Here is a 126,951-nt window from a genome sequence, read left to right as displayed (position 1 = left end):
TATGCATAAAATAATAAACCTGTGAAAATTTAAGCTCAATATTGGTCGTCGAAGTTACGAGATAATAATGAAAGAAAAAACACCCTTGTCACACGAAGTTGTGTGTTTTCAGATGCTTGATTTCGAGACCTCACATTCTAAATCTGAGGTCTCGAAATCAAATTCGTGGAAAATCTTCTTTCTCGAAAACTACGTCACTTGCCGTTTCTCACAATGTTTTATACTATCAACCTCTCCCCCATTATTACCACATACGACACAGAAACACTTTGGTTTGATCAACAGAGTGGCCTGAGCAGCCTTTTATTTGTTTATGCTGCAATGAGCTAAGCCATAACAAAATGCTTGTATTTTATAAAACTTAACCAGATCTCCGGCAGTTGCCTGCCATCCGCAAGATCGTCTAAAATGTGTTTAATGCAAACCAATAAGCTGAACTGATTCCCTGTTGTCGCATCACCCGCGAAATCAAAAGTAATAAATAAAGCAATTTTTAGTAATTGTTTGTCACGATTTATATGTTTTAAATTTATATAAAGTTGTTTGGGGGGCTGACTCCGCCTACCCCTTTTGTGACGTACAAACTCACGACTTGGTCCGTACATGTATTTTGCAATTGTGTTTACTCTACGCATTACAGGCAAAGTCTGCCTCGATTGACGTCATGAACAGCGCCCTCTCGGGTCGGGGTCTACTCTTAAATTTGTAAATAACATAAGAACTGATTTTTTAAAACCTTAGTTAACTGTTTATTCACATTCCACTCATCAAAACACATAATTAGTGACAAAAGCTTTATTTTGCAAAAATACCACTTCCAGGTGACTCTAATGTTGCACAGGCTGCATACTCCCCACCAGGGAGTTGAGATGGTTTAAGGAGTGGTTTAAGGCCCAGTGACCAGGGGTAATAAGGTGAAGCGCTTTGGGACGCCCTCCTGGTGTGAAAAGCGCTATATAAAAACGGGTTATTATTATTATTATTATTATAAGTGAAATCCACCCTGCCGTCGATTTTACCAAACTCTTCCTAACTTAGAATTAATCTTATAGGACTTATATAGGACGGGTTCAGTTCCGTATCCAAATACGTAAGACGAATTGAACCCATCCCAAGTTAGTTAAAGGAGGGTTACTCGTCCTAACTCGAGATAGGATTAGTAATCCTAGCGTTTCCAGAAATCAGCTGCTGACTTAAGACGATAGGTCGACCACAGGGTCCATTTCACGGCCATCCTAATTTGTTGTGAAGCCAATCTAGTGTTTGATGGCAAGACCACTGTGCAGAACCACAAAACTGCACTCCGTTATTGTTATCTACACGTAGCTTTGGCTGATTTATTATATTTATACAGCCTTTCCCAGAATACCAGGCCTCCGTATTGAGTATGCGTGTACTCTCTATGTATGCCCTTATGGTAATAATTCAATTCAGAAAGTCTACACTCATTGGCGTAATATTTACATGTTTATTTTCTCAATCAGACAGTTTTCACAACAAAACAGTTTGAAACCAAAATAAATGTCGAAATTGAGTTGTCGCTGTATACAAGCACGGCAACATGATATTATTATTTGTACATTTTAATATATGAGAATAGTACACATGTCCAAATATGCAGTGAATGTTCATAGGTTTTCCCCGCTATTTCATTGCACAGAGAGTCGGTCAATTGAAAAGGCATTCAATTTGGCGCAAAACTGAAAGCTCCTCATATTCAATTTAACAAAAAAACATGCGTTATGCGTTTAAAAAGGCTGGATTAACCTTCGATTTCACATGAACAGAATTGGTTAACTTCCCTCATTTATTTTCAGTGTATCGCATGATGCAACGTAATTTTCCTCCATGGGAAGGACCCTTAAAGATGATTTGAATTGAAATGAATTGAATTGAATTCATTTTGCACCAGCTAGTGTTTCTTCTTGTGATGAGCCCCCTTATATACCAAGAGTAGATTTCATTGAGCCTTGTTCTGGTGCGAACTTGCATACACAATTTAAAGCTAAACCCATCTGGTTTCGCATGACCAACATCTCTCTAGTTAGGTTATGCTTCTTGGCTGAAATGAATTCCGATTTCGCATGGCTAGTGAGTGCCTAATTGTGTTAGTTTATTTGAGTACAATGCTATACAACAAATTCACATGCCTCAAGGTGAAATTGAATGACAAGTGTTAATATCGCAGAAGCAATGGAAGTAAAATTGGCTGCTTCTTTCGAAAAAAAAACAAAAAAAAACGGGAAAACCTTTGATCATTTTGGCCTGTCTCAAAGAGTCGTATACGGGCAAAAAACGCAACCGCACATTATAAATTTATATCTATATTATTTACAAGCCTGAAACATGAACTGAATAAACGAAAAACCACACATCAGGAAAGCAAAATATTAACAGCTATAAGTTCTACCTGCGATGAATATAATATACAGCAGAGCTATGCTACGGTGCTACACTACGTATTGTTTTTTTCTCTAATCTACTTTTGAATTTGCATTGAAATTGTTGCGTTATTTATTTACAGAACGGAAGACCATTCAAATAAACTCATGTTGATGATTTCAGTAAAGAATTTGGATTTGATTACTTAACATTTAATAAACAACTCCGATAAATAAAGTAGCGAGGTGTCTCGCACAAATACTACTGTACATGTATATGTGTTTGTTTCCAGACATACAACAATGACTTTACTGTAAATGTAAAAGACAAAATTAAACAAAAAATTTAAAGAACATCGAATTAAGTTTTTGTCCAATTTGTCTATTTAAACAACATGTCATGTTGTAATTGGTTCCTTAGAAATGCATCTATTTTATAAGTAAGTAATTCAAGCAACTAAATGAATGGTTTTATGAGAAAGATCATATAAATATATAGCTCTGAAATGACTTTTATGAAACGTATTTACAAAATGAACGAACAGCGTTTTAAAAGTGTCCAGTGCGCCGGCTCAAAGTCAACCCGACTAAATATATATATACATAACATCTTGAAATTAAAGATACGGTTTCGACGAAAGTGAGTTTGGGAGAGGAACTCTCCCCTATAGTTACGTGGTGAAGTGATTTAGAGCATTGAAGCCCTGGTGGTTCAATTGACACGTTTGGTAATTGTCAAAGACAAGTATTCTCACTTAGTGTTTCCCAACATATGCATAAAAACCCAACCTGTGAACACATTTGTGATGTTGCTGACGATGCAGTAAAGTATAATTTAGGAAATATCAAACAATGGTTCAAGACATATTTTTCCTTCATATAGCATAGTCATCTGGGTGTGTGTTGACCCGGTCATAACACTAACAACCTTGACACTTCATAAAAAATGTGTCTACCCAAAGGGCAGATTTTTATGGGTACCTGTGTAATAAAGATCGTTCTTGTGAATGATTTAAACATGAGCTCTAAACACTTGGCTGCACAGGCTGTAAACCAACGGAAGCTGTGATTAAAATGACCCTGTAGTGACAAGCATGAGTAACACTTTGAAGCTGCAGTGATCGTCAAGTTGTTTGGAATCGGGCAATAAGAGCCGCCATTAATATTATCAATACATAAGAAACTGCTAGAATATTAATACTTTAAACTAGAAAGTCCATGCAAATTCGAAATAGTATACCAACTTCCTTGAGAACTGCTTTCAATTTAAAAAGAAAATAAATTGTTATTTTCCCATTTCAACTGCCATTTTTCCTGATTCCCTGCTAACAAGAAAATATTTTTGTTAAGCAATGTGTCTGCTTATTGGCTTTGGGCTCCAGTTGCTAGAAAAAAAAGAAGCTTTGGTTATTTGCATACTCATTGTGTACGAGTGTGTTACATAAAACAGTTTTGACCAATAGGCGGACAATGAACTATCTACCAATGATAGTCAAGCTTGCATACCTATAATAGACACTGATTATAAGTTGAAGTAAATCTAACAGTATCACACAAATACAATTTTAGACTCTTTTTATAGAGTGAAGTAGTAGTAGTAGAAGAAACAGCTGCAAAGGTCGACAATAATTAAAGCCAGAGTTGTATATTGAGAGAGATGCACAGGCAGGAACCAATGGTTGATTTCACACTGATAGTTCCAACTTAGGACTAGTCCTATGACTAGTCATATGACTCTCTATAAAAAATGTAAGGATTTAAAGACAGTGGACACTCTTGTTAATTGTCAAAGACCAGTCTTCTCACTTGCTGTATCTCATCATATGCATGAAATAACAAACCTGTGAAAATTCGAGCTCAATCGGTCATCGAAGTTGCGAGATAATAATGAAAGAAAAAACACCCTTGTCACACGAAGTTGTGTGCTTTTGGATGCTTGATTTCGACCGAGACCTCAAAATTCTAAATATATGAGGTCTCAAAATCAATCTTGAGGAAAATTACTTCTTTCTCGAAAACTATGTTACTTCAGAGGGAGCCGCTTCTCACAATGTTTTATACTATCAACCTCTCCCCATTACTCGTTACCAAGTAAGGTTTTATGATATTAATTATTTTGAGTAATTACCAATAGTGTCCACTGCCTTTAAGTCCTAAGTTAGGACGAGTCGTCGTCTAACCTGTTCACTCCACTACCAGAGGAAAGCCTCTTTACCAATTTTCCTTAGTAACTTGTCATAACTCAATATAAGACGAGTCTTAACTCTTTGTAAAATTCACTGTTTTCTGCGGTCACCTGCTGGGTGCCATTTTTGATACAAATGTATCACAACTCAATGGTCACACTGTATCCCAAATTTGTACTATTAGGGCGGACACAAAATGGCTTCTAATCGCAAGTTGTCACAACTCTCTCAATATATGGCTCTGATTAAAGCAAGGCTCAAAGAATCAACAATCAAATCTCCAGACTGTCGCACAAAATTCAGAGAGCTATAAGTGTACATATTCTATCCTTAATATAACTCTTGTGAAATCTGTACACAATCGCCATTCAGATTGAAACACATTATAAGCATGACATTTCAATAAATACAAATATTTCGGTTGTTTTCTCTTCTTTTGTTAAATTTACATAAATTTTGCATTGAAATTGTTACCATCCTCTTCCTTCCCCCTGACACACAACATTACATTTCATTTCTTTTATTTGTGTGATTTGTTATAGTATTTCGTGCAATTAAGAACTTTATATTTAAATTTATTTTATTACCTACAACAAACAGCTCTCCATTTATAAATATATTTGCAGTTGCAATAAATTATTATTACTTTTTTTCTTCTTCATTTAACCCACACACACAGCGCAGTATGGTAGTATTTGATTGGATTGAACAAGCATCACATGTCACAATATAGTACACCCACACATATTGTGCACAAATTAACGAACATGAAACGCTTCTTCCAAGTTTTCCTTAGAAGACATTTTTAACAAATTGTCAACATCTTTGGTCTGGTTCCCTGTATACAAAGGGGCCGAACTGCTATCAATCCAGCCACGGTCTGGTAACATTGACCCTAACGGTTGAAATACCAACTGGGTGTTATTTTAGATTCACCCTTGCACTGATGATGTAGAGTGTGATAAGATCTGGGCCCAATTTCGAGCATGGGTCGTGGGTTCGAATCTCACCCGAGTAAAAACCCCGGTGATTTTTTTCACAGGACTCGGGAACGAACTTAGTATACAGTGTTTACACACATCGGTGTTAGGGTAAAACCAAAATTAATAAGCACAAACAAGTTATGCATACCACAATAAGGTAACTATCATATCACATGTACAATTTGTAACTGGTATCCTGAACATTTCTGCTTAGCAGACAACTGTTAAGCAATATTTTCTGCTTGCAAGCTTTAGGAAGAAGTTTGGGTTCTGTTTCTTAATCCTTCTCTTCCACTTTAACACACACACATTTAGTTAATTATGCGAGTCTGACAAAGACATTGGCTTGCTCACACAGATTCATAAATATCAACAAAATCAGACTTTGCAGGAAACCATATCTTTTGACAATTTACTTTTAAGATATGAAGGACACAACAGGAGTGCACTGTTTGGTTTGGGTGCATGCAAACAAATTTACACAAACTTAGAAGCGCCGTAGCAATGTGTGCACCATACCTAAACAAAAACATAGATTTTAATCTCACAAAAATGAAGAGAATCAACACAATAAACATAACAACAACAAATTTGTTTTCAGGAAGAAAAACCTTCTCAAGTGAACTTCAAAAAAATAAAGACAAATCAAAAAATAAAATATATATATATTCACTAGACACACACACTAAGAGAAACAGAACTTACGTATGTACAAAACAATAGTTCTCTCAATGTCAAAAAACTTTCTCACTGACAACATGGCAGACAAATTGCATCTACAAAACAAAGTAAGTAATATTGAACACATTGCCATGACAATGTCGCATTATTTTGAAAAATGTATCTTTTGCAGGCTTTATTACATCTGTCAACAAGGTGATGTTTTTTGTCCTGATATTTGTCCCGGCTGCACTGAATTAGTAAAATTATTATGCAAGAAACTACATTTTGCAGAGTTGAGTTTTGATTCTGCTGCGGATTGATGCAGCATTAACGAAAGAGTGAGCGAATAATAATACAGTTTTTTCATTTTCTTACATGTCAAGATTGTTGTAAAAATAATTCACTTAACCCTCCTTTCTTCGAAGGAATAGGAACCTCCAAAGAAGTTTTCCCTGCTAGATAACAAAGTCAAATATTCTTGCTGTCAAGAAAACAGAAGTGTGAAAATTTTAATAAAACTATGATCTTAACATCCTGACCGAATGGCTAGGATACGGTTGCACAATGTTCACGAATATGTTTTTGTTTAGGCTTGTCTTTTCACTGAATATCCGAAAATACAACACTTCCTTGCCCCCCAAAAAAGGAAATTAAGCCACAACTGCTATTGAGCAACTTGGCTGCGACTTTTTCAAGCAACATCATTAAGCCTCCTTTACCATTAAAGAGACTTTTTAAACCATGTCACTTTGGCATTATGGATAAAGACAAGAATAGGGCGTGAACTACACTGCGAATGACCTGTATAGATGTTATGCACATGATGTCACATCAGTAAGGCGCCCTCACCTGGAGGTCAAAAAGACGCACGTGTACAAATCTGTGCGTGTACAAATCTGTGCGTGTCGATTGTTTCATCATCGTTTTCTCTAAGATGGCGGCTGATGGATGACACCAATGCCTAAGGTCGGTTAGAGAACATTGTGCAACCGGCCAATAACAGAACAACACATCTTCACGTAATCGTATAAATATTTTTTTTAAAGACCCAACGAGGAAACGTCTCTAGACTAGATCGACGTCCTCGATGATACCTTGCATCTGCATTTCTCGTTCGTCCTTCTCTTTCTGCTTCTTGATTTCAACGTAACTACTCCCGTTGCCCCGCTCCAAGAACTTGACCCCGAGCCCGACGCCGGACTTCTTGGGGCTCCGGTTGAGCCTGGAATGGTTGAAGAGGGCCTGCTGATGGTAGCGACGACGCAGGAACAAAGCAACGAGAACAACAACGATGAGTAGAAGGAGAATGATGATGACGATGAAGATCCACATGACGCCGACGGTCTGCTGCTTGCCGTAAACGGGCTCTGTGGGACCATCAAAGATAGATACATTCAGATACTATCAGAGCTTGAGTCCAGTGAACTTGACCATAAGCTTAGCCTCAACATACCAATGCCCACAATTTTCAAAAACAAAGAATAGAAAGTACTTACACTAAAATACTCAAAAACAAAACTCAATAATTTAGTACAAAATGCAGGTGTCAAGATGACAATTAGGATCTACGAACATCAAACAACATAATACAGCAAGAATAATGAGACAACAAGAGTGTATAAACAAAACAATATTTAGTATCAAGAACATAAACGAATATAAAATGGTAATATCTAAATCCAAATTATCACATCACAAAACCACAATCAAGGCAAAATTACTGATATTTCTCATTAAATGTTTTATCATTCAAACACTCGCCGCCTGCATTGGAACAAGACATTTTACAGGAGATAAAAGTTAACAACAAAACAAAACAATACATGTACATCAGAAATTAAGTTTCTGTTGGAGTTGTTTGGAGAGTAAAAGTTTACAATTAAGCATCGTACAGTGCTGAAAATGGTTGTGATGAAGTCATGTCTATTCTCACCACGCGCAAACTTTTCAAGGTATACCGCCACCAAGAGTTCGTATCCGTGCTTACCTTCCACATTGATATACGCAACGCTTTCCACGACTCCCTCTCTGTTACTTCCAATGCATTTATACGTCCCGCTGTCCTCGGTAGTGACTGAGTTCAGCTGGAGACCATCCTCTTTGATCACATAGTGCTCAGCACTCTTGATGATCCCTCCGTCTTTCTCCCAGGAGACAGTGGGGTTGTTTGTGCCGATCACTTCACACTGGAGGAGAATGGTCTCACCCGACGAGAGGGTCTGGTTGGCTGGTTTGACTTTGAATGCTGGAGGACCTGTAATGAAAAATAACATTTATTTAAATTATCTCATATTACATAACTAAGCGGTCTAAAGCCATGCTCTCAATTTCTGGGGCTTTTCCCAAACCTTGGCTTAAATAAGGCAACAACATACAACATGTGAAACAAAACAAAATATAAAAACTTACCATTGACGAGTATCGTTGCCACTAATGAGCTTGACTGTACAGGGTTGATGGCGATGCAAAAATAGTCACCCATAACAGACATGTCGGCATTCACAATCTGTAGATCCCCAGTTGGCATTATCGTATATCTAACCCCGGAAGAAAAACACAAGAAGGAAACAAAATTATTAATAAGTTGAAAACAGAAGCCTTGATGGGAGGTAACATTTCAAATGTTTTTTAAAGGCAGTGGACACTATTGGTAATTACTCAAAATAATTATTAGCGTAAAACCTTACTTGGCAATGAGTAATGGGGGAGAGGTTGATGGTACAAAACATTGTGAGAAATGGCTCCCTCTGAAGTGTCATAGTTTCGAGAAAGAAGTAATTTTCCACAAATTTGATTTTGGTCTCGAAATCAACTATCTAAACGCAAACAACTTTGTGTGACTAGGGTTTTTTTTTCTTTAATTTTTTTCTCGCAAATTCGATGACCGATTGAGCTCAAATTTTCACAGGTTTGTTATTTTATGCATATGTGAAGGCTAGTCTTTGACAATTACTAATAGTGTCCACTGCCTTTAAATGGAGAATAATATGCTATGGGAGAATTCAACTCCCCATTCTTAAAATCTGTTTAGGTTTTCCCAGCAAATTTTGACAAAATGTCTCATTTAATTTTACACTTGGTCCTTTACTATAACTCTGATGCTGACAAAGTCATCAGTGCCCATTTTTGTGGTTCTGCTTACCGCAGAATTCTGTGCTTGCAATCACCCTTTTTCCGCTTGCAGAAAACTTCTGCGATAGCTATGAAAGTGAAGAATTTCTAGTAACGTGAAGTACGCACACCCACAACCGAATCCCATGGAATCTTTGTCATGTTTCCTGTATCCCGTTACATTAATGGATGCCAATATCCATTGTACAAAAAGGACCCAGACTATTTTTCCTTGTAGCGTCAGTTTGGTTATATTGAGTTTAATGGAAGAAAAATCAAGCAAGATGGCTGCACCAGGATGGAGTGAATCTTTATTCTCACCTATTGTCTACATGAGGAAGATCTCCACCGTCTTTCTTCCAGTGTATCCTGGGTTTTGGTTTACCCTCCGCCTGGCATTGAATAAGAACTCCTTGGCCCTGCTCGACCTCTGAGTTCTTCGGCGTCATCGTAAACTTGGGCGGCTCTACAAAGATTGAGATTTCAAAAACACAGTAAGTGAAAAGGTAAGGTTTATTTTATTTGTAACCACATACGGTTGAATTCGTTATAAAAAGTACATTTAAACTTACAAAATACATCACCAAAACTTTAAAATCATTAATCTATACATGTATTTACAAGATGAAGGTTTAAAAAGTAAACGTTAAATATCAAAGAATAAACCATAAATTGATGAGCTCCAATGAGCTATTGCCAAGTTGTATTTGAAATTACCACCGGACCACCGACCTGACGCCAGTGATTTTAGAGTCAGTAAACTCAATATCTCGACATAAATGTTTCAATCTCTTGGACCACCACACCAACCTTGCACCGTTAGCTTCACCACGGTGAACGCTGACCCCAGCGTGTTCTCCGCAAAGCACTGGTACTCTCCCTCATCCTCAATGGTAACCGCCTGAATGACCAGGGTACCGGCGTTGCTGTTACTAGTGAAGCGGTCACCGCTGACCACTTGACCTCTGAAGCTCCAGGTCACATCGGAGGCTGGTTGACCAATCACGAGGCATCCAAGCGTGGCATCCTCACCGACTGCGACGGTGGCGTCACGTTTGTTTATGATCTGTGGTGATTCTGTATGGAAAGAAATGAATACAAAAGTTGTTTAAAAGTCTTTATTATTATTTCTTATATTTGTTTAAAATCTAAAAACAAATCCTATGTAGATGGGAACACAATGTGAACAAATCTTTTCAGATATGTTGGTTCTGAAAAGAACCGGTGGTTTACGACTCAATATTTTGATCAGTATGCTCTGATCGTCTTCACGCAAACCTCTCTTAGTTATACTTCCACCATGCAAAGTTGCAAATCCTACAATCCTACACATTTGCTGAACTCATTCAAGCTATATATATACCTCATGGGGGATGCAAGTAGTAGGTGACTGTTTTCAAGTATATATGAAGCATTATTGTCGGGCTGAAAACACAGAAAAATAGTTAGCTTCGTTGAATTTCACCTTTTGCTTACAGAGGTTAACCGGTTAAGCATCCCAACCATACAGTAAAACCGAAAAACCTACCTTCCACCGTCAACAACGCAGTTGCACTCAATTCTCCTTGCGTGTTTCTTATCACGCACGTGTAATTTGCCATGTCTTCACGACGTACGAAATCGATGAACAATGAGCCAAAGTTGAGCGCTGTTACGCGACCGTTTTCCAAATCGACCTGAGGTATGGGCTCGTTGTTCTTCAACCAGTTCTTGGCGGTGACCAAGGGTGCACTTCCGTCCTTCGCCCTGCACGGCATGCTGGCCTGACTGCCGATGACTGAGATGCGATCTACAGGGGTTCGTTCAAACTCTGGAGGGGAATTCGCCACCACTGAAAAGGGAGGGGGAAAAAACACAAAGGCATTACTTAGAAGAGTGGGACAAGATACATGATCAAATTGCCTGCAAAAACTCATTCAGATTCCAGGCCTGTATGCTTCGTTTTCGAAAGGGCAAGGGCACCAAGGCATTTTCTCCTTGGTAAAAGGGGATATGGGATATTGCAAATTTTTACTATTTTAAGGGCACAATAGCAATGAGCAGGCACAACAAAACTATGCTTACCAGAAAAAGGTTACCCGCCAAACTACCATGTCACATGTACCATTTGTGATTGGTATCCTGCTCATTTCTGCTTAGCAGAGAGTTGTTAAGCAATATTTTATGCTACGACAGTCTATGAAACTCTGCCCCAGAACTTGAATTTGATGCTCTACAAATGGACGAACACTTACATGTACACTGTTTTCCGTTGCCAATTTGTCCGCTTGGGCATTCCATGCAGGCAGAGGTCTCATGGTTCAGGTTGACGCAGACAACCCCCGAGTTACATGAGTTGGCCTCGCATGGACTTCTCATCACATCACGACAAATGTTCTTAGGAGGGCGCCGATAGGATGAGCCGTCGCATCGAATAGCTGTTGAAGAAAAACACATGGTTCTTTTTTTATGTAAATACTTGACAAACTGAACATGTCTCTACGGGTACCACAAAACCCCCCCAAATGTTTCCTATTTTTAGCCTGTCATTAAGCCTTTAAAGCAGACTCTGCTAGGTTGAAAAACAACAAACCATTATTCATACATTCTATCCACGAATCTACACATTCTATCCACGAGTCTACACATTCTTGTTTGCAGTGAATCCTAGGAATTAAAGTTCTCTGAACTTTTTCGAAATTACACCTTCTCTTTAAGGATCACTTGAGAGTCCTATATGACGTCCCTTGAGAGTCCTATATGACATCCCTTAAGAGTCCTATATAAGCTTGGGCGATATCGATTTATTTTATTCACGATATATCGCCGACAATATATCGCGATATTAGATATAATCGCGAATAATGAAATTTGACATCATCAGTCTTAAAACTCCAAGTGAAAGATGTAGAAGAGACAGTCCTAGCATAAGAGAGGTGTTCTAATGACCTATTCTTCTGGTTTTACTCCAAACCTATGGGGTGCAAGATGTCTCAGCTAGCAAATACATCGCGATATTTAATCGATATATCGATATATCGCGATTATCGCGATATATTGCGATATATCGATATTTCGATTAAAACCAAATCCATCTGATATCGAAATCGTGTCCAAATTAATATCGCGATATTCGATAATATCGTGATATCGCCCAAGCTTAGTGCTATATGACGTCCCTTAAGAGTCCGATATGAACTCTCTTGAAAGTCCTATATGACATCCCTTGAGAGTCCTATATGACGTCCCTTAAGAGTCCGATATGATATCTCTTGGAAGTCCTAAAGGACAACCCTTATGAGAGTCCTATATGACATCCCTTGAGAGTCCTATATGAGGTTTCTTGAGAGTCTATGAAGTCCTATGACAGTCCCATATGAAGTCTCTTGAGTGTCCTATATGACCGTCTTACCTGCATCTCCATTTGTGGATGTTATCCCAGACCGGCAGGTTCCTCTCTCTTGGTGACGGCACTGACTCAACGAAGACTCCCATCCCTGGCAGTCCAGGTTGTACATCCAGATGGGCGTGTCAAGTGCCACGCCTCCGTAGCCTGCGCTGCTCATTACGTTTACAACACTACCCAGACCGAGTTGTTGACAGGCAATCTGAGTTGGGACACGATGAAGATGGATAGTTTCAGTGAGTACTAGACATGTTTGGGTGAATAAAAGTCTTTTTTTTTTTAAGAAACGGTTACAAATGCTTGTCATAGACCAACTCGCCCGATCCAAGGCAACATGTCCGTTTAAGCAGCTCTGAGCCAATACAATTTGTGATTCTTACCTCTCCATCAATCAGATCGAAGTCATCTATACACACAGTCCCCCAAAATCCCTCTTTACGTATCTCAATTCTTCCTTCAAACTCCGAGCCTCCAGCCAGACGGGTTTCTAGGATCTCTGTAGCCTCTGGAAGGACACTCTCTAAGATGGATCCATGGTGACACTTAGCGACGCAAGCCGAGCCTAGGGTGACAAACAAGAAAGAAAGAAAGAAAGAAAGAAGGGATTCAGTACCGACTGAGGACAAGCACAAAATATACATAATATAGACAATTGTAAAGCAATTATAAAATAGACAATTGTAAAGCAATTATAAATAGACAATTGTAAAGCAATTATAAAATAGACAATTGTAAAGCAATTATAAAATAGACAATTGTAAAGCAATTATAAATTAGACAATTGTAAAGCAATTATAAAATAGACAATTGTAAAGCAATTATAAAATAGACAATTGTAAAGCAATTATAAAATAGACAATTGTAAAGCAATTATAAAATAGACAATTGTAAAGCAATTATAAAATAGACAATTGTAAAGCAGTACCATTTAATAATAATAACAATAATGCATAATGAGATTTGAGGAATTGCATGGTGAGGTATCAATATATTAGTGTCATGAACTAACACGGTACACTATGGCCGACCGTGTTAGTTCGCAAAGTAAAAAGAAAAGGACGCAATTGTCATAGCACATTTGTTTGGACCGTTATATTCTACTTTTAAAGTAAAGGAAGTAAGTAAAGCACCTTTCTAACCCTGCATTTCATAACATACGGTTTCAAACGCTTTTCATAGAGCAACTCAAGGCAATGTGTCCCTTTAGGGATTATGAGACTGATTTATGAAGCACCCTGTGAGGGTTTACAAGGTGCTGCGGCGCACTCAGCTGACACTGCCAGAAACGCAGGGGCGCAGCCCTTCTCTTAACAATAAGTATACTGGGTTCTTTTACATGCATTTTGTAACACACGGAACTAACAGCTTAACGTCCAAAACGGCAGAAAATTTCTGAGCAATGTTTGAAGTTCTGCTTACAAAGCAGCTCTAGCGAAATTGGGATCCAAAACTCGTCCTACTTAGGATTAACCCTACGACTTCCGACGAGTAAAGTTCTGTATCCAATAGGCGTAGGCCACATTAAACCCATCCTAAGTTAGGACGAGTTATTCATCCTAACTCCAGATAGGATTAATCTTAGTGTTTTGTGAGATCGGCTGCTGGTCTAAGACATGTTTCTTTGACTTACCTTCCAAGTAGAATCCCCTTTTGCAAGACTTGCACGAGCTGCCGTCGACCCCGTTGAAGCACTCCTGGCACTCGGGAGGGCAGGGTTGGCATTGGTGTGTGGCTGAGTTACCGTACCGACCAGCGGGGCAGTTTGAGATGCACGTGTCGTTACTGAGGAACATGAGGTCGGTGCATGACGTACAGTGAGTTGGGCTGTCTGAACACGTCTTGCATTCACTGTTGCAATGCTCGCAAACTTTCTCACTGGTAGCATAATATCTGCGATTGGGAAGTTTGTGCATACACATTAGTTAATTGGTTTTGTTTTATGAAAACACTTAGGTGGAATTACATCCCACTTTCAATCACTTTCCACTTTCTGTTGGTACTACTGGACACTCCTCATGGTCATTAACATTGCCCACCACTAGAGGGCCACAGACCAGGTGACATGATAGACACTTAGCCAATGTGATGTATTTATTTCATTCTGTCATTATTCAAAGGGTCCTGTCACACAAGGCAACTTTTTTACAGGCAACTTGGAGGCAACCGACTGCAGTGCATGCTACAGGACCACTACAGTACCACATGAGTCATTTTTTACAATCTCTCAAAATACTATGAATGCCTTTCTTTCATGGGGATTGCCTGGTACTGGTTGACTGTGAATGCCTTTCTTTCATGGGGGTTGCCTGGTACTGGTTGACTGTGAATGTCTTTCTTTCATGGGGATTGCCTGGTACTGGTTGACTGTGAAGGCCTTTCTTTCATGGGGATTGCCTGGTACTGGTTGACTGTGAATGCCTTTCTTTCATGGGGATTGCCTGGTACTGGTTGACTGTGAATGCCTTTCTTTCATGGGGATTGCCAGGTACTGGTTGACTGTAAATTGCCTCCTGTGACATGGCCCTAAGTTTCTTTAAAATGCACATTTTCAAGTGGCATTGATGTTTACAATTTTGCTTTGGCTTTAGGGCCAGCCGCTGATTTCACCAACTTCTTTCTAACTTAGGATTAATCTTAGGACGAGTTCAGTTCCGTATCCGAAGACGTTAGGACGCATTGAACCCGTCCCAAGTTAGGACAGGTTACTCATCCTGACTCGAGATAGGATTAATCCTAGCATTTGGTGAAATCGGCTGCAGTTGTTGTAACACCCTCACCCTTGTCCGCAGTCCTCAAGGCAGTGAAGAGCCGACCCTGGTCCCGAACACTGCACCCCAGCGTCCTCATAATGCTGGCAATCTACCTCATCTACACCATGCTTATGACTGGTGCAATCCATAAGGTCGGACTCGTCCCCGTTGCATCTGAGCTCGTCCAGGGCGATTGTGCCTGTTCCCTCCCCGAAGTGGGCGTTGTGGTAGGCCTCGATGGCATAGCCCATCCCGAGCTGTTTGCAGACGACGTTGCCGTCGTTGGTGTCAAAGTCGTCATCGCAGACTGTGCCCCACGCACCGTTGTACATGACCTGCGATAAAGTGATTATTTGAAGACAGATCTTAGAAACCAAAAGAAGCAATTGTTTCACCGGTAATTAAGATTGAAGTTCTATTAACAGAGTCCTTCCAAAGATTTGCATGTTATGGCTAAGCGGTCTAAGAATCAGCCATGACACTTGTGTTCTTGGGCAACACCCATAACTATAACTGCTTCTCACCAAACTACATAAAACACACATCAAACCATAGGTATCTTTTGAAATATATATCATTAAAAAAAAAAAAAAATAAATAAAAAATAAAAAAATTGACTGACGTTTCAACCCCAGCATGGCCAGTGTAAGACATCAAGCCAATACAATCCTAGATCCTTTTAGTTGGTAAGCAGTTTGCAACAGGTTATTCTACTCTCTCTTTTGCATTTAACAAAAATTTAAAAACCATTGTTGATAATGATTGTATCTCTAGGATCAACTGACCTCAATCCGTCCAGCAAACACGTTATTTCCTCCCACAAGTCTAATATCTGACGGTCCTTTCTTGACGTACATGTTACTGTCACACACAGCTACACACTTCCCTAGCTGAAGATACAGCGGTGAAGCACAACTTGTACACTCAGTGGCACTGCCGCTACAGTCCTCACAATCAGGGCTGGAAGGGGGAAAGATTGATAACATTGGGTTTGAACAATGAATAATTTTACAAGAACTGAACTACCGATGTATCGTTGATCATGCAAATCTTCTGACCATCACACAAATAAACATTATTTATTTGTATACTATTTTATGAGCCCCTCGGAGATTTACAAAGAAACATTTTTACAAAGGGGATCAGGTTGTTCAGTGGTTTCTTTCCATGCCTTCCACCTCGGTCGACCCCAGTTCGAATCCAACATTAAGATCAGGGCCCAATTTCATAGAGCTGCTAAGCACAACAATTTGCTTCTAAGCATGAAATTTCTTCCTTGATAACAACAAAATTACCAACCAAATTTCCACATGATTTTCAGGATAAGCAAACAACAGCTGAATACCAGTAATAAGCAATATGCAACAAATGGAAATTTGGTTGGTAATCCTGAAGAAATTTCAGGCTAAGCAAATCTTTGTGCTTAGCAGCTCTATGAAATTGGGCCCTGAGCCTTTCATGTGGATTGTGGTTTCAGTCCCTACCTAATTGCGTGGATTTCCCCATTGGAGTTTTCCTCCCATTTCTACAACTGAACATTTCTTCTGGGTTACCATTCATCCTAATATTCCAGCTAATTGTGCTGTTGGGTATGTTATACTTAACAACAAAAAACCTACCCGCAAGCCTGGCAGTTGCCAGCAACATCACCATAGTAACCATCGGGGCACTTGTCAACACACTCTTTCTCCCGGGTGAGAAATTGCCCCTCTGGGCAGCCAGTGCACTCGTCCGCTGACCTAGCACAGGTCATGCAGTTTGCGGAACACTTGCCGCAAATTTTGTCATCGGCGGCAATGAAAAATCCTGCAGAGCAATCTTCTTGACGGATACAGATGTTTGAGGTGATCGGACCAGAGCAAACCACACCTGTTGTTAAAAAGCAATTAAATACAGTTAAAACTAAAGAATAAATATCAGTAACAATACCAAAAATGGGATTACATGCATTGCATGGTGAGGTATCACTTTATATTTGGTTTGCGATAACTGTGTGTATCTACTTGCCAGGTAGATTATGTTCTTTTTAGAACATGTCTTGCTTTAGTCTACTGCAGTGGAGTAGGTTTTCAGAATTCGTGAGACTTCTCTGCTACTGCAGATTTTATGAATTTGGGAGCAGTAGAAAAGCAAACTCACTTGAATCTATCAAGAAACTGCTGAAAACAAACTTGTTTCATCAACAGTGATTTTCTTTTTATACTTTCCGCCATGTTTGTTTTTGTTTTCTGATCTGTGTTGATCTGTGCTTCGCATCCTCTGGAAAAGCCACTCTTATACTGCCAGCTTATAATAATTTTAATATTTTCTTCTCAAATACCAAATTGTATGGTTAAATCAAGTTGCACTGATCACCTTACCTGCGTCTTCATCATGCTGACAGTTATTGATTCCAATGCCGGCATGTTCGCAGGCAAGGAGAGATGTTTCATCACCGTTACACATCACATTATCCAAGACTATCAAACCGGTGCCCTCGCCAAAACTGTGATGAAGGAGAGAGTCAGAAACAACAAAAGAATTAGTTCACTGACAAGTTCAAATGACCTGGACCAACTAATCCACAAATCATAAAAAAACTTACTTCATGAGAAGCACTGCAGCTGTTGATGGTATAAAATATAATAAGGTTTGGAAATGTTTTCACCCCAAACATTTGAATCTGAGAAGCGATTCTTCCACTTCTGAGAGTTGGTGTCCATTCGTGAGTGCTGCGGCCAGAGATGCGGTTGGTACCTGGTCACTTTGCTATCAGAACGTTGTGAAAATACTGGGACGCTTTCAACAATACACGCTTGCACAATGCGCAATGCACCTACATGTAGACCAATGATCCCAAACCCATAATCTATGATCCTGTCCGCCATTTTGGGGGGCAATTGGGAGTAAAAATGTGCACAAAGGAACTGACTCTCATAAAAGGCAAAAATTTAAGGAAATGGTGATATGGTAGGTGTGTCTCGTGATGTGCAAGCAAGGGGCCTATATCACTGGCTGTCTAAGTTTGCAGAAAATTCTGTTCTGTTCACCTGTATAATACCTGCCCTCATAAGCAGTTAACTACACATGGTATGATTTTTTTATACAGCCAAAATGTACGACTCCTGCAATGGAAACTTACCCTGCATGTTCAACAGCCCTCAGAGCTTTCCCCAATCCCAGCTCAGCACAAACCACATCGGCATCATCAAGCCCCCACTGGTCGTCGCAAACAGTCCCCCAGTTGTCCTGGTCATACCGCACCTCAACGCGTCCCTCTAGGGATGACGATCCACCTACTAGGCGGAACTTGTCAGTCAGGACCAGGGTGTAACCGTCGCATTCAGGAACGCAAGTGTGACCTGAAGACAAAGTTCACAAATTCCACATTTTAATTTACGAAAAACAGTTTCAAATACAGGAAGTTCCAGGTTCGAGTCCAAAATCTGGAGTCAATGAATTTCATTTTTTTTGCGGTTGTGATATTACAATACTCATCAAAATAAATATCACAATAACTAACTTGAATTCAAATTCAGAATGGCATTTACATGATTTCATGAAAAGACGCTTTATATTTTCTTTAAGCTTTATGGAAAAGAAAAAGAAAAAAAAAATTAAATCAGTGGCCTCAGACCTGCAGTCCAGTTTAAGTTTTCCCAATGCTGGATGGCAGTACGCCCATAAATCCCACATGTGCATAAACACTCCAGTATAGCAGACCTCCAGAGTTGCTATTGAAATATGATAGTTCAATATGGTTTCAGTCTTGACAATTATTTGTCCATAAACTTAAGGAATTATTTTCATACCTTCTAAAGTTAATGTTTCAATACAGCTGGTGCAGTTACCCGGAGCGAAGGCGCATGTTGCACAGTTGTCATCACAATGGACGCACGTCTCCGTGGCACTGTCAGGGTGGTACCCACTCTTGCATTCGTCCACACAGTCATTACCGTCGAGTAGGGTACCGGCTTTACATCTGGTACACTGGTACCCCGGCTCGTTTACACACTGAAGACAGTCTTTCCTGCAGAGTACACACTGGCCCGTCAAAGAGTCAGGGTAGAAACCTTGCGGGCATGTCGTTACACATTCACGGATTCCCGGACCTTTAAGAGAAAAGGCAAACAGCGCATTTACAGGTTTGGTAAGGTTGAAAAAAATCATTAATTAACAGGTTTGGGTACTTTTTTTAATGACACAAAACACAAACATCCACAGATTGACACTAACTGACACGGTTTAAAGATAATGATAGTAGAAAGCTTCCCTTAAAATGTTACCTGCTGAGGTGCTGTAGTTTTTGAGGAATGAGTAAAACAATGTAAAACAAATTTATGTGACTCTCCTGAAAACATTGTTTTTTAATTTTTTTTTTATGATGTCCTTTTATTACTTTCATGATTTCTGAGAAGTCACATGCCCGCCGTCCAAAATTGCAGACGACTTTGCGGGAAAAAATTCCCACTCTGGCCACTGAACCCTGCAGCTTGGCAACAACGGCTGAACACCTTTGTTACCATAATCCTTTTTTACACAACAGCAATTTTGAAGCCGTTGCGAAACTTTACACATTGCATTGAACACGAACAGCCAACAACAATTGGGCTGTCCAAAAGGCCACTTGTGAAACTCTCAAGCATTGCTGACTTTTGTCAGAGGTCGACTGCTCCAATGAAAATCTCCCGCTCATGGAAGTTTTGACTAAAAGGACATGCATGAAATCATTGATTATAACACTGCTTGTACAGTGTATACTCCTACTAATTGGTCAATTTGTTGTATGGTAGGCTTCTGTTGTTACGCCACACACAAGTAGGCAAATGTATTATCGAAAGGCTCGCACATAACTGATCCATGAAAAGCTTTGCTTACCATGGCTCTAATCATCTAAAGTGTCCACGGATTAACTACCACTTTCATTTTTGGGATTTAGTTTGAGGTCTCAATAGTGAGATTACAGTAGGATGGCTCAAGAAAGGCCCCTTAATGAGCCATAGTCTCTCTTTTGTCACAAGGGTTTTGTTATACATGTAGGATCTTGAGGCATTGCATGGTGATCAATGTATCTGGCTTGCAGACACCATGTGTATATCTACTTGCTCTGTTGAGAACTTGTCCTGCTGTATATTCTACTACCACGATGCAGAGTTTTAATGTTCAGAATTGAAAAGTTCCGACAGATTTGTGGCAGCCCAGAAAGGAAATTCCTAAATTGACAGTGTACATTCCAGCGGATTTTCAGACTCTCTACCTCACCACAAAAATATTAACTTGAGGTTTGGAACCAAAGCAGGCCATAATGTATTCCTCCCCTTTGATGACACTTTCAAAACCTTACAAGAAAGTTTTGGGAATGTGAGTTTTTTTTCTACAACAACACAAATCTTAAAAAATTCTAATAAATCACAGCCCTGCCCAGGCTCAGAATTTCTTCTTTAAGATGGCAAGTCCATCTTCATTTTGCAAAGGACACTTCCATTGGAAAATCTGAAAGTCTGTTAAGCAGGGTCGTTTCGTGGAATTCCAGGCTCGCCTGCCGCTGCTGACAACAAGGGCAGTGAACATCTGATAAGGATTCTGTCTGCAGTGCACACATGCTTCTTCCATATGAAGCATGTCAATGCTACCTTAGAGCAAGAGTCCAATCTCTATGCTGCTACAAAACTGCCTTCTGTATGGACAAATGTATACCTCCAAGATCTAGTCCACATGTGGTGTGGCATACCCCATGTGCACACAAGCTGACCAAAAGACCACAACACCATGGGAAGTCACTGACCAGGGGTCAGTAAACCCCATACTAAAGCCCCTCCAGCCAGGAAGTGTCCTTTGTTTGTCAACAAATAAAGTTTGTTGACTGTCTGGCCTTGGTGGTTATCACATGTAAGGTAATGGATTGGGATTAGCCAGCAGAAAATGTGGTTGTGCTATAACCATTGTATAACCATGGAGGTAACCACAGAGCTGTAAACTAGGTCAGTGCACCATGGTTGAAGCTTTGAAGGTAAAGACAAGACAATATGTTTACAAAAGAGCCACAAAGCCTGGACTACTTACACTACAGCTATTGCTCCATGACTACAGGCACCACCAAAATTGTGCTTTAATGGAGATTGTACTGTCTAAATTTTATCAATTTTTAAGAAGATGAAATGAGGCACGTACATCTAAAAACTTGTAAAGCTTTTACTTGTATAAATCTTGGATTTATGTGGCAAAAAGAGTAAACTTTCCTATAAAATCAGCTGCTTAAGCACAAAAAGTAGCAAAGCACAAAACATTTCTGCTTAGCAGAATAGAGTTATCAGTCTAAATCCTGTCTCACATGCACAATCTGTAACTGGTATTCTGCTTATTTTTGCTTAGCATTAACCTGCTAAGCAATATTTTCGGCTTAAGCAACTCCCTGAAAATGGGGCCCAGTGCACTACTTGCCTGATAAAAAGGCCCAAGAATGTACACGGTCACACTTATTGTAAACAAAGGTCACATGAATTATACATCCATGGCTTATGTTTAATGACCCCCCTCCATGATGAATACCTCCTCTTGGCCAGCCTCATGCTGTTTCTATATGTGATTATATCTGGTTAGGTTTTCACAATGGGATTGATGCCAATGGCGGGAAGGAGAGTATACTGTACTTTATGCGCTTGTAATGTGTTTAATGATGTATTAAATCCCATCAAATGAATCAATATCCGATTCGAAGGCATCCAGAACATTACGAGTAAAACTGCCAAATTTATAGTTTAAATTGTTCCTAATGTGCTCAAAATATTAACTTCTGTACAGCGCCTCGTGACCCTTTGGGGGAGGGGGGGGGGTGGCGGCAATAAGGGCCCTATATAAAAGCTTGAAAGTTTATTGGGATCATACACAAATATCTAAATGTGAACTATCTCATTCTAAGGCCACATAAAAAAAAAATTGTTGACCGTCCCCGCCCGACCGTTTCGAAACCCCGCCGACCCCATTTTTATTTTATTTTTTAATCATAAAAAACAACCTCTTCAGCTGATATTTTTTTCAAAATGTACAGGTTTGAAAAGATGTTTAAAAAAGGTTTTTATTCATATTGGCGAAGCAAGAACAATTCTTCAAATATATACTTGGGCTACACTGTGCTTAGTTGTTTGAAAAAGAAAATGTCAGAAAATGTCATCTGGGAGTTAAATTTGTTGGACCAAAACTATTGAAAACATCAAAAACACACAAACCCTCTGTTTTATAGTGATTGTGATGATTTCTTTATTCTTGATTTTATATTTGGCATGTCAACAAAACACCCTCCCTCCCCCATCTGCAAAAAAAAAGGACGATCAACAATTTTTTTTTATGTGGCCTAAAGTTTGGGATGCTGGAAACTCAAGGCACACATTGTAAGATGACCAGTGGCATAACCCCCACCCCATAATCCACTCAGTACAAAGCCCTTGCACCCCCCCTCCAAAAAAAAACAAGAACAAAAAACCAAAACAGCACAAGTAAATATCTTCAATAGCCCGCTTAAATTATTCCTACTACGATTGATTGATTATTATTGTTTACACTTGGATTTACCTCTGGCGGTCAAATAAAAGAACATTTGTTCAAATAAATCTGACAATTAATAATAATGCTGGCACCCAACATCTGAAAGAGTTCTACAAAAAACCACATCCTGTAGTGTCTTTATGATTTGGGGTTTCCGGTTAGTCAAACCTTCCGCCAAATCAAAGCCGTTTTTTTTTTTATGCCGGGAAACCAGTTCCCAAGAAGAAATTAGCCCCGATTATGTATGGGTCTTCAGGACTTGTGCATGATAAACTCTTACCTGAGCATCTGATGGCCACATCTTTGAAGTGGTGACAGTTGTTGACACCCCAGTCATTTCGATGACAGTCCTCCAGGTTTGACTCCGTTCCTCGGCAGACGACATTGTCCAGCCATATGACGCCTTCACCCGGTCCGATCATCGAGGACCCCAGTCCCAATATAGAGTCGGCACGACCTGGAAAACGATCAAATTAAATAGAAAAACTCGTTAGCTTAATTATATTAACGAGTGATCCATTTCCATGTGGCCTTCAAGAAATATAAACAGGGTGTTGCCTCGCCACTTATAGACTGTTGTTCCAGTGGTGTTGTCTCGTTTTGAATTTTGGTCAATAAAGTTAATAATTTCTTGAATTTTTTTGGGGTTTTACTTTTTTCTTCTTGACAGATTGTCTTGTTTTGATATATGGAAATAAACAAACATACAAACAGACACGTAAAAAAAAAAGTGTGCAGCATTTTCCATATAAACTATAGTCAGGATGAGGCATTTTGTCATAATTTATTCTCATATTAAGGCGCTTTACAACATTCTTATCCCTGTTCATTAAAACTATCTATTCTTAAATTCAAGGTACAGGTTTAATCCAAAACATCACTGTCTCAGCCCACCAAGGTTCCCATTTATACACCTGTGTAAAGAGAAGCAATTATGGTGTCAAGACCGGGAAATCGAACCCAAATGAAATCGATGCATAAAGATGGCCATATGACACACTTTGTAAGAGTGAGCTTGAACTTGTCTCAGTGAAGATTTCATTCAATGGAGAACTACTAAGCAGGATGACCCAAATCTGTTTACCTTGTGGTGTCAAACGACCCAGACCTACATCTACCGTTACAATAGACATTGTCCTTGGACACAATTTTTGCAAAATGAAATGGCAACATGTGTCTTTATATAATAGGGATAGTTGTTATTTGTTGTTCTTCCATAACTCGTAAACTGCCCCCCCCCCCCCAAAAAAAAAAACGGTATGGAAAATAAGAGTAACTTTAAATATGAATAGTAAACTTGCGGGTACAACCGTGTGTAAAAGCTCTTTTGAGAGAGTGTCGGCTCTGAAATGTTTATACATGGTTGTACCCGCAAGTTTACTATTCATATATTTATAGTTACTCTTAACAAAAAGTGTCATTTTTTAATTATGTTTGTTATAATTCAACAGGCATACTGTATGGTCCTCTGAGGAAAACAAAACAGAACACTTTTATCAAGTTCAAGTGCCGACTTACATCTACAGATGTGTGGACTCTTATCGGCTTTTTTAAGGCTATGTAATCACAATTTTTCAGATTTTTTCCCAATGGCAAAATCATCAGACTAAAGTGTAGGCCTATATGTTTGTAATAATTCTACAGGCACACTGTTTGGTCCTGGGGAGGGGGGGGGGGGGGAGAACAAAAAGTAGGACACTTTCATCAAGTTCAATGGCTGGACTTGGTTACACATGGTGCAGACTTTTATAGACTTTTTTCAAGGCTTTATATAATCACAATTTTTTGAAGTTTTCCCCAAAGGCAAGTTCATCAGAAATCATACTGAAGTAGGAAGGATACCATGCCTGATTCGGGTAATTATTTACACTTTTGGAATGAAACTTTAGAAAATCCCGACCGGTAAATGTCGCCCTCTTATGGCCCAGACAAACGCTTCCTCAAACATGGCCTTTCAGACTTGGTGTTATGACAAGAATAAGTGTACAAAGGCAAAGTTTATTTAATGCACCAGTTTCTTTTCTACATCCTGAAACATGAGAATGAAAGTTGTCATTTGACATCCAGGCGGATTTCCCACGCCATATAGCACGTGTGGGTTTGTGCATTTTACATCACTCTCAGACAATCCTGGTAGTAATATTTTCTATCGGAGTTCTCCCCAGTATTTTTTTAAAATGTGGTACATTCTTGGCCCAAATTTGAAACAAGGTCTCTAGAACGTTTTCAACTTTGTGTCTATCTTGGTTTTAAAAGCCCTGTGCAGCCTGGAGCATTCTATAATGGTTATCTCTTAGTAATTGTTTTGAAGTGATTATTGGTTGTAATGTGTGCATATTGGCATGCAATTCACTGAGGGTATGGGCTTGATACACTAGCTTGCGCATGGCCAAACCTTGGCTATATACAGAAATACAACAGTTGTATCATCAACAAATCTACACAACAAATAATATTGGAAGCACGTCCAAGTGTACACCCGATACTGTTTGCCCTCAGTGGTCAATACTAACTGCCATAAGTTGCGGGCAGTATATGCAAAATACTTCCTGAATTTTGCTACACCCACACATTCTACACACAACATTTTTAAACACAGGTCTACAAAATATTCATATTTTCCACTACTATTAAAGGCTGGGTATACTTTTGATAATTGTCAAAGACCAGTATGTACATAAAATAACAAGCCTGTGAAAAGTTTGTCTCAATTGGTCATCGCAGTTGCAAGAAAATAATTAAAGGAAAAAAACCACCCTTTTTGCACAAATTTGTGTGCTTTCAGATGCATAATAAAAGGCTTCAGCTGAAGTCTTTTATTATTTGAGTGAGACATAACCTCTTTCTCAAAAACTACTTTACTTCAGAGGGAGCTGTTTCTCACACTAGTGTTCTATACTATCAACAGCTCTCTATTGCTCGTTTTGGGTAAGTAAATTATTTTCAGTAGTTACCAATAGTGTCCAGTGCCTTTAAATGTCTGTGTGCATAGAAACACAACTAGCATTAGAATATGGATGTGTTTCCGCATCCCCACCTGTTACTGTTCACAATCACGTTCACAGAGTCTACCAGTGGAAAGTACATCGTGACCTTCCCTCATTGTCAAGAGGTGTCGTTGCCCTCACCAAAGTTTATCCGATCAAAGAAAGACCATTGATAATTGGCAATGCAGTCTGCATGTTTTCGATTGACACACTGAGTAAACTATTCATTAAAAAATACAAAAAATCACATTGTGCGTGTCTGAAGTGGCACAATATACATTTTTTTCTTTAAAAAAATACCCCACTTCCATTGTGGTTACAACTGATATAAAAAATAACAAATTTAAATACACAACATTGGTAGATTGAACAAAAAATATGTTCACAGATTTGTACACACTAGGGATCGTATAAAACAATGATATGTGCTTTAAAGCCATTGGACCCTTTCGGTAAACAGTATTGTCCAAGGCCCACACTTCGTGTATCACAACTTATATATAAAATAACAAACCTGTAAAAATTTGGGCTTAATCGGTCATCGGAGTCGGGAGAAAATAACAGGAAAACCCACCCTTGCATCCGCCTGTTCGCCGTTTCATGACATGTGTTTAAAACAAATCTGTATTTCTCGTTAACGAGAATTGATATTGTTTTACTGTTTTCTCAAAAAGTAAAGCATTTCATGGAATAATATTTCAAGAGAAGTATTTCACCAGTACCTTCTGTAAACCCTGTAAGTTATTTGTAAATCTGTGAACTTTTTTTCTTTTCTTTCTGTACCGAAAGGGTCCAATGGCTTTAAAGGGTATGTACTTTTTCCTAACAAAAAACACAATGTCCACAGATTTACATTAAACTTTACATTAAACAGTTTGAAGATTATGATAGTAGAAAGCTTCCCTTGAAATTTTACTTACTGAGGTGCTGTAGTTTTTGAGAAATGAGTAAAAGTAGTAATTTTCGTCTCAGTTTTAGCATGTCCATGTAAAAACGTATTAACCAGTTATGCTATGGTTTTGGTATAATATCATAACTGGTTAAGGGGATTTTACATGCTAAAATCATGTTGTGACTTGTTTTTTGTATAAAAGATGCAATGTCAGATTTTTGGCCGATTTGACCCCAAAATTTTGATTTAAAATTCAATAGGTATTTTGATGGGGGTCGAGAAAGCAACAAGCTTTCATTTGAGCCATTGCTCAAAAAGACCGCCAATTATTAGTAGCAGTGAAATAAAGTGCTCAAAATTAGTTTTTGTCGGGATCCCGACAATATCACGTGACCAATTCTTATGTGTTTTATAAGAAATGTTTTAAATTTATGTCATGGTTCCTGACCATTAAAAGTAAAAGTTTAAAATCTATTTTGTAATGTTAGGGGCCAAAAATCTGACATAGCATCTTTAAATCGTTGTCGTAGACAGTGACAGGTTCGTGTTCAGGCCATTTTTAATAATGTATTTTTGATTGCAATTCTGCAGTCTAGTTTTCCATTACGACCAAACGGTACTTTGGCATTGTTCCAGCACCCATTAAATACATTTCCTTTAATGAGTTTCATCCTCTGCAATTGCATGATGCAATCATAGAAAGGTGGCCAGCAACGCGACATAAAAAAAAAAAAAACATGGAAAAAACTCCAATAAAAAAAATTCCCGCCAGAAACATGTTTCTCCATAAACCCTTTCCGATTGTACACAAAAGAGGTACCGCTTGATTGTGTTGCGGTCGATTAATTCAATGCAATAAAACCTTGTACGATAAAAAAGCACCCTTGGACATCTTGAACAATGTGTACCCATGTATAACACGATGTGCTCAGTCCACAAAGGCTGAGACACTAAATGAAAAAAAAAAAAAAAATAGCCAGACAGAGCGACCCAGGGTTCAAGAACAGGTGGAAAACTTTTTTCCTTTTTTGGGCACAGAGAAAGTTAAAGGTTTCTTTTATGTTAAATCATACTTCATTAAACCAATTTGAATATCATCGGGGATAAAGAATATTATTTTGTATAACCTATACGCAGGTATGTGTAAAAGTAGAGCATACTCAGTACTTTTCCCAATTCTGTGAAAATAAATTCACAGATTGATATGCCTGAGGATTATTTGTTCACAGGACTCTGGAAAGTACTGAGTATACAGTCCTTTTACACACATTGGGGTAAGGGTAAACACAAAATAATAGTTTGCTTTATGCATTGTCATGCTATTAAAGCATTTCCCCCCCCCCCAGTTTTTGGTATTCAGAAAATATGAGGTTTGTCTTAAGTTTTACTTTGTGTAAAGTTGACATGAACGTCATATCTTTTTGAGATATGTTGTTTGTTGTTTGAGACAAATACTTGAATCTGATCTTAAAAAATGTACTGCGAGGCCCACAAGTGCAAAATGTTTCCTGCACCATTTCACCATTAGGTATGTTTTTTTTTTAATAATTAGAGTCGTCTAACAGAAGACGATCAGAGCATCCTGATCGAAACGTTGAGTTGTCAAACACTTCTCAAAAGAGACTTTATGCATGTCGCTACCGCAAACCTCACCTAATTATACTTCCACCATGCAAAGTTTCAAATCCTACATAACTAGAGTCCTCTCATTTCCAAGAAACCTTCACAAGTAAGCTTAGATAGTTTCACAAATTTAATTCTACCTCTATAGTTTTAGGTAGAGTCTTGATCAGCCAGGAAAGCCATCAAAGCCTTCTAAATTAAAACCTCATGACCAAGCAGTCCATAATGATTATAAAGATGACCAGGCACTAACAATTATAAGGACTTCAAAGCAGTCCATAACAATAATTCAAGACTTCAGTCTCTCAGGCACTACTTTAATGTCACTGACTAAGAGAAAGGAATAACATATGTCCGATAATCCCCTAGTGCGTGAGTCAATGGGAGTAACTAAAAATAGTCAGTACATGATGCAATCTTCAATATTTTTAGACCAAGATAATGCATGATGCAATCACGAACACCCACCAGTTAAAATGAGACGCTATTAAATTACTTATAATTCTCATCAAAGTATCTACAGTATTTGTTAATGCCCACACTTCTGAAATTTGCATGTGACATTCCTACACTGCTTGATATCCTGGTACCATGCAAAGTAAATGCTCTTCATGAAGTTGGCAAATATTTTTTGTTATTTATTTTTGTTTTCTTAAGTAGGTCATATATTGATCACCACTTGTGCTTCATAAACAAACACCTCCAGCAAATAAACAAACAAGTAAACAAACAAACAAACAAACACACACCCCCAAAAAAACAAACAGACTTGAGGAAATCTTACCCAGATTGAGTTGCCCGCATGCCACATTCGCAGCATTCAGCGACCAGCGATCACTGCAGACTGATCCCCATTGGCCCTCATGAAATACCTGTTCAGGGAATAGTCACACAAATCCACATTAAAACTTACTATTCAAGTTACTTAGGCCGTGTTCAAAACAGCGACTTCGGCTACAGCTACAGCTAGATCAACGCATCTGTCAGTGTTGAAGAATAGGCAGACGCGCATGATCTAGCCGTATCTGTAGCCAAAGTCGTTGTTTCGGACATAGCTAAATAAGACCAACCAAAACCCAGTTTCATGGCTCTGCTTACCGCAGAATTCTGTGCTTACAATCAGCACTCTCCGCTTGCAGGGGATTGCCAAATTTCTGCGCTAGCTACTTGTAGGTGAATGCATAGTAACATAGAAAAGAGGTTGTGGTTATGGGAAGAACTGGTGGTTGAGAACTCCCTGTTCTTTCCAGAACCAACACTACTCAACAGCGATTAACACATAGTGCTATGGCAAACTTCCCGTGATACATGTAACTGAAAAGAGGTGTCATTTTTTCCTTCCACAAATTGTCATTCCAGTCAACAATTTATTCCATAAACTGAAGGCACATCAAATGAGCAGGCTGTCCCTATAATGAACATAGATCGGTCAGACTCACCTCAAGTCGGCCTTCTATTTGGTCCTGTCCACCAACCAATCGTAACTCCTCACTGTTCGGCAGAAGGCTCTGGTCCATAAGCATTATCAGCATAGAGTCAGGGCAGATGTCCAGACACTGACCATTGTAAAAGAGCTGTAAGTAAAAAAAATAAAAATGTTGCAGGATGTTTGAATTGATAGTTAGTTTTATTATTATTATATATGTCTGGTAATGAGACCAAGGATGCCTCAAAATTGAACTTAATCACTATAGCTTGTAATCCTACAATCAAGGGTGATTGCTATGTGAACCGGAAAAACCAGGGTTAACCCCTACTCTTCCACGACCAAGCCTCAAACACCAGACCTACAACTTAATGTCCCATCTACCCATCAGGTAGCATAAAAAACCAACAACATAGCAGCTCTTATAAACCCAAGGGAAATCTTTGCAAAATAGTGCCTAATGTATTTTACCAGATACCACACACGACAAGCACATTACAAAATTGCTCATGATAAGATCTAAGTTATCTTGTAAGATCAAGTTTATCTTGTGTGAACTTCTACATATATGTCACTAGACCTAACAACAACAGCATCATTGTCCCATCTGAGCGAAAAAAGCAATTATAGTTGAGTGTCTTCTTTCACGGCAGAGATCCCGCATGACGTGCAAGACTGGGATTAGATACACCCGCACCTTCAAGACGAGATCACCAACAACTCATCCATGACAAAATAAAAATAAAAAACAGACAGTTTTCTAGCACTTGGATGCAACATCAGGGACTTGCTAGGCTAGGGACTCTACACCCATAATTCTTATCCAGCATTGTCGGGTCTTATTAATGCACTATCCTGGGCCAAAATTCAAAGAGCTGCTTTAAATGTAGAAAATATTGCTCACCAATTTTGTGCTTAGTAAATATTAGCGGGATACTAATCAGCAATGGTGCATGTGACGTGGTATTTTGGCTAATAAGCATAATTTTGCTGTGCTTTTATAGCTTCGTATGTGCTTTTCTTAGCAGCTCTATGAAATCAGCAGCCGATTTCACGAAACGCTAGGATCAATCCTAACTCTAGTTAGGACGAGTAACCCGTCCTAACTTAGGATGGGTTCAATGCTTCCTACGTATTTGGATACGGAACTGAACCCGTCCTAAGTCCTAAGATTAATCCTAAGTTAGGAAGAGTTTGGTGAAATCGACGGCTGGCCCCGTTTGTTTGTTTAGATGATCTTCCCATCAAGGAAACTTGGCTATTCATAACAGGGCCCAATTTCATAGAGCTGCTTAAGCACAAAAAGATCATGCTTAGTAAAATCAGATTACTGGCCAAGACTCCACTCAATTGTTATGCTAAGCAAACAACAGCTAAATACCAGTCACAAGTAATGTATATGACATGAAATTTTGGCCAGTAACATGTGTAAAATAAGCGAGCTATTTTCGTGCTTAAGCAAATTTTTTGCTTAAGCAGCTCTATGAAATTGGCCCCAGGTATGTTTGGCCCTTGAAAAGTAGAAGGACAATTTTACTGGGAACAAGGGCTGGCCTACATGCACACACCACATAAGTTTGTATAGGCTTTCAAGTTAATTATTATTAATTTCCTTGAAAAAAAAGTTACTATTATTTAAGATTCTTGTACTATTACTAATTATTGCTTTTACCAATTGCAAATTCACTACTTGAAATAAAGTTGAAGGCATAATGAACACAATTAATCCCGTAAATAAGAAACATCCACAATTCACATGCCTGCTGTGATTGATGGCGGTGTGGTTAGACTGCAAGGCTTCCAATGACACAAAGTTAATGTGATTAAACCCCGAGCTAACCACAAGTCAGAACCCAACATAAAGTACATGTAATGTAGTCTAAAGACTGAACCATACAATGATATATTCAGTCCATTCACTTATTATTAAAAGCCTGAGATAAAATAACATTTTGATTAAAGATTCTGGCTTTTTGCCAGCTTTTCCCCAAGACACAAACCACGGATTTTAAACCTAAACTTTCCCAGGTTCATATTTTTGGTGGTTGATCGCAAAAAAACATGAACACTTGCTCATTTGAGTTGTGGGGTTGAACCAAGACTTGACTAGAGTGGGATTCAAAACAACGACCCCCCGGATTAACGTCCTGGCGCTCTACCAACTGAGCTATCTAGCCCTATGTTGGCGGTGCCCCTATTTTGTCAATATCTTTGTTTAGGGATGCCACTTGCTATTTTGTCAGCTCTACCAATCATGTATAATACCTTAAAGCTTCTAAGCTAATGTAAAACAAATCCACAAGAAAGGAATGTCTTTTGCGTAAACTGTAAACAACGGATTATTGTTCTAAACTCTAACATCAAGAAACAGAGTGTGGCAGTTTGCCAACTCTACTTCTACCTCCCACCCATGGGGCCTCTGCTATACATGTATATACTTGGACCGTAATAGATACTAGAAAAACACAAAACTGCAGGACTGAGTTCGAGGGCTAGATCTTCTTCGATCAAAATGCTTCCTGTGCTGATTTCAAAACCAGGGACAATTTGTTGTAAACACATTTTGGAAATAATACAGAAATAGATTATTTGTCCCAAAATCAAAATTGTGCACGTTTGACTTTAAATTTGTTAACCCTTTCAGTGCCAATGTCGTACATGTACGATCTATTTTATGTATCGGAAAGTGTCATTAGCCTTCTTGTACAATCTTGTTTATGTACTCAAAAAGTGATATGTATCCTAAATGTACAACCCAAAATATGTTATCACAAGAGGGCATTTTCACTATAAAAAAAAACACTTAAAAATTGACAATTGACTTTGGGATGTGCCAAGGCAACACAAACCAACAAGATAGATTTTGTTTGGTGAGAATTGTTTTAGTACAGAATTTTGAAACCGCCCAAAAAGCTGGGCATTTTAGGTTTATAAAAGGCAAAAAGAAAGCGGGCATCGAAAGAGTTAAGATTCTGACATGGCGCTTTAGGCAGACCCTTTAAGATCCTGTACTCCTCTCAGCAAGATTGTTAATTACTTCATTCTTAAGGAGTTCAGAGACCGTAAGTCACTTAATGCCCGAGTCAATAAATGCTGAGCACGAAGCTACTTAAAGAAAAAGCAGGTCATCACGTTAATCCTCAAGTCAAGATTGTTTTTCTTTAGAAATGCTAAATACCAATCCAAACACACCTCGCTCAAAGACCCATTAAAGGTTTTTCAAACGTGTACTTGATAAATTGTCGTTCTCAAAATGAAATTGCCCATTTGATTCATCCTACAGAGGTGAGAAATGTTTTTTTGAAAAATGGGTAGGACCACCCCCCCTCCCCCGCCGAACAAAAAAATTCTGAAAAGGATGTAATCTTTAGGTTTGTTGTGTCATTCAATTTCAAAAATTTCCTTGCATTTCTGCAAAGTATTTTGTTTAGCCTAAAAATTTTCAATTTAAAATTTAACAGTGTCTTTTTATTCTAAAAGTTAAGTGTCCATTATTATTATTATTATTAGATGGAGGTTCTTCAAATAATTTTGTTTAGCCTAAAAAACTCTCATTTTAAAATAGAACAGTGTCAAGAAATTCTAAACGTTTACAAAATGTTGACCAAAGGCATTAAACTTTTCATGCATACTTTAATGAAATAAATATAATATACATAAATATTTCTAATCTTCCCCCACAGTAATATGATTTGAATTATTTGTCTTTTTTTAACAGTTGACAAGCTAGACCACAGGAGTTTAAAAATAACAAACAGGCGAGAGACATTCTAATTATGCATAATGCGGGGGCGTATGTACGTGCCATGGTTTGGGAACATGTGTTTCAACCAGTTGTTTGTTTTGAAAATATTTACAGTTGTTGTTGTTTGATGTATGCAAAATTGTCAGTTTTTTTTAAAAGGTAGGGCAAAGTTGTCTGACCTGTTTTTTGCATGTGTCATAAGGTGAGTTTTATTTTGTGCAAGACAATTGAAAACACACAACTCTATGCAACAAGGGTGTCCCCCCCCCCATTCTCTTGCAACTTCGATGACCAAATGGCCCAAATTTCCACAGGTTTGTTATTTTATGCATATGTTGGGGTTAACCGAGTGAGGATATAGTGGCCTTTGACAATTACCAAGAGTAAAATTAAAGTCACTAACTTCTGACAAATACAGCAATTAGATCAGACATAGCCCACCCATTTAAAAGCCCAGACAAATGTTCATACAACAAAAAAACTGTAAATATTTTCATAAACAAACAATTGGATGAAACACATGTTCCAAACCACAAGGTTTACATACACCCCCACACATGCATAATCAGAAGATTTCTCGCCCGTTTGTTATTTTTACCTCCTGTGGTATGACTTTTCAAAGTGTACCCCCCAAAAAAAATGGAATTTGAAAGTAGGAAGAATATCAAGTTTAAAGGTAAACCTTACGGTCAAACGAACCACACGATAAAAAACTGCCTCAAGTTCACTCCCGATCATGTTCATGGAAAAATACAACAACACTGAACAACAGCACAGGAAGCATGCTTCCATTCCATCAGACATTTTCAGTCCAAGAAAAGGTTTTCTGCATAGAATTTTCCCTTAATGGAAAATAACAACACTGAATTTTCTGCATGGAATATTCCCAAACTGGGGTTACAAACAGGTGTATTTTTGGTGGAATTCTGTGGTTTTACCCAAACACAAAAGACTGAAGCGGACTTCCTCACACTACAACCCAGAAGGGGGGATGCCAGCCCCAGGCCAGCACCCCCTTCAATTCTCAATAGGGCATCCTTAGTTCACCTTACCATAGGGGGAAGCTGACCGTGTGGTGAACCACCAAATCAAACAGTGTAAACGGAAATCAGTCTGTGTTTACCTAACGTGAGTACCTTGTTCTTGTTTGGCCACTTAATTCTACTTGACTGGGTAAACACATCTAGATAACCCAACCTAGAATTCCTGGCACACCTAAAAAAAATTACAATTTTTTTATCACAGCAAATTTCCTTTGGTGACAACTTTCATACAGATGGTGATAAATGATTTTTCATAATAAACTAGCCAGCTGGAACAAGTTGCAAAAAATTGTGTCTGGTGCACTCTTAAAGAGGGGCTCCCAAGTCAAAATTAGTTATGAAATGCACCCATTTACCCAACCTCACAATGAAAGGATGTAAATGCCATTTTATTTGATACTCATTCAAAGCAAAAATTGAAACACGATTTCAAAAAAAATGAGAATTTGCAAAAAGCAAACTGGACAGAGATGAGCAGTTTCGCAATAAAAAGGAGCTGTTGATAGTATAAAACATTGTGAGAAACAGCTCCCTCTGAAGTTACATAGTTTTTGAGAAAGAGTAAATTTTTTCACTCAAATAACAATTATCTGAGAGCACACAAATGTGTTTTTCCTTTCATTATTCTCTTGCAACTTTGATGACAAATTGAGTCCAAATTTTCACAAACTTATGCATATGTTGGAATACACCAAGTTCAAACAATGGTCTGTGACAATTACCAAAGGTGTCCAGTGCTTTTAACAAAAAGTTAGGGTAGCCGTTTTGCCATGGAATGTCCGAGCTACATGTACCTATAAGGGTGTTGTTTTACCATACCTTTGGGGCGATACACGTCTTGCATACGATGCTGTACTCCGCGTTGAACTCACAGGTAAGACACTCCTCCGAGCATGTCTGGCATATGAAGGAGGCTGGGTTGCCATAGTAACCGTGGTCGCAAGCTTCTTGGCAGACACCGGCCTGGCTGAACATGTCTGGACCACAACTTTGCATGCATGATGACCCCTGTGGTAAATAAACAAGTACCGAGATTTAGTATGGACCATTTGCATCAGGAAAAACATTTGTTTTCCAGGCGCAGGATGACTTAAACAAAAATCAACACAAAGCAAAGTACACTGTATGTTCAACATTGAGGGGTACATTGATGTGGTTAACATGCTAAATACATTGACACCAGGTCTTGACTTATAAGGAGACCAAAGAGGCAATGACCTCTGGTAATTGCCCTTGATCTTTGTGCCTTTCAAATGTTAGACTTTTACCACTGGACGTGCCCTTTGAAGAATGAAAATGTTTAGTCACAGGTTTAATACTGGTGTCAAGTTTGATCTGTGCCTACATTTTTTTATTTCAAAGAGTGTGATCTTTTCCAAAAGAATTTTTTTTTTTTTTTTTATCAATAATGGTTTTTATAATATGTGTCACTGGTCTTACGTACTTATATTTGCTCAAAATTCAAAACCAAATTCTAAGCAAAATTGTTTGCACAGAAGTAATTTGAAAATCTGCCGAGTGCTTTGCTAGAATTGGATCACCTGTTGAGACAAATAGAAAACTGAACACATAGTCATTGTACAGAACTAGATAGTAACTAAATGTACTCTATTATTTGGTTTTACCTACACCAATGTCGATGTGTGGAAGCAGTGTTATACTCATTACTTTTACGAGTTCTGTACAAAGAAATCCACAGGCATAATATACTCTCTACAGTGGTATAAATTACCGTAACCCTTCTACTGTTTTGTACTTCCTTCAACACCAACAATCCCTGAATGGTACAAAGAGGCTTTATTCAACCAAAAAGACCCCTATATAAGGCATTTCAGACACTCTACCCACTCCTAGACTAAACCACAGAAATGTGGCGAATGCTCAAAGCCAACCGCACCCCAATCCCTATACAAAGTCTCTTACTGTATCCTTAACTCAACCAGTCATTATTATACTGAACATTCTGAACATGTATGCTAACCGATGACTGATGCTGGCTTAAAGGGAACAAGAGTTCGAGGGGCCTGCATGATACTGAAGCCTTGAGAATTCCCAACGGGCGCCATGACAGCCCTGTTTCCCTTAGCAGGGTTCTCACCCTTCACTTTTCAGTGACTAAACAGCGGCAGGCTTTGAATTACACGGAAGCCGCCCCCGTCGTTGCCCCTTGTCATGGCCTTGATGCCCCTTCAGTAGTCTTCCATAGAATTTATGATTTTAAGAAAACCAAAACAAAAACCTATGTCTTAAACATGTTAAGATGGTTGGTGAAGGGTACTTAAAAATCATCGATGATCAAAACAACATTTCCGTAAGTAATTTGAGGCACCTGATTTTAGTTTACCCAATTTCATCAAAATAGTAAAGCCAAAATATGGGTATAAAAAGGGAATTCCGACGCTTTCTTCATATGAACCTCCTCGCAACTGCATCATCTACTCCCGTCTGCATTTAAATGTCTACAAGAGAGCATGGATGTCTCAATGTGCATACCTTGTTATCATGATTTTTTTTGAATAATTCAATTTTACTCATTTGATAAAAACTGTAAGGCAAATGTATGGGTATCACTTTCTTCACACTTTCTACCCATGAACCTCCTTGCAATTGCATCATCTACTCGACTACTCTCGTCTGCATTAACATGACTCCGAGAATGAAATAGCATAAATGTCTCATCGTGAATACCTAAGATTCGCCGCCGGGATCAGTGTATTCATGAGATGCGGCAGCACGCTGCGTAGCACTTATTGACGCAGACAGTCTTGTCATTCGATCTGGCAACATGACCTGGGTGACTCAGCACTTAGGATCAGACTCTACCAGATTGGCATTATCAACAGCGCAGGGTACCAGACTTAGGGTTCACTGAAAGGACAACGGACTCTAGCCAATGAATGTCAATTAATCACCCTGTTGGGGGTAACATTTTCTCTTTTTTTTCACCGAGAACTGATGTTCATGGCCTGCTTCCAAAAGCAACATTAATGTTGTTTTTTTTGGCTTGTCAGCAGAGAGAAACTAGGTCCATGGACAAATTCATTGAAATGTCAGGGCTTGAATTTGGTGAAGTACACACGTAAATTCAAAAGATCACAGGGCTTGTAGCTGACATTTCGGCTTGAAAGAAAGAAAAACAAATTGACACAAAGTAACTGTTTTTCTGTAATCTTATGGGACATACTTTTATACTCAACAGAGTTGAAGGCAACTATGAGACTCAAAGCTTAGAGTCTTGCAATGTTCATTTTGCAAAGTAAACATTTTAACATAATTTTTTAAATTAAAGATGAGGTGAGGTTTTTCCATACAAAATCACAAGATCGCTGGACTTGTCCAGTCACAAGTTTATTGGCCTGACGTTAAATGCACTGGCCTCGGCCTGCCGTCGAGTGTAAATTTTGAGCCCTGAATGCTCAGACAAAAATACTTTTTTTTTGTGAACTAAAGAGCACCAAGTATAAATCTCAGTTTCTCTTAAAGGCAGTGGTAATTACTCAAAATAATTATTAGAATAAAACCTTAATTGGTAACAAGTAATGTATAACACATTGTGAGAAACGGCACCCTCTGAAGTGCCATAGTTTTCGAGAAAGAAAGTAATTTTCCACGAATTTGATTTCGAGACCTCAGATTTAGAACTTGAGGTCTCAAAATCAAGCATCTGAAAGCACACAACTTTGTGTTACAAAGGTGTTTTTTCTTTCATTATTATCTCGCAAGTACGACGACCGATTGAGCTCAAGTTTTCACAGGTTTGTTATTTTATGCATATGTTGAGATACACCAACTGTGAAGGCTAGTTCTTGACATAGTGTTCACTGCCTTTAACAAATATAGTGTTTATTATTTTCTGCCCACGATTGAACTGATCTGCATAAAGTATTTTAACCATCCATGGTATGCAACCCACGGTATGCTTTGGTCGAAGACACGACACTGAAAATGGTACGACCTTTTTGGATCCATTACACTGATTAATTCATCATTTCATTGGAACTGGGTTTTTTTTTTGCATTAATGTAGACAAGTTCCAATTTAATAAATTGGACCGAACCGCACAGTCATCACCAACGGCAGTTTAAGGTTCAAGAACATGAGCATGAACTATTTACATTTTTTTTCTCCCTGACCTAAACGTTATAATTGCCCCCTGCAGTGTCACGTCCACAAGGAAAACAGGGCACACAGCACTTAGGTTCCAAATGTCAAAGTCATACGAATGTTTGGGTTAAGAATCTCAGCCGCACGGTCTTGGACAGGGCACTCATCAAAATGTTTGCTTTTCTTCACACAGGAGTACACTGTGTGCATCCGTCACAGTTACCCACTCCCGGGTGCAGAGGAGCAATTAGTTTTGAGTCTTGAGATGATAATTCCTAAAGAGCAAACCCCTGCATTTACATGTATGTGATCTCATTCTTATTGGCAAAATTCAAGCCTTGAACTTTGCTCTTGATTAAGCGCAGCAATTTTTCATCGGGTAAGGGGCAATCTTTGAGGAAAATATAATTTTGTATACTGTAGGAACTGTGAAAAGGGCACCACAGCAAAAGCACAGGGCACCACAGCAACTACTGTGGGTGTCCTGGGTCATTTTGAGCCCTGGGATCTTAACAATATTGACAAGACAACTTGGGCGAGAAAAAAAGAGAAACAATCTGCAAAGTTTAGTCTCGTCATACCAATTTCCGTAACTGGGTTTCTTACACTAAGGCTTAAGAGACAGCACATGTTACCAAAACCCCAGTGCCATCGTGTGTCAGGTCTGCGGTAAACCACACATCAGTCCTCGTTTGTTTTTTTGCTGATGTAGCAGCAACTGATTGACTTTGCGTACAGAGACCTAATTTTGCAAAAAAAGAGCTGACATTAACGAAGCCACAGGGTTTGTTTAGCGTGATCGATTGCAGCGCAAGGTTTTACTATTCAAGCAGTCAGAGTAAGACCTCAAAAAAGAAAGAGGGTTACAACGACTCGTGGTTTACCATGAACCATGGTACCGTAATTGAAAAATTGCACTGTTTGCACTAATCTAAACAAATTATTTTGTACATCTTCTGGAAGTCATTTTCAATTTCTCTACTGAGGTTCTGTATTACATCAAGCACACAACAAAAAGAAAAAAAAATATAAATAAAAATCTGTTCAAATGTTGTTTTGCAGTAAATGCTCACAGGGGTTTGTGAACAAAATGCATTCGGATCCGATCAAGTATTCACACAGCTGAACAGGCTGATTTAAATGTTCCAGACAAGTCAAATTCTCCTATTTTTGTTGTTTTCTTTGATACATGTATATGAGGATAAAATATAAAAACATATTAGACAATAACGGGTAATGAACTAACAACTAACTTTGTCAGTCAGCTACAGTGGGATTTCATTGTGCAGTGAACACAATACCCTCAAGTTAAACATCAATTTATGGATAGGATACCACTTAACCAAGCACCTGGTGAATCCAAGAAGTTTTTACTTTTGCCCCTTAAAATAGCAAGCTTTTCAATCAACAAATTTCATCCCCCCTCATCTTGAAATAATAACAGTCCCAGTGGTTTTTTTTTTACTAACCACAGCAGGCGGTTTTGGCATCAATTCAAGTTCTGGCATAATTTCAAGTTTACAAAGAATGCAACACTCCCCTGACTGACAAAAGTTACTCTGCCATTGACTGAGAACTTTGAGTTAGGCAATCTACAATCTAGACATGTACATGTGTATGTTGTGTACACAGCCTGTATGCAGACAGAACTCCAACATGAATTTCTATGACTCTCTGGACCCTGGATTGACTGGGATGAATAATTGGGCAAATTGCCAAAGTTCTTTAGGGGCTATCACCAGTGCCAAGCAGATTATGGTAGTACAAAACTACTGAATGAATACTTGGCACCACTCTGTGCATAATATCGGCTACATCAAAGGGATTCATGTGTTATGCTGAGTCTGGGAAAACATTCATGGCATATTTTATGAGCTTTATGAGCGTTGATCGAAAAGGAAAGTAAGGCCAAGTTGTTACGACTGGAAAATTAACGAGGCTAGATTCATTGATAATTAATGAGGCTATATTCCTTGATTAGACTGAATCTGCTTTAGAGATCTACAGATTATACATATCCATAAATTTTAAGCAGTTCTCTCGGCAGGTGTCTTCTTTAGGTTTTTAGGAGTGGTTTGGGTAAAAATTTCTTCGAATTGGCTTAATAAAAAGGTAACAAAAACAGAACGGTCTCCTGACGATGACTAGAGCAAGCTAGTTGAAACGTTGAGACCAATTTTAAGAACTGACTCCGCGGCAGTACAGTTAATCACGATCCTATAAGCTAAAGTAGTAGTCACAGCCTATTTCTATACCATCCACCCGGGTAGTAGTTAAATAGCAGGACAGTTCTGTAAGAACAAACTCTACCTGGCAAGTAGATACACACATGGTGTTACCGCAAACAACACTTTCAAGAACCAACTCAAAAGCCACCTCTTCACACCTCCTCCTCTTCACACAAGCTGCTTAGCTCCTTCTGTTTATTTTGTTTAATTAGTTCCTTCAGTTGTTAGCTTTGTTAGGGTTCCTGCGCCAGGAGTGTCACCTGTGACAGACACGGCCCATTACAAGTTTCCTTTATTATTATTATTATTATACAAAAACAAAACACAAACAAAGAATTTCAATACTACACCTATTTAATTAAACATACCTTGAGAACTTTGCCGGCTTGGCACGATTTACAGTTGTCATCCCTTGTCCCATCTAAGCAGGATCCACACTTGGTTACATCGCATGACTCACAGCGATTGGTTACATTGTTACCAAACTCCGCTGATCCACAAGACACCACGCAGCTTGAATCCTGTTATCATCATAGGAAGAAATGTGATAAAATAGAATAAGCTGATTGCAAACTGCTTACCAATCAAAAGGACCTAAGGTATTAATGAAAAACAGTATTTAATGGCCTAACTTTCCGACCCTTGCAAAGTCTTTCTTGAAGGATAAATAAAATAAAAAACCAATTTTTAACAGTATTTTTTTCTTCTTCAGTTTGAACAATATATTGCCAATGAGGTTCTTCAAACACTGAATTTTAACGTGAAATTATACAAAAACCACATTTCAAGGGGTATTTTTGTGAATAACACCTACTTCTAAAATACCTTTCCAGCCATATTCATTTCAAAACAATTCATTTCAAAACAATATACTTTTTATAACCCAACAAATTGACCAATTTGACGGCAACATGTCCCGTTTAAACAGCGTACCGGAACAGTTCAACTTCATCAGCAGCTGTTGGGGGGGGGGGGGGGGATGTTGGGTTCATGATACTATAGTCAATAAAATGTAATCAACAAACATAATGGATTATTACGCTCCGATAGTCATGAAAGTACATTGTAACATAACTCGGCATACATATGAACTCAGTACTCCATGAACATGAGCCTTGCACATATGATTCTACCCAACAATGGCAAGAGTCATGTTTCTGACAATCGTGAGATTTAGGGATTAACTACATCCCTTTCAGCCTCCTAAAGCCTTTCAGCCTCCTTTCAGATTAGGCTGTTACTACATATCGTACAGACATGTGAGTAACTATCCATGAAAGAAGAGGAAATGAGAAAACCGGGCAAGAAAAAAAAAAAGGAAAAGACATTATTCCTACACTTTTGTATACAGATAGTGAAGAAAAAAGGAGGAAAATTCAAACCCCCAAAAAGAGGAAATCAAACCCCAAAAGAGCAAATCTCTCATGCCTGTATGTTAATATGACCACTTCTATTCAGCTTGCATCATCGTGCATGCAAGCCTACATCCCATACTGTCTGAATGAATCAATACTAATTATATTCCAGAAAAGCATCCTTTTGTCTGTTCATGTCCTTTCATGTTCTAGCAAAGTAAACCAAACTACTTTTCATGCTTTATGAGGGCAGCGAAGTAGCATGAAAATGTAAAATATGACCGTCTGCGTATTCACTCAATGTTTGAAAATGCAGTCAGAGAAAAACATCCACACATGGGCTTGTTTTCCATTTACGGACTACGCCATCAGTTCAGTTGTGTCAATTACAGTCTAAATATAGTCCTCAAGCATCTTCATCACAGCACGGTTGCCATGGTAATCTACTGTCCAAGACAGAACATCCATGAAACACACAATGACGAACCTTCCCTTCTGATAAAATGGACCGTTCCTGTGACTGCAATTGTATAATTTTTCGCATGGAAGAAATTTTTCCGCAAAACATCTTTCATTCATGAACATTCCAAGTGTGACCTGTAAAATGTCTTTCTGAGGGCGTTCCAAAGAAAAGGGCTCTTTCCCTAGACTGTTTCATCGAGTCTGTGCCACAAAAATAACATTTTGTCTAATAGAAAAATGCAGTTTCACAAATCAGATTCAGGCCTTCACTGAGACAACAATTGTCTCCATGCCCCTGGTCATTGCCTTGGTGCTCCTGGAAATGTTGTAGTATGGCCCCATATCCCCTTATTTAACTGCTATCTATTGCCCTTCTCCTATTTATCAATTAATTTTCTTTTATACTCTTAACAAGTTTCGTGGACATAGTTCTTTGTTGATATAAAACCTTGCCAATATGCAGGCATGCAACTGCCCGTTGAAAAAAAAAAGAGGAAATTTTTCATAGGCACAAAGCAAGTGCGGAGCGAGGCACCCGAAACGCCACGGGACATGATACCCACAATGGTAACCTAGAAAATGTTGAGGTTTATTATGCTCTTAGGTGCATTGTTAGCATGTACTAGGCTTATTTTACATGATTGTAGTTGTTTCCCCCGTTTTTTTTTTTTTTTTTTTTTTTCACGCTTAAAAAAATAAATAAAAAAATTTGCATGCCTGATTATGATCAAATATAAATATCTTCCCACACCAATTGACAAATAAACACAGTTAGTAAGTAAAGTTCAATGTACCTTCTAAATTTCCTGTTCTTGGTACGAAGACAAGGAACTCGCTTCAAGCAAAGTTCAACATTCCTAGACAGACTGGCAAAGCAGATGTACTCAACTGATTGAATATAAATGTAATTAGTCTCCTGGGCCTATGATACATAGAGGTTTCATGTCTGGGCAGCGCATAGAGCACGAACCAACAGCGTTCTCTACTGCGATCATTCTGATACCCTTTAGAGACTATTAACAAGTTATGACTTTTACTTTGAACTGGCATACTTTTTCACTACTTTCTCTCAACTTACACAACAGGTTTTAAGCATTTTTTTTCTTCAAATTTTGGGCGATCAAAACATAAATAGTGTTTATGACAGTTTTGTCAGCTCTACCGATCTTGTAGGGGCCTTGTCCTACCTGCAGAGGATTACGTGCGATGTTTATCATGTTTACGTTGATCTGACGACGTGAAACCTTCAGTCTAACATTGCTGCCCCCAGGTGTGTCTCTTACATGTAATTAATAATTCCACGTCTTGCTAATTAGTGTGCTTGTCCCACTTCTCAGTATATTTAATAACGTCACAAAGACGCAAGTAACTGCTGCCTGTTCTTTAAAACGCCGGTCATAAGTAATTACTTTATCAGATTTGTAAACTACTAATTTGCTTCCCTTCGACATATTGTGTACACAGAAACACCCACCTCCTTCAGCGGGACCTAATTTCATAGAGCTGTTCAATCAAAAAGGTGTTGCTTAAAAGTTTGCTCTTTACAGGGCGGTCAGGTTGGTGTAGTGGTGTCTTGCCTCGCCTTCCACCTTTGGGACCCGGTTCGAATCCCACCAGGGGCACTATGGATTTGGTTTTTCCGTCCCTACTTGACTGTGTGGGTTTTATTTCCGGAATAATTCCCTGGGGTTTCCGTCCCATATCTTAAGTTGAAATTTCTTCATTATCTTCTCTTCTCGTTTGGCTCTTATAAGAGTGTTGATAATATTAATCCAGATCCGGACATGTGACATGGCATTCTGGACGGTAACCTTAATTCTGGTAAGAATTTGCGCTCAGCAATTTTGTGTGCTTAGCAAGCTCTATAAATTAGATATAGGTTTGTGTGTTGAATGTAAGCACCAACCAAAGCCTTCAACACCAAATTAATTTCCCCTATGAGTTAGTTTACTAAGAACCCATGCACTATATTTGTCTTCCTATTCATTCTACTGTTTACAAACATGTGTGTGGTTATATCGAGTAGTCTACGTCTTGGACTGTATACTGAGGATTCAAGCTGCCACTAATGTGGCAAGTAATTTACATAACAGAAGGCAGTCTATTTTAAAGCCATAGTTTGGAACAAATTCATCCGTCATTTCAATAACACGCAATACCATCAATGAATTGAATGCGTTTTTCCCAGTAATTCAGAATGATTAATGGGACGATAAACAATAAACCATTCATCAAGGGAAAACTATTAATGAATTCTGCCATTTGATTGCATCGTTGAAGATTAAATATAAATGGTAAACAGCATTTTTTTTTTTTACAGAACCCCCCCCCCCCCCCCCCCAAAAAAAAGCAATACAAATTAATAAGTAAACAAATAAATAAATACAATAAAATATATATATATAAAAAAACTATATTTTAAAACAAATAATAATACTAATGATAAATCATTTAATTAATAAAATGAAAAAATACAATAGTAAACACCCCAAAATTGGAATCAATAAATCCATCAATAAGTTACCCCAAAAGTGCTAAAAAAGTAAAAATTTTGCCTTTTCCACAACCTTCAACCTAATTATTGAGGATAAAGTTATTTTCCTTTACAACCACAAAACACTGCTTAATAGTCTTCACTCGGTTAATAACACATAATAAATTCTCTCATGTTTCATTGCCCACTCCACCAAAAAATTGCAATCTGATCAAATATCGCCCCAATCTTCACAATTCATCAAAATACAGTTTCCACTACGCAAGCAGGCAAGCATGCATCCTCTAAAATGCATCCCAACAAAAGAGAACAAGAAATTTTACAACCACTTTATTACGACTTTGTCATGCACTAACGGCTCTAATCAATCCACTTGGAACATTGCCAAGAATGATACGCTGCTGCTGTAAAGACACCTTGAAGCCAACTCAGACAGCTTCGTCTCCATGGCACGATGCCAACAGTCTATAAATGAGACACATGACACAGCTCTGAGGGACTGCTACCTAAAGGTCAATAAACTTTGTTGCAGGTCTGAGCGCGAAGCAGAACATTGCACCTGAAGGCTTTTGAATTCGAGGCATACAGTGCCCCACCAATGTGCGTCATCGTTGTTGTTGACTTTTGTCTCCGATGCACATTGCGGCAGGCAAGAGACCCAACTGCCTGCATAATGCTACTGTGAGAGGTACATTCAGAACGGGACGGCCAGTGTGTGTATGATGTATAGTAGAAAATGAAATTAGATATCCCATAAAGTCATCAGGGACCGTGCATTGTGCCGTTTAACAAAATGAGAAAACTTTTCAATTGTTTGTTCCCTCCTCAAATCTTTTTTTAAAATAAATGTGGAGAAATAATAATAACCACTGTTAATTATGCCAATTTTAAGGAGCACCTAATTAAATTAAATTAAGGAATTCTCCATTGAAACAACTAGAAAAACAATTTCCTGTAGTCTTGGTGATAACTTAGAAATTCCAGTCTCTTTCTTACAACATGCATAAATTTGTGCAGACAATTAGCAGAATCGTTATTTCATAAATCAAGTTTTGACTTGTGGACATCCACACTCCATAAGCCTGTAATTTCATCTGTGAGAGGGCAAGACCCCTTTCATTTTTACAAAGGGCACTTCCATTGAACAATTTTAAAGTCAATGGGAAATATTTGACAGGGCACCAAAGCCAAGACCAGGGCAACAGCTTGACCTCCCTGTAATCCCATGCCTGATTCCATAATTTTGTTTTTGCCAAACAACACTCTTACCCCTCTGTCTAAAATTACAGACTGACGAAACAAACACTGTGCACCATGGGTGAAGATAAGAAAAACAAAATGTAGATGACAACATTTCCCCATACAGGTTCATGAAGGTAATAAACAATTTGATTTTTCTAGCAACCTGACGCCTGGGCAGGTGCAATGTGTCCCGCGTACGTGAAGTTAAATGCTACACAACACAGGCAGGTAGCATCTCTTTGCCTGATGATCATTATAAAATAAAAATATTTATAATAGTTTTTAAAAATCCTCCGAAAAAATACAAATGTGGTCCTTTAAACCTACCTTGAGGAACTTTGATGGTTTACAGCTTGTGCATTGGGCAGCCTCTATCTCACAGTCCAGGCAGTTAGCCGAGCACGTAGCACAGTCATAATCACTGGTGGGCGGAAGGTAGTAGCCCATACCACAGTATTCAACGCATCGACCTGTCGCTCCTAGATGATTAAATATAAGAATTATGACATCATGGAGTGATCAAGATGAGAAGTTATAACAACTACCTGTTCATGTTGTGTTGTTATTAAGCCTTCGGGAGAGACTCTTTTAGGGTTGAAATGCCAGGCCAATGCCGTTAACCATTTTTTTTCCCCAATGATACCATAGGTCCTTTTGGTTGGTAAGCACTTTACAAAAGCCAATTCTACTTTCTTTTAAAATTACGATAGTCGCACAACATTTAGAAAGCCATTTAAAGAGAAGCATTGAAGATGCTTGAAAATATTGGCAATGAATTTGACAGCAACCGTAAGGCCAAAGTTAGGCTGACAGGAGTTGCACCCCTTTTACTTCACTTCAAGACAGTAATCAACTCAGGTGTCACGCCTGGAGTTACACAAAGGTCTCGGTTGCCCTGGTCTAGGCCTTTGTGCCCCTTCAAAAGTTTCTCATAGTCAAAAGGATTTTTCCATTGGAAGTACCCTTTGTAGAATGAAAATGGCCTTGCCCCCTGAAACTGAAAACATGAAGTTCAAGACCTGAGGTTTTTTGAAGAGTTGCAAAACCCTAATTAGGTTAGTATAATTTAGTACCGCAGGAGTCGGAAAAGCACAGAAAGTATACAGTATTTAACACAGCAGTGTGTGTAGGTTTAAAAGCATTAATAATAATAACAATAAATATGTGAAAATAGTTTGCACAACTCAAATGTGAAGATACAAGTTGAATTTGTGCAGACTTGTGTGTTGCTGATTGCAGTTTGTGATCATTCAAGCCAGAAGACATCAACCACCCAGTTTGCACACAATGTTTGTGATTTATCTACTGGTAATTAACAAGGTTATTAGATATTTCATATATACCATGGGCATGCAGTAATACACCTTGGCTCATCTGCTTCCCAGCGAAATTATGAATCCATCATGAGTAAAAGAATTAATCAAATAAATATGGAAGTGAGAGGCTGTAAGAAATGAGAGGAACTTCAAAAGACAAACCTCTTTAATTTTTTACCAGATTCATTATTATGATGAATGTATGGAAATGTGAGACCACGAAAGAATAAGAGCAATACAGATCAGAGGTGAACTAAAAAACATGTATGAAAATGGCAGCAAGAAAATGGAGTGATGGTTGTATGAAAAGCTGAAAGGGAACAGTTAAATGATAAGCACGCAGGATGGGCACATTAATTACACAAATTACAGTTTTCCTCCAATGAGAAGTTTCACTCATTAAAGTTACATCCAGTGAGCGAAACATCTTTACGAAATGTTGAATACAAAAATAATATTTACATGGTACCCAGGGTATGCATGCATACAAATATTCTTCAGTTGAGGAGGAAATAATCCAAGCATACTGCCAACAGCCTATGTCCACAATACATTTCACAAGTTGAACTTTTTACTCATTGACGAGTCCCGTGAATGCATTAAACATTAAACCATGCACGGACGATTTATCTCTCCAGAAATGATCACAGATTTTCACAAACTGATCATTTTCTTGAAGTAATCTTGTTAGAGTAATTACATTAAACAGTTCCCCTTTGGGCATCACCTTTGACAATGGCTATGTGCAGCTTGTATGCAGAAAATATCGCTTTCAAAATCAACGGCTTCGCAGCAAAATCGATGGCCAAGAACCACAACAAGTTATCATGTCTACAAAGCTTTTTTTTGCCCCTTGAATTAGCCCCTTCTCCATGGGCAAGGCTCGGCTACGCACACAGCGCACAACAGTTGGTTGATCTAGCCCAGGGTATTGTTTTATACCTCGATAAAATGTCAAGGGATGTCCAGGAAAGTGCGTCTCTTCAGTCTTCATTCTCAAATTATGACGATGCAGTTTCAGATCTGCTTCGGACCCAGTTTTGTATTTCTTGAGATTCAGTTTCTTTCTCGTCATTTTTGTAAATGTTGTGACCTTGTTTTCAAAGCTGATAGTTTCTCAATGTTTTAATTTAAAGAATATCACAAATCACAGTTACCTTTTAAGTTTTTATTGCCATTAATTTCAAGAGTGATTACCAAAAGTAAGCCTTCCCTTTAAATCAAAATGTAAAACAGAGTAGTTGAAGGCTTGGTGGGAAATAAATATAATATAAAATTGACCAAAAAAATAACAAGAGGACTTTATCTCGTCTCTGTGCGCAGAGAAAACATCCGTGTTTATTCTCAAAATAGACTTTAAATCCTGCTCATTTCCGGATCAATGCCGGCCATTAGCTCAATTGCCTTCTTTCAAGATAAGGCCTACTTATTAGCTTTAGCCACTCGAAATTCCTTCAGTGACAAAATCATTGACGTTTTTATTTGAAGAGGGGGTGCACAGCAGTGGCAGCTATGTGATAGAGTTTTGAGGGGGTTGACAAAAAGAGCTTTTGTATTCGGAAAGGATTAACGTTCCTTTGATGACATAATCATGGGCATACAGTAGGGAGCAATGCCCTGCTGGTCTCTTGAAGATTACCACACACTTGAGGTTGCAGGACTTTTCGGAAAATCGATAGCAGAATACAGTGTAGTGTGAAAAGCTTTTGTACGTTACTGGTTTGTAAGTGTTACCAGTATGATGAGCGTGCCATTGTGTAGTGTTTAAGCTGTTGAAGACACTTTATTAGGAAAGTCTGTGTAAGCATAGAGAAGTGTGTGTAAAGGGAAAAGTGAAATCATACATGTAGCCATGTGTAAACAGACACGGAGATGCGAAGAGAACATGGTAATAAGCAAAAACAAAACCTGAAAACGCTCAATTAATAGAAAGAAGAGGAAGGGGAAAAAAGGGGTTTGGTGGAAAGGGGTCGTTCACTTACCGGGATGGGTGAGGGTTGAAACCAGAGTACCCCAAGCTGAGACTGTTGGTTTTTTGGTCGGCCCAGGATGTGGTATAACCGGGTACAAACAGGTACCAGGTGGGTTTTTAGCATGCACATAATTGGATCGGGTGGGTGGGATAGGGTTTAGGAGAGCAGGGTTGGGATTTAAAAGAACACAAGAAAACTATTTAATTTTTCTGTGTGACTACATCAGAAACATAAACACCAACGGAATCATGTCTGAAAGAATGAATGAACAAGCTAAAAACATAACTAAAAACAACTTGTGTTTGAATGAAAATTATGGATATGATGAGCTGAAAAGAAAACAATTTTTACTAATGTTTCACTTGAGGAGTGACCAATGATTTAAAAATAAAATATAAAAAAATTACATCAGGCTCCTTTTTTCTTGCAATTGTTGTGAATTATGAAATTTAATCATGAACAGCTAGCACAGAATATGGTTAGAACTAAAAAATCAGAATCAAAATAAGAAAATACTTAACAAAACTGCTTTATATTGACACCTTGACACCATTTATACCCTACAGTTGTATCTTACTCGTCTTTGTTTAGGTATGCTTTGATACATATCATAATTGAAAGATTGTTATCAAACTAAAAGTCAACATTGGAACAAATTACACAAGGAGGTATTATTAATCAGTTGTAAAAACTGAGAGTCGGACAAAGAGCCGGACTTGCTCAGTTTTGAGTTAACAGGCCTGCCACTAAACTCACTGAACTCCGGCCTGCATTCCAGTGTAAGATTTCGGCCCTGACAATGCACTTTTCTTTAAATAAGGAACAAAGTATTCATCACAACTTCCTGTCTGTGGACACTAAGCAAAATGTTTCTGAACCTGTACGAGTTTAGAGAATAATTCAAAAGAGTTCTCGCAAGAGTAGTTCTATGGTGATAAAAAACTTCCAATTGAACAAATTAAAATGCTTGGAGTTCTGCTCCATAAGTTCCCGCCGGATTTCCAAGCTTTTACTGTCATTGTTCGACATTTTTGTTCCCCCAGTGAATCTAGTTTGTCGCTCTGTTACACCCCTTTGGGGGGAACAACCATCGCATCACAAAGAAGACCTACCAGTCTTTCAAGAGAGCTGGTTTTCTTTTAGGTTGACTGCCTTTGAACTTAACTTATTTCCCGCCTGTAAATGTACCTCGGAAGGATGAATTTTTTAACAACCTTCAGTGATTGTACAGGTGCAAGGGAACACAGCCAACCATAAAATAACTCTTTTCAAAAAGGGTAAAAAATATATTCCGCCCCAAAACCTCTCCCTTATCGAGGACAGTATCATACTTTTCCTGGGACTATTTGGGCCTACTTTTCGCTAAAAAAGGTGCATGTAATCTTTACTCAGAGTTTGTTTTATAATTGCAACTGGGGAAAGAGAATTCAGCGCATCAAGTTATTCTAGTAAAGTTTAATGTGACAACATTAATGTGACAACTTTAACTTTGGGAAATTAAAAAATTCAGTGATATTAGAAGTTTGAAAAGTTAACTTCAATTTAGTGACACTATTATTGTTAAACACACAATCAGCGCCTTCTAGTATAAGTGCTTGCTGGCAACGCCCTCACTTAAAAAAAAACTACCTTCTTTCTAAATATACCAATTGTACACATTTACAGAAAATTGCAAAGTCATATGGAAATATTTCAGACATAAATTCAAGCCTTTTGTTTCCTCTTTGGTTTGTTAGCAGCGGCAGCCACCCTTCCTTCATCAACCATTTAACCGTGAGGAATTGTTTTGTCAGTTTTCAACAATGCCGACCTATTTTACAACCGAATAGTTTCAGTTTCCTTTCAACAAGTTAAATCACCCATTCTTAATTTTCCAACAACTGCATTCTAATATTTATCCTTTTGGCCTTGTAGCTAATATCAATCCTTTTCATTTTTTTTTATTGCCCCTCTACTAACAATTATTATTTTTGTCCTGTTCAGGGTTATCCGCCCAGATGATAATGAGCACGTTCCCACCCAGTCCAGTCGTGGGATTTTTGTTTCTCGTTTGTTTACAAACACAAGCTGCGGAGAGAGGATGCAGCTGGAGTTCATGGACAGGTTACCGGTGAAGTGACCGAGCAAACCCCTGCTATGCGGCAACCGGTACTCAGTCAGCTTAGCAGAGCTCCGCAGCTCAGCGTGTACATCCTAAAAGTGTACAGTCAGCATTTCATGTAACAGATGGTGTTATTGATCAAACTGATGCAGGCTGGAAACTTTGCTCGTGGGTGGGACTCAGAGTTGTGGTTTTAAGCCAGTAGAGAAAAAAAGCTTTGCTTTTTTTGTCAAATTTGTCTTGATTTATTTGGATAGGGAAATGATGCACACATGGTATACAAATAGAATCTGAACTTTGACCCTCCATGTGATTTTTCTCATGAGAATGATAACATGACTTATTCAGGAATCAACTTTCGTTCTTGAAGGGACAGAGCGAAGGGGCACTTCTGTGAGAAAAATTTCAATTTGTATTGGAACTAACTTTGCAAAATGCACCACAGCAAAAGCACAGAGCACCACAGCAGTTGCTGTGGTTTTTTTCTTGTAACTTAAAGTACGATGTGTACAATGTATTTCTTTTATTTTTTTAGGTGGCATTTTCTTAGAATGCATGGAAGGACTTCAGTCACAGAAAAAACTCAACCACAAAATCCAATGACAATTCAAACACAAAAACATTATCAGAAAAAAGGACAATAGGAATAATACCATGCTGGCATGATCATGATGATACTTTATTAATTTTGGTTTTTACCCATACACAGATGTGTGTGAGCACTGTATACTCAGTACTTCCTCACCCCCCCCCCCCCCCGAATCCTGTAAAAAAAATATCACAGGCATATTACTCGGGTGGGGTTCGAACCCACGACCTTTGCAATTCTACAGCAGTGTCTTACCAACTAGACTACCGAGATTGCCCGGCAGCTAGAGGCAGTTTGAATCCTTTGTTTTGGCAGCGGGTACCGCAACGATCTATTATATACATGTATGATACTTTAGGGGCCTGTACCCTAAAGCCTGTCTAACCAGTCAGCGGTGAACTTGTCTAGCTATGTTACATAGACAGTGACAGATAAGTAACAGACGGACCCAAAAAGTACACATCCTCCATCAATGGTATTACCATCCCCCCAGGTAATATCTCTACCTGCAAATCCAACCTACCTGCAAATCCAATCATCGACACGTCCAGTGTCAGGGTCAAATTAAATGTCAATTTAAATAATTTTTACAAATGTCTGGATGCTTTATTGAGAGTCCCCCATCCATCCAGCTCAAACAGAAGAGGAAATATTCATACTGGTATTTAATCAAATTAGGGGGAAACTAATCCATGATAATGTATTGTTTTAAATTTATATTTGAAAATTCTGAGTAAATTTTGTCGTTGAGAGTACCACGAAGTGGAATAAATGGAGATGTAGGCGTACAGCTCCACACCAATAAAAAACAAAACCATACCTACATTTAGACGGAACATGATTTATACCAGCTAAGAATCTTAATATTGAGTGGCAAATGGTTGAGTTTGAGTAGCAATTAATACATTCTAATTTATATTTATTCATTTATCAAGGTTCTTAATTAAAAATAAATTAATACCATTTGCTTTGCCATACAATGAAAATCATTCACTAAGCACTACACACATTCTAAATTCTATGAGCTCAAATCATCAAAAGTGCAGTTTGAATTAAAACACACATGCTCGATACTTTACCAAGGGACTGTAGGCCATTGCACTTTCGATTTCCAACGGAAGTGCCCTGAAAATGGCCTTGCCCTTTCAAAGATGAAATTCCAGGCCTGGGCCAGGGTCCATCAAAATTATACCGTAACATTTTGATTTCGATGAACTCTGTAAGCTTTTGTAATGTTAAAATTGAAAGTGGAAGTGTTGAATGAAAGTGACTTACCGACGCTCATGCTTCCTTCACAACGCACACCAGCATCCTCAGTGTGACGACACTGATTATCGCCCCAATCATTCTGCTCACATTGAACCAACTCCGCCTCGCTGCCTTTACATTGGACATAGTCCATAAGAACAGGTCCTATGGAAAAAAAAAAAAAAAAAAAAAATTGTTTACTGTCAAATCAGGGGCGAGAGTAACTGCTGACTAAAAAAATCTTTGAAACAGCGATCCAGGTTTGATATAACCCTGGAGTTATAGGGTGCGTTCGTTAAGCGTTCGAATAGCTTTGACGTCATTCCATGGGCTCACCCGGGTCAGCCCCCAGTGCCCTGTGGAGTGGGTCACTTCGGGGCTGGCCCAAGGTGCATGACGTCACTACGAGACAGTGAGTGGTTGTTCGTTTAGCTCTTGTCAGGGGCTCACCCGAGTGAGCACCGCGGGGAAGACCCAGGGAAGCTAAACGAACGCACCCATAGATTCGAGGAGCTTTTGGGAACAGTATATTCAGGGTGAGAAAAGTAGGTTCAAGAGCATATTTTAGAGAAAATATAGCACTTTTCCAAAACTCTGAATTCAGATAAAAGTCTGAAAATTACATGAAAATTTTTGTGCGCTAGCATGCTGTTCGTCCTGAAATAACGTTCTGAAATTTTAAACTTTGTGTGTTGCATGTAAAATTGCAAGATAAATTTGTTATAACACGCGCGCTAATGGTGTTTGTGTTGGCGTTTGTGTGATTTCAACGTATAATATTGGCCTCTTTTGACACTTTTATCTTCATGGCAAAGCAGCTCAGTGCTTGCTTTTCTCGGAGTGTTAGGCTGATTTTGCCATGGAATGGTCGCACTATGGTCTCTAAAAAGGTACATTTTCCTGGTGATTTCATTGTCTCTAATTCTAAATGATTTGAATACCAACCTGTTCCTGGTGAGAAACCTGGAGCCGTAACGGCCGCCAGGGCCGAGCCGTACCCCAACTCTCTACACACAACCTCAGCATCATTGATATCCCACTCGTCATCACACACTGTGCCCCAAACTCCGTTAATGTTCACCTGGCAAAAAAAAAGGAAAATTTGTACTATATATTTATTTAATTTTTTAGATCAATGGGTTTGGTAAAATGAACACAAAACTTTCTTTGCACAACGCGGAACAGAGCTTTACAAACTGTGCGTCTTTTCTATCATCTTCGGGGTGCAATCGGGGACCTTTTTTTTCACGCATCGCTGAAAATCCAGAGCTTTTAATATCCAGGTTTGTAGGTTCACTAATTTATTTCTACCTCCATGTTTTCACTAACAAGAACAGTATTTAACACTGTCTTTATGTTTATAAAAACTATTTTGTATTTGTTTTATTAGTCTAATATATTAATAAAAACAAATACAAAATAGGTGTAGGCCTACTTAAAATAAGTTAAATAAGAATTTAAATCAAAGACAATGTTTAAATCACAAAACACAAGAGTGACAAGCTCATTGAACTCAATGTGTTTGTAATGGCAGTCAGGGAAATAAACAAACCAAGTAACAACGCACAGAGTTAGACGCATGCAGTATATGCACGTCACAGGAAAAACCGTGAACGTGCAAACTGCACGAGTTTAGTTACTGCAAAAAAGTGAAAGTCAGACTCATTCATAATGATAGAGCACAATTCTACAAACAAAGAAACCACAACGCCCATATTGACGAAAAGCTTACAATACTTCAAACTCTGCCACATGTGTGCACTTAGTTGTGATGTTAACAAGAAGTTCTGCAACAAGAAACAAGTGAAGAATGCTTCACCGAAGTTGTTTGACGGGCGCAGCCATGTTGGACAAGGGCTGTTATTCGTTATACTTTACTGCTGTTTGATGTTCGAGACAGTTTTATCATAAAACAGCCGTCTGAAATGTGGTTATGGTTTGTCAAAGCATGGAGTACAAGCACAAGTTAGAAATGCGGATTTCTGCACGGTGCAGACAAGTCTAAATAAGTGGAGCTGGTGAAATGTAAAAAAAAAAAAAAAAAAAAAAATTGCAAACTTGTCTTGGATTGAAACATTGATAAAATTTAAGTAATGAAGTTAATTATAGTTTTTAGGTAAGATTTGCATTTTTGAAACAGGAGTGATCAAGACTTATTTGAAAAGTGATGACATCATAGCTTATTTTGGCTAGTAACTATATTCCGGTTAACAGACTTGGTATAACTAATAAGTTAAGCATTGGTATGGTATTTGGCCCCAGCTAAACCTCTCCATACCTGAACCACCATAAAACAAAAGAAATGAAAACAGTTATGCGACTTACCTCCACGCGACCTTCATATTCGGTGACCCCTCCCACCAGTCTGATGGCCAAATTCTTAGCCAGTTGATCGCAAGACAAGACGCAAACTTGACCCTTCAAGTACATCCTATCATTACAGCTCGAGCACACATCATCCGTCTCTCCATCAAAACAATTGTTGCAATTTCCATGACAAGCTTCACACGTCCTGCTCAGTGTATTCCCATGCATCCCAGAGCCACAGTTCTCCACGCATTTGTCTTTCTGGAGGAATCTTGGCGCGTCGCAAGATAGGCAGAGGTATGGGCGATCGGTGCACGTGAGGCACTGGCTGTCACACAGCTCACACCGATTGGTACCGGGAACTTGGTAGAAACCATCGCCGCAAGAAGTCACACAGAGACGGGACTGGTCCGGGCCAGCGCATCGGACAGCTATTGGAGATATCAAAACATCAACTTTAGAAAGTGCACCAGCAAAAATTTAAATTTAAGGGAACGTATGTTTTTTTTAATCGTTGATTGTTTTCATCAATGCAGATTATAATGGTAAACTAACTACGAATATTTCCTTCCATAAGGTGGTAGCGTGTTTGAGGTATCGCTGAAAAAATCGGAGTGGTAGAAGATTGTTTGTGGATTGTTATGATTGCAACAAGTAAGTTATTCTTTTCAGAATGATCGTTTAAAACAATGTTTTTATGTCGAATTGGGTTGGAGGAACTGGTCGGTGTGACAATCAATCAACGCGAGGAAATGTAAATAATAATGACTAAAATAATATAATGATTTGTAAACGAACTGAACCAATAAACAGATAAGCAAACAAAAGATATATAATATAACAATAAAATAAAAATAAATTAATTAGTATAATATAGGCCATACATGAAACAAAATTAATGGCGGTTTTTTGTGTGAAGTAAACGAGAGCAGATAACAAACAAATCACTATAAAATATATTTAGAATAATAAATAAAACGAATAAATAATTAAATACATTAATAAAATAATAGCCTTCTTTATTCAATCTATACAACATTGTATCAAATAAATACAATGAGCAAATAATTTAAACAAACCTTCCCTGCTTTTCAATATTATTTAATCTACTGGAACTTTCCCAAATAAGTCACACGCCACTTACCAGCATCTTCATTGTGAGCGCAGTTGTGTCTTCCCCAAGCAAGATGCGGACAGAAGTCCAGTTTGGACTCCACACCTCGGCACTTCAAATCATCCAAGTGAATTGGCATCCGAGATGACGCTAAGCCAAACGTCGTTTTAGAAATGCTCAGAGCTTCCCGAGCGGAACCTATTTATAAATCGATAAGGAGAAATTGATTGAGAAAATCGAAACATTCGTCTGATCAAGGACCGCAGACCAATCTATCAAGTGGCCATTCATAATACTAATAATACAGCAAGACAAATTCTCGAAAGAACATAATCTACCAAGCAAGTATATAGATAATTACAATGGTGTTACCGCAACACAAATGTACTTTGATTTGCAACAACATTCATATTTTGTTCTTTGACGGTAAGACAACAAAAAGATGATTTATTTTCTTTGATCAGTATGTAAAAAGTCATTCAATATACAAACGAGTTTCATTTTCGAAAAGCTCTTAAAACATAATTAGTAACCCCGGTCCGTTGATTATGTGAGTTTTGCGGTAACATCATGTGGAAATCTCTCTTTTGAGTAGGGTATGAGTCACATTAAATCACACGTGTGGTTACTTCTTATGGCAATTATGAGCAAGGTTGACCATTTTGTTTCCAAGCAGCATTAATAAACAACATCATTAAAATGTGCTGGAAAAAAAATAAATTTACGAAAACAATTTCAAAAGCTACGTACTACCAAACTGCAGCTCATTGCAAACCACATTAGCATCGAGAATGTCCCAGTCATCATCACAAATCGTTCCCCAAGCTCCCTCGTGCAGTATCTCCACTCGTCCTTCAAACTTATCAGCTCCTCCCGCCAACCGTAGTCTACTTCGAGCCGGTCCACGAGAAAACTTGCTTCCACAGTCCTTTACACACCTGCACAGGGTGTTCAGTGAAAAACGGAGAGTCTTGAAATGCGCCTACGACGATCTGTTCTTATTGGCTCACCCATGAAACCACTCACATAACGCATTTGAATCGTCAAAATTGCCAAATGTCATACACTGACAATCTTAAAAAAACCATTATTATTGCTTTTTGAAAGTCAAACTTCAAAAACTGTATATTATTTATGCATTATTACTATTACATCGACACTCAAAACCTAACAGTTAAGTGTTAAAAGAACTGTTAAAATAATACACAAATAATCTGAAAACTTTAATAGGACATCCTTGTTACAATTATTATTGTGTGTGTGTGTGTCTTTTTTATTGCTATCCTTTCATTTATTACCATTTGAATTGCATTTGTATATACAAAGTTCTTTGTCAATGCCGTTAAAATTTCCCCAGTGAGGAATAGTGTAGATGTTATCTATCTATTTATTTTGTTGTTTCAATCCCGGTCAAAATAAAATTCTTGGGCTACATGTACGTGACATTAAACCTACCCTCCCCCGCTCCCCCCTCAATATTCTTAACCTCAACTGCAGCGCAGACTGTCTTTTTGTGCAATATAGAGAAACATTGATCTTGGCCGAAGGCCCAACGAGACAAAAATGGCCGGGATTATGCCGGCAGAATGTTCAAGTATAGCGTGACAATGTTTGTGTACAGGTCAAGTACCTTAAAATTCGCCGTGAAAAGAGTGGGAATGTTATTTAAACCTCACTTCTCATGTACCAAATCTGTATTATGTTATTATGCCTGTATTGGCTCAAGACTATGTGTCTATGGGCGGGATTGTGCCAGTTGTGTCAGGAATGTGACAACGTTTGTGTATAGGTCATTTACCTTAAAAATCGCCGTAACAAGAGTGGGAAGGTGTTTTTTAAAATAATGCTCACTGCTCATGATACCAAATCTTTATTGTTCTGTTATGCCTGTATTGACTCAAGACAGTCTTTACAAAATGGCCGCGATTGGGCCGGGAGCGTGCCAGAATGTGCCAGTGGAATATGATAACGTTTGTTTACAGGTCATATACCTGGAAATTAAACGCAAAAAGAGTGGGAATGTTTATTAAAGGAACACGTTGCCTTGGTTCGGTCGAGATGATCTTTGAAAAGCGTTTGTAACCGTTTGTTATAAAATGCATATGATTAGAAAGATATTTTAAAAGTAGAATATAATGATCCACACAAGTATCATTCGAAATTGCGTGGTTTTCCTTTTACCTCGTCGACAAACACGGTCGGCAATTTATGGGAGTCAAATTTTTGACTCCCATAAATGGGCGACCGTGTTAGTTCGCAAGTAAAAGAAAACCTGCTCATGATACAAAATCTTTTTTTCTTCTAATGCCTGTATTAACTCAAGACAGTCTATGCAGGCGGGACTTCCGTGGCGAGCCCCAGCCAGACATCCATCCCGTGATATCCTACACTTTAACTGCCCACACTTGATCTTCATGGTTGCGTTGTAGTCCTGAAGCTAAGGACGTCAACTGGCTACAAAACGTCATGACCGATCAAAACGTCATCAATGGTACTCGGTAAGTCAGTTGGACACATACAACCCCGACCCCCCCCCCCCCCCAACGAAACAGAAAAGAAGAAAGTAAGTATTGATTTGTACTACTTTGTAATTAAAAAAAATTGAAGTTTACTTATGTAACATTAAAGGGCAGTGGTAGCACTTGTAAAGGCTAATTAATTACATAAGACAATTGCATAAGCTTTCGTATGCAATAACTATGTCAACAAAACCTTTTGCAGTTTTTATGCGACTTTAAACCTACACATTCCTTAATCTGACTAACACGGCCATTTTGTTTTATATTGATGTACTATTGTTCTAACATTACGTGGCATCTTTCGCATTCGTACAAATACAGTTGCAATCAACTACCATGATAGGCAATGGCCGTAGGGTAAAAACAAATCACGTCCTCATTCTCAGACGACAGTCAATCATTGATGTAGTATTTTCTTGTTCTCGCTATGACGTCATGTAGTCACGGGACGAGAGAGCAGTCTTGACGTCACGCGGTCGGTTTCCTCCACCGCCGTTTTTTGTTCCCTGTCGTCTGTTCATGGATGGATCGTTATCAATGTTGAGAGGAAAATGCTGCAAATGGGTTATTGATGCGCGTCATGTGTTTGTGGCGGGCTTTAGGTGCGCGCACGTGGTTTAACGTAGAAATCCACATTTAGAAAGCGGAAATGCAGACAAATCAAAGTCGATATCTTAAAACAAAAGCAAAAACACAGACAAACAGACAAACAAACAAACAGACAAATCCGATTTGTTTCAATCTGAAAGCTGTCTGATTATACACGTAATAATTATATAAGTCAGTACAATTCTTCGACTTTCTTCTCAGTACTCATTTAACTAGGAATGAAATGGTAGAACTTACTGAACTTACATTAAAAACTGCATAAGCTTTTGTAGCAACAACAACTTCACCAGACGCTACAAAAGCTAATGCAGTTTATATGTAATTAATTAGTCTATTTTAGGAGCTACGACAACCTTCCTTATAACATCTCGCTATTTATAAAAATCTGTCTCTTTAAAGGGAGTGTACATTATTGGTTATCACTCTAAAAATTAATGAACATAAAAACTGTTTAGCCGTTGATATTTCAAACCTTGTTAGAAACGACACCATTAATTTGAAGTAATAGATCAAAGAAGTAATTTCTACCCAAATATTTGAATTTGAGAAAGGTTTCAAGTTGAAGTCTTTCTCAGACATTTCAAAGCATACAGTTCCATTACAACCAGTGCGTTTTCTTCTTCGTTCACTATTTTCTTGCATTTGCCATTGCAACTTCGATGACCACTTGAGCCCCAAACAGGTTTGTTGTTATCTTTATGCATAGTTTGGATATTATGGTACACCGGGTGAGGCCATGGTCTTTGACAATTATTATTACCATAATGTATACCCTGCCTTTAATTAGTGCTATAGGCATACACCCACCCACGTCTTGCACGCCGTGCACACGTAGCGCACTTCGCATCCTTGAGTTACCGGAATCTGGTTCCAAAGAAACTAATGCATTACCATAAGTGAATTGTATCAGATCTAATTGCATCATATAATGAATTGGTGATAATGGTTTTTTGACGGTTAGTCGTATAAGTAGGTCAGTAAGTGGTAGACTGGAGGAACTCATTCAATCTTGCTTGTTAACCGAAGAAACATACCGTATGTAATTACAATCTTTTGACCTTATTATTGTACAGATTTGAAGCAGTCTGATTGTTTTCAAAGAGCAAAGATTGATCTTAACTTTGTATCACCCTAAATGCTAAAGCAGAATGTGATGTCCCAATACAAACCACTATGGCAATATTGCTATCCCATCTTATGATAAATCTTAGCGTTTTGTGAAATCTAGCCCAGATTTTCCAGACTTCTTACGCCTTGAAAATGTCTTATTAGAATTATACCGACACCAAACATAAACTTCTATAGTCATGAGTGAATTCAACAAAAGCTATTACTTTTAGCCCCACCCCAAAATCCATGAGAACATTTCCAGCTACACACACCATATGTATTTGCACATTTCATTGACGGCATCATTCTCTCCCTGAGAGTCAAATCCATAGGTTCTGTAGTTTGAAATTCCATCGAAATAAAAGGCTATCGATAACACAATTAGTTGACGTCACAATTCTTTGCACCTTGCGCACGGTGACAAAAATGCGAACATGCTTTCACAGGAATCTCTAACTCTGACATCACGATGTGTGTTTTTAATGAGTTAATGTGGGGCAACTTCACACTTCATTTTGCTCTGATCAATTTAATACCACGGTTTAATAGAACATTTAGGTTGACAACATAGTTAAATTGATATATCGTTAGTTTTAAGTGAACTCAGGATGCATTTCATTGACAGTTTATTAAAATAGACCCCTTGTATAGGCCGCCATTGGCCTTTTTGAGGTATGACAGATACTGTAGGAGTGCATTGTTTGGTTTGGGTGTTTTTGTATACAGACATGTTTTTACCCAAACCTAATAGTGTCACATGAATGTGATCACCGTATCTCAAAACGGCTTATTGCTGCTGGTTGTCAAACAATGAAAACGTGTACGCGTCACGCTCAACTCTCAACCAATGACAGGACCTCATTTGCCACAGTTTGAGCTTGTGACGTCATATGCAAGGGGGGGGGTCTATTTTGTCCAAAATGAAATGTTAACAAAATAATGTATAAAACCGAAAGGGATGAACCCAGTCATGCGTGTCGCAGTTTATGGTGATTTTTTTTTGCGACGGTTCTGATGTGTCTTGATAGAGCAGTTTTAGTATAACCTTTAGGTAATATCATCATAGGTTCTATGATGGGACCGCTCCTAAACAATTAATGATTGAACTCTTAACTTTGCCACAACAATCTTTTAAGATTTTAAGCTTTTCTAAAAAGAGCATGAACATTATTTACCCATTTCCAAGCAGAAAGTTTGGCTCTGAGCAGCTCGTGCATTTAGTGGGAGATTCAACGCACGTGAGGCACACCGAGTCACACTGCTGGCAGGCCTTAGTGACCGTGTCCCCGTAGTTCCCCGGGCCGCAGTCTGCGACGCAACGGTGTCCCTCGTCCGGGTGAGACACCATCATGTATGTCCCGCTTACACATTGCGATTGCTGACCAGTACTTGGTATCTCTGTTGAAGTTTTAACAAAATCAAAGGAACAAATAACTAAAGGTTAATTTTTGTATATATACATCATTGCATGATGCGACAGACATACATTTGATATAAGAAAGGCAATAGATCTTATGCATGACGTCATCCAGCCGCCATCTTAGAGGTAAACCGACGATGAAATAATCGAATTGGAAACGCACAGAAAGGTCTGTTGGTACATCCCATACAGAAATGTTCGTGCCAGTCCAAATATCAAGTTCAAAGCTGTTTTGATTGAATTATCATCATAGTTGGGAGTGAGCTGAACATTTTTTTGTAGAAACATTAAGCAGATCATTTGCAATGAGACGTCATCTGACTTTTATTTATTTTGACACATTATTGCATAGCAAGGGTATCAATCATCGTGTCACTTTAAACCAACATAAAGTGAGGTTACAGAGAGTTTTGTTATCTTTCCCCATATCATGAGGATTCTATATCTATCGGAGAACGAGTGGATTACAAAACCGAATTTGTCACTGGAGACCATCTTTAACTGTTTATTAATCTTCGAAAACAAAATGGAAAGTAGCGTATTCTCATTTAATCCTACCAAAAACAGAGCTAACTATCTAGCCCTAATATTAGCGGTCTTAATATTCTGAAAACGAGAGGAATTTTGTTGAAATTCACTTTTTCCAAAACATCATCGGGTTTTCATCATACCTTTAAAATTAGTATGTAATTATTATAACAGTTTAATTATCAAACATGACTATTGTGATCCCCATGAATGGATTCAAGAAGAAGAAAAACCCCAAGTATTTATTTAAATATGAATAAAAGGTACGGACAGCTGTGGAATTTGTTGTAAACAAAACATATGTTGTTTTGAAGTGTCTATAAAAAGAACAAATATCGTGACGTAAATAGGATCATTGATTATTGCGGAATTTAAATGAATGAATTTTAAGCAAAAGAGTGGAACTAAAAATTCGATAATTTGCATTCACAAATCATTAACGTAATTGAGGTAACAGTGACGTTTGTGGGCTAGTGTGTTGCGTATAAGATCTACTAGATTACTAGGAACAAACGTAGGCCCCTTTCAATGGTAATTGTTGTATATTATTTAAATATTTTTTAGAACAGGTTTATGTGTTAAAAAAACCAAAAAAAAAACTGTTCAAACTTTGTGGGGTTTATTGTTACATTGGTGAAAAAACCCACAAGGGCGCTTCCTTAAGCTCATCCAAAAATGGTGTGATGCTGCATTAGGACTGCGTTTTCTAAATGTTCGAGACGCATCATATTTTAATTGTTGATGCCACAAGATGGACAATGACAAAATATGTGCTTCGGAAGTTTGCCATGATTTTGCTAGTGTGTGTGTTAAACCCTATATATGCAAATTTGCAGAAACGATGTTTCGTTTCCAAGATTTGCAGTAAATGGCTTGAATGGGGGCTCCAATTTCAAAAGATACCCACGGCTTATTTACTTTTGACGTTCTTGTTGAATAATGATGCCTTTGAATAACGTATTCTTTCAAGTTCAGAAGAGATAAAAAGCATCAAGGGAACAATAAGTATCTCAAACGTTAACAACTTCCTGTAATTTTTATTCCAATTATTTTTTGGAAGGTTAAAATGAACACACTACTTTTTGAAGGCTTTTTGCAATGGCATGAAAAGGTTATACATGAATAATATCTGCCAAGGGCATTAGCTTTATTGGATGAACACAATCAGTGAACTTGGTGTTATGGTAAGAGCTACAATATTTCCTCACCATTGGTGTTAACAAAGTCAAATGTGGAGGGTGGAATAAAGAATGATCTGTATAAAGGATTACCATTGACTTGACCAATAAGTACCAATGACTATTGAGTTTTGTTTTTTGTTGCGGAGTTTTGTCCCCAAGCACAAACTGAGCGTTTCCCCGTTCTGCATGTGTATCCCCTTTCTTTAAAATGATTAAAACAAAACAAACGTAAATATGTATGTACATTTCGACAGCAGAAAACTAAAACGAAAACATGTAAGCTATTATTAAGAATATACATTAAAAACGCCAACGAATGCAAAATTTAAATCAATTCAAGGAAGAGATACTATTTTTCCCACAATGTTTTCCAGAACAATGTATTGAACTAGTTCGGGCGTTTAAATGGAAAATTTAACAAAACTTCTCCAGGAAAAATCTTCGTTTTTTTGTGTATATTTATTATGCGTCTGTTTTGGGGAAATATGTACGTCACTGGTATTCAACCCTTGATCTCTATTAATATATAGAGATGAACGTAGTTCAACCATCTGTGCTTATTGGAACCAGCCAAGAGAAGAGTAAAATGAATTCGCTCCCAGAGTAGCATTTGCTGTGGTTACGTCAAACCAATATAAAAGCGCGCGCTTTGTTATTGATCCTTGGAAAAACATAACACACGCATGAGGAGCAGTCCACTTACATTCACAGGGGTTTGTGTACAAACATTGGGCGTGGGTGGACTATTTTCGGAATGTAAACAATCACTTTGTTTTGACAATTAACACTTACATTAGTAAGTGGTTAATGATAACATCCCCAAGGTGTAATTTTAGGCATTTTAAGGTGAAAAAGAACTGGACATGCGCTTTTCGAAGGGACCCACTCGAAAGAGAGCTACATTTGCCTCCCCTCCAAGAAAATGGTATGGTCACGAACATGATGCAAGTTATGGAGCATCATGCGCTAACCGGATGACAACATTTGCGGTCAAATAGCTCGGATACGCCGAATCTCTGTATTTTTTCGCGGGAAACTCCTGGAAAGAAGCTGTAATTTATTAATAAAAATAGAAGCTGTAATTAATGAAAATCGAAATGCGGTTTTTCATTGAGCCCTTTGCCGGAAGTGTGCACAACACAGGACTCATAAACAAAGTAGTCCCATACCAGCGTTTATTATGTTTCGATGAGAACACACCCACCCCTCCCATCCTAGAGTTAAAAACTGACTGGACAAAGCATTGTTGTTGTTGTTATCATACTGGCTCAGAATTTACACTACAACTTGCACAAGTTTAAGAATACTAGTCTACTAGTACCAGTACTGCCTACTACTAGTAAGGCCTAGTTGCACATGTTCATGAATGAATTGAAGAAAACAAGAATTTATTTATAGGCTCAGGTGAAATCTTCACACGATTTGTGCCATGGCCTTATCAAACGAAAACAGCTATCATTGTATTTGTATAATTTTTGTTCAGGAAGACCTCCCAATATTGTGCTAAGAATAATTCATTGGAAACAGACAGGGGAATTTCTAGATAATTTTTCTTTAGTAAGTGATGATTTTTTTTATAGGTTTTACTATCAGTTTCAGGTTCAGAAGAACAAAAAAATCTGCATATTTTGTGTTCATGCGCCACCGTGCTTACAAAACAGAATTGAGTTTCAGTTTTGCCGATCCATCATGAATGAACATAAATACTCGGATATGGATACGTTGTAAGGGTTCCGAAAGGGTGTTCGCGTTGCAAGTTGTTTTATAAACATAACAAAAATACGGGTCATGGGAGATAACAATTTGTGCTATCTGCGACGACATTATCGGAAAATGGTTGCATATTTTGCCCACTATACTTTTACAGGGGATGGGCACATTTGAAAAGGTTTCATTTCAATCAAAAGGGTGAATGTTGTGTGTAATTGGCACGCAGTATGAATCATAAACTACGGCATGAGTACCCCACTAAATGACGCTCTTTAAACATTATCATTTATTTATTAGGGGGGAGGGGATAGGAGGGTGGTTGATATTTAGTTTATAGGTGTTTAACGTAAAGACTCACCTTTGGCCTGTGATGTACAACTGCTTAATAATACGAATACGACTGCGGGTAGTAAAATGTTCTCCATTCTGACGACCCGCTCTTGCAAACCCCGCCTAGCTTCACAGACACCCACGCTGTTTGATTCAGCTTGTTGTCCTCAATGCAATATGGCACTCGAAACACTGTGAGTTGAGCAAATGAGATATTATTATTGTGAGCAATAATTAAGCAACGATAGCTTTGCGTTTAGTAAATATAGTAGGACCGCAAGAAAGGGAACATGTTACGTTAGCCAGCAATGATTGATGTTGAAATCTTCAGCGAATATATGTTGCTTGCGTTTCTTGCCCTTCCCAACAAATCATCGTTTATATTTTCACCGATGGAATACGGGGAGGTGGGTATGGCCTACTGGTTTTAGAGATCAAGCAATCACACCTTCATGTATGTCAGGTAAACTTGATAAAATTTCACTCAGGTTGACAACAAATAGTGTCATGTAAACGACCCCAAAGTTAAACAAGGCACACCCTAAACATTCCTTAAATGTGTCGGAGCGTAACATACAAAGGCACGAACGTACAGAAGAAAACTACTTACCGGTTTTCCACGAAAAAATAATCGCCAGATCTGTCGTCAAACTCCTTGAGAATCTTCCTCCACGTTTGTAATTATCGTCCGGTTTTTTTCTCGTTATTTAGGATCCTCGACAATCAACAATATTCGTTTATGTTAATGTTTACAGGCTCATCAAAAGTCTAAAAGCACTGAGGGCTACTATCAAAACTCGACTCAATCTTGTGGCGCGAAAGAGAAATACTAGCCGGTGTATAGTAAAAGCGGTTCTGTTTACATTCACACAAACCGGCGAATTTTCATTCATTCATTGGTTGCCGGAGCATTCCATTTTAATCAGAGGGTGGTTACATTCCAAATTAGTTGTATCGTAAGCCTTATACGAGTTCATGTTTAAGCCATGAAACTTAACAAGTAGTGAATAATAATCTAAATTGTTATAATGTGATATTAGCATAATTCTGAATCAATTTCATTTAGTTTCACTGAAGTTTTTGTCAACTCTCCCTTCTTTATATGACCACGTGGTTTTGTTTTCTTTACCCGTCTGGATAATGGTTGAGGCAAATTAGCCGGTACGCGCAACGTTCACTGCGCGGTCAAGTATATACCTACAACCATGGAGGTAGCTAGCTTTCATCGCTACATACAACACGGAGTATTGCATCAGCCGAAACATGCATGGTATGGGGTGTGTGTGAACAGTGCAGACAGAACAGTTTTTAGTCTCCAGACAACATAGAACATTATTGGCACTGATTATTGGTCGAAAGGGTGTTAAAAATTTGAGTTTCCACCATGGCTGTATGCATAGGTGATTATCGCACGTAAATTTGTTTTTTGTAGGCTTCACAGCAAATAATAATATGCCTAAACAAAATTATTTCCTTGGTTTTTTTTGCGGTGTGAAGAAAATGAAAAACGGTCAGAAGATTTTTGTTATGGGTTAATTTTTTTCAGCAAAATCAACGATTGCCTGTTCGTGAAAACTAAAATTTATCTAGGTCACACATTGTCTCTTTATGAAAACTAAAAAGGGCACAGAGTAAGAATAGTCTTTTTGGTGCCCAGTGCCAGTATGTAATACAATGTAACAATTAGTGTAAATCATTATAAAAAGTTACGATTTTACTTGAAAGTTGATAATGTTGATGTCACTAACATCCAAACCGATTATAGCAAAAAAGAGTTGCCTTTTCGTGAAAAGTGACTAAGTGACACAACGGGCAACAATGTTAAAAACACCGAGCAAAAATTACGAGGGCACATTAGTGACACTGCCGGTTGCGGTTGTCCTCTAATGATGTTTAACTTTAAAGACTCTGAACGCGTTTGGTAATATCAAAAACCAGTATTCTCACTTGGTATAAAATAACAACCCTGTAAAAATTTTGATTAAATTGGCAATACAAGAAAATGATGAAAGAAAAAACACCCTAATTGTGGGGTGTGCTTCGAGAGAGGAATACAAAGCTTCTGGTCAGAAGTATTTGAAACCAGTCTCCATCTTTATGCTTTTATCTGACAAGTTTTTTTAAATTTATTTTATTATTTGCTCACAAAGTTTGCGCTTAGCAAAAGTTACTAGAATACAAGTAAGCAAATAAGTGCATGTGATCTGGTTGGTACGGTAACCATCGCGCCAATTTGGACACAGCCTGCTGCCCAAGTTTCGCTGTTTACAACTATGCTGACGTAATCACAACACTAAACATGCTTGCATCACTCCCCAGATTGAAACCTACACCTCACAACATTCCGTGCCCCACTCTAGCCTTTTGTTGTTAAACATAGTGACATTCCATTTATCACGTTTTAACAAAGACAAGTCCAGATTTAGACTTCATGGGAACTGAAATGGATCTTGGAAGCTATCCGTAAAAAATACCTCTTTCGTTGGCAAAAATCCAACAGATCGTGTTTTGCGGTTTGTTTTTAAAAGGGTAGATGGAATTTAACGTCCGTCGCGGAATTATTTTATCTTTTCAAAAATTTTACCACAAAACCAGACTACAGATGGGGTTTAGACTTCTACTCGGTAGCATACCACTGAAAGGCTACACGTGACCCGCAGGAACAACCCGGTGGTATAAATCCTCATAAAGGAATGTGGTAATTGAGACCGATTCATCTCTGTTTTCATCGTAAAACATATTCAACTTTTTTGTTCATTTCCTGTTGGCAGAAGACCAACACAGGACTAAATTTCTTGACACTGCTCATCACAAAATTCTTCGCTTTAATATGGCGCTCATTGGCGACGTACCTGATTCCTAGGGTGGTGAGAGCAGATTTCCGCGGTGTAAAAGGTGGCGGGAGATTGTGCCCCCCCCCCCCCGGATTCTTCCCCCCATTACGGTGGGTCTTCCACAAACTTCAGTGAAAGCGCCATCTTGTAAATCATTCCCCTTCAGCGCATGCTTATAATAGTAGTTAGTGGACAGAATCTGCCCGGGACGCAATGCTTTTTTTTGGTATACATCAAAATTGCCACTGTCGTAGTGCTCTTTAAAGTCACCTGGAAGTGGTATTTTGTCAAAATAAAGCTTTTGTCACTAAAATATGTGTTTTGATGAGTGGAATATGAATAAACAATTAACTAAGGTTTAACAAATATAGTTTCCATGTTATTTACAAATTTGAAAAAAAGCCCGACCCGAGAGGGCGCTATTCGTGACGTCAATCGAGGTGCAATGAATCGCATGAAGTGCCAAAACAACATAGTGATGCTTGGCGCAAGCTAAAAACATGCCCTCAAAGTTGAAACAATACCTGATTTTTGTTTCACGTTAGGCAAATGCTCCATTAGGTTCGTCACGTCTTTCAGGTACCTTCTTCGACTTCCCCACTAGCTGGACAAATTATTGGGGTGGCGTCATATTTTAGAAAAGAACTTTTCTGTTCATGTCAAAATGTGTAGTGTGTTCCGGATTCTCGAAGCACGACGGCTCGAATGAAGTGTTTGCTGCACAGCGCTGGAAAAGACGTCGGACCGGACAACTTGGCAAACTGACACCATCTTTAGTTGTTTTGCTGCATCCAGCAGCAATACACCTGGTCGACATTGCCGGAAAAATGCAAGAAAAAAACTTTTTCAAAACGTACAAACTAACGACTAGGACTTAAATGTACTAGCCTTGTCCAAGGCTCTTTATACAAGCACCGGCCCACAGACTATACCGCGCACACGATACCATGGGGTCGAAGATGGCTTTGCGAGGTATCAACGAGGTTACAAAAAGAGGCCGGATCAGCCTTGTCCAAGGCTCTTTATGCAAGCACCGGCCCAGTCTGTGGGCCGGTGCTTGCATAAAGAGCCTTGGACAAGGCTATGAATGCACTTGCCCGTACGTGTGTTCGATGTTCGATCGAGGCAAAGGCTTCCTCGATTGACGTCACAAAAGGGGTAGGCGGAGTCACCCCCACACAACTTTATTTAATTTTTTAAACTTATAAATCGTTAAAAACAATTACTCAACAAATTATTTTATTGTTCAGGAGTATATACTCTAATGTTTGAAAAAAAAAATTATATTTCCAGGTGCCTTTAAAGACAGTGGACACTATTGGTAATTGTCAAAGACCAGTCTTCTCACTTGGTGTATCTCAACATACATAAAATAACAAACCTGTGAAAATCTGAGCTTAATCGGTCGTTGAAGTTGCGAGAAAATAAGGAAAGAAAAAACACCCTTGATAACACAAAGTTGTGTTTGCGTTTAGATGGTTGATTTCGATACCTCAAATTCAAAATCTGAGGTCTCGAAATCAAATTCGTGGAAAGTTACTTCTTTCTGGAAAACTATGGCACTTCAGAGGGAGCAATTTCTCACAATGTTTTATACTATCAACCTCTCCTCATTACTTGTTACAAAGTCACGTTTTATGCTAATAAATGAGTAATTACCACTGCCTTTAATGGAGAACTTTTGTTCTTCTAAATCGATTCAAAATAATGAGTCCTTATAAAAAAAGGGGATGGCAAATCTATATTCAAAAAACGAAACTGCGTCCGGGTGATGATTTTCCTGTGATCTTTTGCGCAGATCCGAACGGCATTTCTACAAGAGTTTGACATTGGGAAAAGTGCATCTAAAAAGCTTTGACCTAGAAAAAGGAAAGCATGATCAATTCAATAGTCATAGTCATACTGAACAGCTGTGATAATATGTGTAACTTTACAATCAGTCATTTCAGTCTCGTAGGCAGATTAATACAGTGTAGACTTGTACGACACTTTTTGGTTAGTGTATGACTATTATCCAAAACCTGCAACGGCGTTCAATTTGTATTTTTGCCAACTATTTTGTAAAGAAAAATTAGCTTTATTCTATTTTTGTTTTCGTAGAGTTTTTTTTTAACGCCATGTACAAACGGAAGACAATTTTGTAGTACAATGCAAGACACGTTTGTGATGTAAGACAGTTTCGAAAAAAAGAAAGAAACAACATTGTTTTAATAAGTAAGCAGTTTCACTTTTAATTTTAATTCCTGAGAATTAATATGGCACAGTAAAACGGTATTGTGCGGGATCTGGTCACGGTCACATAATGGTCACATCACGAACACAATGAAACGAAAGTGTACAAGTTTGAAATAGATCACCTATTATTCCATGAAGACCATCAAAATTAACGGAATAAATCGGAGGCTAATTATTGGAATTATACCATAAAAAGTGAAACGTGTAGATTGAATTTTCCATTTTAAAGTTTCAGCATTATAATACATACCACGTGCACTGCCAGAACAAAATGTCTACAGAAACTCATCCATTCGAAAACTGGCACATTTGAGTGTTCCCACGTAGCGAAAATAAAAGTATTATTTCTCGGTTTAAGAAATACAAGTATTCCGAACTCTGTGTTTGCAAAGTAGTTGGTTTCGAATCCGACACGAGAGGTCATCATAACACTTTTAATAATCACCTGAAATTGGAGAAAGATATTAAATCAAATACATTAGGCCTGCTGTCATAAATATGACTCCAAAGGTTTTGCATGTTTTTTTCTCGATTGAATGTATTTCGAAAAGATGGAGCCATTTTGCGAGCCAAACTTTAACAAATAAAAACAATCAACAATTAAAATTTTTGCTAAAGAAAAACTTTGTTATATGCAATCGGCTATAAATTTCATAGCACAGAAAATACCATCAGATATTTGTTGAAAGGGAAAAAACAAAATGGAAGTTGAAAGGCAAAATGGCAAACTGGTTAGTGCATATAATACAATTGCCAAGATGGACGTAAGACAATAAAGAAACACTAGCGATGACATTGAAGAGAACCTGGCCCAAATTCATACAGCCTGTGAGCATAACAAACTTGCTGAGCATGGCAAATCTTGAAACTATAACTAACTGGTTAGAAACAAATATTTCATCAACTGGTGTCACACTCATTTTTTGCTTAGCAAAATATCCTGCTTAACAGCGATGAGGGCTACCAGCCCTCCAGGAATCATCTCATTGTTGACTTTACTCAGAACAATATACCCGCAAATTCAGATTACCCAAATAAATAAGTGCTATGGTGTCCTTGAAGAATTTACACCATTGGAAGTAGGCCTATATGCTAATTCAGTCAATGTTATCATTTTAATATTTCTTTGAATACTTAAAATCAAAACCCGAGTTCCATCAACGGAGAGGATAAGAACAATAACAAAGGACAAACAGATACCCAAGTAAATTTACAAATCCCACCTCACGGTGACGGCCGCACATTGCACCCCGTCCAAACAGGATAGCGACTAAATCAGCACACAAATAATAATAGTGTCAAAATCATCACATTATTGAAAGTACGAAATAAAACTGTTTTGGAAACCAACAACACAGTTCTCAAACATAACTTATAACTTTTCGCCTAAAACACAGCTTGGAATGATTTTGCACCTTTAGTTTAATTTATTAGAATGAATTCGGTTCAGTCGAAAGTAAATAAACTATGTTAGTCCTATATCTAAGATGGTCCAACGTTTTGTTTTTTAAGGGTTTGGGTCCTTTTTGTAGGACACAAAACACAGTATCCACATAATTATTTACATTAAACTCTCCCAGTTTGAAGATAACGATATTACTTACTGAGGTGCTGTAGTTTTTAAGGAGTAATTAGTATAAAAAACTAAAATTAGTAACTGGGATAAATACTAAAACACCGTATTTAACTCGACATCGCTCTGTGATTTTCATTTTTTTCCCCTCAAGAATGTGACGACTTAATAAACAAAGGTGAAACTACAGGTGAATTATACTAGATACATCTTCATTCACAATGAGTAGGGATTCATGTCATGGCCAAATACGAAATGTATCAAAACCCTGAAAAGCAGTGGACACTATTGGTAATATTGTCAAAGACCGGTCTTCTCACTTGCTGTATCTCAACATATGCAAAAAATTACAAACATGTGAAAATTTGAGCTCGATTGGTCGTCGGAGTTGCGAGATAACTATGAAAGAACAAAACACCCTTGTCACACGAAGTTGTGTGCTTTCAGATGCTTGATTTCGGGACCTCACATTCTAAACTTGAGGTCTCGAAATAAAACTCGTGGAAAATTATTTCTTTCTCGAAAACTACTCCACTTCAGAGGGTCACAATGTTTTATATTATCAATCTCTTCCCATTACTCGTTACCAAGTAAGGTTTTATGCTAATAATTATTTTGACCAATTACCAATAGTGTCCACTGCCTTTAACGACAATGAGTATTCAAACATAGAGATAAACATATGAATCAACAATAGTTATAATATTTTACTTTCAGCTGCTGAGCCACCCAAGCTCAATGCTTTCAGTTTGATCTGGACAATCACTCCAGGATATGAAAGTGGTCCGGATTTTTATTATAGTTTGTTTCAGAGAAACTGAGGGGAAATCCCTTGAAAAGGAAAAGGAAGCATGACAAAGAATTATAATTACAATGTAAACAATAACTAAAGAAAACCAGTGATCTATACAAAATATTTATGTGCCTAGTTGTTTCCATCACAAAACGTTTTTAAAAGGCATTGGAGACTATCGGTAACTTCTGAAAATAATTGTCAGCATAAACACTTACTTGATGTAATGTAGAGGTAATTTCTCACTCAAATAATTATATTATTCGTACCTCCGAGTGTCAACAGAGGGCAGTAGTCAATTTCCACAATGAATCGATAGTTGGAAAGTGGAAAGATTCAATTGACCAAGCGCCGAAGGGCAGACGTGTATACAGACATAATTTTGGGCAAGCGATGGCAAATAAAATAGGGGTTTGGGGTGGAAAGTGTATCGAACCCTTTTATCTGTTGATTTCCAACAATATTTAGGATTTTGTTTCTAGTTTTAAATGCCTTCTATTTTAAAAATTGTACGCGACTTTATTTACGCTTACCAAAAGGTGACAATGAACATATTTGTCTGCCTTTTGAAATTCATTTATATTAAAATTGTACATGATTTTATTAACGCTTATCAAAAGGAAACAAAGAACAATGAACCCATAAGCAAAATATTTTAGAAATCGAAGTTGATTGATTAAGTAGTTTTCAATTTTGTCTGCCTCTTTCTGCACATGTAACATAAGAGTGCAAGGCAGCCCCTGCAAACAAGGTAGATAATCCCCAACACCGCAAACAAAATGGCGCCAAGGAACGCGTACACATCAATGAGATTATTCTGTATCCATGTGAGATCTGCTGATCGCGGACGTAAATGTTTCCCGCCAAGTTGGGCCACGTGATTAATCCAAAACGCAGCTTTCTCGGATGGAATGAGTGGTTGATCTCGGAGCATACGGGAAATGTGTTGCGCCCTCTCGCGAAAACTGGAAAAGAGAAGAAATAGTTGTTGGAAGATTAGCTAGACTGGTACCCTGTCTAACTACCCGGAAGGATAAAAAGACAATGTACTTGCTTTTCAGAACCGGTGATTTCATTGGAAACAACGATTTCGTTGGAGAAAATGTTGTTGAATTTTTTTTACAATTTTTGTCCGTTAAAGATTATAACACTTGTAATACCTTGGTTCCTTGATAACGCGAGTGATAGCTTCAAACAAAACGTCTTCATTCAACGTAAGGAGGTCCAGCTTAAGTGCCATCCCTTTAGCTTGGGCCCGCTGAATGTTGTCAAAGTGGTCAGCGAAGAGCGGGATACCAATCACTGGTAACCCGTACCATGCCGCTTCGTGTAAACCATTCAAACCACCATGACTCAAAAACATCTTGGTGTTAGGGTGACCTGTAAACAAAGTAAAGAATAATAATGTTACTCTTGTCATTTTTAATGAGTCCTTCGCTGGCAAAGAGTCAAAGGTAACCGCGTTATTTTTTTCTCGATATTATGAACTGAAGAAAGCAAGTTCAGAAGACAATTTGGAGACTTTGAACGCTAGGTGGCAGCAGGCTTACAATGTCTGTTTCTGTTGCTTTCATCACTCTGAGCATGTTTACTTTTTAAAGATCAATGGCAAGTCTAAACAAGTTCGGGGAGCGACTTAAATTGACCAGAAACTGTGACATAGCTCTCAACAGACCATATCAACCATAATGCTCCAGTGCATGGTTCGATATAGTTCAAGTCTATAGTCGCCACCCGAACTTGCTCTCTGCTGCCACCTAGAGTTCCAAAAAGTCTCCCTGAAATCACAGTCAGCCAAACAATGATCTAAGTGATTTGTCACTAGAGAGTCACCGGGTGGTCGTGTCAGACATTATACAAGTGACTATGGGCAATTAGAAAAAGTTTTATTCTTCAATATAAACGCTTGCATATTAATTTGTCGGTCTACTATAAGAAGGGACACTGAGTTTGTAACAGCTGGAGAAATTTCTACACGTATGAGGGACAATGAGATCCGGACCAATCAGCCATAACATCATTGACCGAGGACACCACTCGAAAATAGAAGAATACATTTGGTGGAATAAAGTAGATTATAACAAAACACTACGCACCCATGACTTCTTGCTGTGGAAACCATTTAAAGGTTTTCGTGTTCTTTCCAATTATGATTTTGGTCAAGTTCCCCGAAAAATGCCAAAGTACTCGCTGTGGCAGTCTAGCCAATGCATTAGCAAACATCTGAGCCTGCGCAAACTCCATCTCGTTCACGTGACCCCCTAGCGAGAACAGGACGACGCCCTCATCATTGGCACTGTCTAGAAAATCTTGCATATCTTCTGGTATCTATGAAATAGGACATCCAAGTAAATGGGTTAATGTTAAAGGTATAGGGTTGAGATTTGGTTTTAAACTCGTATCAAGGTCTATGCTGGGGGGCTTTAGTTAAGTTTTAGGTACACCTAGAATGAAGTTTTTGTTACGAGCCCATGGATGTGGCCTGGTCAGGGCCTATGAGCTGTTTAAGCAGCTCTAATGAAATTTGGACACAGGCCTCTAGCCTAAACATCTGACGTAACATTTCGAGGCCCGAAGTACGCCAGAGATCGGCCATGAGCCATCATGATGGTCAGGTGGTACGGATGTACCGTTGATTCTCGAATCATAATTCGCAGTCAATGATATACGTACACGCATGGAATCAAGTGCATGCTGGTCTAGCTAGCGATCAAGTTTGATCACTAGCTAGACCAGCATGCACCTCATTCCACAGTTAGCGCTTGCGCAATGGGTATTTGCAAATAGGTATAATATTATGTACATTATCACTGGTTCTATCAAACCAATACCTATCCTTGCAGGGGACCAGTTTACCAATCATCTTACCTTACGTTCTGCTGGTAATCCCAGCATGGGAGAGGCTATGAAGATAACATTAGGCGTTAGAGGACGTGCTAAATCCATCTCGAAGCCCCCGTAGAACACCCAGAGTTGCGCCTCGGCCATCATGTTTGCCATGCTCTTCTCTGGACTAAGATCATAAGCAACTTGGATTGTACGGTATTTTATGAGCATTGAGCGGCGGATGAACCAGTGGACGCCGTACAAATAGAAGTTCTTCATGCGCTGTATGAACGTCATCCTGTCGGTCAGACCGGCTTGGCGCTCCGGTATATAGGCTGGGTGGCTTGCTAACCCGTACCTGTGTTGGATTCGGATCATTGATTTGGATTTGAATGATTTGGATCATTATCAGAAAATACCAAATCTAAGCTTGGCTCTGATAAAAATGCTAATAATATACTAAGTTTGAACGAATCATTTTGCGAAAGCTTCACAGTCGAAAACTTCGCAGTTGTTTGATTGATTTGTTCAGGAGTCATTGCCTGGAAGTTAAATTGTGCGTAGACATGGAATTAAACAGGTGAAAATACAAGCATAAAACGATTCTGACCTTTATTTCAGAGGATCCCATTTGTATTTCTTACGACAATATTTAGTGTTCGGGATAAAATTCTGTGCTATGCTTGCGACGTTTCATAGCCCACCCCCCCCTAAAAAAAACCTGCAGCAACAACTTGGGATCAGTTTTTTTAGAAGAAATCGTAAGGTTTCTATATATACCTACCACATTCCTTTAGCAGGAATAATACCAGTTCCACTCACGAGTGAAAACTTGATGCCTAATCGCTTAGCAAGTAAAGGTTGACAGGTGCTCAGATCCTCCCCAACCAGCATGTCAAATTTCTCATCTTTTAAACTCTTTATGGTATCGTTATCCCTAAGCAAACTCTCACACTCGGTCACAGCAAAATCGTTAATAATATCTTTGCTGGCTGTGAATTTGTTTCGCCAGTAGTAGACAGCCGAGCGCCATACGCCGTTCGTGTCTCCACGCAGACTCGAACGAGACAGCTCTCTTAAGTTTTCCCTCCGATCTTCCTCTGTGAACCTGGACTGGTGCACGGTGAAGCTAAACAGGGCAGCGTCGCTGGCGTTCAGCCATTTTGTGCAGCTGTTGCTGAGCAGGAAAGTGACGTCGTTACCACGTCGAACCAGCGCGGCCGCAATCTTGGTGTTGGTTAGGTGGTGGCTGCCTTCGTCGGACGCGGTGTAGTATAGAAACTTCAGCTTCTTTTGGGGTCGTACCGTTGCCATGGAGTTTACGTAAACAATGATGAGAGCCAAGACGATAGCAAACTGGATATGTTTCCCGTTGGAGTTAGCCATGATGAAGAGAGAGTGGTTGTTGGTATCTAATAGGCTCTGATCAAGGGCTGTCGAAAACAGAGAAAAAGATAGTTCGGGTTGGCAACTCAAATAAATAATATGTTTTGACCAGTCGATGGGATATTGCAAATCTTAGTAAATCACTTTTAAGGTGTTGTTTTGTGTCCGGTAGGTTTGCTGTAAATTTCGTCACCGATGCCGAACTGACTAGTCTTGGTTCAAGACGTTACTATCTCAAACTAGTAGCGTCTCATACTCGTAGCGTAACGTAACGCGACGATGCAACGTAAGTGACGTAAAACGTAACGCAATGTAAAACGTAACTACTGTACCGTAGCGTAAAACGTATGGCAACGCACGTCACGTATGATCTTAAGTGGTAATTTTATTACTTCGTTTTTATTATCACGTAAACAAAAAACAAATTATTACCCTATAATAGGCCTACCTTAAATTGCATATAAGACACTTTCAACGTCACACAACGGTATACGAAGGGAGGACCCGACAAAGCTATTCAGCACTGTACACTGCACATACATTCGCAACATCCCTACTCGTCACCTTGGTGACTGAAAGAATGATTTCATGTTAAAAATGTATACCAGCAACAATTATAATGTATACTTTTTAACATGATATCAAGGGTGAACGCTATGAGCGTTGAATTTGATGATGCGCATTACAATCTCCGGCCTTATTTCAGTGCAGACTACCGTCTGAATATATTAAAGCACTGGTTTTGTGGACATTGGGATTCTGACCGGGAAAATAAGCTAGTTATGATTATCATAAAATACATTTTTAGGCACTATGAACCTATTTGATGTTTTACAGTTCAGGCATACCTTGAGTAAAGTTATTTTAATTTCGATTAAATTTAAAATAATTTCTACATTGATTTTCTTTACAGGGTTCTGGTACCTTTTGTAGATCAAGTCTGTGGTCACGAAGTGAATGAAGATATACATGCCAGGATTTTAAGCTTCACGAGTCTTTTGAGTAACCAAATTTGGTTCAGTAAAAGGTGAAAATCACAGAGCAATGTTTTCAGGAGAGTCGCAAATACGTTGTACAAGTTAAAGCCATTGGACACTTTCGGAACAGAAAGAAAACAAAATCACAGATTTACAAATAACCTACAGGGTTTACAGAAGGTAATGATGAAAGACTTCTCTTGAAATATTATTCCATGCAATGCTTTATGTTTTGAGAAAACATTAGAACAATTCTCGACGTCGATAATTACGGATTTATAGTGACACATGTCATGACACGGCGAAACGTGCGGAAACAAGGGTGGGTTTTCCCCGTTAATTTCTCCTGACTCCGATGACCGATGGAGCCTAAATTTTCACAGGTTTGTTATTTTATATAGAAGTAAGATGTGATACACGTGTTGATCTTTAAGTGTGGGCCTTTGAAAAATACTGTTTACAGAAAGTGTCTAATGGCTTTAAGATAATGTTCGTCTCCTAAGACGTAAATTATCTTTGTGACATTGTTTTACTCATTTCGTCAACACCTCAGCAAGTAATATTTTAAGGGAAGCGTTCTAACCGTGTTGGTTTAATTAGTGTAAACATGTGGTCATTGTGTTTTGTGTCGTTTATGCACAAAAGTTCCTTTACCCCTTTAGGAACCGTGTGTACGAAGGCAGTGGCCACCATTGGTAATTGTAAAAGACCAGTCTTCTCACTTAGAGTATTTCAACATATTATGCACAAAATAACAAACCTGTGCAAATTTGAGCTCAATTGGTCGTCGAAGTTGCGAGAGAATATAAACAAGACAAAACACCGGCTTGTCCGGCACAAGTTGTGTGTTTCAGATGCTTGATTTCGAGACCTCAGCTTACTAATATTACTAAATATTGTACAAACCCACACGTTAAAGGCAGTGGACACTATTGGTAATTACTCAAAATAATTGTTAGCATAAAACCTTTCTTGGTGACGAGTAATGGGGAGAGGTTGATAGTATAAAACATTGTGAGAAACGACTCCCTCTGAAGTGCCATAGTTTTTGAGAAAGAAGTAATTTTCCACGAATTTGATTTCGAGACCTCAGATTTAGAACTTGAGGTCTCGAAATCAACCATCTGAACGCACACAACTTCGTGTGACAAGGGTGTTTTTTTCTTTAATTTTTTATCTCACAACTTCGATGACCGATTGAGCTCAAATTTTCACAGGTTAGTTATTTTATGCATATGTTGAGATACACCAACTGTGAAGGCTAGTCTTTGACAATTACCAATAGTGTCCCCTGCATTTAATGTCCAATGTCCAATATCGAAAAGGCAGCGTTGATATTCGCTGTACAAACGTATGTGAATGTCCAATATCCATTATCAAACTAAATTTATTGTCACATCAAAAGCTGCTTGAATTTTGAAAAGAAAAACCAGCAAGATAATGCGCCAGCTAAATAGTGTTATCCACTTACCTGCTTTAATTGAACACTTTTAACTCTTAAAAGAGTGTTTTCGTCGGCAGAGATCCCATCAAAGACCTCATGCGACACTTGTTGCTGGGCCTGGAAAGTGGACTTACACACCCCGCACTCAGTGGTTTTACAGTGTTAGGGATGCCTACAAAGTGACTGCAAGCAACACAGGGCTGCCGATGTGTGTCTATTATTTTATTTTATTTCAAATAAAACAATAACACAACATTACAGTGACCTGGCGGAAGATGTCTGCGTCCGAACGGCTTCCACCCGCAAATTTTGTTAGACACTCGCCACTAATAATGTTATATGGACCACAAATACAACACTTGAGACCAATGAAGCGTAACGTTCGAGCATAAATGACAGGTTTATATTTTAAGCATTGTGTTTTCTATTAAAGATGCTATGTCAGATTTTTGGCCCCAAACATTAAAAAATAGATTTTTTTGAGTGAATGGTATTTCAAAGAGTATCACCCGCTCTAACGAAAACAAGTTCAACTTTTACTTTTAATGGTCAGGAACCACGACACAAATTTAAAACGTTTCTTATAAAACACATAATAATTGGTCACGTGATATATTGTCGGTATCCCGACAAAAACTTTTGAGCACTTTATTTCACTGCTACTAATAATTGGCGGACTTTTTTTGAGCAATGGCTCAAATGAAATCTTGTAACTTTCTCGACCCCCATCAAAATGCCTATTGAATTTTAAATCAAAATTTTTGGGTCAAATCGGCCAAAAATCTGACACAGCATCTTTAATGCCTAGACAATCAAGGTTAGTGCCATGCTATACCATAACATACCACACAATCACAGCACGAAGTAAGAGGCACTGGACACTAAATACCCCCCAAAAAAGAAAAAGAAATCAAAATTAATTTGTAACGAGCAATGGATTACTGTTGATCATTCAAAACAGTCAGAAACGGCTCCCTCTGGTGAAGTTACGTATAGTTTTTGAGAAAGAGGTAACTCTCACCCCATAAAAAGACACAACTTATATATAAAATAACAAACCTGTGAAAATTTAGTCTCAATCGGTCATCGGAGTCGGGAGAAAATAACGGGAAAACCCACCCTTGTTTCCCCACATTTCGCCGTTTCATTACATGTGTTTAAAATAAATCCGTAATTCTCGCTATCGAGAATTGACACTGTTTTATTGTTTTTCTCAAAAAGTAAAGCATTTCATGGAATAATATTTCAAGACAAGTCTTTTACCATTACCTTCTGTAAACCCTTTTAATTATTTGTAAATCTGTGAACTTTAACAAAAATTCTGTACCGAAAGTGTATAAGGGCTTTAAGTCCTGAAGCTGTTTTCAGGCTCTTTAAAACACACAAACTAAATGCATCAAGGTTTTTTTTTTCTTCTCTCTTTCGATTACCAATATTGAGTCCAAATTTTGACAGATTTTAACCATATATGATGGGATATACAAAGTGAGAACACTGGCCTTTGACAATAATACCAATGGTGTGCTGCCGTCGATTTCACAAAACTCTTACCAAGTTAGGACGGGTTACTCGTCCTAACTCAAGATCGAGTCCTAACTCTTTGTGAAATCGACGGCAGTGCCTCACGTTTAATACCTAATTGAAGCACAAACCACGGAGTCTCTTAGTTAAAGCCATTGGACCCGTTCAGTAAACAGTATTGTCCAAGGTCCACACTTCGTGTACCACAACTTCTTTATCAAATAACAAACCTGTGAAAATTTAGGCTCAATCGGTCATCGGAGTCGGGAGAAAACAACGGGAAAACCCACCCTTGTTTCCGCGCGTTTCGCCGTGTCATGACATGTGTTCAAAATAAATCCGTAATTCTCGTTAACGAGAATTGATATCATTTTGCTGTTTTCTCAAAAAGTAAAGCATTTCATGGAATAATATTTCAAGAGAAGTCTTTCACCACTACCTTCTGTAAACCCTGTAAGTTATTTGTAAATCTGTGAAGTTTTTTTTTTTTCTGAACCGAAAGGGTCCAATGGCTTTAATTTGAATAAGTTCACATGATATTCATACGGCTTTTAAAAAAGTAAAAACTTCAAGAGTTACTTTTTTTTATCAAGTTCGTAAGCTGTTGGAAACTGGTCTTCGGGAAGAGAAGAAAGTTCGTTAATGTTGCTAAAAATTAAATCTGACTTGTCTAGCCACATTTTGTTCAGAACGTCCATTAAAAATTGCAAGGAATAAATGAACGCGTAACAGTGATGAATTGGTAGAAGCCGCGGAGAATAACGAAGTGCATTTTTTTTTGTAAAGACGGATCTTTAACTTAGGCAATAAAACATCCTTAATGTGGGGATAGATTGATCGTGCTCAGTCCCTTTCCCCCATCCGGGGGGAGGACAAGAACGAAACGTTCTGAAAGCTTTAACAGCGTCTCAACATGATAAATGATAGATGTCAGAATGTCTTGGCTCTGAAATAACTTGATGATGGGCAGAGAGGGTTGAAAAAAAATATATAAAAAAATATCTTGTCCGAATTTAAGGCTTTTTCATCATCCAGGGTATTCAAAATGATACTTTTTTTTACACAACATCCCACCACATAACGACAAAGTGTTTTCATTTTGACGCACGCCGTCGACGGCAGAAGTGGTTTTGGTTTTCGAAAACCTGAGTTTGGGCCTAACTTATTTTAGATCGATATTCGAAAAAAAACATACGTGTACAAATATCAACACAAGTCTAAATAGCATTCCCGTAAAAAAAACCCGCTCGATCATACAAGTAGCTATTTATATATTCAGCATCAATGAAAATTAGATTTGTGGTCCAAACAACAATCATTTTTATGAGTTTATACGTTTCTAGAAAATATAATTAGTTATTGCAAACACCTTGTACCAGCTAAAAGGATATTTGGTATAAATGCAAAAAACAGTTAATCGCCTGACGTTTCGACCCTAGCAGAGTCTTTCTCGAAGGCTAAATGACAACACAACATGAATTGGAAATACATGAATAGCGAAATGTTTATAAAAAGGATTGTTTTTGCGGAGAAGAGGTGCGACTAATTGTATTTGTAAATAAAACTATACACATGACACTGTTTAGAGCCTATAGAACTTTATCATGGTGCAGTCATCTTGAATTTCTCCCATTAGCAATGATTGATATCAATATTACCAAACCGAGGCTGAAAGAACAAACTAGTCTGGTTCCTATTTGCAAACTCATTATTAACATTCATTATTGTTGTTCGATACGAGGTACATGACCAAGATGGAGGCAGCACGATAAACGTCTATAGGAGTGGGTGCTGAATGCCAAATGCCCAATTCCAAACTGTTAACATGTGAACATGAGAAGAACTAATAGCTTCCGTGTGTCATAATTTTCGGTCAACAAACTCCCTACAAAACTCACCAAATCCATACCCTCCCCACCAAATGACATTATGATTGACCAGGGTATAAATGTAACTTTCTAATTAGCTATAACTTTGTAGATACCGTCAGTTTAAAGAGTGGAGTTCCTCTGTCGTTTAAAGGCACTGGCCACTATTGGTAATTACTCAAAATAATGGTTAGCTTAAAAATTACTTGGTTACGAGCAACGGAGAGCTGATGATAGTATAAGACATTGTGAGAAACGGCTCCCTCTGAAGTAACGTAGTTTTTGAGAAAGAGGTAAATTCTCCCACAAATATTAAAAGACTTCAAGCCTGAAGCCTTTTATTTTGCATCTAAAAGCACACAAATTTGTGCAACAAGTGTAATTTTTCGTTCATTATTCTCTCGCAATTTCAATGACATAATATTGAGCCCAAATTTTCACAGATTTGTTATGTTATGCATAAGTTGGGATACACCAAGTGAGAATACTGGTCTTTGACAATTACCAAAGGTGTCTAGTGCCTTTAAGGGTCGCGCGTGTCTCCACCCGGTTATAGGGCGATTCAAGTTGTCGATGCAAATTTGATACTTTTCGGCGAGGATGTGCCGGAGATTTCAGTCTGTGAGTTTATTTAGACACATGTTGAAACTGTTCACAAACTCGATCGTGTCAACATCTGATACGATCAATGTGTCTCAGTCATGTAGAATTTGTTTGTGAACTCAGTGACAGTGCGAACACATGGAGTCTTGGGGTCACTGGCACATGCCGTGCCCACTTTCTCATGTACCGGAGCCTATATTTAAAATAAAAGTGTACAAGATTCATAAGGTTGAACAAAATATTTTAAATTTAGTTTAGTCTAAAGTTCATACAAGGCATTTCTTAGTTTGAAATATTTCCCCTAATATGATTTCATGTTTGTTAATTAACTCCACAATGAGATTCAATTCCCTTTACGAGAGATCACAAAGCCATGGACGGCCACTTTAAGGTGAGGTATACACATAACTGTCACCAGGGGCACGCTGCCACCTACTACTCACAGGGCTGAAACAGTGTTATCACCTTTACAGTCTGTAAGGATGTAGGCATAGGTCTCATCCACTATGCATGCACCACCTTCCCAACTTTTCACGAAGCAATGATGGTTGAGTGTCTTGTAGATAAGAAAGCAAGACAACAGAGGGACACGAGACTTCACACAATGTTAACCAATGAAAGGTGGACAAGCTTGGGTATGCAGGAGAAGAACAGGAAGACAAAAAAGGACAATGGATATATGAAATCACCACATGAAGACGGTAACATGGAGTAGGATGGCAAAAGACAATGGCCGGAGAGGGCCTCATCCAGATCCCATGATGGGGGACGATCGGAATGATGGTGACAATTTCCAAAAATTTTGGAAGTCAATTTCTTTGTGTAAATTTTGAATTCCAGTGAGTTTTTAAGAACTATGGTATCGACACAGCGTGTGGTAAGACAGTACGAGAAATTAAAACAAACTACTACCACATCTGTACATAACGATGGTCGTTGGTTTTCGATTCTCGTGTGAAAGGGGGGGTTAAAGTATGATTTAATAACACGGGTTGCATTCGGGCATATGAGGATGTGTTCTTTAAGACTTAAAGGCAGTGGACACTATTGGTAATTACTCAAAATAATTATCATAAATCCTTACTTGGTAACGAGTAAAGGGGAGAGGTTGATAGTATAAAACATTCTGAGAAACGGCTCCCTCATACAGTAAAGTAGTTTTCGAGAAAGAAGTAACTTTCCACGAATTTGATTTCGAGACCTCAAGTTTAGAATTTGAAGTCTCGAAATCCAGCATTTGTGATTTTATGCATATATGTTGAGATACACCAAAGTAAAAAGATTGGTCTTTGACAATTACCAATAAAGTCCAGTGCCTTTAAACATCTATATCCGTACGGGCACCGGTACTAATACTACGATTGTTTAATAAGTGACCTTTCAATTCATGGACCATTAATTTCCCTCAAAACAGTTGTGAACTACAACGTTGAATAACATTATGCATACCCAAATAAGTCAAAATCGTGACCCACCATCGGCAGACTAAGCAGCCAGTTCACAAACAACGTGCAGAAAAGTGTGACCTGCAGACATGGCAATATAAAATTCGGACACATTGTCGCTAAAGATAAGATACTCAAGTTGCGATGTGGCGCGTCGTGACGAACGTACATCGCAAGAATAAGCCCGTTCAAACAGACCCTAATGCAAGATAATTATACAATATACGGAAACAGTATACGTGCTGTATCTACACTTCAGCCTAGCATAGCTGCTCAAACATACTCCAAAACACAGTCAATAACTTGGAGTAGGGTTTGAACAAAAGCTTGAAATAGCTTCTCTTGTTTCCAAAGTTATTAGTGCGGAGGTGTTAAACACACACAGTGTCCAGTCAGGACTAATGTAGCCGGCGACAGACTATGTGGGTCATCGAAGTAGTGCATCAAGGGCACGTGGCGTCGGCGGCAAGACCTTCTTTATCCACGATGGAATCATCGATTCAGAAGCATTTAATGAGTTTTTAAAGATCAATCAAAAACAATTTTTTAGAAACCAGCTACATTTAAAAGCTTTTGATTGATCCTTTTATTGCGAAGTGTCAGTTTAAACTAGCCACCGCTTATGTTTAATTCATTTTGTTTTAGGTGCAATGGTATTATAGTGAAAACACAATATTCTGTTACAGACGATTTAAAGGCACTGGACACCTTTGTTGCCTTTAAAGACCAGTATTCTCACATGTTGTATTCCAACACAATATGCACAAAATAACAAGCCGTCATGCTTTCGTTATGTTTTCGTCCCATTTCCCGTTAGTTTTCGATCATCCGGACATAACGAAATTCGAGACTTGGTTTCCGTTGCATATCAAATCAACGTACATCATATGATCATAAATGAGTGAGGGCGACCTCTTTGGGTTAGGTTTAGCCAGTCATGCTTCAAACTTATTCAAACTTGATATTTCTGAGCCAACACAATAGTAATAGTGGCTTCTTTTATAGTGCTCATATTCGTCACTCAGCGTCCCTCAAGGCCGGCGCTTCAACATTCAGTATTATTTTTCCTTCAGGGTACTGTGGAGCTATAGGTTTCAATTATTAGACTTGTATTCCTTTTACAGCACAATGTAATGGTTTACAATGTTCTGTGGTGCAATATGCTGCTGCCAATCAAACCAGGACCACCAGGCGAATCCCTTCTCTTTATACGATAAGTGCACCGTTTTTTTGTACGTACGTTACACAACACACGGGACCATAGGCTTTACGTCCCATCCCGACACGTTGTACACTATATACCATCTGATGTTTTAATTTAGTTTGAATACATTTAAAAACAAAACAAACAAACAATGAGTCCACACATAATAAGAAAATGAGTTTATTTGGATAATTTGCAATACTCCTACATTCTCTACCATGTTTAGGCCTATACTTTCAATACATTTCAGCTCCTCTCACCAACTTCTTCGTCTTAACCACATTCCAAAGAGAACATTATCTCAAGCCAGGCAGAACGAAGCAATCAATCCTCGGTGCACTTTAGGTTGCCGGAAATTGGATCTTAAGAAGCAAAACGTTTTCCCTTTTTGTTGAAGTACATATAGCAGATTTGGATATGTAATTTGTGGGACCAGATGTACGGACATTTTGAAAACAGATCAACAGCTTGATTGTTTATGATTCCCCACAAAAAACATTTCCAAGAACTTTGGCGGGTCAGAAAGTGTTACATTTATTCAATAAAGAAGTGCATCGGAGGGGGCATACGACTGAGTGTTGAGAGGTTTGAACTCAACATGAAAACAACATTACGTAGGCTGCGAGGCGAACGGCCAAATCGATCCCAAAAGACTTCATGAGAAAATGGTGGGGAAAAAGCGCGGGAAAAAACCCTTTACGAGGAAAAAAGGACGTGTTCGATGGGCTGTCGTCTGTACTGAAAGGCAATGGGTTTGAAGGATAGAATTGCTTTACTTCTTTAGTGGAATGGACAGAGTCTATTATACCCTTGGGATGGGATTCACTGATGTCATCGGAACTCTATGCGGTTCTCTTCTCTCTCGCTCAATCTTCGATTTCAGGCCCAGAGACCATTTTTTTCCTTCTTCACACTGCATAAAAGTCATTGGGTGACGGTATCTTGCGCCCGATGCAACTGAGCATAAATGAACTTGGCACAAGCGTGTGCTTGTCAGTTGAATGCTTTTGCGGGACACGCCAGACAGCCCGCAAAAAGCCAATTAATTACAGCGACCCGAGAGCTGTTGTTTTGTAAACGTGATAGCGGCGATGAAAAACGAAGTGTAGCCAGAGAGTAAAGTAATACATTAACCTATCCGTCTGCGAAGTTAGGACTAGAGTTTTTCGAAGTTTGTGTGGTATCTCGTCACGGCACTAACTATAAGAAGTTGATTGAGGAACGTATGGCAGTCGGTCGAGTGACGAGGTTTTACACTCTGCGGGCTCACAGTGTGTTGAAGCATCAGTGAACTTGTAATAAATGTTGTAACAAGTCATCCATAATGGCAGTCAATATAAAGGTAGGGGATACGGAAATAGTTTCGGGAGAAGTGTGGGTTCATCAGAGTACATGTACGTACTTGTGTGTCAATGTAAACTGCAAAACCTGAGGTGTTAAAATTGACACCATTGGTTGATGTCACATGTTTATACCGGCGAAAGAATCAGTTTTAATATCGAAGTGTGTTAATAAAGTAAACTCAATGTTATTTTTGTGTGTGGCAGGAATAGGAAACTTTTGGGACGCTTGGTGGCAGCAGACTTACCATAGGTAAAATCCATTGTTCCCGGTAATACGCTTCCAAAGTCTCCCATTACTGTTATTTCAACACGATGAATTATGGTGTAACACCCATTGTGTCAATTTGAACATCAACGTTTTTGCACGAATGGCACATGGATGGAAATGGGCAAATGATGATACACTAAATTGTCCTATACAATGTCTTTAAACCACCAACTTACCATGTGTTCATGTTCTGCCTACTTGGCATTGATGGAACTAATTTGAAACTTGTTTCAATACTTCTGCGTAAATGCCAAAAAGACTCAACTAAATTCAATGCATGTTGGTGCCAGATCATTCTAAATAAATTTCAGTTGAAAGAGTTCTCAACCATGTTGACGAAAACATGCACTTTCCACGAAGCCTTATCAAGAAGTCATATCGGTAATAGGTGCAATTCCCCTAGTCCATGATTGCCTTCCGTAAATCTCACAAGTCAATCCCGAAAAACTTCAAAGTCTAGATCAAAGAAGATGAGTGACCCCTACCGGAACAGTGTGAATACTTCTTTAGAAACTCGCTCTGAATCCGTAATAGAGAAATAGTAAAATGTTCACGCTAAAAGCTGTCCAGTAGAATAGTCGAGAAAGTTTAGATTCGTGCATAGATTGCACGAGTTTACAATTAAGAGTTAAGCATAAAAAACTTACTTGGTAACGAGGAATGGAGAGCTGATGATAGTATAAAACATTGTGAGAAACGGCTCCCTCTGAAGGAGTACAGATTTTGATTTTTCTCACCAAAATAACAAAAGACTTCTAGCCAGAAGAAGTCTTTTGTTCCTATCTGAACGCACACAAACTCTTCCAGCAACAAGGGTGATTTTTCTCTCATCATTTTCTCGCAAGTTCAATTACCAATTTAGCTCAAATTTTAACAGGCATGTTATTTTTATGCTTATGTTGGGATACACCAAGTGAGAACACTGGTCTTTTACAATTACCAAACGTGTACATTCTACAGTCCAGTCGTAAATTTTTTTACATTCAAATTCTGCCTCCCATCGGTCTCATTCTTCAATGCTTGAGAAGTACAAGTGTCAATTTATCATGTTCACACGGTGTTCATAAAAACCATGGTGGAAGAGGAATCAATGAATGAAACCAAACAACTCAAAGGCCCAACAACTAACAATCAATATGGAAGGCTGAACCCTTCGGTTCACACTATCTGCTGACCGACATTTGGTTTACTTCAAGCTTCAGGGATAAGTTGACTTCACCTTTGAGTTAAGCTCGGCTGACTGGCTGCCCAGAATGACTATCCCTTCCTCGGCATGGTCGAGATCTATTCGCCGCTCGTAGGTGGCGTTAGATCTCACTCCACGCGACCTAATACCAAGCTTGCCTTAATTACGCTGGACATCCATAGAATCGCCTAACAATAACACCAAAAATCCCATCGTCCAAAGCACTACATTTCCCACACAGCTGCATCAATCAATTAAGTCAAAATGCTTTTAATCATAATTCAGAAAACATTCAATGACAAGGCTATACAAATCCAGCCTTTAAACATCGCTAATCTTCAATCAGTCAACCTGTCATTTGCTGACAAAAATTACAACCAATGAGTATGAAAGGCTTGGGAGACGGAGAGCTTACAAATCCCCATCGTAATCGAATTAGGTCTTACTCTCTAAATATGCAACAAACATTTACTCTGTGATTCAGCATTTCCCATTTTTTTTTTTTTAATTTGAACAGATGGCTCGTACCAAATCGTCTTTGGATGACCTATTTGTTAATGTCCAGCTTAATACCAGAAATACCATTATTTATAAGAGAATTTTAATTCCGAAGGCCGTTCTAACTCTCTGAGAGACACCAAACACCTGTGTAAAATGCCACAGAGAGTTCCCTAACTAGTAAAATATTGCTTAATAGTGGGGCGGATATAGGGGAAAATTTATTGATGGTGGAATGTACGCACACAATCTGTGTATACTATGCAATGAGGAAGATAAGTGGCTTTAGCCCTAGATTTTCAAGTTTGTTCTTAAACAAAAAAATAGAACGACAGGCAATAAGGTGTATTGCAATTTTTCGGCCAGTTTCGTCGTGTAGGGGTATTTGGGTGTATCTAGCTTGCTAAAGTTTGGAAAGAAAAAAGAGGTTTGTTTGCAAGAGGCTGAGAGACTGGTTGCTAAGTGGTCGGCAGCCCCACTGGAGCCTCCACCAAACTGTCGGCACTTTATAAAGCTTAATCAAGATAACCACCACTACAAAATGTCTAATATTTCATCAGGTTTTAGAAATAAAGAAGCTATAGCTTTCACAGCTAACATTTAACTGGTCTGTTATCGACTCCCTCGAGCCAACAAAGACGTTTGTAAATATAGTAAATCTGGATAAGTTGCTAAGATCTTTGAGGTTCGAAAAATTGAACACCACATCCGTCTGTTATTTGCTATGTACATGAAACGCAGTTTACATTCGACTAAAGTGACGCCAGTTGGTGACCGTGCAAAACACAGCTTTCCCTTTCCATGAATTCAACGAATGTCTACGGTTTTGTCGTAGAATGAATCACTGTTCAAGTTTATTGGTTGAACAAAAATTATTAGGGAAAACAAAAATAAAAAATCCTTTTTTTAAAGTTGAAAACAAGTCTATTTTCACACATCGTTTAAATATAACACCAATGTTGTGTAACTGAAGTTTGGTAAAACAATTTGTATTGTGCATCTTCATTTGTTGCAGTTATGTGCATAACTGCGCAGAAGATGAATCTAACCTCTGTTGGTCTATTGACTGTCAATGACGGTTATCTTCATCATTAAATTAACAATGATGTACATTAGACCTGACGGCTTATTGGCCTCTTCAGTGCATTTTTGTAGTTATTACTTATACAGAAAGAACTACTATAGGACAACCATTCACTTCCAATGCGATCTAAATACAGGAGATTTCGGCTTAAGATGAAAAAAAAAACCCAGACACCTGACTTTACGCAACGGTCTTCAGTGATGCTATTGATTGGTGGAATCCCTGAGGCCTAAAGGTTTTTTATCATGAGCTAATGTTAGTCTAGCAAACCCACACTAAGGTTTTCCCGCCCCTCTATTTCGCGCGCAAGATCAAAGCTTATCGCGTACTCATACAGAGTACCACCTAAGGGCGATTCTTAGGACGAGTGTGAGACCTGAACAAGATCAAAGCGTCTACGTTGTAATGCGTCATCATCCCCCGCCTCCTTCCCCTCCCTCGTGCCCGATCATCGGCTTTATCTTGTCATCCCCCGGAAGGTTTCCATCTGATGATGGAGATACCCCATAAAACAAGAGACAATCAGGGGATGGAGGGAGAGAGCCTCGGAGGATGGGTCGACTCTATACTCGGGAGATAAAAGTCAGCCCTTAAGTGTGATGTGTCTTTCTCTAGTGTTTGAAGTTGACGGGGTAGATTAGTTTCAGGCATTATTATGAGATGCAATGTTTTAAAGTTAACATAATCAGTTTGTTCCGTTGCATTTGTTAAAAGGTACAGCTGGGAAAACATATTTCTCCTCATCCCACAAACAATAAAACAAACCCACAAAAATAACGATCAAAAAGAATTAGGTCCTTAAAGGAACACGTTGCCTTGGATCGGACGAGCTGGTCTTTGAAAAGCCTTTGTAACTGTTTGTTATAAAACGCATATGATTAGAAAGATATTTTCAGAAGGGAAACGGACTTCTTGACAATTGTAAAAAAGGGATTTAACAAACACAATTTGGGCAGATTGTGACTTGAACCTGTGCCCCTCCGGCTTGACGTGCCGATGCTCTCAAATTACTAGCAAATGTCGGCGGTATCCAAATTTTTGTCAATACCATGTCAGAATGAACAACATGTAACAGCCGTGTATAGCCATGAATCACATTCACGTCAAGATGGTTCTTATCCCGTTTTACGGTTATTTTTAATGCACACAGACTGGTAGCTTTTCAAGTTTAAAATTATAAATAAATAAATACATAAATAAATAAATATTAAACAATTCTTTTTATCTATTTAAGTTTACAGTACTAGCACATATTAGCCTTTTTGAGGTATGGCAGACGTGATAGGAGTGCACTGTTTGGTTTGGGTGTATACAAACAAAAATACCAAAACCTTATAGTGTTGTAGCATTGTGTCCGCCATATCTCAAAAAAGGCTTTTTGAAAACTTACCTCTCAATAATGAAGGACTTCTATACGATAAATAGTAGGAAATATTATGACTTGTTATTGTACTTGGTTTTAGTAACTCAGGGTTCTCATTGATATCCAAAATGAAAATCTGATAAATCGACAACTATCTAAAGTCGAAGAAGAGACGACGAGAACTGCATGTATCAAATCCTGAAAACAAAATGGCGTCCTTAAGCCAAAACAGCTGATGGACATTTCAAAAGCGAATTGCTGTTGTTGTATGTCGCGTCTATGTAAACATGTACAAAGTCAACTTCTAGTGCATAATGCTAAAAAACCATAAACACACTCATGAGGTTACTTTATTCGCAATGTGTTAACACCGAAATTTTGTGCTGGTAGCTAATATTGCAGATACTGCTGTTTAATAAGGGTGCATTTATGAACACATTGTCATCAAAGCTGCTTTACCATTCAGTCCAATGACGAAGGATGATGATTTGTGAACAAGTGCAATGACAAAAGTTGGTGTCATTATGAAACAAATATTGAGTACATTCGCCCAAGCATTTCCGCCAAATAAAATCACTCGTGAAATTATAGTTTTTCCTTTTCACTCGGGTTCTCCTCATGAAATTAATGGAAAAGTTCAAATTTCACCTCAGATGTGACAAGGATCTACATATAAAACAAATACAGAGTGTAATTTCGGATGCATTTCGCAAAGGATAACCACTCGTGAAATATAGCTTTTCCATTTTGTGAAATGGAAAAGTTCAAATTTCACCTTAGATGCGACAAGGATCTACATATCAATTACAAAGTGTAAATTGTGCGGGGGTTGTCGTTGAACATAATCACTCGTGAAATCTTTCATTTTCACATATAGTCCAGACGTATCATGTACGTACAGAAAAACGCTATTGTGTACGTACACGATTTTGTTTTGTTATTCATGTTATTTGGCATGAAGCCACATGAATAACAAAACAAAAATCTCTATCTTATCGTGTACGTACACAATAACGTTTTCTGTACGTACACAATACGTTTTGGATTTATCGTGTACGTACACGATAATATTTTTTAATTCATGTTCTGTACGTACACAATACGTTTTGGATCTATCGTGTACGTACACTATCATATTTTTTAATTCATGTTGCGGCCAACTCTTCCCTATATATCCATCCTGCATTTACATCATAAATTTTGTTATTATGAAATGAATGATTCACAATACGAGCACTATTTCGTGCACTCTCCAAAGGTTCGATTTCACAAAGCAATAAAAATCATCGCAAGACAAAATTGTCAGTATTACCATAATGATTTGTATTGTGACATCCCACTTTACTTTGAAACTACGATTTATATGCAGTTCAGATTGATCTTAGCTCTTTGTGTAATCCGCCCCATGTATATTTCTACGTGCACTTTTACCCACAAAATCACGAAATGAAACACCAATATTCAAAATTTGTTTTTAATACCAAAGGGAATTTCGCTTTTTGAAAGGGTGGCTAATATTTCTTCAACATGTTGTAATAATGTGCCAATACGAAAGTGACGACTACAGTTTATAACACTGCTTCCTACGATTCATTTGTGCGAAAACTCATTTCGATGTGATTTGGCACCTTTCTAAAAAGGGCACTGTTATGTCCCGAGTGATAAGAGAGGAAATTGAGAAAGAATGAGAGAAGAGGCTAATATATCTTCAACGAATATAAATGTTGTAATAATGTGCCCATACGAAAGTGACGCCTATAAAGTTATTGACACTGTCTCCCACGATTAATTTGACGCCTATAAAGTTATTGACACTGTCTCCCACGATTAATTTGGACAATAACTCATTTCGATGTGATTTGCCACCTTTCTAAAAAGGACATTGTATGACCCGAATAATAAGAAAGTAATAAGAGAGAAAATGACAGAAGGGGGCTTTCGCTTTTGAAAAGAATAGCTAATATTTCTTCAACAAATATAAATGTTGTAATAATGTGCCCATAGGAAAGTGACGACTACAGTTTATAACACTGCTTCCTACGATTCATTTGTGCAATAACTCATTTCGATGTGATTTGCCATCTTTATAAAAAGGGCACTGTTATGTCCCGAGTGATAAGAGAGCATATTGAGAAAGAATGAGAGAAGAGGCTTTTGCTTTTTGAAAGGATAGCTACTATTTCTTTAACAAAAATAAATGTTGTAATAATGTGCCCAAATGAAAGTGACGCCTATAAATATTGACACTGTCTCCCACGATTAATTTGGACAATAACTCATTTTGATATGATGTGCCACCTTTCTAAAAAAAGACAATGTAATGTCCCGACTGATATAAGAGAGAAAATTGAGAAAGAATGAGAGAAGGAAAGGATGGCTAATATTTCTTCAACAAGTATACCTGTTGTAGTCATGTGCCCATACGAAATGACGCCTATAAAGTTATTGACACTGTCTCCCACGATTAATTTGGACAATAACTCATTTTGATGTGATTTGCCACCTTTCTAAAAAGGACACTGTAATGTCTTGGGTGATGCAAAAGAATGGCAGAAGGAGATCGTTTCAGTCTGGATGTTGTTACATGCTGGGCTAATACCGGGTGGATTTAACCGAGATTAGGTTTGTAATGTTGCGGGAGTAAACCTATGCATGTCGCCTGTAGGTCTAAAATGTCATAAAATAAGAGCAAAACACCCTTTCACGACGTTCCTGAATACGTGGAGCCATTTTAATGTTTTCACATGACCAACCATTCACCAGTGCTTTAAACAGGGATGAAGAAACAGAATGATTTTAGGCGGGAAATATATTTGAGTAGATTTGAGACCGTACACCCATCTCTGTGTTGCCGTCACTGTGTGGACATTCATTTGTTCTGTACATTCAAGGAAAATCCCATTCGTCAACACTGTAAATAACACTGTGTGGACGTGTGCAAGTCCACATAGTGCTTCAATCCCTATTTGATCTTCTTGTGTCTCTGGGTCCACACTTCGTATGTTGTGAACACGCCCACACCCACCCACACACATTGTATTTCATTCAAGTCGATTCAACACCGAGCCTGAACGGCTTTTTAACATCAGATGATTTATGGTGCACTCTAGAGCATCTCAGAGGCGTTTTACATATTACTTGTACCCAACTTAGATTTGATTTATCACCTCGATCTCAATAAACGAAAAGTGTTTTGACTTCAATGTTCTTGCAATTGACATAGTTCTCCTGACAATCAGTTAGACATCTCTAGCTTTTTAATAAACAAGATGTCTCACTCGAAGGTTTACATACAGAGGCTCATGTCTTACAGATTTACACTTCAAGTCCTTTTTGTTTGCAAAGATCTTTAAAAAAGTGGGCTCAGTTTGATAGTGACAATCTATACAGTCATAATATACCAAATTGGATACTCCAAATTTTCAAGCCCCCAATTATGAAAAGGTAATGCTCCTGGCACGCTCGGGAGCACACATTCACTTTTTCAATTTACATTCATGATCAATTCTAACACGATGCGTGTATGCACACTGTCACTTCTACGTCGAACTTGTATTGATATACTTTGGATTATATCAGGTCTGTGCGTGTACGGAATAATATTGTTCAGTTCATTGTTAGCTGTTTTTTATTTTCTCTCTTAGTATAGAGAGAGGGAGTGAGAGTATCATTTTGAAAATTAGTCTAAAAGTACTGAAAGCCAAGCAATGGCATTGAACTGACTAATTAAAATATTGAAATAACAGTGTAGTTTTATAAATAGGGCATTAAAGGCATCAGATACTGGTATTAAATTACCCAAAAATAATGTTTAGCATAACAACTTACTTGGTAACGAGTAATGGAGAGCTGCTGAAAGTAAAACAAATTGTGGGAAACGGCTCCCTCTGAAGTTGCGTAGTTTTTGAGAAAGAAGCAATTTCTCACTCGAATAATATTTGAAATAGATTTCGAGACATCAGAATTAGAATTTTGAGGTCTCGAAATCATGCATCTGAAAGCACACAACGCCGACGACCAATTGAGCTCAAACTTTCACAAGTTTGTTGCTTTTGATATACGTTTGGACAATATCGCAGATCCCATTGTCTTATATATTGACAAGTGTAATGTGTTCTTTTACAACACACGGGGCCTATGGCTTTAAGTACCATAAAAGGAAGGACGAAACAATAATGGTTAACTGTCTTGCTTGAGCACACGTAAGTCAAGACCGGGACTCGTACCCACACTATACTCACATCATATACAGCAGTTATGAACTCTCGCACATCACATTAAGTGTAATATAGTAGCATATCATCAAAGGAAATACAAGTGTTACGGTACTGAAGAAAAGATGGAAACATACAGTGTTAAACCATAATTAAAGGAACTTTTACCTGGAGACTGTGTGGGGTGTTGTCAAGCCCATGTCCAGCACAGAACATCAACATTCCACATGTGGCTGGTGAACGACAAAAACCTTTGTATGTACAGCATTGTGGCTTGCCCAAATAAGCTCTTATTAATGCGAGTCCATAATCAGCCTCTAAAAATTCCAGGCCCCAGTTTGGCACGAATTGGGACGAGTTGGGACGAGTTGGGTCTCCTGTCATCTCTGTTCACGTAGTGTTGTACACGAGGTCACGAAGTCTAAAAGCTCTCGTACTGGCCCTTTCTCATAAAAGAAGTCCGAGCACTTTCTTTGGGTTCGGTATTTTGTTTCAAACAATAAAACCATAACAATGAGCCCAGAGTCTGTGGTTCAAACACATTCGGTGTTCAATGGCAACTGCGCAACAACAATGCTGGCTCTGCGTACCATAACAGTGACATATACACGGACGAAAGAGTCGTTCTCATCAAAGTTTGCTAAAAAACCTCATGCCCCGTGTGAGGCTCGAACTCACGACCTTCAGATTATGAGACTGACGCGCTGCCGACTGCGCCAACGAGGCACCTGGTAGGTTCGAATCCCCTTAAGGGAATTGACAAAAAGGGAAGAGAAGTGAAGATAAAAAGACATATGCCCCGTGTGAGGCTCGAACTCACGACCTTCAGATTATGAGACTGACGCGCTGCCGACTGCGCCAACGAGGCACCTGGTAGGTTCGAATCCCCTTAAGGGAATTGACAAAAAGGGAAGAGAAGTGAAGATAAAAAGACATATGCCCCGTGTGAGGCTCGAACTGACGACCTTCAGATTATGAGACTGACGCGCTGCCGACTGCGCCAACGAGGCACCTGGTAGGATCGAACCCCATTTTAAGGGAATTGACAAAAAGGGAAGAGACGTTTAGATAAAAAGACATATGCCCCGTGTGATGCCTCTTCAAAAGTTCATGACCGCGTGCTCTTTTAACGCAGCGGTCAGTGCACTCTTGATCTACACCGCTGATCAATACAGGCGGATGTCACATCCATAGACAAGATTCAAATCACTAGCATTTAGTGATGATAATATCTTTCCTTTCTGAACACCCTGGAAAATATTAATTTAATAATGGGTAATGCAATTACCATTGGCCAAAATGCTGCTACGGTCATAACCCTATACAGGCTGTCAGAGTGAGAGGTCTACAACCCTTCGAAATGAAAAGGAAGAATTTATTTTAGATACACCGTTCATTGTTGACGATCTACTAATAATGTTTTTCTCCACAGACAATATGGAGTTAGCCCATGGGTGTATCTTAATATTAATCATGGCGTGGGGTAGGGATGTTGAGTGGGGGTGTCAGATGCAATTGTGTCCACCATGCAATACTGTCGTACAAGACTGTGTACAAGTATGTGCGCGCGTAAGCGAGCGTGCATGCACTGAACCTACGTATATGCAGCATGAATATTCACGTATTTTATGATTGCAGCTAAAACCCAACGGCCGACAAAATGGCGAATGTATTCCGCCGACCAAGGGGGGTTTAATTTACTGCAAGGACGGTTTTGCACGGGGGGCGGACACAACTGCACATGCAAGTGTGTCTGGGCGGACACACTTGCATTATGCAGCAGCGTCCGGGCAGACACGATTGCATATGCAAAACCGTCCGGCGGACATTATTGCATATGCAATACTGTCCTCCGGATAGTATTGCATAGAGGAACATAAATCAGTGGGTGGCTGACGATTTCTTCTCGGACAAGTATACAAGTGAGGCAGGTCGTGGTGTTGGCCGATCCCCGCCCACTTCGCTTAAAATGGGTGGGCGACGTCTCCTATTACAACTACGCCCAACAAGTCGGCTGGTGGAAAGCTCAACGCCTGAGACAACGAGCGCCAAGTAAGTCACGTTGTGGATGGTTAAAGTAAAAAAACAAACAGGTAAGGAAGGACAAGATTTAGAAAGAGGAAAAAATTGCCCCGTGTCAGGCGCTGCCGACCACGCCAACGAGGCACTTGGTAGGTTCAAATCCCCATGTAGGCATTGACAAAAAGGGGAGAGACGTTAAGATAAAAAGACATGTGCCCCGTGTAAGGCTCGAACTCACGACCTTCAGATTATGAGACTGACGCGCTGCCGACCGCGCCAACGAGGCACTTGGTAGGTTCAAATCCCCATGTAGGCATTGACAAAAAGGGGAGAGACGTTAAGATAAAAAGACATGTGCCCCGTGTAAGGCTCGAACTCACGACCTTCAGATTATGAGACTGACGCGCTGCCGACCGCGCCAACGAGGCACTTGGTAGGTTCAAATCCCCATGTAGGCATTGACAAAAGGGGAGAGACGTTAAGATAAAAAGACATGTGCCCCGTGTAAGGCTCGAACTCTCGACCTTCAGATTATGAGACTGACGCGCTGCAGACTGCACCTGATAAGTTAGACTCCCATTAAGGGAATTGACAAAAGGAGGGGAGATATGAAGATATCCCGCGCGTGGGATTCGAACCCAAGACCTAGAGATTTGAAGACCGATGTCTCGCCCGGCGCTCAGAGGTAGGCCAATTCGAATCCGAAATCGAGGATTTTCTACACTAGTTTTAGACTGTTGGTGGAATAACAAGAAGAACCGGATCATCAGCCCTGCTTGTGATGCATTTTTCCAAGCTGTGCAAGCTACGCAGAGCCTCTCTGTTTACTTTAAGACTCAATTCAATTAAGAATCAGAAAGTGAACCACGTTGACTGTGTGCACTTCTTTGCTAGATTCCAATAAAAAGTGGATTCCCGTCAAAAGGGACCCAAGCTAAAAGGTGTCTAAAATAAACTGAGAACTCGCGAGCTATTGAAAACGCCAAGATGATTTCCATCAAACTGGAGATGTTGACAAGACGCAATAGGCCTACCTCCTCAAGTTATCTCCACATTGCACCGTGTCTTTTAAGGAATGTCCGGGGATGCAATTCAACCACGAAGTACACACATACTTGAGGCCGTCGTTTTAGCCCAGTTCTAAACAGGCAACACACCACAAGCACTTAGCCGAATGAGCGCCAGGCTAATTAAATGGCATCAAATGACCGTTGGTGGCACTTGTGTGTTTATGTCGTCACGGGCTACAGATTTGAAATGGTAATACTTTAGAAAAGTACATTCTCTATTACAGCTACTGTGAAATTTAACACAAAAAGGGACTGCTTTAAATGATTGTGTCAAGGGTGACTCTGTATTTTGTTTTATTGTCATGGCTTTTCATTATTTGTGTACCTAAGGTGATGAGTTGTTTAAGTTTCAAATACAGCATTTCCTCCGGGTAGCAAAAACGCTGCAACCAGTATGCCTAAGGATGTGAAGAGAATTCAGTGAAGAAATGTGCAGTTTTAGTAGTTTTTTTGTTTAAATAATGACTGAAACCAAGTCCCTATGCAAGGCTCCGGTCGCAGCTGTAGGATATTTAGGCATGAGCTGACCAGTGTGTACGATGTGGTTAAGACAATACAATTATTAAACTAATGTCAGCATTTCCTGACGGCTTCCCTCACGTCAAGATTTTGAACATGGAAAAAGCTTGTTAGCACGTGCGAATAATGTACCACTAGGGGCGTTGCAACAAACGGGTCACTTGCTGCAGGGTTCGAAAGAAGGACTGGTACACGTTTGGTATTCACTCTTAACAAAATACTTTTGGCTAGAAGCCCACATCAGTTTTCAATAGAATAAAGCAGTTTGAAAAAGTATTTACTTCGAAGTAATTAAATGTGATTATAGAAAAAGAAGTTTGTATGCACAAAAAACTGAACTGGAGAAGCGTTACTGTCACTAACGTTTCTCAGTTTGTGTATTCCATACGGATGGTTTATTCTGCGTGGGATAACCGCTCCGGATTATCGGCGACATGTTAAAAAAAGGCGACAAATGAAAATCAATATTTACATGTTGGTTTTATTGTGTACATTTATTTATATGATTAAAACAATCGAACGGTTCTAAAAAACACAGGTATACCTTGCCTTTAAAGTCAAATTTCAGGCGACCCTACGTATAGGGCCTACGGAGATTCGAGAATGCCATACCACTTTATGCAGATATCGAGAGTGACCTAGACCATGGAGGAAGAAGTCTATGATGGGGTCTGTTGAGTTACAGTGGTGATTTATCTGACAACGACCACCCACTGAAACTAAAGAGCAAATAAAGGATGATCTCAATATTTCAACTATTACCTTTTTGTGGCCAAATAGACATCGTAGATACCGGTTAATAACCATTTTACTCTCAAAACTTGTATTTAGTAACGAATAACTCGAGTCAAAAATGCACCCGGCCGCGCAGCTTTTTTATCCGAGAGTCAAAAACGGCTTATCTCTTTAAAATAACCTCTTGACGCCAGTGACGATATTCCCCTAATTCGGTGTGAACACAGTTCTACAGCTTTGGCAAACTGAGGGCGCTATTTTCCACACCAAATAGCCGCCACTGACGTCACGATTTCTTTGTCGCGCAGGTTTGTTTGACCCCGCGTTTTTCAGAAATTTTGCTAGAAGCCTTCTGTAGAAAAAACATTTTTACCATGTTTTAACGTGAGGTAAGAGACTCGTTATATTTGTTTAATGTTTCATATGGACTCCAGCTATTAGAAAACTGTAATATCTATATATTTGAGATCATCCTTTATTGGCTGTTAAAGATGTAAGGTCGAGTTCAAAGATGTATTGCCAGGGTAAGAGAACCGCCTCAAAAAGATAACTCCATTTGGCATACAAACATTGTCTCGTTATCATGATATTAATGGGGAGGGCACGCACGAAGCTCCGTGAACTTACGGCTGTAAAGAAGCCTCAGTTTGCCAAAGCTGTACAACTGTGTTCACACCGAATTAGGGGAATATCGTCACTGGCGTCAAGAGGTTATTTTAAAGAGATAAGCCGTTTTTGACTCTCGGATGAAAAAGCTGCGCGGCCGGCGACAAGAAAGTCGCGACAAGAAAGTCGTGACTCCCCGATTGCTCAATCATTGAAGCGCGAAATATCAACTTTGTGACGCCCAATTTGAGTTCAAAACATGCACCGTGTTTACTGAATCAGTTTCGTAAATTGCTTTAATTTCAACATTTCTGCTAGTAAATTAAATGATGGAGCGCCGATGGCCAGTAAATTTAGAAATTTGCTTCTTTCATTAAGTGTCGAGTCTAGACAGGTAAGACAACCACCTGATTTTTTTTGATAATAAACTGGAATACAGGCGTGAATTGCTACGTGCACAAATTATTGCTTGCAGGGTTTTCAGAAAGAACAGAATAAATAACCACAAACTGTGTAGTTCGTGTTTTCTGACCCAGCTTGCATTCACCTTGTTGGCGTAACAAATCTCCTTTATAAAAACTCAATCATTCACTTGAGTTAAAGCGTGCTTGACATCACCTGGTATAGGTTCGAGTCCTCTCAATGGAATTGACAAAAAGGGGAGAGAAGTTGAGATAAAAAGACATATGCCCCGTGTGAGGCTCGAACTCACGACCTTCAGATTATGAGACTGACGCGCTGCCGACTGCGCCAACGAGGCACCTGGTAGGTTCGAATCCTCTTAAGGGAATTGACAAAAAGGAGGGAGAAGTGAAGATAAAAAGACGATATGCCCCGTCTGAGGCTCTTTTGAGGTAAAGTTTGTATGACATGACATTGCTGAAATTATAACAACTGATATGTGCTACAGGAACTAGGTACATTACCAAACTGAAAGCGGACTTTGTGTGCATCCTTTTTCAAAATGATGCAGGGCCTATTGTTTGACATTAATGCAACGACGTCAGAGTCTTAGCGATTGTTACAAACAGCGCCAACAATGTGTCCAACCTGTTTAAACGGACGTACCGATTCCAAAAATTAATCAATGTGAGATGCAAATGGGTCAATAGTGATAGATCGAAAAGGTGACAATGTTCTCATAAATATCAACATAATCTTATGGCAGCTGAATGCTGTTTCGGCATATCGATTCTCCATTAACAATGTATGCGGAAAAGAAACAAACACTTTAATGTTTGAGTTGTGTAAAAACTAATAATAGTCCTGTCACGATACCAGGTCTGAAAATAAAACACGGACACAACATTTTAGTGACGAAGAAGAAGAGGATGATCACAAAACTGTATTCTTGAATGTCCCATATACACAGCCAAGTGGAAGGAGGAAAACATCTGGCAGGGAAGGGAACAAGAAATTAATAGAAGGCACGTTTTTGAACCATGTTTCCATCTATGACGTGCCCTAGAGTGTATCATGTGTGAAATTTGCCGAGTTGTCGTTTGGCGCTATAAAAACATGACAAGCCGCGGGTTTTTTAAGCTTGGAAAAGGTTAGAACATCACCCAGTAAAAATTGATATTCTGACGAATGCTATGACGATTCTCATTAAACCAACACAGACTAGGAACATCGTGTTGAAAATTCAAGTTTGAGATGGAGCGGGAGAGGGTATTAGGAAATCCTTACGAAGGATTCACAAGGGATTATATTTTGGATATAAAGAGAGGAAAACCGTATGCATTGTGTGTGATAATATTTTAAGCAAGTTTCTTTATGTTTTTATTTTTTATTAGGACATTATGAAGTTTTAGTTAATTATTCACACATTAAGACAAGAAGAAGAATGATTCTTCATTACACCGTGCGAGAGCCAACGCTCTTTTCTCGTAAGGAGTACGGAGCCCGTACTAAGGGACAGTTTCATTTTTGGGGGTTAATTTGGTTTTTTTATTCCCTCGAAATATTAGTTCCTCGAAAAGTTATTTCGTTCCCTTGAAAAAATTATCTCGCTACCACGAAATAATATCTATACAAACGGTTTAAGACATTGATTACGCAACACTACCAAGATGGTGCACACTGTGACTGCGTGTGCATTGTGATTCAGTGCCTACGTCACGAAATTGCGCCCCAGTTGGTATAGAATTAGATAGAATTAGCTCTATGGATAACACACATTTCAGGGGACACTTCAAAGATAATACAAAGTACTGACTGTCATGTTTGATTAATTTCAAACCATATAAGCCGAGAAATTATAAAGTGAAAAAAAATGACCACTTGGACCTTTAAGTATACCCTCATTTTTCAATCGCTCAAAAAAGCACCGCGGCATCCCCTCAAGAGATCACTCCATCATTCTTTTGCAAACAGGTTCATTTCGTGTATGATTAATCATTACATTAACCAACTAGTTCAGGAGTGAAATTCCATGCAGCTGGAAGCAACACGCGTTGAACCCAAAAGAACTCTTGCGCACCTTAGAGCGGAAATAACCGCAATTTAAAGACACTGGGCACTATTGGTAATTGTCAAAGACCAGTTTTCTCACTTGGTGTATCTCAACTTATGCATAAAATAACAAACCTGTGAAAAATTGAGCTCGATTGGTCGTCGGAGTTGCGAGATAACTATGAAAGAAAAAATACCATTGTCACACGAAGTTGTGTGCTTTCAGATGCTTGATTTCGACACCTCAAATTCTAAAATTGAGGTCTCGAAATCAAATTCGTAGAAAATAACTTCTTTCTCGAAAACTACGTCACTTCAGAGGGAGCCGTTTCTCACAATGTTTTATACTATCAACCTCTCCCCATTATTCGTTACCAGGTGAGGTTTTATGCTAATAATTATTTTGAGTAATTACCAATAGTGTCCACTGCCTTTAAAGGGTTAGCGGAAAATACGGCAATTCTAAAGGTTTGAACAATATATTCAAACGTCTGCTTTCAAGGTTTTATCTTAAATAATTTGTGAAAGTTATAATCAAACATGCAATGGATTTCGGAAAAAGCTCTTGAGGAATGGATTCATATTTCAAAACGACATTGTGTTTATGGTGACATTTCCCGCGTTGTGCAGTTATACGTTTATTAGCTTCATAGTTTAACGCCAGCAAGTTATTGTCCACGATAGTGAACACAAAGATCTTGATACACAAATATAATGCAGCCTATACAAAATTAACCTTCTCACAATAACCTACTAGTTTACGAAGATATACATTGATGATGACACAACTATGGTGGCCCTAAAGGGTATTTACGTAAATATTAACTATTTGGGCCTCAAATAAAACATCATTACTTCGAGCCATTAAAGGAAAATGTAAAGTCGCTTTTTTTTATGTGCAGGTTAGAATCCCAACATCGGCATACAGTCAATTAAAACCGTCTTAAACTTCGTAACTTTTTCTTCTAGTGTTCTAAAAGGTGTGAAATCTCACCTGACAAAACAGTGGGCAAAACGTGTCCTGGTGAACCCGACGTAGAGTTCATATTCCTGATCAACCCAAATTTCATTCAGTGCACATGTAGACCCTATTGAATCGAACTCATTCAACTGAACATAATGATTTCAAGCAGAGTATATGACTTGCTAAATTCTATTATGAGAACGGAACTCGGCAGAGGAAAAATTGCCAATATAGTGCCTCGTTGGCCGGGGGCGGGTGACTGTGTTTTGAAGTCAAGGTACTGGCACATTGTTGGTTATGATTCAATTAGCACATCGACAATGCTTAATATTCAGCTGGTACCATGTTGTCTGTAATGCGTGCTGATAGACTGGTGCAAAATTTGTGTAATATTCTCAAGGATTTGGGAGTCAATTTTGTGCATGGGCTTTTTCGAAATCAGGGTTTTCGGGTTGGGCTCTGGCTGAGCCTCCGTCCCTCTGTTTGAAATCCCATCTGAATACCCACATTGTTTTAATAACTGACGGAGCCGAAGCCTTTCACCCAAAGCTATGGCCGTGCTTACGAAAACGGTCTATGGTGAAAATTGGCCCAAACCGACGACCGGTATAACACATATGGTGGGTTCGAATGGCGGGTTCGAATCGCAACGGACGTGACTCATGGAATGTTGCCGCATGTCTCGAAAAGCGCTCCGAATGCTTATTTCAAATCGGTGTAGTGCGAAACAAAAGTTTCAACGAAAGCTTACTTGTATTTATACTTGATATATACATAACATCGTCCCCCATCGCTTGATTTTTTTCCCCTCGATGTAAAGAAGTCAACTTTGAATGTGCACAAAATCCAATAGTCAGACCCAATCTCTAATTAGTGTCTGATGGAAACTTTTGCTTCCTTATTTTTAATGGTATTTTGAATAGTTTGGTGTCTGGCTGAACTATTGAAATTAAGAATAAAATGAATTAGCCCCCGAGCTAAACTGTGTATATATTAAAACTCATCGCCGAGTCTTCTTCAAATAGGTGCATGTTCATCAGAAATGAACAGAAGATGTTTATTTCGACTAGGGGATTGTGTCGTCATTACTCATTGAATATAATTATCGCTTCAGGACATTTTGAACCTGATTTTGTATTGGACTCAGTAAGATTATACGCTTGAAGAGTTTCATGTTCTAAAGACTGTCTCTGTGTGCCATCGTAACATAATAGACACATCATTGTCAGCAGAGTCAAATAAGCCAACCATACGACACTCTTCATTATTTGTGTCAAACCACTCCGTTTTTCCATACAAAAATTCACGTTTCACTTATGTTGTCTGAGAGGACAAGATAAAGGCCCGCTTCCGTGTGGAGGGTCTACTTTCACAATTAACCTATTTGACCGCTGGCGTCCATTCAGTCCAAGCTAAGAAAAAGGATTAATTTTCAGCGTTAATGAATTATTGTATTGGCTGACTTTTGTAACTGTAACAAACTCTTGCGTCTCTTGTGAATGATTTTTTAATACAATCAATAGTTTAACTGATATCTTGCTGTGAGATTGTGTATGTTGTTTGTTCATCCGTAAGTTTCGATTCATGATCTTAGTTTATGGTCTAAAAGGTATGATCATGTCTCAAAGATGCGGGTCGGGTTTGTAGGTTTGATGGCCTTATCTAAAGTTACGTGAACTCCGACTGAGACAGTGGCTGCGTGGTCTACATTTTGTATATATTACGGAGACCACGAAGTGCCATTCAAATGAATGGATTCGGCAATATCAATATCACGATATTGATGTACCTTTTCTCAGGATCTCGGTAAGTCGGATGGCACCTCCAGAGCTCCGTACTATTGTGCGCGCATGTTTTCTTTTAGAAGAGGAACTCTCTGCAGTAAAACCAAGAAACTGCACCTCCAATAATTGCATGTCCACTCTTCCTAGCATTCTTTTTAAAATTACGTTCTTTAATTTGTAAAAGAATTTTCCTCTTTAGAAAAAAATAAAACATGCTGGCGTTTTTGGAGAACGAAAAATAAAACCTACGGCATCTTACCGACATCAAGGTACAGCCGAAATAGACCCCAACTAATTGAACTACTTATAAAGCCCGATTAGTATGGTCAAGTCAACATACTGAATAGAGGTTAGCATAATTAAGGTTGCACCGTATATCGCAAGATTTATTGACATTTCAAAATAATAAGTTCTTAATATAGAGCGCATTTTACAAAACAATTTCAATTGGCTTTTAATTAGTTCCGGTCATTGGACCGTTAACATTCCTACAATCTATCATAGCTCTCGCGGAGAACGGCCCGGGCTGCCGTGGCGATCCGAAGGCATTTTCAAACACAATATCAACCTCCGTCCTCGCAGGTACCCATTTGTACTGGGGAAAAGCAATTATAGTTAGCAGAGAAGCAATTACAGTAAAGCATCTTTCTCAAGGACACAAATGCCACTAACTTAACCCACCCAGAACTTGAACTTAAGGTTCTAAACCACTCGGCCATTATACCCTCTCTGTTGTTGAACTTGATAAATTCTTCTTCTAAATCCTCCAAAATACACAACTAACTGGTTTGCCAATCGACCAGTGACAATCAATCTTTGTTTGAGCCCTCGGTTGCAACCACCCGAAAGTCAGACAACTTCCTAATAATAAGGTTTTGGAAGACACATGGTTTAACCTCTCAATAGTCAAGGCTTAAGGTAGTAACCTAATCAACTTTGGGGTTCATCCAAAATGCTTTTCTCTTTTCTTTACTTGGTCAAGTGTCATGACCATGACCAGTGGATTAAAATCCACACCCCGATCAATTGACCACAAGAACCTGAAGTCCAGAGGTACTAATCCACTAGTCCATGTACTAGTCTAGACCAGATTTCCCAAAAGGGTTCTAGTTAAGGAAGTGAGCGGCATTTTTGAGTAAAAGTTGGTAACATATCTGATTTAACTAATTCTGGGGTGCTGAATCCGAAAATGGTGGATACCAAGGCTAATTTTTAGTCCTTCACCCTGAAAAATCAAATTTAAAACAATACAGAAAACCTAGCAGACGACGGACTTCTCACGTGAAAAATAGTCAGGTTCTGCTGTGGTTCCATATTGATGTTGTCAGGATACCATACAGGGCAGGTACCCGGGTGCAGGTCAGGTATCCGTAACAAACTTTTGGTTGTACTGGATAGATCTACAACCAAATTGCACTTTGTCACCAGGACAGGTTTTATGCTAATAATTATTTTGAGTAATTACCAATAGTGTCCACTGCCTTTAACGGGACTGATAGATATGGAGTAAGTATTCAAAATAAGGAGTATAAGCCTAAGTTTGGAATTCAATGAATTTATTTGTACAGTTTTAGGAATAAAATCCGACAACAGAAACTTATGGTGTTGATGTGTTGTATAGCTTCTTATGAAACAAATTATTTATCTTAAAAAATGGGCACAATATAGCACAAAATACCACCCGCCCACCTATGATAGGCATGCATGCCTATGGAACTTTCACAGCTTAACTTTCTCGTATGTCTCTCTTGATAATTTGCCTGTAAATCAGCATCACCCCCACGTTTTTATTCAGAAGAATCGAAACCAACAGCAAAGTTCATTCCCATATCCCCCCCCCGCAAAAAAATAAAATAAAATAACCCCACAAAAAACCCCAAAACCATCAAAAACCTCAAAAACGGTAACCCTACCTTTTTTGGACATGTTCTTTTCTTAATAAGAACTGAAACCAACAGTTCATTGCCCTACTAACCTTTGCATCTACAATAATCTGCAGATTACACAGGTTTTTAATAAATAAATGAGGGTCCTTTGATAAAAAAAGGTGTCTTTCTTTTTACATCTACTGTTCTTTGAAGGGCTCTTTGAGAGCCGCTCATGATTATTTAACCGAAGAGTTTATAAATCCTAAGCAGGATAAGAGATTCGGGATTCGGATTTGTCTTAAAATTGTCGGCTTGAATTTTTCCCCCGTCAAATCGTCCCCCCCCCCCGTCAAATCGGTACGACAGTGAAACAACATGAAATACCCACTTATTTGGTTCATTAGAATAGTACTTAATATTACTACGAATAAAATCCCCTTTTTATGGCGTCTATGCAAAATACCCAAAAGTGACCCACACACAAATTGTATTACGAGAGAATAAAGCAGCAACAAAGATCATCCACCATCTACTCACTTAAAATCCATCATAAACAAATTGTTCACCATCAAGAAAATAATGTGTCGACTATAAATCATCGGAAACGTAATTATCTTGAAACATTTACTTACAATTCTTTGAGTACAAACAGCAGTCAGCACAGCAGCAAACACCACAATGGAGTTAAAACGGTATATGGTTATGTTTTGAAGCCAATTGGTAGTTTACATTGCCTAATTCATGATCTGTGTGAACATAGAAATACCAGTAAAACTCGTTAGAGCTGTTACGTCAGTTGAACCGTATTATTTAAGCGGGTATGCAAACATCATCCATGATTTCGAACTGCCTCTACCTCGACCAGTGGTAAAACATCTGCTCAAGCATTAGGTCAGATCAGTTATAAATGGTTATACTAAGCAACAATACTGCTTTCAGTGTATAGCTTGGCCAGTGGAAGGTACACGTTTGGTAACTACTCAAAACAAATATTAACTTAACACTGACTTGGCAACGAGCATTGGAGAGCTGTTTATAGTATGGAACATTGCGAAAAATGGCTCCCTCTGAAGTAGCATAGATTTTGAGAAAGAGGTAATTTCTCACTTAAAAAGGAAAGCACACAAATTCGTCCAACAAGGGTGTTTTTCCTCTCATCATTTTCTCGCAACTTCGATGACCAATTGAGCTGAAACTTTCACAGGCTTGTTATTTTATGCTTATGTTGGGATACACCAGGTGAGAAGACTCGTCTTTGACAATTACCAAACGTGTTATTTCCCTTTAAAAGATCTGCTCAATTGCATATAGGTCAGATCAGTTATAAAAATGGTTATGTTTATATTAAAGAAATAATACTGCTTTCAGTGTATAGTTGGGCCAATAATTTGGAACAATCTCCCTACTGTCATTAGTGAATCTGTTACTCTTTTTGCAAGTGCGAAAGGCTCACCCTTCTCCGTCTTAATTGCTTTCTAGTGCGCTGTGATCTTGATGGAATATAGCGCCTTATACATTTTAGATGTCATGTTATGTATACACTGGAGGTTTACGATGGTATTCAATGGGGTGCTGTGCGATGATAAAGTACCAGTAATAATTAGAGATAGCTGAGCCAATAGGAGACTTTCCAACGCTAGGTGGCAGCAGACATACCGGGTAAATTTCCATTGTTTACGTAGTTCTGAACATGCGCATAATTCTGAGAACAATGGTTTTACCCGGTAAGTCTGCTGCCCTCTATCGTCCCAGAAAGTCTCCCATTAAATCCTATTGTAGCTGGTGGCTCACGCTTTGATTTGAATCAAGATTGATAGAGTCACATATGTTTTTATAAAGTTATTATAATATCATTGGATTTAATATGTTATATTGGTATTATTGGTATTGTATCGAAAGTAAACCATCACCAACGAGTGTTTCCTTCCATTTTGTGTGAACCGTGATGATTCATTCAATAAGTAAAACGCCTTCCCTAAATTGATTCCTGACCGTCTTTTGGAGACTTCGGCTTGTCGCGCTTGGGCACCCCCCTCCTCCCTCAGTGCAGAGACCGTACCGCTGTGCCATTTTAAGTGGAATGCCGTTGGTTTATAAAAGAATGCGAAAAGTACTAAGAGCACGCTGGAAGAAAAAAAAATCCCCTCCCAAATAGGTTTGAATGACGGGGAAGCGTGGCGTTGCTTGTAAATGAGAGTTCTTTAGCTGATGCCATGGACATGGCAAACATTTGTAGTGGACGGTTAAAAGCTTACGGGACGTGACACTCCAACATGCGACTTGCTTTATCCCTTCAAAACCAACACTCTCTACATCCCCAGCAGAATTAAAATGAGAGGGGGCCCGTGGGGCTTAACACCCTCTCATCTGTTTCCTTTGGGTAAATCATGGCTCTTTTCTTTGTTGGTTGTGTCCATAAAAAATTGCAATCACGTACGCGGAGGGCGACGGGACTTAAATAAGAGCTATTAAATATAGCACAAGGACAAACGGTAGATAGGGGTAAAGGGATATTGGAGTAGTGCCTGACATTTTAGATTGGCACGGCTCCCCGACCAATTTTCACTTGATTGTGTGGGGGGATGAAGCGTCTGTTTAAGTACATCAATTGATAACAAATAGAGGTTATTTAGCAATCCAGAATCGGTATAATGACTGGTGTATCCGGGGGATTACAGCGGCACAGACTGCATGATCAATTATTAACTCCATTTCTGACATGATTTTACAGGGCATTGAGGCACTAGGTATTCACCGAGAGACTGTTCGTTTGATGAGGGAGAAACAGAACGAAATAATTTCTGACAAGATATTACAGGGCATTGAGGCACTAGGTAACCACCGAGAGACTGTCCGTTTGATTAGGGAGAAACTGTGGATCAGGCGCCTTCATACCAACCAGATGGTCTGAACATCCCAGAACGAAATGAATTCTGACATGATTTTACTGGGTATTGAGGCACTAGGTAACCACCGAGAGACTGTGCGTTTGAGTAGGGAGAAACTATGGATAAGGCATCTTCAGACCATTCAAACCCATTGTCTGATAAGCTACGATGGAAACTACCAATATAAACCCATTGTGTTTGCCTTCTACTTTTCCCCACAGTTATCCTCCTTTTACAGTCAGCCTCGTTCACTAACTAATTGCTTTTTCTACCTCTTCCCACCTTGATATTGTCCTTTGTATTTCCATCTTCCTGTTGTGGTCAAACCAAACCCTTCTTAACCCCCTTTTATCTCCCTATATTCACCTCTTGCTTTTTCTGTGTGCTTTTGACCCTCTTCCACTTCACTGATTACTACCTGTTCAAGTTTTTTTGTGTTGTCATTTAGCCTCCAAGAAAGATTCCACTTGGGTCGAAACGTCAGGCCATTAACATTTTTTTTTTCAATTTTTAATTCAGAAAAAACACACACATTTTGGCCGTGATATATGGGGTGACAAATTAATACATCAGTATAAATGGAAGTTGCGTGGTTTTCCTTTGACCTCGTCGACTAAACACGGTCGGCTATTTATGGGAGTCAAACTTTTGACTCCCATAAATGGCCGACCGTGTTAGTTCGCAAATTGAAAGGAAAACCATGCAATTTCGAGGCAAATTCGTGTGGATCATTGTATTCTACTTTTAAAACATCTTTCCAACCATATGCATTTCAGAACAAACGGTTTCAAACGCTTTTCAACGACCAGCTCGTCCGATCCAAGGCAACGTGTTCCTTTAATGGCCTTACAGTACCAAAACTGCAGGCTTTGCCGCTGCCTCAATGCCAAGAGGGGAGTACTTGGGTAATAGAGTACTGGCCGGCCATCGAGTGTCAGTGCAATTGTTAAGTACCGAGTGTTTTGCTAGCCAAGTTCTAGTTCTACAAGCGAGCACTAGGTACTTGGATCTCCATACGAGTGTAAAAAAAAGTAATACTCTTAAAAAAGTGCAAAAAGAAGAAACTATTTTGTTTAAGACTGTTTCTAGACGACTATGTGTGTTTGTATGATAACAATCTTTAAATATGACAACGTCCTCGACAGCTTCAATTTTACCCGTTTTTGTCTTAATTTCTCCATCACTTGCACAAGCGCGGCTATGAAAGCGGAAGGGATTTTTTTTTATCACATATGAAAGCGGAAGGGATTTTTTTTTTTAACAGGTACTTAAAACATTGGAGTCCCTGTATCGAGTGCATGACTAGGATTTGTATTGTGTCAAGTATAGAGTTCGAGGAGTATAGTACTTTGCTTGTCGAGTACTATAGTACACAACTGATGGGTCTACGAGTACCATCACAGTGGTACTCAGTGAAGGTACTCAGTGAAGAGTACCAAGTACATGTAATTGTGTCTTACAACATTGGCTGTCTTTTGACTTTATATGGAACACAAGTTAAAGGGTGTGCATAAGACTGCTATTATTCACATCTTTGCCCAAAGTATATGGTTTAAAGATGGTTATAATGGGAAACCCCCTTTACAGTGTGTTTACATGTAATAGTTTTTGAGAAAAGAGTCAAGAGTCAAAAACTCAACGTTTGAGAACAATGGCAACATTTAAGGTTGCATTCTCAGCCTGGTTCTTGTGGCTCCAATGACCGATTGAGCTTAAACTTTCACACGTTCGTTTAATTTCAAGGTTAAATTTGGTCATACCACAGTGGTCATATTATTTAGTGTGTCAAGCTACCTCATGTTACACATGTGCTTTAAGCACGCACTATTGACAATTTAATTTTTTGGCGAATTCGCACAAGGACAGACATAACCTGGTCTTTACATCCCAAAAGAACAATATTTTCAAATCACACGGTATCCGCAAACTAAATAATACATTGACCTCACCACATACACTACCAATGCAATGTATCAAATTCAAATCCCATACAAGAAAAACAAAATATGGCATGCAGTACTCCGTCCCCGCTAAGCTAAGGTTATTGTATCTGATTAGCAGCTTTGAAGGTTCTGAGAAATTTTGGCCAGGGATGAAAAAAAGAAATCCGATTTTGAAAGAGCGGAGCAAATGAAAAGCAAATAGCATTGATCACGATGAAGACAGCTACACCTGTTGTGTTCACGACTTGTTATTGTAGGACTATAATAATTAAGGCTTACACGTCAAAAGGGCAGGTGTCATATAAGGGAGTGTTAGTCTAACCTGGATCTAGGCTAACCTATAACTGATGATTACTGGAAAATTGAAGCAAAACATCTGTGAGTTTTGGTCAGACAGTTTTGTCTGTTAAACCATTTTCTGTTACATTTTCTTCCTCCATGGTTAAACGTATGTTTTTCAAACGTGGTGTTTTCAACACGTCATCTGCATGTAATCGAAATGTACAAAAGGTAAGTCGGTGAATATTGAAAGACCATGCACAATTTTCAGCGTGTAAACGATTGTTCTTAACTTTGGTTGTAAACAAGTTTGTCAGGTACAGTTTTCTCACAAATATGACTTCATATGGAAGCATAAACCGTGCTTTATGCGATCTAGTCTTAGCGATTTTGTGATGTCACAATGTTTTTCTTTTCTCTACTTCTTGAACCTCCACTGACCGTGTTTATCCTTCACTGCCCGATGAAGTTTTTCATACATTTGAGTCAAGTCGTAGTTCCGTTTTAGAGGCTGTAGCCGGTGTCTGGACTACCCCGTCACGTCCCACCTTCCATCCCTCTATGATCACCAAGGATGTTCGTGTGTAGATCTTGAAGCCACTTGTTCGGCTCGCCCTTCATTATTGATCGTGAAGACTGCATCTCTGTCCTTACTCTATGCATTAAGCAACCCTCGTGGGTTCAATTATTGCAACTCCTGAAAGCGTAAGAAGAAAAGAAGAAAAAAATCGGCTGGCCCTTGTTTTCACATTGTAGGCTGCGAGACTAATGGGTGAGGTTCTTTCTCTGACTTCCTTTAAAGGAGGAAGGAAGAAGCCCTGGGAAGGAGCCCTTCCTTTGTGGGCAATCTCTTTAGAGCGACAGCCCTCACCCCTGTAAAACACAACAACAACAACAACAACAACAACCACAACACAACTCGAGATCCAGTCGAGTCTAGTCACTGCGGGTCTTTAATTGAACTTGGTGTGACCCTCTAGAAACGAGGTAGAAATCGCGAATGTGTACAAAGTACAACGAAGGTACCTAGTCTTGTAAGAAGGTACGAAGTGTCCATAGTCACTTCGTACCTTGCAAAAGGTACGAAGTGCTCAGGGTACGAAGTGTTAAATGCATGTGAAGTGTTATGAAATTCAAGCTTAAGAAGCTTTCAGACTAAAATTACAGAGTGAATGGTCCTTACTTTGAAAAATGGATTGCACATGACGTCACCGACCGCCATCTTTGATGACAAACGATTGCCCACGTGTACCCGCTGGGGACGACTCTGAGCCAATGATAGCCTTTCACGCATGCACGTTTCATCAAAGATGGCGGCCTATGCAAGGGGGTATATTACCTTCAATGCATTTAAAGATTTGAGCGTATTTATAGATTTTCTCAGCTGACTATTCTTACCAATTATTCACGAACAAACTTCTTTTACACCATTCAACCACCATGTCTTTCATGTGACATCAACAAGCTGATACCCGTTTAAGAAGGTGTCATCACAGTGTCAAAGCTGTTCTCCTACAACAGGTGATAATCTAAACAGACAAACGTAACTACAGATTTAACTTCCCATCCTTTCAATAACAACTTGTCAGTTCCCTTTTGAATATTCAGAAAGGGTCTCAAGACTCACCTGTTCTCCAACTTGCAGCTGGTTGTTCCGTTACGTTGGTCTTTCTCCCTTGAGTTGCATTCATACGGATATTGCGCTATACACATTCAGTAGTTATTATAATGTAATTATAAGATATGCGACATTTTATAACAAGATTGGGGTGTTAAAATTAATAAAATCATTTGGTGTTAAAATAACACCCCCCGTTCAATTTTTTTTGCACAGAATGAGGGGTATTTTACAAACTTTTTCAAAGTGGCAAGGCAAGGTATTTTGACTATTGTAATTCCGTGTACAAAACCAATATGGCGACGTTGCTTACAGTTTCAAACGAAGGGACAGCAAAGGGTTTCGTTAACATCAGAGTTTTCATTTGGTATACTTTAATTTTTGTCCAGTTTGTAAGACTGATATATATTCCTGCAAATTGTCCGTTTGTTCTATTTGAAGAGAGATTCTACACCACATACAACCTTCCTTTAGTCTACAACTAATAGCCACAATGAAGGTTGTAGTTTTGATTTCTTGTATAAGCAGTCAATTCTTACCATCATGAAGTCCCCCATAGCTTCTAAAAGCATCCTTCGATTTTGCTAATGCATCGACTAAACAAAAAAATCACAAATAACGTTTAGAATTAGGAAACGATTGTTGTTATCTATACTGCGATCTGGGTCACCAAATCATTACCATGGTCAAATTAGAGTCTGTGGCAAGTTTCCTTTTCAAAAGAAATTCGCCGCGATTTGTTCGGTATCTGCGTTTTTGTGCATCTTCGGGGAAAACTAAATGAGGTCGCCATATAAGTCCACCTTGAAAAAAAACTGCCTATAACATGCACGGCCCCTCCCGCTTATGCATTTACCATTCAGTAAAATACAAAAGCAAGCCACTGTATCATCAGACATCTCGCAAATGGCTTAATCGGCGTTACATAAACGCCCAAAAGATGCCCTAAATCATGTGACAATATAACAACTGTCTCTACATTCTGCTGAATTCAAATGTAAGCGGTACATTGTGACTTTAGCAAGTCGTTGTACCAGAAAATTATTCAAATCTAACTTGCAAATGGCCAATTGTATAAAACTATTTCCCAATGGCTTATAGTGTTTGGGTGTTCGGCCATTCTTACATGAAATAGGCAACATCTTGCCAACATCATGTGGCGTAGCAACTGTCTCTACAGTCTGAGGAATTCAAAATGTAAGCGGTACATTGTGACTTTAGCAAGTCGTTGTACCAGAAAATTATTCAAATCTAACTTGCAAATGGCCAATTGTATAAAACTATTTCCCAATGGCTTATAGTGTTTGGGTGTTCGGCCATTCTTACATGAAATAGGCAACATCTTGCCAACATCATGTGGCGTAGCAACTGTCTCTACAGTCTGAGGAATTCAAAATGTAAGCGGTACATTGTGACTTTAGCAAGTCGTTGTACCACAAAATTATTCAAATCTAACTCGCAAGTGGCCAATTGTAAAAAACTATTTCTCAATGGCTTATAGTGTTTGGGTGTTTGGCCATTCTTACATGAAATAGGCAACATCTTGCCCAAATCATGCGGCATAGCAATTGTTTCTATAGTCTGATGAATTCAAAGCAAGCGGTACATTGTGACTTTAGCAAGTCGTTGTACCAGATAGTTATTCAAATCCAACTCGCAAATGGCTTTTGTATAAAAATATTTCTGACTGGAGGAGACTGCGCTTAAAATAAGCACAACATCTTCGCATCGATTGTTTTATATCGGTCGAGCGTCAACTCAGCTGAAACATTACAGTGTCCATGTGCACTGGACACTCCCACCCGCCGATTTACAACGGGTTTATATATTCATTGATTTTTCTACTCGCGTTAAAAGCACGTTTGCACATGCAATAACAACACGGCAACTTTTCACCCGGTAAGCTGTTAACACAACCTTACCCCAATGCCCTATAATTTGTTTTACCGCATTTTATGATTATACAGATGCCCGCTGGCTATAGGAACTGAAGTGAGATGGATACAAACTCGAGATTTGTCTGTATACAAAAGTTACCTAAAAGATGAAATCTTAAGTGCTGGCGAAGAATAATCTTGTTAGACTTCACCTATTTCTGATCAAACTGAATTCAGGGTCGAAACCCGTAACCTTGTTCAATTTATCGTAATTTTTTTTTATTGAATTCCTTTGTTAAAGAACGTTCATATCTAAGGAAGGATTATTAGATTACTATCAAAGACCAGTAGACCGCTGAGTCAAAATCAAGGTTTATAGCCATCGTGCCGATTTGAAATAAGAAGTTAACCCGAGATCTCTCTCCTTACAACAGGGCACCGTCTCACAGAGCTCCTTAAAGACAGTGGACACTATTGGTTATTGTCAAAGACCAGTCTTCTCACTTGGTGTATCTTGACATAATTATTATGCATAAAATAATAAACCTGTGTAAAATTGAGCTCAATCGGTCGTCGAAGTTGCGAGATAATAATGAAAAAAAAAAAAAACACCCTTGTCACATGAAATTGTGTGCATTCAGATGCTTGATTTCGAGACCTCAAATTTCTAAATCTGAGGTCTCGAAATCAAATTCGTAGAAAATAACTTCTTTCTCGAAAACTACGTTACTTCAGAGGGAGCCGTTTCTCACAATGTTTTATACTATCAATAGCTCCCCAATACCCAAGTAAGGTTTTATGCTAATAATTATTTTGAGTAATTACCAATAGTGTCCACTGCCTTTAAAGGCAAAGTGTACGTTCTCGTTTAATCGTATACAACTATAACTATCCTGTGAAAATTTCATTTCAAAAGGTTGAGGCGTTTTTTGATATATCGCGGCGGTTCTGTCCACGCAGGAAGAAAAAAAAATGAAGAAAAACCCACAGAGAAACGTTTCTGTACGGATCCTTTTCTCTAAAACCACATTACTCAGGGAATGGTTTCTCAATTTTGTTTCTTACCAAATTAAGATTTCATGGTTATTCATTTTTGGAGTGCTTCTCCAAGTTACACCCTCCCTTTAAGCAAAATAAAAATATTGCAAAATATATAGTTATAAGTTTCTACATTATTTAGATAACCGAAAAAAGAGTCAACATTTTAGGAAAAGAGTGTCAAATATCACAATGTTTTTCCCACAAAACCCCAGATATTAGTGTTGTTTTAACACCCAATGTTGATCGTTTTGATTCTCTTTTGTGTGTCTTTATGTGACAGCACCCATGGTGTCCGAATTTTAAAACCCCGTTTTGCAGTGTAAAACTTGGTCCAAAGTTTGAACGAGGAATGCTTAAGCTGTTTTCTACTAAAGGTTTTAGCAAAATTAGTTTATGTTCCGGAAGAGTTCGCTACTTATTAGCAGAAAAAAAATCCCCGACCACCCGTCCCGAAATTCCCGCCCCCAAAACTCTAAGTAACAGTACGGCTTTTAGCTACAATTCGTAGATATTTATTACACTTTTAAAGTACACTCGTGTGCTCATGTTTCCTTCATCAAATGCGTAGGCATACCCTAAACATTCCAAATAACGTGATTGATAGCGCATATCTGAAAGCCCCCACATTCATGTTATACAGAAAATGTTTTGTAAGAGTCTTGAGGCCGAACGAGAGCAGAGCTAAAACATGTAAAGTGGAAAAAATCAACACTTCACAATGGAATACGTGCCATCAATATTATATACTATTTTTACATGTCACATTGAGGCATCGACAGGTGTACGTCTCACGGCGTCACTAGTCAGCGCTACGATGGACCAGCCTACAAAATAGTGTGAAGCCAAGCAGTTGATATTTCATAAGATTAAAATCTTATGAACTGAAACTGTGAACGAAAGGCGAATCGGACTAATGAGACTAGCTGATCAATAAATATTGAGTTACCTTTGTATATGTGTATAGAGATCTTTATTGTGTCTTCACCTTGACGCAGGGGCCCGATTCCATAGTGCATGTAATCTGACCAACTTGCCAAGCACAGACAAATCTTGCTTTACAGAAACTGGTCTAGCAAATCAATTTGTTAATCAGTACTTTCTGCTTTGATCGCTCTATGAAATTGGGCCCTGATCTTTAGAAGAAAATGTTGAACATAAGGATTTAGGAATTTAACAAATCTTTCCCAGACATGCAAGCATTGACTGTTGTGATAGTTTGACAATGGATACAGAGTCTATACCATGCTAGCCTTTTGTCAAAGCCTTCGTGGCATTGACAGCTTCGTTTATCTATGAGGCTGTCCAAGCCATGGACGCCTTGACAAAGGCTAAAACCATGCCTGATATGTAGCAATTAATAGTCACGTACTCTTTTCACACTCTTCCTTTGTTGCAGAAGGACATCTTGAAATCCTCCTAAGAATTCCTGACATTCAAAGAACAATGATGACACAGCGAGAGGAGGGAATGGGCACACATTTTTAGACATCTAGCATCAATCGTAAGATTCCATTCCTTCAAGACACTGGACACTATTGGTAATTGTCAAAGACCAGTCTTCTCACTAGGTGTATCTCAATTTATGCACAAAATAGCAAACATTTGAACTCAATTGGTCGTCGAAGTTGCGAAATTTTATAGGAAGAAAAAACACCATTGCCACACAGAGCTGTGTGTTTTCAGATGCTTGATTTCGGGACCTAAAAATCTAGTTCTGCGGTCTCGAAATCAAATTCGTGGAATTCGTGTTTCTCGAAAACAACGTTACTTCAGAGGGAGCCGTTTCTCACAATGTTTTATTCTGTAAACAGCTCCCCATTACTCGTTATACCAAGTAAGGTTTTATGCTTTGAATATTTTACCAATAGTGTCCACTGCCTTTAAGTTAGCCTGGTTTGACTATCATTATAGTATATAGCCTGTGTCATGTTTTTGTTCCTTTCTGATATTTGTATGTCAATAGGTTTAGGCACAAAAGCCCCTGCTTCACCTAAACCTACACGTTGTCCTACATTACTGCTTTGTTTTAAAGGAACGTTACAGAATTGGTAAGGCAAAAAATCGTGAAGATCATCAGATTTACATAAAACTAACACCATCTTATGATGATGATAGGAGAATACATCCCTAGAAATATTACAGTCTGAATTGATGAGAAATAAATAAAACTTATTTCCCGTTTGGAGTTTATCGCTCACTGAGCGTTTTATTAATTTTGTTGCAAAAAGGGTAATCGGTTTTTCACTAATTTCACGTGACCCAGAAGGCCAATCGATCTCAAACTTTGTCAGTTCATGTCGATGGTGGATTACATAAAGTGCTTACACTGCCAGCAATTCTTTTTTTGCGAGCAAAACCAGTTCTGTAATGTTCCTTTAACTTCGTGTATTACTAATCAATATCATTCATTGAGAATTATTAAATTTTCCTTATCTTAATTTAGTAATGAAATAAACGTACGATGATGATCACTTGGATCTAACGGAAACATATCGTACTGCTTACCAAGTCTCAGTTGTCACAAAGGTATTTCAAATGTCAAATGAAGAAACACTATAATCTATTTTGACAATTGTCCGCACACTCTGGGTGACAAAATGCCGTTACATTTTAAGGTTTGAATATGAGATGCAAGCACGTGTTCTCCACAGGCCTCCATTGAACTGTCCCCCGGCGATTGAACCGGGTGCCTTTTAAAGGATAAGCTTTAAATTAAGCGATGATTACGTGCTGTCTCTTTCACATTAATGGGAGTTATCTTCTTTGAGTTTTACAAAAATCTAAACATTAGATGTGACAATGTTCTCGCGAACGGAACAGTTAAAGAGCAAAACATGTCTGAGGTAAGAGAACCTAAAAAGACAAAAAGAAATCTAGTAAGAAATTACTGTTACTTGACTGCCGTAAGTGATATAGGCCATACGGTGTGCATAATAAGATGGCTGGAAAACTAGTTTAGTTCCTACTCCCTGTGGGTCTAGAATCTGAACATAACTGCTGTTCATTTCGCTTTTATTAAAAAAAAAAAATCAAAAACAAAAACGTTTTAGTAAACAAAGACAACAATCAATCTTGAACATTATTTAACACTGACAACAAACAAGTTTCGGGAAATAAAAAATAAGGGCCACTTTTTTCTCTTCACACCAACTAAGATTTGTCATCTTCACCTATATACCGTGAACTCCTCATACGCGGAAACCTTTCAAGTGTGCTTGTTATCGCACTGTGTTTGTTGTCTACAAGATAGGCCTACATAAATGAATGACTCCTCCTCAAACCCAATAGTGAATATCACATGCACGAGTTAAAGTGTCAACAGACGAAATGTCATCAACTCGCCCACAATCCTTGCCAACTCTTCCGTCTTCTTAGTGTTTAAAGGAACACGTTGCCTTGGATCGGACGAGTTGGTTTATAAATAGCGTTTGTAACAGTTTTTTTTATGAAATGCGTATGGTTGGTAAGATGTTTTAAAAGTAGAATACAATGATCCACACAAGTTTGCCTCGAAATTGCGTGGTTTTCCTTTTACAGTGCGAACTAACACAGTCGGCCATTTAATGGGAGTAAAAGATTTGACTCCCATTTAATGACCGACCGTGTTAATCGACGAGGTAAAGGAAAACCGTGCAATTTCGAGTGATACTTGTGTGGATCATTGTATTCTACTTTTACAACATCTTTCTAACCATATGCCTTTCATAAAAAACGGTTACAAACGCTTTTCAAAGACCAACTCGACCGATCCAAGGCAACGTGTTCCTTTAAACCAACACCAAGAGACAACAGATTGCACACCGTTACGTGTTGCCTGATGCATGTACTAACACAATGACTTTTTCAATCTAAAAAACTTTGTCCAAGTTTTCAACCCGGTTGCACTTGAATTCATCATCGAAGATTTGTCCTCATTTTGCATGCAGAGCAACCCACACACTTGATGGGGAAAAAATGCGGATTCTGGCCAAGCTCTGAGATGTCGGCTTGGGAATTAGACGTAGATGACGGTGTAGTATCAGGCGAATGATCCGGTGATGTGGTGCAGACTACCAATAAAGCAATCAAGCGGTCAGGCAGATAGGGGTACCGGAGCGTGTTAAAGGGAAACCTGTAGCAGTCAACGCCTTGATGATCTGAAATATCAGTGTTTGTGACCCTTGGCTGCATTGAAATATACATGAACGCACATTTTTCCAAAAAATTCCCTTGTGGGGTCCCTGTAGAAGACGGCTTGATGATCTGAAATTGGATTGGCGTCCTTGATGTGTGTTTGTGACTCTTGGCTACATTGAAATGAACGTACAACCTTACTGATCCGGTTTGTGGGGTCCTGCCTTTGTTGCTATTTTATTCCCTTTTCTCATGAATTCTATTGCGCGGTCCAGGTTGATTAATCATTCCCTTATAGGGTCCATTGTTCCATTGTTAAAGAGTCCACACAAGGGTACTTCGGTAAGCTCATTTATTTGAGTAGAAAGGGTGGGTACACTCTATAGAATTTGTTTGTTTGTTGCCATCACTTTTGTTCCTGCTTTCACAGCGTTATCTACACAAAAGTAAAACAACAATAAAAATGAAAAAGATGACGTCGTCAGCATTATTCTTGGAATAAAACAAAATTCTGAACTAGCATCTTCGTGAGCAGACCTGTTTTGTATCACACTTCAGACAGAAGTCCCCGTGCTTGAAAAAAAATCTTAAAATTATTGTGTTCCCTCGAAATAATATTACTGTCCCTCGAAATTATATACTACGTTAGTACTGAACTTAAGGTCATGACTCATTGATCGTTTGCCAAAGTGGTAGCCGAACTAAAAATTTAAATGGCAAAATAAGACGTAGTTTGCTCATCGACACATTTTTTCGTTCCCTCAAAACACTAGTCCGTTACCACTTAACTTAAGGTCACGACTCATTGATCGTTTGCCAAAGTAGTAGCGGAAGTAAGTTGTTATATATTTGTTAAATGGCCTAATAATACAAAGTTTGTTCACCGACACATATAAGCCCAGGTTCACTCGTTGTTAGATCAAACATTGACACATCAGCAGAAACATGATGTTCTTATGACCGCTATTTGTTATTCGTGAATCGATTATTGTATCTTTTGTTTATGTATATTGATATAGGACTTACAAGGTGTACAGGATCAATTTTTGTCAACATCGGATGGATCAATAAATGCCCCTAAACAAGATGCATGACAGCTTGGCTTTTAGTGAGTTATTCGGGATATAGCTTCATGCTTTTCATGAAGTTCTCAATGATAATATGGACACAAACATTGTATTTATATTCTGGTGTATTTATAATATAAAAGCCTAACGTGCAAGCTCAATGTCATTTATTGTTTAGTTGAAAATCCGAACAGAAGTATTTCTATCTTCAGAAACTGACTTCCCAATATAGGCCAAGACGAATATTTTTTTTCCACAGAACTCGGGAAAGTAAAGACCGATTATACAGTGCTTGCAAGTAAATTCGTGTATTGGCAAAATACAATGCTAAACAAGCCTGGATGATAAAACATTACTCCCCGAAACCATGTGTTGTTTTGTTTTGATGTTGTTTTTGTTGGTGTTGTTGTTTTTACTAAATCTTGTCTGCTAAACGACAGTCTATTTTTTACAAGATACTAGCTGTATGGCGTGTTTTGTTGATGTCACTGTTATAGAAAGGGTATTAGTTTCGTTTTCCCAAAATAATAATTTAAAGGTTATCGGTTTAAGGAAGGTTGAGATTGGTGAGAATAAGCGTGTATCTATCACCCATGTGGTATTTTAGAACTGTGGTTGGAAGTGAAGCCTTTTATAGTCACAACAACGACTTAATGTTTTAAGAAATGATGTAAAGTGCAAAGCTTTGCGTTATGGAGAATTTACACGAGTTTCAGACTACAGCACGTCATAGCCAATTTCATACCACTATTGCGAAACCATTACGAATTTGCTGCTCAGCAACAAGAAGCAGGGCACGGCATTGTGACATGGCTAATGGCTTGTAAGCTTATCCTGCTAAGTGTATGTCATGCTTAGCTGTGTTTTGTGCTTGGGCAACACGATGAAACTGGGCCACGATTGGCAGTTCCACTATTGTGATTTGCAGAAGATTCTTACAAAACCAACGTAGATTTGTCTATTTCGAAAATACTAACTGTATTATAGATTCTCGCTTGGTTTCAAATTACAGAACGAATGCTTTCAAGGTGTGAAAGTTCCTACGTTTGTGGTTTTTATAAAATAAGCGACGTGAACTTATTAAGTGTATTAACGTTCTGCTCCACAAACCTGACACTTGCTAAATGAAAAATCGACAATACTTGTGACTGCCATGTCATTTACACTTCCAAAACGTCAGCGTGTTGAAGGCTAACATACAAAAGGAGCTTACGAATTGGTAAAGGAATTTAGATTCTCTGTGACCGTTGCTTGTAGTACTCTGTTAGTGTATGTTTTTGCATTAGTTGATGAATTTGAGCAGCCTTAAAGTGGTCGTTGCTAATAAATTGTAAAAAAGGGAAAGAATTTGGAGATATACAGAAGAGGTGTGTGTATTCATAGGACGAGAAATAATCTATATTGTACTTTGATTCTTTTTTGCGGGGAAAGATTTCTTGGTGACCGTTGCTTGTAGTAATCCGCTTATGTTTTTGTATATAGTTGATGGAAGTGAACAATCTCAGATAAAGTGGTTTTGCTGATTGTGTAAAAGGCAAGACACTTGACAAATACATAGAAGAGTACTCATAGAAAGAGAGATAATCTGAGGACAATATTGTACTTTGATAAAAGCAAATTTTGGCAGCAAAACACCGCAGGCTGATCCTGGTTTCCTTTGTGGCCTCCATTGAATAATACACAAAGAAACAAGGAAGTGTACTGGGAAAATCAGAGTTAGAACCCGAGAACGTGACGAGCAACTAACCCAGTAAATCACCATGACAGTTACCTGAAGTGGATTCCATTAGTCCGTAAAAGATGACCCCGGAATCGAACGGTTGACTGGCCGAATTAGAGCAAGGACATAGCTCTATGCTTGAAACAAAATATACGGTATAAGGGCCTTGATGTCCACACGAAGCAACTTATACACAGGCAACTGGGAGGCAACTCGATGCATGCTTAAAGTGGCTTCTTATATAGCGCACATATCCGTCAGCCAGTGACACTTCTGGCCGCTGTAAACTTACAGTATATCCTGCAAGGTATGTGCATAGAGTAAGGACTATGGTATGTGGGACTACGTTTGAATTATGAGACGTATTCCTTAACAGCACCATGTAATGTTTTTACAAGGTACTGTGGCGCAATATGCTGCCAATACAGGAACACCGTGGCGCACCCCTTCTCTTTAATAGTGTACTAGGTTATTTTACGTGCATTACACAACACACGGAACCTACGGCTTAACATCCCATCCGAAGGACGCTGCAATATGACCACTTGAATAGCACATGGGTTCTGCGAACAATGTCTTACGATCCATAAGAAAAAAGGTGAACGTTCAAATGTGAATGCCTTTTTTCTTGGTGATTGCCTGGAGCTGGTTGCCCGTTATTTGCCTCATGTGACATGGCTCGTGTTGTTCAAGTTCATTTTAATGATAAAGTCTACGAAGCGTTTTGGTAATAAAAGAAACAAATCTTAATCGATTACATTTTTGTCAATGATGTTTTTAAAAAAAATCTATATCTAAGCTCAGGGTTTTGAATAAAAAATCAAATAAACAAGACAAACGCTCAAAATTTCAAGTAAGGTTTTTCATAGATGAACAAATCGCATTCGCTTTTTGAGTGCATTACGCTTATCGGAAGAGACTGCTTATCTTAGTTTTCTACGAACGGTTAATGAAATTAAAACGATGAAGCCATTTTGTTGTGTTACAATCTCTATACTTGATGTGACAGCGTATATTTTCTATATAGACAGCTGTCGGGCCTTGTTTGCCCTAGTTGATAAAGCAAATTTACCAAAGCTGGT

The 126,951-nt window shown here is 38.6% G+C and overlaps 2 protein-coding genes, 1 long non-coding RNA gene and 6 other non-coding genes across 11 annotated transcripts; 1 reads left to right on the top strand and 8 right to left on the bottom strand.

Annotated features, from left to right (window-relative positions):
* Window positions 1-6,579: 6,579 nt before the first annotated feature.
* Window positions 6,580-67,486, bottom strand: LOC117295484 (scavenger receptor cysteine-rich type 1 protein M130-like). 2 transcript variants are annotated; one of them, XM_033778161.1, is made up of 31 exons: window positions 67,247-67,486; window positions 66,665-66,828; window positions 62,643-62,865; window positions 57,980-58,167; window positions 57,260-57,427; window positions 56,134-56,546; window positions 54,754-54,889; window positions 53,836-53,973; window positions 49,880-49,921; window positions 46,909-47,060; window positions 41,397-41,549; window positions 35,516-35,704; window positions 29,922-30,056; window positions 29,267-29,354; window positions 23,261-23,437; window positions 19,251-19,550; window positions 18,581-18,800; window positions 17,820-17,944; window positions 17,079-17,328; window positions 16,245-16,419; window positions 15,487-15,794; window positions 14,340-14,599; window positions 13,090-13,271; window positions 12,716-12,911; window positions 11,559-11,741; window positions 10,853-11,155; window positions 10,135-10,401; window positions 9,646-9,790; window positions 8,623-8,750; window positions 8,201-8,467; window positions 6,580-7,580 (listed from the first exon to the last, which is right to left on the bottom strand). In XM_033778161.1, the coding sequence occupies exons 2-31, from the start codon at window positions 66,729-66,731 to the stop codon at window positions 7,279-7,281; spliced, it is 5,880 nt and encodes a 1,959-aa protein (XP_033634052.1). In that variant the 5' UTR covers window positions 66,732-66,828; window positions 67,247-67,486; the 3' UTR covers window positions 6,580-7,278. The 2 variants fall into 2 exon arrangements, with proteins under 2 accessions (XP_033634052.1, XP_033634053.1); XM_033778162.1 differs by lacking the exon at window positions 49,880-49,921.
* Window positions 67,487-73,868: 6,382 nt separating this feature from the next.
* LOC117295802 (UDP-glucuronosyltransferase 2B20-like) lies at window positions 73,869-97,582 on the bottom strand. Of its 2 annotated transcripts, none has more exons than XM_033778564.1 (6): window positions 97,470-97,582; window positions 77,682-78,330; window positions 76,940-77,255; window positions 76,168-76,399; window positions 75,232-75,451; window positions 73,869-75,036 (listed from the first exon to the last, which is right to left on the bottom strand). In XM_033778564.1, the coding sequence occupies exons 2-6, from the start codon at window positions 78,281-78,283 to the stop codon at window positions 74,748-74,750; spliced, it is 1,659 nt and encodes a 552-aa protein (XP_033634455.1). In that variant the 5' UTR covers window positions 78,284-78,330; window positions 97,470-97,582; the 3' UTR covers window positions 73,869-74,747. The 2 variants fall into 2 exon arrangements, with proteins under 2 accessions (XP_033634455.1, XP_033634456.1); XM_033778565.1 differs by lacking the exon at window positions 97,470-97,582 and adding an exon at window positions 80,732-80,795.
* A 372-nt stretch (window positions 97,583-97,954) lies between these two features.
* On the bottom strand, window positions 97,955-98,027 carry Trnam-cau. The gene has a single exon. It is a non-coding gene; the product is annotated as a tRNA-Met (tRNA).
* A 69-nt stretch (window positions 98,028-98,096) lies between these two features.
* Trnam-cau lies at window positions 98,097-98,169 on the bottom strand. Its single transcript has one exon. It is a non-coding gene; the product is annotated as a tRNA-Met (tRNA).
* Window positions 98,170-98,238: 69 nt separating this feature from the next.
* Trnam-cau lies at window positions 98,239-98,311 on the bottom strand. The gene has a single exon. It is a non-coding gene; the product is annotated as a tRNA-Met (tRNA).
* A 1,225-nt stretch (window positions 98,312-99,536) lies between these two features.
* Trnam-cau lies at window positions 99,537-99,609 on the bottom strand. The gene has a single exon. It is a non-coding gene; the product is annotated as a tRNA-Met (tRNA).
* A 69-nt stretch (window positions 99,610-99,678) lies between these two features.
* Trnam-cau lies at window positions 99,679-99,751 on the bottom strand. The gene has a single exon. It is a non-coding gene; the product is annotated as a tRNA-Met (tRNA).
* Window positions 99,752-102,940: 3,189 nt separating this feature from the next.
* Trnam-cau lies at window positions 102,941-103,013 on the bottom strand. The gene has a single exon. It is a non-coding gene; the product is annotated as a tRNA-Met (tRNA).
* Window positions 103,014-117,865: 14,852 nt separating this feature from the next.
* LOC117296089 lies at window positions 117,866-124,185 on the top strand. The gene is made up of 3 exons (XR_004519716.1): window positions 117,866-117,950; window positions 120,366-120,470; window positions 122,896-124,185. It is a non-coding gene; the product is annotated as an uncharacterized LOC117296089 (long non-coding RNA).
* Window positions 124,186-126,951: the final 2,766 nt, after the last annotated feature.

This window comes from Asterias rubens, chromosome 10, assembly GCF_902459465.1.
Source record: "Asterias rubens chromosome 10, eAstRub1.3, whole genome shotgun sequence".
NCBI classification, from domain to species: Eukaryota; Metazoa; Echinodermata; class Asteroidea; order Forcipulatida; family Asteriidae; genus Asterias; species Asterias rubens.
This window is presented reverse-complemented; position numbering and strand designations above follow the sequence as displayed.

Coding starts and splice junctions, on each gene's coding strand:
- LOC117295484 (XM_033778161.1), bottom strand. CDS start 66,731: ATGGAGAACATTTTACTACCCGCAGTCGTATTCGTATTATTAAGCAGT. Junction 35,705..41,396: donor AAGCCGGCAAAGTTCTCAAG/GTATGTTTAATT, acceptor TATTTACCACAG/GGGTCATCATGCATGCAAAG. Junction 13,272..14,339: donor AAGGGGATTCTACTTGGAAG/GTAAGTCAAAGA, acceptor TTGTCACCCTAG/GCTCGGCTTGCGTCGCTAAG.
- LOC117295802 (XM_033778564.1), bottom strand. CDS start 78,283: ATGGCTAACTCCAACGGGAAACATATCCAGTTTGCTATCGTCTTGGCT. Junction 76,400..76,939: donor GATTACCAGCAGAACGTAAG/GTAAGATGATTG, acceptor CCTATTTCATAG/ATACCAGAAGATATGCAAGA. Junction 75,452..76,167: donor TCCACAGCAAGAAGTCATGG/GTGCGTAGTGTT, acceptor CTTTGTTTACAG/GTCACCCTAACACCAAGATG.